Consider the following 144,179-nt stretch of genomic DNA (forward strand, 5'->3'; position numbering starts at 1 on the left):
GCTGGATAAACGTTTGCTTTTGAAATACACAGTTAAACTTGTGGTTAAACTTAGCTTTTTTAGTTCTTGGAAGAAATGTTGAGTGTTTAATTTAGCTAGAGTTTTAGTTTAGGTCAGTTGAAAGAAAATTTAGAACAATAAATCCTAATATTTTTTAATCAGTTGTTGCTGAAAGAAATTTTGAGTGCTTAATTCAAGTAGATTTTAATTTTAGGTCGTTGAAATAAAAGCTACAACTATAAATAAAACAGTTAAGCAATTTTACTCCTGCGGGGCGATGAATCCCTTCAGATTGTATCCTACCTACTTTTATATTTCCTGTACAACGAGTCTCAACCCACAAGGTGGACCGACGACCTCATAAAGGTAGCAGGACGGCGCTGGATGCAGGCCGCTACCAACCGGGCGATGTGGAAGTTATAGGGGGAGGCCTATGTTCAGCAGCAGGACGTCCTCCTGTTACCTTACTCCTTACTCAAATGTAGCTCTACTATACATTTTTTTTTACATTACACGTGTGTGTGTTAGCATTTATTTACCAATCACATTTTGTTACTCGTTACTTGATTTATTATGCGAGAAAAAATCTTCTTTGGAGCAACTTTTCAAATTCGTAGTATTTTTAGAAAATTTATGATTTTTTTCATTCATCGACTGGATATTTATTTTAAAGTCGATGAATGCTAACAGCATTTATAATTAAGTTAGCCTTTTCAAATGGATTCTATCAGGTTACTGTTTCAGAACTTTAGAACCAAAATTAATTTGCTTATTTTCAAACAAACTTGCAAAAGTCTTTGAAACATTGAAACCTTTAGAATTTCGAATTTACTTTTCATCAAAAAGCAATCACTACTTTGAAGTTTAACACAATTTCTAAGCCGTATTTGGTTCAAAGTTTACGTTCAGTACCTATTTAAAGTATTTGTTTATTTAAAACTTACCATTTTTGAATATTTTAAGGATACCTACTATCTACATATATATAGTTATTATAGTTTCTTAGCGATTAGAGTCGCTTCTCAAACTAAATTATAAATAAATTGAAAAAATCGAACTGCCTAAGGCGGGAATAGAACCCACGACCGCTTACCGTGGGTTTGATTCCCGCCTTAGGCAGTTCGATTTTTTCAATTTATTTATAATGTACCTATCTAAATGCATAAAATACTAAGGCTTAACGCTAAAAGCGTTCTTCACCAGGTTTTTTGAAGTAACAGTATGTTATTTTAGGGAAATACAAGAATAACTTTTCCAATTTATGCGTAAAATATATAATTTTATTGCAAGGCAACATTAATGCTAGTGTTAAACTCGAAATAGGTTAGTTAAACCTTACACGTTAACTAGAACGTCTAAACAACATGCTACGTGGCAAGCGATATCTTGACAGTTCGCAAACAACGCTGCGCTTGCGGTGTACGCCATAGTGCATGCCAACGTAAATATTTGACGTTCGCCAAAAATACGCTACGATCAAAATTGAGATTTGTGAAGTTATTTTTGGGCAGACATGTGTAGTTATGCTGATGAATGATTTGTGTTCTATTGAATTATGATCTGATTACAAAATATTTAAAATTAGGTACGAGTATAACAATGTTAGAACAGGTACGTGTTAGTTGATACTTTGTGAGTAAGTACCTACTCGTACCTATGCACACTGAATACCAGGGTCGTGGCCTTCCCCACCGTGGGCCACGGCATATGCTGAGTTGAGTCCCATTGCGATGGGCATCAAAATCAAAATCAAAATCAAAAATATTTATTCAGTTTAGACCACAAGTGGCACTTATGAACGTCAATAGAAAATAATAAAAAAAGAAAAGGTAGCCCTACCAGCGCTTCGAGACAAACTACCCCTACATCGCTGTTGCGACAGGATAGCACTGCTCAGTTCACTTTTTATTTCCTTGTAATATTTATGTGCTATGTCCGTATTCTATTCTTTGTCCTTAACTAAGTGATGTTCATCGTAATAAATGTTTCTTTTTTTCTTGCCTATTATGTAGTTATGATTATGACCAATATTGGTTTCCATACTAATTACCTACGAGTACGTACACGTACAAAACAATCTTAGATCAGGTAAGTGTGAAGCTCTACAAATGGTATAGGTAAATGGTCGATTTGAAGCGTAGGTAGTTAAGTTTTAATAGTAATATACCCGCAGTAATACGTGGGTATTAAGTAAGTATCAAGAGAGTGGTCTCTTAAGAAATCTGTAGATCGAAATAATCACTTGCTTGAATTTTCTTTGCTTAAGCATGAATCGAGTTTTTAGCTCTGTTTAAGAATACAATTGTATTCTTTAACCGACTTATAAAAGGAAGTTCTCAGTGTTTGTTTGATGTCCTTAACATTAAGAGCCGATATACTTCAATTAACATTCGTATAATTAAGCAATGAGTAAAAAGGACACGATAAATTGGAATCCTTGCGCAATTATGTCGACTAATGAAGACACAGTCGGGTAAAACGAATTAAATGCTACCTGCCTCTTGGGGAAGTACCGAATTAAATACATATTAATCGTAGGATTATTCTGTTAGTAGATACTTAAGCCGAGAGCTTTCTCTAGAGGGGCTATTTACTGCTAATACTGTTATGGGTAAGGTAGTTGTACGAGTATAGACCTAGGGCCAAACCTCCAAGTGTGGGAAATTGTTAATTTAGTATTAGACCAAATCCAGAACCGAAAGAGTGTGGAAAATTCCGTTTCAATATTCTGACAGTAAAAAAATTTAATGGTACAGTAACTTGATGTCAGTTTGAGTATCGAATTATGAAATGTTGGTCTGTGTGCTTACCATGAGTTTACGTTAGGTGAGCTCGCTAGCGAATACGTCAAAAAATTCTATGAAGATTTATTTCTTGAAAGTAGCCGTTAGGGGCGCTGCACAATATGTCATACATTTAAATGTCATTTTTTTACGCAGTCGCTAGCGAGCACACCTAACGTAAACTCATGGTAAGCACACTGGTGTCGCTGAATAAAATATTTCATTTTCTATTTTTTTCATTTTTAAATGTCTTTGAGCTTAAATTACTTAACTGAAATATTTTAATTATTCAACACCTAAAGATTGCTGTGCCTAAGGGCTTGTCTCTATTCTATAGGTATTTTCATAAAAATACAAGTGTTGCTTGATTTAGACGGGTCTAAGGAAAGCTGATTGCTCATTCATTTATAATTTACCCTTACGAGTAAATATCACAATGAACTAACGAGTGGGAATACCTTGTAAGACAGGATTTACTTAGCCAGTTTGAAGATGTTTTCTCGGAACCCCAGCGACCCAACTTAGTTTGAATTTACCAATTTGGGATCGATTTTTGGAACTTTTTGTTTCGTGACATTTACTGTAGCGGAACGGAAGACGATTCTTGAGACATTTTGAAGAGTTTTAAATATGAATATCTAGTCGAAACTTTTTGTTGAAGAATCTCTTCTATATCAACTATCTATACCGGATGTTGATCTCACTCGATTATTTCTAAACTAAACAAGATATTGAAAACCTGGTTTCTGATCCTGAAAGTGCTTTACGAGCTCTATCAAACGTATCAATAATACTTAGGTTACAGAATAAACTGGATCTATCCGAAAATTCAATGTTTCCAGTAGAGTACCTGTTATTACCATTTCGAGGCAATTGAAGTAGATATCTCATTCCACTCACCTATAGGTTCATACACATTCGGCATTATGGTACTTACATGTATGAATGTTTGAAAATAGACTTATAGCTTGGTAAAGCTGAGAAAGCCATTTAATACAGCTACCAACTATAGATATTTCCAAAAAAATATAGGCCACTTTTTCATTTCCTAACTTTCTTTCTGCGAATTCATATATTAGTTTTAGACATCAAGGACGGCGATAACTTGTCTGGCTTTCCCTAGTTAAAGAATAAAAGATGGTGACACGTTCCTAGTGTCTATATTCTATACAATGTGACTGAAGTGGTGGTAATAGCCGCTACACACGGCTTCGCTAAGTTAAATATAGTTTTGACCCAAATAAAACTTGACTCGCGACCCGGGACTATTCAATTATTAATGTACCCAATAGGCATACGGTAAATATTACCTTCTATTGACATTACTAATATGGTAAGCATTACCCAAATTAGTTACGAATTCTGACGAAATTCTACGCAGTATTCTAATCAAGTGACTGAAAGGGTAGAATATGAAGGACACTCAAGGTTTTTTTAGTTTTGCAAAAATATTTGTGATTTAATGTCATTTTGTGATTGTTCAGCTGGATAAAGGCCTCCTCCAAGAATTTCCACATCGACCGATCCTGCTTTGTTCAGGTGCTTCCATGGACCTGACCTTCACCATGTCGTCGATTCACTTAACAGGTCTGCCTACGTCTTCCGGTCTATGGTTGACACTCGAGAAGTTTTTTTCCCCAACGGCCATCAGTACGAACGAGGTATTTTATACATGAGTAACTTAATGTCGATTATTATACACTGAAAATATTATAACTTAGACAATGTTAGCCTGTCTAAAACGTCCTTTTTCCACCCTTTAGGCTGAAACAATACTTGTTATATTTAATCCAAGTCCTTTATACTAATGAACGACTGGACAATAGGAACCTAAACTTTCCTTAAGCTTTGAGTTGAAATTAACTGACAATTTTACTAATTTCTATTTCCTCTCCCATTCTAAATAGGTATTTCTTGTTTAATTATTTTAAAAGGGATTTGGCAAGACGAACTAGAAAGTTAAGGGAACTAGAGCTTTACGGCTAAAAGGGTAGTAATATTTTATGTACAGTAGTAATGTAAGTGGCGGTGACTATCCCAACTAATATTATAAATGCGAAAGTAACTCTGTCTGTCTGTCTGTCTGTTACGCTTTCCCGCTTAAACCTCGCAACCGATTTTGATGAAATTTGGCATAGAGATAGTTTGAGTCCCGGGAAAGAACATAGGATAGTTTTTATCCTATGTTTACCTATGATTACGACATGGTTTGGTTATGTAAAAAAAATATTTTCATCTAAAAAATACACTCTTTGACTGACCCATACCCCATTGTTGAGAATAAAATAAGTAGTTTAGTTTTTTTGTACTAAATTAGATTTATTATACTGTTGCTAATGTTGCTATACTTGTAGAATTATTTTTCCTATATTCATTTCCTATGTTCTTGTGTTGTCATAATAAAATTTAGGTAAAAGAAAATGCATTAGGTATGTATTAAATTAACATTCCAGTACTTTTTTTTACAATTACCGGTATTTACCGCAAAATAACGGACACCATTTCAAAAAAGCTCCATATGCTATGTCAAACACCGGTATCGGAATCTCCGCCCGCCTACTGGTCTCCGCCTTACTTCCCGCCCGCGCCTGTCCTGTCGCTCGCTTCAGTCGCTCACGTCGCTCGAAGCGGTACAACCGTGCGCTCGGACCGCGTCACACCACGTAAATTTTTAATCCCCGACCGATATTCACCTCCGAAATTAATTTCGAATTTGGAACAAATCGATCTTAGCTTTTTAAATGGTGTTTTATGTGCCAGTGTAAAGGTTTCAGCCAAATGGTGGCCGGTGTAGTTTTTTGAAGTGTGCCAAGTAAGTTTTTGAAGTGTACGCCAGTGGAGTTTTTTGGGCGGGCGTCCTGACATTCCTATTTCGACGGGGTAAGTTTTAAAATTCTCTTTTTCCGTTATATTTTAATATTAGTAACTGTTTATTTTCAGTAAAACTTGCAAATATTATAATGTTTAAGTACTTTTTAAACATGAAAATAGTACCTACTTGATTTTTCTTGTGACCTATATTTAAAAGTTTTATTTGAAAGCTGTACCAAGTGACAAAAACTTATCTTAATTTTATAGATTATCTATAACAAGTAGGTACGTAATATTAATTATAATTATAATACGTACTGAGTTTACTCGACTGTCAGGTGACCTCCTACATCAAAGGCCGAGCCTTTAATTTTCCGAGAATTTGCCTTAACGTTGCGAGATATTTTACTATTTACAATGAAGCTTGAAATATTGTATTCCTTTATCATATTTTCTTCAATGATTTCGTTTCATTATTTCATCTTTAGCTCTTTGCCCGAAGGTTTATTGAGTTTCCACTGAACTGCGTACAAATTCAGGATAAAAACGTTAATTCAGTAACGATAAATTATCAGCTCTTTAAAATCGACTTAATTGTATAGAACCAAATGTCAACATTAACTTTAAAAGCTTTGTTATTTTGTATCTTGTTAGCGAAACAAACGAATTGTCTACAGCCGGTAAAACACTCTGTCTTTTTGCAGCGATAAAAACGGTTGACTGCATCGCTACTTGGCCTTTATGACTTTAAGAGATATTAACAAGCAAACAAGTTTGTATCAATTTAGTCTAGTGATGTCCTAGTTTACGTGGCATGACGTGAAATGTCCTAAGAATCAATAAGTTATGATAGCATCGTCACGCGTCTAAATAACTGCAATTACGCTCGTAGGTACCTAGTACCTATGCATCGATATTACGCGCGTAAATTGCCATTCAATTAAATTACGCAGTTCGGCTTTTTTTTTTTTAGAAACAAAACAAGATTGGTCATTGCGGTTGCCGAAAAAGCTCTGAACTGAAAATGCTTTAGGCCCGATTCGACCAAACTTTTATCCGTGAATAAATCCTGGCACAACTGGCACATTGACAGTTTCAGTATGGGAAATATTTATGTCAAAACTGACGATTTATTCTGAGATTAATACTTACTCTTGTTTGGTCGAATCCATAGTAGGTAAAAGCCACTACCAATCAACCGCGCGATATGGAAATCATTGGGGAGGCCTATGTTCCTGTGGCTGAAATAATCATGATGATGATGATGAAATACCTTACCTACCTACTTAAGAAGTCAGGAGAGGAACGAAATGTCTGTCAAAATAGTCTGAAAGTAGCGTTGTGGCTGTGTTGTTTTAGAATCGACTGTAATGTCTATAGATGTTAGAAAGTATCGTAGTTCTTGGATTGTGACAGAATCACAACCATAAATGTAGGCAAAATACCTAAAAGCATCATTATTATGGACCTGGTTTTCCCGGTGCGTGCCTCGTGTACAGGCACGAAATCCGATTATCAAAATGAGTTTAGTACGATGACAGTACATTAACAAATCCATCGTGAACTAAGCTGACGCCCGTAATCACAAAAGGTGTTTGCTTATTTGAAGCAGAATATCGAACGCACAGCGTTGAATAGAGCTCTGTGATAGTTTCATAGTAATGCCTATGAATACGGGCGTGAGTTTCGTAGGTACCAACTACGTGTTGTGTATCAAGTCTTATTAGTTACTTAGCATGTTAGCGAGCAATACAGCCACATACTTAGCTTAGTAAATAGTTGATAAGTTTAGTTAATAGTGTAACATGCGGCGCGTGGCTCACGTATGCCCACGTTATAAGATATTCTAGTTTATAATTAAATCCCTTAAAGTACCTACGCACTGAACTTTAATTTTATTTTATTGTATTTACTTGGAAAACGGAATACATAGATTATTATTTTACATCTGTATTTTTGTATTTTTTTTTGTAATATTTGTTATTTTTTAACCAATCAGTAGGTAATTAGAGTACTATGCATGATGACGTCTAATACACGACATATCTCATATTTTAACGGAGTAAAAAACTAGTATGGTGAATTATGACATTAAGAAAATATAACGCCATCGTTAATGGTTAATATTGGATTATTTTAAATACATATCGATACCTCTGGGCTCAAAGGTCGTAAAGGACAAAGTACGACTTTTCAGGAGAAGCAAAAAACGATTTTTTATTTTTTTATTCGACGATAACTTTTTTGTTTTTTGAGCTATTAAATTATGACTTATGAAGAAAGTGCTTAGAATTCACAGCATTTTTCGAAGAGGTATTGAAAAACTAGACTAGAGCTGTATTTACGGAGATAGATTTCCTTTACGCCCTCAAAATTTCAATAAAAAAACCTTTACGCCCCTCAAATATTCGTCCTAGGCAAGTTACTCAGGACGTAAGTCTATTTTTATTTCACAAAACTACAAAACTAAGGTAATAAATGACAATTTACATAGTTTTGTAGGTTTTCATGGGTCGTAACGGGACACCCAGGTAAGGTATAATGAAAGTGTAAATTGATGATTTAGCTTAAATATTTTATATTTTATGGTATTTCATATATAATATACCATTTCTTCACATATTTTTAATCAACATTATAACACCTTAAAGTTAGTACTTCTTGCTTTAAATGCTCCAATCGAACTGCCTGTCCGGCGGCATGCCCGCGATAAGGCAACTTCCCCTTCCATTCGTCAGAGTCAACCGGCTCGAAACGACTTATCGACAGCATGCCCCGGAAGTAGTCAAAATCAATACTTAAATAACAATTTATTTCTAAATTACTAAATTGTATACAATAAAAATTCTAAAATAATTTCATTAAATAATAAACATGAAATGTGTAATTGAATATAATACAGAATAAATTCTAAAACCATTCTAATATCTGCAACAATGTCCAGGAAGTAGTCAAGTAAAGTATTTAATTTTAATAATGGGTTTTTAAATTCTGCCAAAATTATTACAATAACTATTTATAAGCAACTAATAATCGTATAAAATACAATATTAATTCTAAAATCATTACATTATGAAGTCCGGAGAGGAACGAAATGGTTGTCAAAATAGTCTAAAACGTAGCGGTGTGGGTGTGTTGTATTTGTATTAGAATTGACTGTGACATGTGGGTATAAAATAAAAATTTCACTATTGCTACTGTTATAATGTCTAAGTCTATAGATCTCAGAAAGTATCGTAACTAATGTTGATGATAGAATTATTGCCATAAATATAAGCTAAATGCCTAAAAGCATCATTATTATGGACCTGGTTTTCCCGGTGCGTGCCTCGTGTACAGGCACGAAATCCGATTATCACAATGAGTTTAGTACGATGACAGGAGGTACATTAATAAATCCACATATTATGCTTGCAGCTTATTTGAAGCAGAAAATCGAACGCACAGCGTTGAATAGAGCTCTGTGATTGGTTGAATAGAGCTCTGTGATAGTTTCATAGTAATGCCTATGAATACGGACGTGAGTTTCGTACCTACTACGTGTTGTGTATCAAGTCTTATTAGTCGTATTTAGTAGCATGTTAGCGAGCAATACAGCCACATACTTAGCTTAGTAAATAGTTGATAAGTTTAGTTAATAATGTAACATGCGGCGTGGCTCACGTATGCCCACGTAATAAGATATTCTAGTTTATAATGAAATCCCTTAAAGTACCTACGCACTGAACTTTAATTTTATTTTATTGTATTTACTTGGAAAACGGAATACATAGATTATTATTTTACATCTGTATTTTTGTATTGTTTTTGTAATATTTGTTACTTTTTAACCAATCAGTAATTAGAGTACTATCCATGATGACGTCTTAAAACACGACATATCTCATATTTTAACGGAGTAAAAAACTAGTATGGTGAATCATGACGTCAAGAAAATATAACGCCATCGTTAATGGTTAATATTGGATTAGTTTAAATACATATTACGATTACATAATTAAACATGATGTTAAATCTTGAAACTAGTTAGGTTTAAATCGAGTTTTGGATGTGTTCCAGATCGGTTTATCGTTTATCGATTCCTATCACCAGTGACTTATTGATTCGAAGAAACATAAATTGATTTAATACTTATGGATTCGTGCCATGTTACAATTTCATTGAAGAAAAGTTTTGCAATTTGTTTGTAATTACAAATCAAAATCCAAAACTCATTCGTCAAATCATAATAAGTAATGTACTTCTGACTTTGAATTCAAATTATATTTCACATCCATTCATTTTTATTTAAGCGGCACAAATTACTTGACATTTGAAGTCTTAATTAAATACCCTGAAACTTTTTTCATTGATTGATTGAAGAAAGCTTTAGCTAAGTAAGATTTTAAATGAAATTAACCAAGCGTTGATTGAATGACATTTTATCATGACCTTACTTTGTTCATAATTGAAAATGATTGTAAAGAAATGAGATGGAAGCAAAAGTTCAAAAAGGGAATCAGTGTTCTAATTGATCGATCGTATTTTTTTTCAATATTGGGTTAAGTGAGCGTTTCAGCATAACCCACTAACCTGCGGATTTTAGGGGAACGAACCCGCTCTATCTTTGTACTATTCTATATTCTACTATACTAGCTATATTCCTACGTCAAAAACTATATTGAAATCCCTACGGCATGGTAGCTAGGCTATGTAATATCTGGAAAACCTTCAAAAATAGGAATGAAAATAAAAAGAAAAAGAAAATAGAAAATAAATGAAGTTTTTAATAAGTTGAGTTAGTTTATAAGAACAGAAAAATAAAAGAGTGAGCAGTGAAAGTTTGTTATTAAGGATGTTTTTAAAACTTTTATCGATTACAACTCGACAGTTGTCCCTATCAGGTACGAAGATGACGTAAGTTGTTATGACGTTTAGTTTAATTTAAGAGTTTTCTCCTTCCATTACTCATAAGAAACAATGGAAGATCAGTGGTCCTAGCAGTGACTCACAATTAACGATCGGGGACCCATGTTTTTATCGGGAAGCACTACGTCAAACGAACCAGCTGTACAATTCATAATGAACTTTAAACGCAAGTATTGAAAAAAGTAGGACTAAGTATAACTTTAGGCAGTTATTTAGCTTTCACTACCCACTCATTGGCATTCAAATAGTGTTGTCCCACCAAAACTGGAGCCGGTAACGCGAACAAAACGCTTTACATAATGCAAGCTTCTAATCAACGCGTATTATTTGAATACTCTCACAATAATATCCGGATTAGTATAATTTTGGCATTTCACCGTTTCCCCTCGCGTGGAATGTCGGAAAAACCTACCATTTACATACAGAGGTACTGTTGAAGGCAGAATTGATCGTTTTCTAAGGTAATAAATATTTAATCGAGGCGGTGAGGAGTGATCGGACGTTTCCATTTTTTTCTTTCTAGGATCCTTTGAAAATATTGATAGTTATGTTGAATGAATTCAAATTTGATATTAGTCTGCGTTTACAAGGTGAGATGGAAACCTTGGTTTACAATTACACGAATTTTGAAAAAGCCAACACACGTTTTGTACTCAAAGCTTTCGAGTTTTATGGAGAAGATAGATAGATAAATCATTTATTTGCATACACTTAACACACATGAAGAGTAAAGTTGCAGCATAACAATATCAAGAAAAGAATAGAATACAGCAGAATACTATACAAAGCATGCATAAAACAAACAAAAGCAGTTACAAGTGGAAGAATACTTCCTGCATGATGTGTGTCGCAGCGATGCAAAAAGCAAAGAGCTCAAAGTAAACACTGCCCTGAAAAGGGAAAACAGTACTTCTTCATGACCTATTTGGTATCATATTAAGAGTAAATTATAAATAACTTGAAAAAATCGAACTGACTACTGCTCTTCCATCTGAGCTAATTAGACACTGGATAAACCCGTCGATTCATTTTCAAAATGCTAACAATCAGCACACGGGCAGAGTGGAATAGAGCCGGGCTCTACTATTCCCGTGGATGTCGCAAGAGGCAACTAAGACGATACGAGTAAGTATAAGTATAAGATTTGAATTGTGTTTCGCCAATAATAATTCTGTCTTCTCTTAAATGACACTTTCTGACTTATTTAACCATTGACATTTGTATATTTTATTGTTCTGTTTAAAATTGACTTTAATTGTATTTCTTAACATGTATTTGACCTTTGACATTTATTTGTATTGTTCTATTTAAAATTGACTCAGTAGTATTACTCTGACATGTATTTTGACCATTGACATTTATTTTTATTGTTCTGTTTTTTAAAGTGACTTATTAAATCTTTGACATGTATTTGACCACTGACATTTTTTTCTCTTGTTCAGTGTTTCTTTAAATTATTTAATGTTCAATATTNGTTTGAATACCCTCACAATAATATCCGGATTAGTATAATTTTGGCATTTCACCGTTTCCCCTCGCGTGGAATGTCGGAAAAACCTACCATTTACATACAGAGGTACTGTTGAAGGCAAAATTGATCGTTTTCTAAGGTAATAAATATTTAATCGAGGCGGTGAGAAGTGATCGGACGTTTCCATTTTTTCTTTAAGGATCCTTTGAAAATATTGATTGTTATGTTGAATGAATTCAAATGTGATATAAGTCTGCGTTTAAAGGTGAGATGGAGACCTTGGTTTACAATTACACGAATTTTGAAAAAGCCAACACACGTTTTGTACTCAAAGCTTTCGAGTTTTATGGAAAACTTCTTCATGACCTATATTGGTATCGCAATAAGCATATCAGCCTACCAAACATTTTCAAATTTTGTAAATTATAAATAACTTGAAAACATCGAACTGACTAAAGCGGGAATCGAACCCACGACCTTCCGCTTGCCGGGCGACTGCTCTTCAACTGAGCTACTGAGACACTGGATAAACCCGTCGATTCATTTGCAAAATGCTAACAATCAGCACACGGGTAGAGTGGAATAGGGCCGGGCTCTACTGTTCCCGTGGATGTCGCAAGAGGCAACTAAGACGATACGAGTAAGTATAAGTATAAGATTGGAATTGTGTTTCGCCAATAATAATTCTGTCTTCTCTTAAATGACACTTTCTGACTTATTTAACCATTGACATTTGTATATTTTATTGTTCTGTTTAAAATTGACTTTAATTGTATTTCTTAACATGTATTTGACCTTTGACATTTATTTGTATTGTTCTATTTAAAATTGACTCAGTAGTATTTCTCTGACATGTATTTTGACCATTGACATTTATGTATATTGTTCTGTTTTTTAAAGTGACTTATTAATATCTCTTTGACATNTTTTATTTTTAAGCTTGTAAGCGCTTTGGACCTGCTCTGTAAGCTTACAAGTGTTTTGCATTAATAAATAAATAAATAAATAAAATCAGGCCTCCTCAAAGCGACTGGTGACATTGCGAGTGTAGGCCATATCCTCCATTTGCCTCTGGTGAAATAGAGAGGGTCTTGCTCCTCCAGTGGATACTGAATCGCCTGATGATATTATAAAATCGACTGAGTGGCTGCTATAGGACTTTAATGAATTTATTATGGTTACTATACCCATGCCTTTGATATTAATAATCCGCCAAATAACTCGTGCGAGTAACATTTGTTCAGTTAGGTAAAATTTTAATAAAAAAAATATCTTGAAAAATGTTATGAAAGCGAATGATTATGGTTCGTTATAAGTTTAGTTAACGCGAAAATACCATAATGTTTTGTAAATTCGAACAAGTAATAGAGTTTTGGTGTTTTTGAAAGTAATTTTAAATTTAGATATGGTTTTGTATAGAGTTTTATGTACGTAAACACCATAATGTTTCGTAAATTCGAACAAGTAGAGTTTTGGTGTTTTTGAAAGTTTTATTTTAATTTAGAAATACAAAATATGGTTTATAGAGTTGTGCGTTGTACCTAATTATTTCCCGCGGCATGTCATACATAACAAGGTAATAATTAATAACGCATCGTAATATCCGATGTATGACTGCCACAAAACCAACTGCAATTTCCGCTCATTAATATTGTATTGACAATGGTAGTGGCATATGAAATATACCTTTGAAAGCCTTATCAACCTTGAGGGAATTGGGAATTTCCTCACATTATTTTGACTTGCACTCTTAGGTAATTGTAAATTAATCTTTACGTTATTGAAACTTACACTCTAAAAATAAAGACAGTAAACAAAATTAAGCGTAAATAAAGCGTGGGCAGGCCTCCTACTAGGTGGACCGACGATATGGTAAAGGTCGCGGGAAGAGCCTGGATGCGGGCAGCGCAGGACCGTTCATCGTGGAAAACCTTGGGGGAGGCCTTTGTCCAGCAGTGGACGTCATTTGGCTGAAACGAACGAAACAAAATTAAGGGCCATGCATAAAGGTACAGTCAGTGTCAGATAGTTCATGATACCCAAAGTAACAACAGTGTGTTGTCAACCTTTTGGTCACTTTGGGTGTGATGAATTATTTGACACTGACTGTACGCTATCTAGGTAGGTACCAAGCAAGCTGTATTTCATAGGTGGAAATAAGTGGCATGAAATCCTGCAAGTTTTGCCCTAGATATCGCTGTAAAAATAGTATCTAAAGATTTAAAGAATCTATTATGATTTGCAACGTTTGGAGATAGCAGATTATTATTTACTTCAAAACTTGAGTCAAAACAATGTCACTTACAAAGTTCAGTCAGTCAAGTTTCAAGCGGGGGCGTAGAGTAAAAATACTACCAGTTTTATCCATACCATTTCTCGATAACGTTTTATTATTTATGAATAATTGTTCGTGTAACTTTAGGTATCGATCGTGGTAGATAAAAACATACGATAGTACATTTTCGTGGTCGGGCTATTTCCTTGGCCACGTCACTTTGTGGGTTGTGGGCGTGAACGGAAAAATCATGGAAACAGCTCCAATATCCGATGTTAAACACCGTAACCACGCGATCAATTACGTAAAAAAGATGTAACGTTACTATGTAACTTTTCTAGTGGTACATTGCTTTTTATTGGAACTCGCTGCCTGCTGCTGTCTTTCCATGACCACTTTAATTCGGTCCTCAGGTGAAGCATTGTATATATGTTACGGTCAAAGTGATAAATGTGAAAATTATGAATAATCGCCGGTTATTATGAATAATTACCGCATGATTTGGTAAATGTGATTAATATGAGGCCATTTATGTGTGTATAAAACTAAATAGGCGGCTTAGGGGTGGCCAAAGGGCCACCCCCGCCGCGCCTTAACCTATTTTTCACTTTAAATCAAAACATTATGTTATAGGCATCATGGAATAGTAATATTATGCAAGAAACATTGCAAACTCATTATGCCAAATTATATTAATATATGATATCAAAACGTTCAAAAGTTTGGCTGTACACGAGCACGTACACAAGATGTTGTTCTCTTTTATGAAATTTGTTAGTACTGAAGTTGAATTATTGAATAATCACTGTTAAATGTGATTAATTTATCACTTTTACCTCGACTGTCGGGAATTATTCATAATAACCGGTTATTATTAATAATTTTCAATTTATCACATTAACCGTAACATATACACATCTTTCACTGCATCTCACTTAACATTGGGTATGATTGCGGCAACATACCTGCCTTGTACTGCATAAAAAAGTTTGAATAATATCTAAAAATCGTAATTCACACTAGCCTACTATTGAAAATTAGCTATATTTTCATGGAAAATGATGGCTTCTAGGAAAATGTAAAAGCAAATAAATTACATATTGGATATAATTAGGTACTAGATATATTGGAGGACGGATATATCCATTACTAAAGGTTCAGTCAAACCAACGCGATTACATGCGCGATCAGTCGGCGTCCAACGATGGCGATCAGACTTAAATGCGTTGATCGCCATCGCTGCACGCGCCGGCTGATCGCGTGTGACCGCGTTGGTTTGACTGAACCTTAACTAAATGCCAATTACACAAAACTGATTTGAAAACGAAGGAAGTAATGTTTGAAAAGCCGTATCTAAAGTTTCTCGTTCATCGGTTGTAGGTAAACACCGAAGTACAAATAATCAGGATTCGAGCATAAGCTATTATCGGTTTATTGGTTCCGTAGAGGTTCCACAGAGCATTATAGTTGGATAGGTTATATTTTAATATGGGGCTTTGGATTTGGCACTATCCGTCATCGAAAAAATAAAGTCGAAAATGTTTGTGAATGTCACGACGAATGTTATGCCATGAGGCGGATGAAACTTTTTTACAGGTTTCTAATATCTACTACAAACTTCTGAGCTTAACTAAAGACCACTGGTATAAACAGAGTATTATGGTTCCTTATTGATAAAAAAGAAAGCCAGTAAATAGGTCCAGTCGACAGCTGTTATCAGACTATACTTTTTGTTGAAAAATAGCATCTATTACAAGAGAATAAGATTCGCAGTGGCTAGCTTGAAGTGCAGCTGTCGTCTCTACATGACAGGACATTGTTTGTGCTTTCTATTCCTTGCTTATAACGTGCCTTTAGATAATAGAGCTGCATTTTATTCTTGGGATCTACCTCCAGACATGCTTGTATTGGTAACAGAATTTTATAAATCGCGTTGGATCTTAGGTTGGATCAATATACCACGCTTTAGCGCTATAAAACGGATTGGATCAATATGCATGCTTTAGAGTTATAGTCAGTGTTCGTAGACGTAAGAAAATAACTATAAATTCGTAAGACAAATGCATAATGTTAGAGTGGTGTTGATGTGACGCCACTTGGGAAATGCTTCTTGACACTTTATTCAGAAATAAACATAGTAGACTCATTTTTGTCATTCCAAAATCTAAATAATATAAAAATAACACTATATTTCCATAATTAATTGGGCTTCTTTCGTCCTCTCAAAAAATGTAATGAATGGATGTAATAAGTAGGTATTTACTTAAAAGTAATTTCAATTTAAGCCAAGCTTTGAACGCAATAGTTAGAAATGCACATGAAAGCTGTCTCAGTCAGTGCCTATCAGATCCAACCTTTGTCAACCGAGGACAAAACCTCCATGTAAGGAATAAATTGGACCTAAACTTGTCTTCCAACTTTAAGATTGCATCCTTATCTCAAAGTACCCTAAGGTATGGTTTAAATAGCTTACGTGAGTCGGAATATGTGCTGAAAGACGTCTGGTGAACATGACAAGATAATAATTATAATTATGTTTTGTCCTACAAGAACCGAGGGAAGCCCTTCAGACATTGGAGCAATGACATGCCTTTTAGCGTCGTGAGTTGGATGAGGAATGTACAGTTGTGGAGTAACATGAGCTGTGTGCCTACCATGAGTTTACGTTAGGTGTGCTCGCTAGCGACTGCGTAAAAAATGACATTTAAATGTATGACATATTGTGCAGCGCCCCTAGTGGTTACTTTCAAGAAATAAAATCTTCATAGAATTTTTTGACGTATTCGCTAGCGAGCTCACCTAACGTAAACTCATGGTAGGCACACTGAATAATAAGACGACAAATGTATACATTCGTTGACATGAAAATCGTTAAAAATACTTGAAACTCATGAAAAACTACAAGGATTCCACTCTTCTTTCTAAAAATAGTTGTTTATTCAACGCTTGTGACAATGACTCACTATGAGAAATTTATGTCATCGTTTCTATTAACAAATTATTTGGAAGATGTATTTTAAACGCTCTTAGTCATTAAGCTATACTTTCCACATTTGTCGTCTTTTGTTAGCTATGATTTTAGAATACATTTCTAAAAATATTTTTATACTTACTTCAATGATGTCAAAGAATGATTTGAGCTTAGCCATCCACGTATAGTGTAGGTAACTCAAAATGTTACAATTTCCCCATTTTGGACGTGGTCGAGTTTGTTATCTAAACACGGTAAAGGTCACCCAAATATTGTAGTGTACATAACATAAACACACACTATAATGTGCGTTGCCACACTTTCCACCCTTGAGTATAGACCACAAAGGCCATGCGTGTGCGTAATTCACGTTTTTCGGTAATTGGGCATTTAACAAATTGCCTTCGAGTTACATAAAGGGGCTATGTCCTTTCGCAAAATGAATTAAAAGGTGTATCTGCGGAGTGCCTTTTAATATTTGTTTATTGCATTATCCGACTCTTATTCGTTTTATTCCGAGGTAAGTAGTAGATACGGCAGACGCTACATCAACGAGGACAATTTAAGATGGCATTTATGTTTGCTATTTTTCAATAATTACTTACTGATTTTCTATAAAACAATTATTTGTCGTTTTAAAATGTCGTTTCAAGCATTCAATATCACTGCGTCACTTAACATTAGGTGCTATTGCAGTCAAAATGCCAACTATAGACTAAAATGGAATTATAGGTAAAGATAACATACACTGAATTAATGTCCCCAAAAGCAAGATACGTAGGTTTTTATACGTATTTGTGAAGCATTTGTTTACGAAGTGCGTAGTCCCAAGAGGCGGTTAAATCGTTAATCTCATTTGTGTGGAGCTAAGCAACCTCTTGGCGAAGTTTTAATATCATTTTGGTCGGAATTTTATGCTGGCTTCTTCGTTTGAGTGGTATACTTGTATATAAGACTGTGAACGTAGGATGTGTTGTATATTTATGAGACGCACTGTACCGTTATGCATATACATACGTAAGTACCTAATTAGATGGTCACCAGCCTTCCTAAAGTTATATTCGTAACAGCTTTAATTCCGAAATCGCTTATTCTAACTTTTTTGCACGTAAATAATTCTAAAAGTATTTATCCTATCTTCCATTTTACTATCTAGGTATCTAATAAAAACGAACTATCCATAGTGTACCTAATTCATAATTTTCTAATTTTAAAGTTTATCTAGTCGCTTTTGTACGAGCTCTACAAGTATAATACCTACCCTAAAGCTGAAATTGAATTGTGGTTATTGAAACAATTTACATAGTTACATATTGACGATTTCCTAGTATTTCAGTCCAGTAGAGTTTGCTCTATTAAAATGGTCGATTTATACTAGGACTAATCCGCATTTAATAATAGCATTCAGAATCATTCATCTATTCAAGCAGATTCTAGAATATCCAATCTATACCATTCATATCAGAATCCATCATAATAATATTCGATATTTCGCTTCATTATTGCACATTTATAGAACCGAAAGGTTTCATATTGCAACCGACCGTCCTGTTTGACTTCACACGGTAATGACGTTAAAAAAAATCCAATTATAACTTGGGTTGGAAATTGAAATGTAGATTGCGTTTCATTACGTTGTTTTCATAAGGTAAAATATTCCAATATTTTCAGTGCGGCGTGCATGTTTTTATTGTAGCTTTATTTTAGTTTTGGGGTTTTATTTTGTTCAAATGCCTTTTCTCTATGATTATACGATTGTTCTATCGGTTTATTCGCCTCTAAGCAACCAATATTATAAATGTTACTTCTGTTTAGAGAGAGATTATAAAGAGAGGCATAAGAGAACGTGTACCTTTTGTAGCAAAATAAATTAAAGGGGATTAAATATTGAATCTTTAAGTACTTAAAATATATTAATTATTTAAATATTGTAAGCGATACGGAAACAATTTTTCATGATTTTGTAATTAATGAACTAATTTTGAACTCGATAAAGTCCTCCTCCGACATATTTATATTTAGACACGAAGACAGAAACGTATTACTATTAATAATGGAAATACTATCGACACCATCAATATTAATCGTCATTTATGGTAATAGGTTATTATTAGATTGAAGTTATTGATTTTGTGTTTAGTATTATTAGGATGTTGACTTACAATATTATTATTTGTTTAATAACAAATAATTTATTTTGCAAAAATAATTGAAGTACCTAGGACGTAGTAACTTAATAGTAATTGGTTTCTAAGGTACTAAACCTTAGAAACACTTTGATAGCGTCTTTCTGGCAAAACATTATCCTGAATTTTAAATTTTACTTTGGTACTTCTGTAATGAAATTACAAATTGATAGGTACCTTTAAACCAAAGTTTGGAGCAGTGAGAAAATCCAAACTTTGTTTTCTAATTTAGCCAAATTTTCCATGGCTGAAGTTGAAACTTCTAAGTATTGCTGCGACGTGTGTGTTTCTGAAACTCAGGAAATTTAGCGTAAATCATTGAGGTAACTCAATTATGTACCTTTCTTGATTATACTTTCTTACTCTATAATCTCATAGCACAGATAGGTATTAGTAATTTATGCATATTATGCGATTTTGCTACAAAACTACAAAATTAAATTTTGATGCTGTAGGGACGAACATGAATAATTTCTGTAACTTGACTATTCTTCAAAAGCAACAAGGTGCGAGAAAATTCCTAGATGACTAGATTTAAAGGGAATTGGTAAGACAGGTACTAGATATACTAGTTCATGCTAGGTCTAGACTGGAAAAGAACGCTGAGATATTACGCCAGTCTGGAATCCAGCTAGATTTGTTTCGCTGAATAAAATATTATGCTTGTTCCTGAATTCAAAATATGTAAGACCTGTTTTGCTTGATTATTATGTAGTTTCTGAATAATTTTAAAGAAAAGTTTATTTTATGAGTATATTTATTAATCAAACGTAACTATACTAAAGCTACTGCTGCTGTCATGAATATTTTTTTAAAGCGTGGGGAATGTAAGCCAAATACTCTGGCTCTGGTAAATTAGAGAGATAGGTACTCTTCCTATAATGACCGATGATGGAAAAAATGACTATTTTTTGTATACTCGTAATAGCATCAGCCAAGTATCCAGTATTTTATTATGATTCACATCAACCATTCATGCCTACTTGGCCTAGAATAATTATTACACAAACGAGTGTTAACTAATAGTACTTACGTAAGTAAGCAAGTATTTTGTCACAGGCGAGATTCGAATCTGCACCAGCCGGCTCTGTATTCAGAGGTCACCACCAATCCAAGTGACCGGCATGAGCAATAAAATATGTACTTCCTTACCATAGTTCATATAACTTGTACTTTCAGAAGGGTCCGATCCAGCCGTCCCTTAGGGCCCATAAGGGACTCGGATAGAACTTGTTACTTTCGCCCACAAAACCTTTTCTTGGAATTATCTTCATCTAACATGTGTGCAATTTTATTATTATGACTACGAGTAGGTACTAGGTTACTACTATTTTTTAGAGAGGTCTTTGTCTGACTCCAGTATCAAAATAACTTTACTTAATCCATTTATTTATTTGTTTTTATCTAATAAGTATTTAGTATTATATTTTTTAACGTTACCATATGATATGAATAAACTTAGGTAACCTAGTGATATTATACTCACAAAATAAGATGAATTTGGTAAATTAATAACGTAGGTGTATGGTTTCTTCTGAATTAGCGTAGTACTTAGGCTGGGTTGCACCATCTTACTTTAACTTTGACAAACGTCAAAAATCTGTCAAACTCCATTCAAAACACACCGGTTAACGTTATAGTTACAATCAAAGTTAAGTAGATGGTGCAACTCAGTCTTAACCAGTGATTCACTAAAGACAAATTCTGCAATAGCTGATTTATCTGGAGAAAACTGTACTGTAATTTATAAGCGCCCTACAAAGGGCCTAAGCACTGAATAAATTTCATTGACAAAATGAAACTTGCCATACACCAGATTTAATTTTACTAATTTTGTAGTTATCAAGTCATACTTTCGACTCTTGTTAAGTCCCATGAATTTGCTAAACACAAGTTGGTTCCACTTCTGACCATAAATTACGAATTTATAATGACTTACTATGTCTAGATTTGTCTTCTCACTTACGCCTTCATCTCCATAAATTTGACTTCGAAAATCGCTTTAAAGTTTCGTACTATCTTACTAGTTGAAGACTCAATTTGGCAGTTCGTCTTAATAATTTAGTTCAACTGAAAATTAGACGAGCAGGGTTGACGGAGAACCCTCTGTGTTAGGTATTTAATATGAAGAACATTGACCTGTAAAGACAATTGACATTAAAGGAGACTTTTATCACCGTAGCTCTTTCGTCACTATACCAAGTCCACGGAGATGTACTATGGAGGTGAGCATACAGTATCACCCGTATTCACAAACAATGCTTGCTTATGTGAAGCAGCAAATCGAACGCACAGCGTTGAATAGAACTTTGTGATTGGTACGTGTGTGACCCTGTGCGTCCACGAGCACTGTGAGACCTCATAGTAATGTTTGTGAATATGGGTGTATGTTTCACCATGATAAGAATAAGTACTATGCTGTCTCTCTTTTTCTCTTTATAAATGTGTAATAGACAAAGATAAATACTTGTCACGGTGACAAAAGTCACTCGTGCGCGCGAGCACTTTGTGGTTATTGTTATTGTTGTAGCTATGACAAGTTACCAATAGGCTTTCAAGGACTACCAGTAAACGTTCCTTTAATAGTTTTTATCGAGCTCAAGTTTCTTAGTCCCCTGGTTCAGGGGAGCGGCGCTGTTTTCCTACGTTACGACACGCCACCCTGGGGCATTCCGCTGTGCTGGTCATGAAATAACTAAGATTTACCCTCCTCAGAATTTACTTTTTTTTGGTTTACCTGTAAGCACTATTCTTCTATTACTTCTATCTTGATGGTTAATAAGTTACTATTAGTTTAGTTAGTATTATTAACTGATTTCTTTATGTACAAGTTTTTTCTGTAATTATTACCACAGAGAAGAGTACACTTCTAATACAGGTTTCTATAAACTTAAAAGAAGTTGTCCAAACCCTGTAAATGATAAAACTTGTAACTTCAATACAGGAATTTTATTATTGATTATTATTATTATTACTATTTACTAGGCAGGTATTTACCCTGACCTGATTTTAAGTGTAGATCCATAAGAATAGTTCTTAATTTCTTAAATAGTGAAAATCCCATTGGTACGTCTTGTGTTTACCTGTAGACACTATTTATATTGACCTGATTTTAAGTGAAGATCCATAGGAATAGTTCTTAATTTCTTAAATTAATGTCGAGAATGCCTAAGTAAATTTATGCGGTCAACGTTATGTACAAATATGAAATTAATAAAACAATATTCATTTCAAAGTGAGAGTGAATAGGCACTTACCTAAAAAACAAGTACCTATACCATCATCATCCATGACTGCATCANGTACCTTTTGTAGCAAAATAAATTAAAGGGGATTAAATATTGAATCTTTAAGTACTTAAAACATATTAATTATTTAAATATTGTAAGCGATACGGAAACTATTTTTCATGATTTTGTAATTAATAAACTAATGTTGAACTCGATAATGTCCTCCTCCGACATATTTATATTTAGACACGCAGACAGAAACGTATTACTATTAATAATGGAAATACTATCGACACCATCAATATTAATCGTCATTTATGGTAATAGGTTATTATTAAATTGAAGTTATTGATTTTGTGTTTAGTATGGATGTTGACTTACAATATTATTATTATTAGTTTAATAACAAGTAATTTATTTTGCAAAAATAATTGAAGTACCTAGAACGTAGTAACTTAATAGTAATTGGTTTTTAAGGTACTAAACCTTAGAAACACTTTGATAGCGTCTTTCTGGCAAAACATTATCCTGAATTTTAAATTTTGTTTTGGTACGTCTGTAATGAAATTACAAATTGATGGAGCAGTGAGAAAATCCAAACTTTGTTTTCTAATTTAGCCAAATTTTCCATGGCTGAAGTTGAAACTTCTAAGTATTGCTGCGACGTGTGTGTTTCTGAAACTCAGGAAATTTAGCGTAAATGATTGAGGTAACTCAATTATGTACCTTTCTTGATCCAAACATTTTTCACAGATTTTGTTCTAAATAATCTAATATCACAGAAGATTAAGAGTAATTTATGCATATGCGATTTTGCAACAAAACTACAAAATTAAATTTTGATGCTGTAGTACGAACATGATTAATTTCTGTAACTTGACTATTCTTCAAAGCAACAAGATGTTAGAAATTTCCTAGGTAACTTGAGGTAACTAGATTTAAAGGGAATTGGTAAGACAGGTACTAGATATACTAGTTCATGCTAGGTCTAGACTGGAAAAGAAAGCTGAGATATTACGCCAGTCTGGAATCCAGCTAGATTTGTTTCGCTGAATAAAATATTATGCTTGTTCCTGAATTCTAAATATGTAAGACCTGTTGCTTGATAATTTTAAAGAAACTTTTGTGTTTTTTTATTAATAGTGCGTATGGTGCTAAAGCTACTGATGCTGTGATGAATATTTTTTAAGTGTGGTAAATGATAATGGGATTATGATGGAAAAAAACAATTTTTCTCGTAATCTCTCTACACTTACTCATAATAGCGTCAGTCAAGTATCCAGTATTTTATTATGAACTAGCGGCCGCCCGCGACTTCGTACGCGTGGATCCCGTTTTACCCCGTTCATCTATCTTAAGGTTTAGATTTTTTCAAACAAATGTTTTTTCCCGGTAACTCCCGTTCCCGAGGGAATTTTGCAATATTCTATTGTAACTAAGCTTTAAGTTTACTAAGGTACCTGCATGCCAAATTTCAAGCGTCTAACTTAAGCGGTTTATATTTTTCATACAAAAGGATTTTCCCGCTAATTCCCGTTCCCATGGGAATTCCTAAGTATACTATAACCTGCCCAGGAGTATGAAAAATAATTGTACCAAGTTTCGTTAAAATCCGTCGAGTAGTTTTTGTTTCTATAAGGAGCATACAGACAGACAGAAAAAAAATTACTGACTGCATTTTTGGCATCAGTATCTATCGATCACTAATCACCCCCTGATAGTTATTTTGAAAATATATTTCATGTACAGAATTGACCTCTATACAGATTTATTATAAGTATGGATCATTATCAACCATTTATAATATCTAAGGCATGTGGGCACTTGCCTTAGAATAATGACTCAAAGGAGAGTACTTACGCAGGTAAGCTCCTATTAACTGAAATATTTTGTCATAGGCGAGATTCGAACCTGCACCAGCCGGCTCTGTATTCAGAGGTCACCCACCACCAATCCAAGTGACCGGCATGAGCAATAAAATATGTACTTCCTATACCATAGTTCATATAACTTGTACTTTCAGAAGGGTCCGATCCAGCCGTCCCTTAGGGCCCATAAGGGACTCGGATAGAACTTGTTACTTTCGCCTACAAAACCTTTTCTTGGAATTATCTTCATCTAACATGTGTGCAATTTTATTATTATGACTACGAGTACTAGGCTACTACTATTTTTTTTAGAGAAGTCTTTGTCTGACTCCAGTATCAAACTAAGTTAGTCTAATTTATTATTTGATAATATAAAATTTTGATATAAGGACGTCGTTTACGTAATGGTATTATGAATTATATTTTTAATTTTGCATGTCTCAAAAATATTTTCCTTGAGAGTACAAAGAAGTTTTAATTTAAATTAATAACTTAGGTGTTTACGATTTCGTAGCTTAACGTAAGCTTCTAAGTTAGCGCAATTAAAAATACAGATATTCATCTATAGGCAATAGCTTGTTTTGAAGATAATTTTTAGTAGGATTAAAACTTATTTTAGTAGGTAATGGTAACGTTATACGTCCATTCAAAAATTGGTCAATAAACTAAGTAATACTTAAGTCAGCAGAACCTTTTCAGTGACAGAATAATGAAACCGGCTTAATTAAAGATTCTTACTAATTTGTAGTTAGCAAGTCATACTTTCGACTTTTGTTAAGTCCCATGAATTTGCTAAACACAAGTTGGTTCCACTTCTGACCATAAATTACGAATTTATAATGACTTACTATGACTAGATTTGTCTTCTCACTTACGCCTTCATTTGCATAACTTTGACTTCGAAAATCGCGTTAAAGTTTCGTACTATCTTACTAGTTGTCAAGTTGAAGACTCAATTTGGCAGTTCGTCTTAATAATTTAGTTCAACTGGAAATTAGACGAGCAGGGTTGACGGAGAACCCTCTGTGTTATTTAATATGAAGAACATTGACCTGTAAAGACAATTGACATTAAGGGAGACTTTTATCACTGTATCTCTTTCGTCACTATACCAAGTCCAAGGAGATGTATGGAGCATACAGTATGTTTCTCACTGATAAGAATAAGTATCTACTACGCTATCTCTCTTTTTCTCTTTATAAATGTGTAATCTATTTATAAAGAGAAAGATAAAACTTATCACGGTGACAAAAGTCACCCGTGCGCGCGAGCACTTTGGAGTTGTTGTTTTTTGTTTTGTTGTACATAAGTTCCAAATAGGCTTTCAAGGACTACAAGCAAATTGTATAAAAAGACATTCAAGATCATATCCTTTTCAAAGCTCTATGTCCTAGTTTAACTACTTGTATTATTTAACGAGTAAGGTAAACGTTCCTTTAATAGTTTTTATCGAGCTCAAGTTTCTTAGTCCCCTGGTATTCAGGAGCGGCGCTGTTTTCCTACGTTACGACACGCCACCCTGGGGCATTCCGCTGTGCTGGTCATGAAATAACTAAGAGTTATATACCTTCCTCAGAATTTACTTTTTTTGGTTTACCTGTAAGCACTATTTACTAGGCAGGTAGGTATTTACCTTGACCGTTTTTGAGTGAAGATCCATAGGGATAGTTCTTAATTTCTTAAATTAATGTCGAAACTTGCCTTAGTACATTTATGTGGTCAACGTTATGAACAAATATGAAATTAATAAAACAATATTCCCATTCACTCTCACTTTGAGAGTGAATGGGCACTTACCTNACTTACCTAAAAAACAAGTACCTATACCATCATCATCCATGACTGCATCAGAATCTATCTTAACATCAGGTGTGATAGTTGGAAAAATCTGTGGATCATGCTATAACCTTCTATTATGCGTACTTAGTAGATATACTCGTAGGTATAAGTGAATAAAGTTCGGCAGGTAAGTAAATCCTACTAAAGTCCTTTATATCGTGCACATTTCTTCGTCCCTAGCTGTATCCAGGATCATTGGAATTACGATGTTTTTCTTGCGTTTGTGACGTCGCCCGGGGCATCGGGATTATCCCAAAGCCGAGGTGAAAATCAGTAGTGTTTGTAGCGAAAACATTTCTAGAAATCTTTCCGTCGAGTTCCAAGAATTGTTTGCTGTTAACGAACTGATATAAGTAAATGTCTATTTATTGAGGTTTATTTGTGTTGGAATAATAATTTTCTTGGAATGGAAAATTAATTGTTTGGAGAAAAAAGGTTTTCTGTGGAAAATCTTTCAATCTGTTGCTGTAGCTGTTGAGATATAGAAATTTTTGGTCAAATAACAAAACATTAGGTATACGTAGAACTAGATAGTTACTTGGACATTAGGTATAAATAGAATTTTGTGATGTGTCATAATAACTGCTGAGTGGCGTTACCAAAACATATAGAATTCAAAAGAAAACAGCAATAATACTATAAACTCGCTTGGACTTTGTAATCTTTAGTCATAGTTATTGTATTTTTGTTATTTTCTGTTGAATTCGATAAATATTGGTAAATATCTAATTGATTATCTTTAGAGAACAATTTGTTTTACCACATAAAAAATTTTCAGCTATGCTCCACATTTATCCGGTAGAGTGGCTGTAGGAAAATTAACTTTTAATAACAATTAATAAATAACGTGCCTGAACGAACACGAATGAAAAAGCTTTGATCAATTTGTGAAGTTAAATCGCGAAAATGGAGATGCAAATGATAGCATCTACAATTCTACATAATATTATTTAGTTTATTTAAGCCGGGGAGTTCCAACTAAAATACGGGGTTATGGTAATTTTGTCAAACAGTTTACTGTTTAGTTTTAACTAATAAGATCATACCAACTATAATAATTAAATAGGAGTGTTTATTGTAAGTTTTTTAATTGAAACTTAATGCTAAGAAGAGTATAATTAGCGGATTTAATGCCTTACAGTATTATTTACCGGTTGGTACAATTAATGTCTCTACATTATTCATTGGCTCATCTCTATGAGCCAATGAAGTTTAAAGACAGTTTTGAGCTTTTACTTATATCTCTTACACCCTGTATAAGCTACGCTGTAAGCTCAATATTATCCTAAAGCGTCATTGCTTCTAATTTAGTATTACTGCGTTTGAAAGCTGCGCGGGTGCTTTTGACGGGCTACCCACTGTTCTGCCGTTTGCCGAGCTTTATTTGGAATTGTGCTGTAAATAATTTAGTATTAATTTACTATTTAATCTTGATACGGATATCTAAGAGATCTTCTACGCCTTCCTTTGTACTTAGATAGTGATTTCGAGTATTAAAATACATAGTGGATTATTTAGTGTAGGTACGTTTTGAAATGGGTTTGATTTGGTATTTTCTCCTAATTTACAGAAAACTTTTACTTCTGAGTTCCCATAAGTAAGTCTGCATTATGTATAGTGCATTGTTTTTTAATTAAACTTATTATAATTTAATTTATCGTGATAATGGCTCTTATTTCATGTTATGTTTCAGTCTGCTGTTAATACAGCAATGTGGAAAGATCCTATGGGCTGAGCTTTTACCAATGTTCCTGAAGTTATTATTTATTATAGTCGGTATTTATTTCGCCTCCACAAAGAAAGATACCTAGTAAATACGGAGATCGGGCCTAAAGTCTGCTAGTCCGCACACAACTACTAACAACCCAGTTACTTTTTATACCTTAGCCTTTTGCGCCCCATAAATAGAAATCAGCTGGCCTCCAGGTAAGAGAATAATAATAATAATAAATACACTTAATAAAGTGTATTTATTATTATTCTATTATTCTAGTGCAATAGCACAGCAAAGTAAAGAACAGAAAGAAAATAAACACACAAGGTACAACTAGGCGGTCTTATCGCTATGAAGCAATCTCTTCCAGACAACCAGAGAATAGCTCTACAAACCCTAGAAAAACCGAGGTCAACAACAACTTGGAATTATCGGACGATAGAAGTAGGTATGTTTAAAGGATTTGCCACACTAAATGCGTTCAGCGATCTGTGATCAGATCAAAGTGAGCGCAGCCCGCATCATCGTTCGTTCGTTCGTTTCAGCCAAATGACCAAGGTTTTCCATAATGAACGGTCCTGCGCTGCCCGCATCCAGGCTCTTCCCTTGTCTCTGCACATTTTGTATTGATAGGGTCTGACCGTGCAGTAAAAATGACAAACCGCACCGCTGACACATTGCCTTGTTACGATCGCTGACAAATTGCCCTGGCTGTCAATGTTCATGATGCGGACTGCGTTCACTTTGGCGGGTTTTAGAATCGCGCTGACCGCTCGATGATCGGCGCTAAAATATTAATCAGTAAGTTTGAAGGAAACGTTCCTGTGGCCTAATTCACATATTTTGACACAGTCAAAATCTCGCTGACGTTCAGAAGTCGTCCCATTGAAAAATAGTTCTAAATCCGTATTCACAAGAGTCATTTCGATAGAACGATTACTCGATAGGATCGCAACTCAGCGATATGTTGTCGATGTCGTTGAAGTTTTGTTACCTGAATAAGGCTACTGTGACGCTGATCGCTCGGCGCTGACCTTCATACATTTCGGCTGACAGCCTGTGTCAACGCGATTCTAAAACCAGCCTTTAAACAGACCGCAGATCGCATTCAGTATGGAAAATCCTTATGACCGACATGACTAATGATGATGACTGCCACTGCATTGTTTCAAAAGGCAATCAATATGCAGTGTAATTACACTAATTTGTGTTGAAGCTAACTCTATTGATTAGTACGCTATTGTGTCACTCATCGACCTATTTGTGAGATCGAACTATTTTTATGTTTTCATAAATAACATGTAGCCTATTGTCGTTCTATTTATATTTTCCAATTTGTTACGTAGCTTATGTTTTTATACTTCGAAGGCAATATTACTTGTCAGGGACATGTGACTCGTAGAAACTGTAGGTTTTGAACGAAGTTACTGGTAATTTGAAGGGCATAGGTATATGCGGTATGAAATGAACTAAATACTAATGGTTCAGACTTCTGTAAAGTAACCCTAAATCTTAAACTGAAGTCTATACCTATACAATACCGCTGTGTGCCCGTGACTTCGTACGCGTGAAAACAGTTGAATAATTTTCCAGTTTCCCCAAAATTTTTCATTGATGCTCTGCTCTTATTAATCTTAGCATGATAGATATAATGGCTTTCCTCGATAAATAGACCAAGTATACAACACAAACTAATTTTTCAAATCGGTCCAGCATTTTCTCAGATTAGCGTGTTCAACCAAACAAACTAATACGTATTCAGATTTATAATATCAGTAAGTATAGATTAAATTTCTTGTTGGATAAAATATCTGATTACATGTTCTACAAAATGAAGACTTAAAACTTTCAAATAAGCCGTATAAAGAAAAAAGCTAAACATTTTCTACCTAAACGTATTGTAGGCAGACATTTAATTTATCGTGTCATTACCGTTGAAAAACAAAGCACAAATTTGTGGAAATCGATACGTTGAATAAATAATTATTGGACACCGAAACGAAAATTACCGGTATTATGTATGTACGGTTTGTTTATATCAGGGATGTTATGGATATCTGTAACCGTAACCGAAACTTTCTGATATCCGAAATAAAATAATATACGAACCGTAACCGATTTAAAAGTTTCGGATAGTTTCGGATGTAGGCAGTTTAAAATTGTTTTTTGTATAGCATTATATGTAAAGGCATAACAGCCTGATTTACCTTTATAATGCCGTCTAGTTTGAATTTTTATGTTTTTTTTTTACTTTTTATTCGATGTAAAGACGTGTGCGGCCATGAATGAACCGTGTTGGAAAACTGTTGCAAATTGCATTCTAAAGCACAGATATCCGTAACCGTAACCGAAACTTTCGGATAACCGAAATAAAAAAAAATATCCGTACCGTAACCGAAACCGGTATTTTATTAATCCTATATCCGAAACCGTATCCATAACCAAAACTACATATCCATAACATCCCTAATGTACGGTTTGTTTATAGGATCATTATGTTCGTTAAGGTAAACACTGTGATCTTATGTAGTGGTATTAGGCACTATAATGCAACAAAAATGTATAGTCTGACGTGCTGTTGTCTGTACAAAGTATACTAAATAATGCTAGTTCTTTTGTTCGTGTCTACTCGTATTTGGTTAACTGTAAGACAAATTGTGTTTTTCCACTGGATTGGGTGCCATGATTCTTTCACTATAGGTCATGTTCTATCATGGCTACTTATGTGGCTTTTTGAAAAGTCATCTTCTATTGTAGGGTACCTAGTAATGACCTAATGTCAGATTTATGAGCCGTACAGGAGAGACGGTGTACCCTTCGAAGCATGACATCACAGTTATATTTTTTCAAGCCTGCAATGTCTTAAAGTTTTTACCAATGTAAAATATTATTTTGTGAAGGCACCCCAAATCGAATTTTTTTCTGACAAGTATTGACTAACTAGTAAGTTACAAATACTTATCATAACTTACTTAGTACAATTGTTACCTTATATTGTTTTAAATTATTATACTTGTTACCCATTTGTGGAACATAATAGTGAGTTTATATCCATGTTTGTCACACAATATTCTAGGCGGCGATTAGCGTGTAGTAGCCAACTGGGATTAAGCTTTCTCTAGCTCTTAAGAGTTCAATATACTTTATCGAGAATCTCTCCAAAGTAGATTGAAATCTCTCAATATTGAACTCACTAAAATATTTACGAGTCTAGGTTAATAAACAACTTACGCTGAGTTTTAAACTACCCACGCTATTTATTTTCTTTTCGCCACTTTACAACGGCTGTATTTCATAGATAATCTTGAAATTTTTTTATGAGACTTGTCCACACTGGCGCCTCAGACTAAAGCATTTAATATTCATGAAAGTCTCGACTCAGACGGGGCTCGTGAAAATTTAAATTATGTTGTTAAAGTCGCCTTTTACATTTTGTAAGATGCGTTGCGAAGACGATGAGTGAATAGGTTCGTTAGGGAAAAATGAATAAAGCAGTAGGTAGATATACCTAGGTATTTGCTATGTATTTCGGAAAGTTGCCTACAGGCAACCGTAAATTCTACGGTAAATTTCTGATTTTCATGGCATGGCAAGGTTTATTCTTCGCCGTGGTTCAAGCTGAATGGACGCTATGTTGATTCCTTTTATATTTCTAACTAGCGGCCGCCCGCGACTTTGTACGCGTGGATCCCGTTTTACCCCCTTAGGGGTGGAGTTTCGTAAAATCCTTTCTTAGCGGATGCCTACGTCATAACATCTACCTGCATGCCAAATTTCAGCCCGATCCCTCCAGTGGTTTGGGCTGTGCGTTGATAGATCACTATGTCAGTCAGTCAGTCAGTCAGTCACCTTTGAGTTATATAAATATTTAGATTAAGATAAAAATGTTTGGAATGTTTAAAGAAAGAAAAAGAAAAATTAATAAGAATAAGAAAATTTTGAAGACTATAACCAGAAAAGGAGGCTGACAATAGTGACTGAGTTTCTTGAGTTGCTTCTCAGCACTGGCCCATTTATTGTCCCGAAGCAGTGGTAGGGTTAAAACTGGGACGTTACACGTCCCAATTTATTAAGTGCTTTTTAAAAGCCTATTTACAAAATTAAATGAGTTTTATGAGATTTTTATGAGTAATTTTGGAGTTTAATAGGTACGAATTAATACAACAATAGGCACGAAATTGGACCCAAATAAAACGTTATTCAATTTTATTTTCATAACAGCAGCTACGGCATTGTTTTAACTTCAGGCTCTGAAATGTTTACGTTAGTCATTTCAAGTGCTATACTAGCTACATATGCCCGCAACATTGTTCACGTGGAAATCATATTGTAGGCAGCCAGAATCCACTCAGTAGATTTGCATGCATACATCGCATACGTCTCAATTCTACAATGCAGGAGTGTAGTTCGGTCGCACTTTTGCGTTATTGCATACTTTATATTCATACCAAAAAGTTCTTAAAACTGTCTTTTTTTACTCCATTACTGTTAAAGGAAGGTCTATTAAATGGTCCGTAATAGAATACTTGTTTCTTACCTTTTTCCCAACATAGCTTTAGCTACTATTACGAATCCTTTTAGAACCATACTATGACATTTAGGACCACCTAACTTTAACGATAACCGGTGTTTTTTGTATGGAGTTTGACAGATTTTTGACGCTTGTTAAAGTTAAAGTAAGATCGTGCAACCCGGCCTTAAAAATATGGGTTTGAACACGTGTAAGTGACGTTGACGTGTTATAATTGCTTCCTACTGAAAGGTGTCGTGGGAAACGTTATAATGTATTTTAATACCTAGGTATTGTTCCTTTGTAACAGTAAAGTAAGATTACACAAGCTTAAACTAGCTCGCGTCAGCCAAACTAATTTCTTTGATTCTCAAATGGACAATCTGGTAATGTGTCGTTTTCGCTATATACAGGTCAACTTATATGGGTCGACCTACTGATTGCTATTGATCGACTGCCTTGTTTATATGTCTAAATACAATACTATTGGCTCAGGGACAGGTCGGGGTGAATCGATAGAAATTTCGACGGTAGAAGTAAATTGTAGGTTGGTTGTGGGTGGTGATGAGTTTTTTAACTTTGGAATGGGTTGTCGTTATGTTTGTTATTAATTTGTTGATCGTTTTATTGTGTGGGCTGTATGGAATGTGATGTCAGACTTGAAAGGCTCTGTAGGTGTTTGATGTACCTCGATAGGACCTACGAAGGCGTCAGGCTGCCTCGACTAAGTCAGTATTATTCGTGAGAGAAATTTAGAAATCGCTTCACGGAGCGAAGTATAGACGACAGCATATTAAGTTTAACGTTGAGACGTCTTGTGTAGTTATTATAGAAGATATTTTCCAACAAAAATTTATAATTTGATGTGCTTTCGTCTCTATACTTGTCATGTAAAATGAAAGAGTAAAGTCACTTCGGATTAGAACTGTCGCTTAAATTACTTTGAATAGAGGCGTAGATTGCCAATTTATAGGGTAAATCATCATCATCATTTCAGCCATGGGACGTCCACTGCTGAACATAGGCCTCCCCCAATGCTTTCCACGTTGATTGATAGTGTTGTGTTATACATTGCGATCTTATTTATCGAGTAAGCTTTAATAACCTTGGGGCTAGATGATACACATATTTTATTACTAGCGGCCGCCCGCGACTTCGTACGTAAGGATCCCGTTTTACCCCCTTAGGGGTTTAATTTTGCAAAATCCCGTCTTAGTGAGCACCTACGTTCTAAATGGAACCCCCATGCAAAATTTGAGACTCCTAGCACTTGTAGTTTCTGAGATTATGTGATGAGTGAGTCAGTCAATCAGTGACCTTTCGCTTTTATAAATTATATAGATTCATTTCGCAAACTCCGTTTTTTTAAAGATCATAGTAGTTGAAATTCCATTTTATACCGCTAAAAGGCATTGTTACTACTGAAAAGTCATTAGTAATGAATAACGTTCAAATGAAACATGTGGTTAAAACAATATCAGAGAACAAATCTAATTTACCTTCCATTTAAATCGACTATACCGAAATACGAGTACGTTCTGAAAGTCAACACCGCCAACACAGGTTGGCTTCGAGATGAATACAGAAGCGTAGAAGCATACCTTGTCATAATTTAGATATTTTTTATTTAATCTTCCATCCATTTCATCTCTCCATACTAAATGTCAATTTAAACGGTATATTTTGGTTGAACTCTGTCAACCAAAATATACCTTTTGTTTGTAAAAAGGGGGATAGTGTTTAAATAAACATTTATTCATATTTTGTTATAAAAAAAATTGTGAGAGGAGAAGTAATTTATTTTGTCACAGATGGTCATAAATGATAGCTTATAAGTTATTCTGGGTTATAATAGACAATAATACTGTAAGGTTTCATCAAAATCCGTAAAGTAGTTTTTGCGTGAAAGAGTAGGTAACAAACATGTTGACATCCAGACATCCATACAAACTTTCGCGTTTATAATATTAGTAAGATAAACTACAAACTAATTAAAAACTTACATCACTCGAATTTGAAACAGATATTGGAAATGGTTTTAACAGTGTGTCCTTAGTTTACATCAAAATATCACCGATAGGGATGAAAATTTACGGACTGGAAAGTGTAACTCGCATTCGCCCACTGCACGCGAATGTAACTCGAATATCCCTTTTTTATTTTATTTTTCTGTACGCGCTCTCCAGTCACAATTGAGAATGTTACTAGGNCGCTGGCCGCGCTGCTGCTGCCCGAAGCGGGCGCGCTGACCGCGCTGCTGCTGCCCGAAGCGAGCGCGCTGACCGCGCTGCTGCTGCCCGAAGCGGGCGCGCTGACCGCGCTGCTGCTGCCCGAAGCGGGCGCGCTGACCGCGCTGCTGCTGCCCGAAGCGAGCGCGCTGACCGCGCTGCTGCTGCCCGAAGTGCCCGCGCTGTGCGCGCTGCTGCCCGAAGCGCCCGCGCTGTGCGCGCTGCTGCCCGAAGCGCCCGCGCTGTGCGCGCTGCTGCCCGAAGCGCCCGCGCTGTGCGCGCTGCTGCCCGAAGCGCCCGCGCTGCTGCCCGAAGCGCCCGCGCTGCTGCCCGAAGCGCCCGCGCTGTGCGCGCTGCTGCCCGAAGCGCCAGCTCTGTACGCGCTGCTGCCCGAAGCGTGCGCGCTGACCGCGCTCGAGCCGCTGACGCCGTTACTCAACATGACCACAGCTTGTCATGACATGTTCCACACAGATTGTCACGACATGTCGCAACCAGCCTGTCACGACATGTCCCACACAGATTATCACGACATGTCGCAACCAGCTTGTCACGACATGTCCCACACAGATTATCATGACTTATTCCACACAGCTTGACATGTTCCACACAGATTGTCACGACATGTCGCAACCAGCCTGTCACGACATGTCCCACACAGATTATCATTTGGTTTTAACAGTGTGTCCTTAGTTTACATCAAAATATCACCGATAGGGATGAAAATTTACGGACTGGAAAGTGTAACTCGCATTCGCCCACTGCACGCGAATGTAACTCGAATATCCCTTTTTTATTTTATTTTTCTGTACGCGCTCTCCAGTCACAATTGAGAATGTTACTAGGTATGCAAAATCACTTGAAACCTATGTTACAGTTAGGCTTTTACATTTACAAATACATTAGTTTTTATTTCATTCAAAAATACCCAGTAGTTATGATTTTATAGGCATTCAAAGTTCGCTAAAATATCGAGTCCCGCCGACGGTCACGTGACCGCGCGTGACGTACATTCACAGTGTCCGCTCACTAGAAAACGGATATAAACATACTTAAATACATTTTTTTTTGTAAATACAAACTTATTATACATATTAACACCCAGACCCATCACAGAAATTAAAATTGAACCAAACCCAATCTTGATGCGATTGTGTCGTTTTATTGCGAATTACCTTCCAGCTCCATCATTAGACCCTGATTACTATATAGAATTAAAGTACTCATCAATACAAAACGAACGAGCCCAAACTCGATGGATTTAAGTCGTTTTATTATAGAGTTCCTATGGCCACCTTCCAGCTCCATCATCAGATCAGCTCCATGTCATCATCATAATATTGCATGGTCATCCAAATCACATGTGTTTGCGAAATTTCAGCTTAATCGGTTGCCTGGAAGTGGGTCTTAATTCAGTTTGCAAGATTCCACCCATACAAATATGAGCCAGTCACTGTAATATGACGTCACGCGCATAAAATGGCGGGCCGGCCGCCGCCCGCACTTTTAAAATTCAATATCTTGGAAACTAATTGACGTATCGAAATAATTCTTTCACGAGTATTTTTTATTTTTAACAGAGAATACAGAAAGCTAAAAAACAAAATTAGTGAACATTCTTCATTTTCAGTAACTGAGAGTAGGTACACGAGCTGGAGAAAAAAAATCAAAAAAGTTTTTCTGCGAACTGCTACCTCTAGTTTTGTTCGTTCGCTGGGCAGAAGCAAATATGGACGAAGTACGAGTTGGTGTTTAAATTCCATTTGTTTGAGTTCATGATGTTTAACATAAGCCTTTGAGAGCAGAGGTAGGTACTTTTAAATGAATTAGTAGGTAATATGAAATTAAGCGTCTATTTGAGCAACTGCGGAATGTGGGTAGTTTTTATTTATTTATGTCGCTATGTCAAATAAACCTTAGAATGTATTTAGAAAGTGATTTGAAATATTTTTATGATTTAAATGAAAACCACCTGAGGCAGTGGATTTTTCAAACTTTTAAATCATGTGTAAAATTTATCCCCTTAATAGTTTTCTCCAAAACAATTAATTTGATAAAAAATTCTGTAAATATTTTTTGATTAATTAGGTAGAGCTGTTCTTCGGAAGATGGTAACTATGATGGTTACCTACTGGTTAGTGGCCGCTCTAGTTTAGAACAAGTAATAGCAAAAGCTCCGAGGAATTTAATCTGGATTAAAAAAGTTTAAGCTCATTTCTTACAAAAAAAATATCTCACAAATCTTTCATAACATTTTACATTTCTCACCACCTAGCTAAGTTTTTACAATATCTAAATTACGAGTAATACGGGATTGAAACGTAATACCTAAGTAAGTTCTTCCAAAATTACTTTTACAGCATAAAACCAATACAATTCTAATTACAAGGCGCACCACTGGGGACGAGATTAAGAGATTATCGTCTCTGTTTACAAACAAAATTACATCTGTGTTTGGTGGGTTTCTTCTTATTTGGAGCTCACAAAACATCCTATTACGAAAACTCCGATGAGAATTTGTGAAAAGGAATAACGAGTAAAACACAAATTGTATGTTTTGAATTACAAAATACTCGTACGTTCACCGTAAAGCGGTTTGGGGGATATTTTGTACAATTATTGGGAACAGAAAGAAAATGTTAGTAGAATTTGTATAGTAATTACATTCCTTACCTCTGTTAACCTCAATGGTTATTTTATTCATAAACTATTGAAGTGCTAAAGCAACTATAATATACCTGACCGCAATGAAAGAGGAGTGGGTAAAAAATCTTCAGTATCTTCAAAAGTACTTGACCTAGCTTTATAAAACAAAACATACTGGAAAGCCTACGCATTTTTATTTATTTTAAAATTAAAATTAACAAGCTTGAATGAATTCAATATTTAGAGGTATTTTTAAAGATATTAAGATTTTCTAACTGACCCTTTTTCTTTTCAGTTCAGTGTAGTAAAATAATTCAATAAGGATAGTTACTACGACCCGATAGAAAGAAAGAAAGAAAGAAGTAAGTTTTTTTTTATTTAGTCCAAAATCATAGTTTACATACGATAATATTCATAATTACCTTTTTGATGCGATAGGCCTTTTAGGATAACTAGGTCAATTGCAAACGCTCTTTAATTCGGTTATCTATATGGTACGAATTTTACGCTCGCAATTTACAAAATTACTTCCGTGTCCCAATTATTTTCCAATAGGAAGTGACTCGTGTTTGCCAAATAAATTATTTGTCCGTCACAATTAGTGGCCACTCTACGCTAAGCGGTGGTAAATTGGACCAGAAAACATAGTAGTACCTAAAGGTAGATTCAGTGGTATCTTATTCGTGTATACTGTGCATTCCATTTTGACGATCGTCATTTGTCAATGTTGGAATAGGTATTTTCAACTAAACATCTCTTACGACGGCTCCACATATTGGTCCCAACGTTGGTCCCTACGACACTCGTCCAATCGTTTAAATCTAGAAAATAGCTTGTCCCAACGTTGATGCCAATACTACTTTCTAGATCCTCATATTGGGCGAGTGGTACTGGGACTAATGTTGAGGCTATCGTGTGTAGCCAGCCTTAAACGTTGCTTGCTCACCTGATAGAGACTGATGATACATTATAAACATTCCCTGTTTTTATTAACACGTGATATTGATCAAAAACATGACAGGTTATGTAGGATAAATTAAACAAAAGGTTTTGTTCCAATATCTAACTAAATATTCAAAGTTAAATCAAAGGCTCATACATCAATTCTTTTCATTATTTTTACACTGAAATTATGAGACGTAAGGTACTGACCCATTTTCGTAAAAATACTTCGGCTGCAAACGTTCGGATTTTACACTGAGTTGCATTATGCAAACAAAGGATGAATCAAGCTTTTGTAAGCCGCAGTAGGTAATTAACGTTTTTACCTTCCTGGAAAATGAGTGGTAATTAGTTTAAGTATAAACTCACTTACTGAAATATTTTTTAGTCTCGCTTTTAGTCGCAAGATTCAGTTCCGTATTATAAAACAGTGCTCAAAACTCATGTTTATTTCGAGTCCCAGATTTTTTCCTGTGATTGATCATAATGTCGAACCACCATAAACTTAGGCAGTTCGATTTTTTCTAGTTGTTTATTTAATTCACCATAAACATTTTGATGTAAAATGTTGCCAAGACGAGACTATGAACTCGCGTTGTCCAAAGTTATCAGATCTCGTAGCTTCTCTAAGAAATCCTAACTTCCATCATACTTAGGTAAAATAATGTGGCTTGACCTTTTCGCTTTCCACATGGGCGTAAAGTGAAAAGTGTTTAATAACTATTCATTACTTTTTTAACGAAACGGCTGTAATATATTTTGACATAGGTGTAGAGTTTAACAAATTAAGAGCCGCACTCTATACCTACTTTATATGTATAGCTAAATGAACGTCCTAACAAGCTGTTTATTTTTGCCAACTAGCTTAACAACTGGGCGTAAATTTCTCGGTGTGAGCTGTATTGCTGTAACAACTTTAGTGTCAGATTTTATGTGACACTGTGAGAATATCCAAGCTGGGAAGACCGGGTCGACAAACCTTAGTCTGTGAATGTAGTGGAAGTAGGTACGATACGATCCAAAATGCTTATGTTGTGGAAGAATGTTAAGGTCTATAGTTTTTAAGTTTTGTACAGGGGTACCTACAGACGATAGTAATGTTAATTTTAATGCTGTAAAGTTTCTACCTTACAGTTTTCGGTCTTAATGTGCTGTCGACTGTAGGTAGGTACCTATTGACAGAGGTAGGTAACTTTGATGCATTTGCCGTTTAGTTCTCGTTATTTAGTGAGAAGAATTTCACTAAACGGTTGATGTCAGGAATCATACTGTATGAGAAACATATCATCTCCTGCATATTCATTTAGGAGTTACAGGTATGACGTAAGAATAATGGTCGTCTTTTAATCAAAGCACGAACAGAAGTACAGCCATTGTTTCCAAATATTTCAAACTAAATCGAACTGCACGTAACGAGTGGCATAGCAACTTAAATGACTTTTATTTCGTGCTCCAAACTGCCAACGCGAGCCAGAACTTTGTTTTTCCCAGTCCTTGCGGTTTCCTATTCCGACAACGTTGGAACCCCAAATTGCTTGCAACGGGGTTCCGTACAGCTAATTGCACGTGGATTAGTGTGGTCTGGTTGGAACAGCTTGGTGGCTTATAACTCGAGACTTTTCAGTTTTCGTTCGCTATTTGCAGTTAAGCTTTAAAACATAAATTAAAATGTGATTTTTAATTGCAGCGTTGAATGAAACTGAACCGAATTTTGAGATTACTTAGGCTGGGTTGCACCATCTTACTTTAACTTTAACAAATTTGAGATTCACATTCATGTCATAAGAAAGTACAAAATATATACTATTAAACACTGGAGATACAAAAGTTTAAAGCAATATTGTTTGTTTGTATTTAGGTCATAAAACATCTTAGCTCACACTCTCATACTTCACGTTTATGAAGCATACTTTTTAAAATAAATCATCTTAACCTCCCATTCTGTTACCTCTTTCATAAGACAAACAGACGTCATAATACATGTTCCTCCTTCTCGCGTACAAAATGTAACACAAGGTAAGGTTCATTAAAATGCTCCAAGTGGATATTTTAATTGTGCACCTGGGCACCCAGGTTTAGCTGAGCAGTGATTGGTGGATGAATTAGCTGTTCATAGCCAGGAAAGATCAGTCGGTCCATGTATAAGTATTTTTAATCAAAAACTGAAGGACATACGCTTTTTTTGCTTTAGAATTTAATGCATACTAAATTTTGACCAGTTTTATACAGATTAATGCATAATTTAAGGGAAAATCTTGAAGAAACGTGGTAAAGCGTCTTTGTGTAGTTAATACTTTACTGGATTTTACGTGAAACGTTATTTTTCTTTTAGAAGGATATAGAAAGATGTAGGTTGCAATGAAACTGAGACTTGATCATATCTAATTTATTTCAACTTTTAAAAAACATAGTCAACCTATTATTTATTTTATAAAATATGAAAATTTACTTTTAGGCTTTAGGTGATTAGGTTGCTTGTTTTTGTTTGGCTGGCTTTGTTACGAGAGAAAACGAATAAAGACCTAACAAAAATAACCTTTTGGACGGAAAAAGTGATGATGGATTTAAAAACAGCTTTGCAAAGTTTCAGAATCGAAACGATTTGGGACCATTCGGCAAAATGGATGAGAATTTTATCAAACTTTGAATTTGATTCAGGGACTGATTTGCACTTTTTGGTAAGTACCTAAGTTGTCATCTGTGTGGGTCAGATTACTATGTTACTTACTTTTGATTGTTGTGCCATTACTACATAAATAATGATGTGATTTGCTTTAAAAACCGACTTAATTCGTTTTGGCAGTCGCGTTGACTATGAAATTCAAACTGGATTTTGTTCATACATATCAAAGGAAGTCCGACGAATGGCAGGATCACATGGCTTCAGGCCAAATGCTGTAACTACAGTTGGGTGGAAAAATATGTCACCTTTTTAAATAAAAAATATTTTTTTATATTTACGTAATAATTAAGTAGGTACCTAGGTTACCTAGGTTTAAAACGCATTTTCCAAATTTCTTTCCTCCTTTACCTTTTCCAAAGAGTTTAGCTGTAATAAAAAAATAATAAAACAGCGAAAAACAAAAACACCTCGCTTACATTATTTTATAAATCTCAAAGTTTACATCATGCAAACAATAGTTAATATTATTAAAGCACTATCAAATAACAACTTATCTTCGGGTAGTTTTGATTCTTTTTTTTTAATAAGCTGTTAGTAAACCAAACTAATCGTGTAATTTTAGTATGGGGATTAGATATTGACATTGACGAATGAGTGTTTTTTTTGTATCGAACTGTATAAACCGATAGCTATCTTGATGCTATTTGCGTTTCTGCAGTCGGGTTTGTTCTGCCATGATTCATTGAGTTTGTTTGGGTTTGTCAACACATTAGTCGTATTTCTGTTGTTTTTCAACGATTTGTTTTTTAAACTTTGTGACGCATCGTTCGAAAAGATTTGAAATTTTTGCTGTTGACTTACAAGATTTTAAAGCATTTATAAGTCAAACAGTCCATTGTTTTATTTCGTTAATTTTGTAAATATTTTACTTCTTATATACGATTTCTGAATAAACTGTACTGAACTGACGTATGTAACCTGAAAAAGTTTCCACCAGACAGATATTTTATTCTAAAGAATAGGTTTGCTTACTTATTTTCTATAATATTTTTATTGTGTTGTGCTAATTTCTAGAGATTATAATAGGCATTAAGCGCCGAAGTGCGCGAAGATAATTGTGTCCGCAAAGGCATAGCCTATTCGGTAGTTTATTCTAAGTCTTTTGAACCTTTCTATTGTGAAGGCTATAATTAGAATAACAATCAAATTAAGGTCTACGTCATCATTATCATCATCTCAGCCATAGGACATCCACTGTTGAACATAGGCCTCCCCCAATGCTTTCCATGTTGCCCGGTTGGTAGCGGCCTGCGTCTACGTACTCTTTTTAATTCGATCGTAATTATGCCTAGGCTATAATACTTATGACATATTGATCGAAGTTTAGTCCTGAAAAAATAAATAAATCGCACTGAATCCTTGTGACAAAATTGTTTCTACTACTTGAGTAAGGTGAAAATGTGTACAGTTTAACTTGAGGTTGTATGGGTTTTATGAAACATAAGGTAGGTAACTATTGGATAATTAATTTTCCTTCTAAAGGGCCGACTTATGGTAATTGCTACTTAAAATGCCTACTCAGCTCGACTTAGCAGCGCTATTTTACTATTAATCTTCATTAAATGTTTGCTAATGTATTTTTTTATGCTGTTGGGCGTTTAATGGTGCTAGTTATACCTACATATAGAAAATAGCAACTATTATAAAACTACTTAAGAGCTCAGTGATAAAAGGTAAAACATGAATTTTAATATTCGTAGAGTTCAGCTTTGTGTTGTATTTTCCATCCACTTTGGGTGAAGTAACCAATAATAATTCTAAAAGTATCATTTTTTTAGAGAATGTAAGTTCATTTAGCTCTATCTTATTAAGCACTAGCTTTTCACCCGCGGCTTCGCCCGCGTGGAATTTTGTCTGTCACAGAAAAACTTTGTCGCGCGCGTCCCTGGTTCAAAAACCGGGATAAAAACTATCCTATATCGTTTCCCGGGACTCAAACTATCTCTATGCCAAAGGACAGTGCCAATCCATGTATGGAAGTTGGACCAAGTGCTGCCCAGAATGAAACTATAGTGCATTTTGTTCCTCAGGCCAATACTAATGTGTAAACCGAAGCGCACTGAAATCTATCCCTGGAGTTAAGAGAAAAAAAGAGTTTTGTTTTGAATTATTTACATACAAAATATCATCGATGTATACCTACTACGGATAAGACTTCGCGATTTTGGCATTAAATAACACTCGCTATGTTAAACTTAACCATACTGCATCCGTACACCTTACTTTAGTACGACTTCGACATTATTTAAAAGCGATCGAGCGCTGTTTCAGTAGTTTAGTTAGTTGACCGAAATTAATTATTTCCAAAATGGAGCAAGAAGTTTTAGCTTACAATAACTTCAATAATCAATTTTAATACACCAATAAATTGATTTTTCGCAAGGATAAAGAGCTAAAACTTCTTGCTTCATTTTGGAAATAATGATTTCTGTCAACTAACTAAAATATTGCAACAGCGTTAGATCGCTTATAAAGAATGTCTAAGTCGCACTAAAGTAAGGTGTACGGATGCAGTATGGTTAAAAGTTCAACATAGCGAGTGTTATTTAATGCAAAAATCACGAAATCTTATGCGTAGTATGTATATATCGATGATATTTTGTATGTAAATAATTCAAAACAAAACTCTTTTTTTCTCTTAACTCCAGGGATAGATTTCAGTGCGCTTCGGTTTACACATTAGTATAGGCCTGAGGAACAAAATGCACTATGGGTTGATTCTGGGTAGTACTTGGTCCAGACCCTGGCACTATCCTTTCATCAAAGTCGGTTCAGTGGTTTAGGCGTGAAAGCAATACAGACAGGCAGACAGAGTTACTTTCGCATTTATAATATTAGATAGAATAAGACAGAACAAGGTTGTTTTTATTATAAAAATATGTTTTTTTAAATTTATTTTTCATAATTTTACTACGCCTGTATTGAATTTCACCTTCATCAAAGTTTACATATCGGCTACACGTGGCTTGCCTCTATCAGAGGCTATACATAATCTACAGTAGGTACTTACCTACTTATATAGTTTGAAGCACGTGGAGCCCCATATTTAGAGTAAAAACAAACCTTTCGTCGATAAAACCGCATCGATTGACAGTTTGACAAACAAGTCACAGGAAAGTGTGAAAAGGAACGCCAGAGTTTTAGTTGCTTTTTCAGTATTCAATCACTCCAGAGGGAGTAAGTTTAATGGAATAGTCTAGAAAAATGAATGGGAAGACAGAAACTTCATCATTATCATCTCAGCCATAGGGCGTCAGCTGCTGAACATGGGCCTCCTGAGCATAGACAAACTTAGAAAAAAAAAACAGTGTGTTAGTTTTAAGAAATTAATAATCTTGAAAAATTAATGAGATCCTAAAAAATGTGGTAGTTGTGATACGAGTAGTAGTTACTATATACTTATTTCTATTCGTCAGATTATATAACTCACAAATTAAATGATTCGTGGGTATCAATAAATGTCAGACAGTTTAATAGTACGTTGGCTTATATTTCTGGAAAAGCAAAGAATATTCTCGCTTCATTGCCTCACGCCAAAAGCTTATGTTAGAATGGTTTGTGTGGTCTTGTGTATTCTAGCCGATAAACTGTCGGCTGAGTAGCACCATCTTACTTTAACTTTGACAAACGTCAAAAATCTGTCAAACTCCATACAAAAAGCGCTGGTTATCGTCATAGTTACCGTTAAAGTTAGGTGGTGCAACTCAGCCTTAGATTCAAAACCGCTCAAGCGGATTTTATTTCTATGAAAGAAATGAGGTTTCACACATAGCTTAAAGCAAAAGGAAATCCAGAGATGAAACATGCAATTTTCGTGGGAACCTGAATTCATTCGTATGAAATATCAGCGCCACATGACTGATATTGCCGACGCCGAACGCCAACGAAATAATATTGAAATTTAACAGTAGGCAAGGCGTACGAGCTTCAAAACTTTTCAAATATTGCTTTTCATTTCATTTAGGTTTGCGAGTTTTTCACGGGACTATTCCCACCTCTCGTTCCCACCGCTGCAATTCCTGTGTAGTGAAGATCTACATCATGACCACCATTATAAACCCGTCCAGTGAAGGTCAAATTTGTCCCGGGGGAAATTTAAACTGAAAAACTTACTAACCTTGAAGAGTTTAGGAAAATATCAGACAAAAGTAATGAATGCATTGAAAAATTTTTTTTCTCTTTATGAAGATACAGCGTAATTTACCAATACCACTATATTGTAAGCTAATTCGATGATCGATACACGATTCAAACTCCACCAAATACGACGAATCGATTCAACCAAATTCGATGGTACATTCATCATCCGCTCGATGCGGATGCGAAGCGTTCTTTAATTACCGAAAAACTATCATTATGTAATAAGAAACCACCCCCTTTTAATGTATTCTTGTAAAGTTACATAGCCGTTAACAAGTGAACATAAATACAGCATAAATAAATCACGGCAAAGGAATGGTGAAAGCCATTTCTTTCGCCCCACGACGATAAGCGAAGCACGCGTAGATTTAGTTCCCGACTACAGCTGGATTTGCATTTTAAATAGCTTGACTGTCCTGTGCATATTATAGGCAAGGAGACAGCATTATAGCTTTGGTTTTCAACTAATTCGTCAGGGTAAACGGGGCCCTAAATAATATAAATTAATCATACAATATTAAATAGCTATAGCAAAGAAAATGCATTTCCATTGCATTACTAACAATAACATTTTTGAGAGCATAATGAACTTGGGAAGTGGATTTGGGAAGTTTATCGAACAGCACTAATGAAAAAAGTTTAGGTTTTCGAACTGCTTGCTCGAATTTGGAGTTGAAACTTACAACAAATAGTTTTAATAGCATTGAAAATGTCGTATCCTTAACTGTAGAGTGAAAAAGCCAGCCTTGTTTCTGTTGTTACGTCCCTAGTAAATTAGTATAGGCTAGCTCTTGGACTATAGGGAGTCATAAATAATGACACGTGTAGTGTAGAAACTCGGCCTTTGCGTCACCACCAAACGATATTGACTTTTCTATGAACTAACGTAATCATTTCAGGTGTTGTCATTGATTTTTATTTTTGTGGCTATTATTAAACATCATTCTAAGCTTTAGATGAGATAGACGTTATTAGGATTCTTAAATTCGTTACCGAATTCTACATTATTTGTATAAAAATGTGGAGATGCTTATCCTTATTTGAGATCCGAGTTCGATCCATTTCGTATTGGTTGCCCTGGGGATTTTTTTGCCTGTATTTAAATCGAACTTTTTCCTTTCTTAGCCATCGTGAAAATTGGTTTGTTTCTCGATTATCTACTCTCTACAATCAGGATCTTGCCTTTTGCCTAGCCTAATAATTACTTTGAGTACTAAAACGACTCTACAAAAGGTTTGGTTAGTACGTTTTTGTTTTATTTTACTTATAACCATATCATTAAGTTATAAAAAAGTTACACAGCTTTTAAACTTAATAGAACTTCGTTAGAGCCAGGGTATGCTCGGCGTTACATACTATATGCAAAGCTGGCTTAGCTGTGTTATTAACGGTGCTTTATTATCACTACCCACGCTATCCTTATCAACCCTATTCTAATTGAGTGTGCTAACTAAGTCACTACTTCAGACTAACAGTGACATAAATCTATTTGGATTTGAGTAGAGAACGTTTGAGTGATTTCATCGAATCGAAGGAAGATGTTAATAATAATGAAAGGAAGAAGAAAGAAAGTAATTTTATTTGGCAACCAAAATATATGCATAAATAATAAAAAAAAAATGAAACGGTAAAGTTGCCAAAAAGGTCATTGCACCCACTCAGTCCCATCTTGACAGTTTGACCAAGATATAGATTTTCAGATACCTTTTAATAAATAACGAATAGAATAATTTGAATGTTGTATTCTTAGGTTACAAAAGACTTTTATTAAATACATTACATCCGTAGTACCATAGAATAAACAGACCTTGAGAAGAGTCGTTAGTTACCAATGGAAAAGTTCTTCTAGGAGGTAGGTACAGCTTTTCATGTTTGTTATATTTAGGTAAGTATTGTGAACTTATTTACATACATATCGAGTAACTACTCGTAATAATTACTAGGACTACGTACTATAGAAGCTTTAGGTGCTTCACGTTTCTTAATAGCGTTATTGGTATAACATGCCAGAGATGAAATGAATGTTCACTTGTTGGCTCTGGTATTCAAACACTCTTTATAAATAAATTTCATGTAACGCACAATCGTTTCAACGTGTATTGATGCACGAGTACCTTCTCTGCCTCGGATGAAGTCGCTTCAGAATGAAGCGACTTCATCCGAGCACGGTTATACTACGGAAAGCGTGACGTGCCAAGAGGCGCCGCATTGATAATGAATGCCATCGCATTCAGCTCAGTTCAGAAGCGAGATGTATCAGGGGAGTCGAAGCTTAGAACTAGAGCGGGGAAAGTAAACTGTCGACGTGAATAGTGTGATCCACCGCGATGACTTGACATGCGGACTTATTGAGCAAAGAAAAGTAAAGGCTGAGGATTTACAATTGACTAACGTGTTATGTGGCTGTTTCGTACATACAACATTTAGTACCTATGCGATACGTCAGATCAGAAGCCATCACGAGACTCTATACTTTACTTTAAAAACGTTGCCATAAGACTGAAAAAGGATACGTCACGATTCACGAAACCAATATAAATCCGCCTTAATGTCGCTTACTCGTCGATAAAACATGCAGAAAATGACATAGCGAGATGTATGAGAGTCGACTTACTCGTAGAACTGTCGACGTGATTGTGAGTATTCATATTGTATAGTGTGCTCTGACGTGTGAGTTGTAGATTATGCCAGAGACCAATCTCAAGATACGACCTCAAAAAGGTTATAGCTGAAGAGCTGGTTGTGGCTGGATGAAAAAAAAATGGGATCAAGCTGTCATGCGTTCTTCATGGAAGTCCTTAAAATCCGAAATACTTCTCGTATTTCGTCTAGATTTCTAGAAGGACCTCCATTACCTGAAATTGTGAAATATAATAGAAGCCTAATTGCTAATTCAGTTAAAATCACGAAGATAATCTTATTAAGATGTCCATAATTTGTTTTAAACTTAAATTAATTCATAGGCAGACTTAAGCTGCGGTTACTCTCTAAATTAGGCTCTATTATGGCGTAATTAAAGACCTTCTAGGCATGACGTAAAATATGTCTACGGCTTGTTTACCAATTAGACAGTACTACAAAGTTACTACTTTATGATGTTACTACATCTAGAAGTTTATAATGCAATCTACACACTAAACCTGCCGACCCGCCGACATGAGTCGTGGACTTTTGATTATTATCACTACCCACGCTATCCTTATCAACCCTGTTCTAATTGAGTGTGCTAACTAAGGTTGGGTTGCACCATCTTACTTTGACCGTAACTATAACGATAACCGGTGCTTTTTGTATGGAGTTTGACAGATTTTTGACATTTGACATAGTTATAGTAAGATGGTGCAACCCACCCTAAGTTAGTACTTTAGACCTGATTATATTTGACACTGACATACATTTATTTGGATTTGAGTAGGTAGGTGTGATTTCAACGAATCGAAGGAAGATATAGAACTTTGGTTTCGAAATAACATAATTGAATACATTGCAATATTACATCCTTTATTTATACCGTCCGTGGAACATAAGACTCTCAGGAGATCAAAAGAGTCGTTTCTTATTAATGGAAAAGTTCTTCTGTTACAGTTTCTCAAGCTTGCTGTTATTTTACTGTTACTTTTTAAGGATGAGTTGCACCATCTTACTTTAACTTTGACAAACGTCAAAAAACTGTCAAACTTCATACAAAAATCACCGGTTATCGTCATTGTTATGGTCAAAGTTAGGTGGTGCAACTCAGCCTAAGTGTTAAAACGAATCTATTTATCGTGTATAAATGTTAATACGTAAAGAAAATATACAGTATTACAAGGCAGTACCTATCGAAATGTTAGCACGTTCAACTAAACTTTATAAGCGTAGCGTCTACTTGTCTATGGTAAAATACGCCATAAGATGAAAGTTCACTAGTGAGTGGTACCAACATAAATAAAGTTCATGTAACGCACAATCCTTTCAACGTGTATTGATGCACGAGTACCTTCTACGCCAAGTCTGAAGCGACTTCATCCGAGCACGGTTATTCTATGGAAAGCGTGACGTGCCAAGAGGCACCGCATTGATAATGAATGCCATCGCATTCAGCTCAGTTCAGAAGCGAGATGTATCAGGGGAGTCGAAGCTTAGAACTAGAGCGGGGAAAGTAAACCGTTCTAACGTGAATAGTGTGAGCTACTGTGACTTTTTTTGAGCAAGAAAAAATAAAGCCTGAGGATTTACATTTGACTAACGTGTTATGTGGTAAATAAAGCCTCAGAACAAAATCCGTTTCATACATTTAGTACCCATGCGATAAGTTCATACGTCAGAAGCCATCACGAGACCCTACACTCTAGTTTTAAAACGTTGCCATAAGACTGAAAACTAGAGATTAACCAATATAAATCCGCCTTATGTCGCTTACTCGTCGATACAACATGCAGGAGATGACAAGTTCGTCATCGTGACTTGTTCAATTCATAATAATTGGGTGTTTTCTATGTATAATATGTATGTATTTACAAAAAAAAAGTATTTAAGTTTGTTTATATCCGTTGTCTAGTACCCATAGTACAAGCTTTGCTTATTTGTTTGGGACTAAAGCGCGCAGTGTAAAAATGTCAAACGATATTTATAAACACAATAATAAATTGTTAGCGAGCGAGACGTATCGGAAGAGTCGACTTACTCGTAGAACTAGAGCGCGGAAGGTTTAACTGTTGTGAGTATTCATCTATAGTGTGCTCTGACGTGTGAGTTGCAGATTATGCCAGAGACCAATTTCAAGATACGAACTCAAAAAGGTGGTTGTGGCTGGATGAAAAAAAATGGGATCAAGCTGTCATGCGTTCTTCATGGAAGTCCTTAAAATCCGAAATACTTCTCGTATTTTGTCTAGATTTCTAGAAGGACTTCCATTACCTGAAATTGTGAAATAAATTTATAGAAGCCTAATTGCTAATTTAGTTAAAATCACGAAGATAATCTTATTATGATATCCATAATTTGTTTTAAACTTAAATTAATTCATAGGCAGACTTAAGCTGCGGTTACTCTCTAAATTATTCTCTATTATGGTGTAATTAAAGACCGTCTAGGCATGACGTAAAATATGTCTACGGCTTGTTTACCAATTAGACAGTACTACAAAGTAGTAATATCTAGAAGTTTATAATGTAATCTATACACTAAACCCGCCGACCCGCCGACATGAGTCGTGGACTTTTGACGTGTTGTTAAAGTCATAGAAAGTTCAAGTCGTTGACATGATTCTTTTGAAATAAAGTCGTCGACACCAGCGGGCCTAGTGTGAGTTTACATGAAACGCGCTCACTAGTGAGCGCTTTTTTTAGTTAGTGAGGCTTTTAAACGGTACTGTACTTTTGACGTGTTGTTAAAGTCATAGAAAGTACAAGTCGTTGACATGATTCTTTTGAAATAAAGTCGTCGACACCAGCGGGCCTAGTGTGAGTTTACATGAAACGCGCTCACTAGTGAGCGCTTTTTTTAGTTAGTGAGGCTTTTAAACGGTACTGTACTTTTGACGTGTTGTTAAAGTCATAGAAAGTACAAGTCGTTGACATGATTCTTTTGAAATAAAGTCGTCGACACCAGCGGGCCTAGTGTGAGTTTACATGAAACGCGCTCACTAGTGAGCGCTTTTTTTAGTTAGTGAGGCTTTTAAACGGTACTGTACTTTTGACGTGTTGTTAAAGTCATAGAAAGTACAAGTCGTTGACATGATTCTTTTGAAATAAAGTCGTCGACACCAGCGGGCCTAGTGTGAGTTTACATGAAACGCGCTCACTAGTGAGCGCTTTTTTTAGTTAGTGAGGCTTTTAAACGGTACTGTACTTTTGACGTGTTGTTAAAGTCATAGAAAGTACAAGTCGTTGACATGATTCTTTTGAAATAAAGTCGTCGACACCAGCGGGCCTAGTGTGAGTTTACATGAAACGCGCTCACTAGTGAGCGCTTTTTTTAGTTAGTGAGGCTTTTAAACGGTACTGTACTTTTGACGTGTTGTTAAAGTCATAGAAAGTACAAGTCGTTGACATGATTCTTTTGAAATAAAGTCGTCGACACCAGAGGGCCTAGTGTGAGTTTACATCAAATGACGGATTGTACAGCGCCCCTAGCGGGAAACGTTCAAAAACTAAAATTTTCATACATTTTTTAAACGCGCTCACTATTTGTTTTTTCTATGCTAGTGAGCGCGTTTGATGTAAACTCACACTCAGCTCAGCCCACTGACAGGCTGTCGAAGGGCTTGGTGACATTCCTTATGGGAGTAGACAAAAACATCAGCAGTGAAGTCATGTCATTATTCCAAATTCAACATCTTGGAAAACGTCAACCTCATTCAAACACAGTTCAAACAAGAGAGCGACATTTTTGTCATGATACTGTTTCTTTTCTACTTGTTTACAAAGTTATAGTCATTTATTAATATAAAATGTATACAATTTTGTCGTACGTCGTTTGGCTCTCGCATTTTTTGACGATATTTCTCTGAAATACCTATAATATTTTCATCGACCAGATATTTACAAGAAAACACTTTTTTTAATAGAAAGATAAGTTAATTCAAAGGAGCAGTTGATATTAATTTAACGTTATCCTTTACTTTATCTGACTATTAGACGTCCAAAGAGACCAAAAATTTGTGACAATTGAAAAAAATATATTATGTCATGCAATTTTTCGCCGAATCTGTATAAGGAAACTCATCGTTAGGATATTAACTCGTATACGATCGCTTTACACCTTTCTAACTCCACTTTATCGTATGTCACGTCGTCACATACGTGGTTCGTACTTCTAAACCGGTCTTAGTTTTACTACTCTTACCTTATTTATTTTTACACATACTTTACCTGGACTTGATTACACAGGAACCTTCCTAGTTCATGTATCAACCCAACAACATTGTTACTTTTCGTTTTTCCTGATTTATTTTATCTGTTACTAGCTTTCCGCCCGCGGCTTCACCCGCGTGGAATTTTGTCTGTCACAGAAAAACAATATCGCGCGCGTTTAGACCTACCCTGGACTACGACAAACATTTTAAAACCAAAATCAGCTCAATCGGCCCAGCCGTTCTCGAGTTTTAATCAGACTAATAAATATCAATTCATTTTTATTTATATAGAAGATAGAAGATAATGTTGGAGAGAAATAAACTTTACTTGTAAATCATAAAACTCGGTGTTGTAAACACCAGAAATTTATGAAAGGTTTGAGTAAAAATTGTTTCTTCGAAGCGATAATTTGTCTTTAATACGCAAGGTCCTATCCATCTTTGATCGTAAATTTCTAAGAAAATTTCAAACAGTTTCTACTAAATAACACTCAAATTAAAATGGATTTGTTTTTAATCTTTTGCTCGACTTGGCGGGAGCACTTCCTGGCTTTCATATTTGATTCCTATTTGAGTTTTCAAGTAATTTGAGTAATTAATTCGTCGTGCTCGACAGGGTTCACGGTGATCGAAACTGTATTTTTGTAAGATCTTGTAAGTACATCTGCGAAATAAGGATAAATTTAAGCTTTTTTAAATTTCATGAATGATATTATTTTTAAAACTTTTGGCCATAGGTCCTTAAGTCCTTAGGTTCTTATTTTAAGTACATTCGACAGACAAAAGTAAATCGAAATGTTCTACTTACGGCTATAAAACACCTGAACATAAAAAATAAGACCGGCTTATAAATACGCACCTAAGCTTCGCGTGATCGCTGGCGTGCATCTTTAATGCAACGCCCCGGCTTGCCTCCGAATGTTTTATTATTTTTAGGCGCAAAACTCAGATCCCATTTGGTGCAATAGGTCGATCGATTCTACTGAAATAGCCGGTAGTACTGGACTGCTGACCTATATTTTATTATGCAGTTCGTAAATGACAGATTGAGAGAATTAATTTGGGTGTTTTATTTTAGGATTTTGGCTCGTTTCAGCCAAATGACGTCCACTGCTGGACAAAGGCCTCTCCCCCAAGGCTTTCCATAAAGAAGGGTCCTGTGCTGCCCGCATCCAGGTTCTTCCCGCGACCTTTACCAGATCGTCGGTCCACCTATTTTTTTTTCGGTATTTTAACATCTTAAACGCAACGGTACGCGATACAACGCTACATGAATTTTAATTTTTGACGAGACTTCTCAATGTGACAATATTAAATAACGTATTGTAATCTCACGCATTAATTAAAGGCAAAGTAAGCAATACTGTGGGGTGTATAGTATGGATACATTTGTTGTGTGGCCTACGAGATTTTCTAAAGAAATAAATGGCTAACTATCTTTATGTATTACTAGCTTTCCGCCCGCGGCTTCGCCCGCGTGTAATTTTGTCTGTCACAGAAAACCTTTAACGCGCGCGTCCCTGTTTCAAAAACCGGGAAAAAACTATCCTATGTCCTGCCCCTGGACTCAAACTATCTCTATGCAACATTTCATCAAAATCGGTTCAGTGGTTTAGGCGTGAAAGCAAGACAGACAGACAGAGTTACTTTCGCATTTACTCGTATAATATTAGTATACTTACCTAGATAAGTATACAGGGTGTTAGGTAAATGGGTATATGAGCCGACACTATCCCATGTTAACGTGGGCATATAAATGACTAGCTTTCCGCCCGCGGCTTCGCCCGCGTGGAATTTTGTCTGTCACAGAAAAACTTTATCGCGCGCGTCCCTGTTTCAAAAACCGGGATAAAAACTATCCTATGTTCTTTCCCGGGACTCAAACTATCTCTATGCCAAATTTCATCAAAATCGGTTGCGAGGTTTAAGCGGGAAAGCGTAACAGACAGACAGACAGACAGACAGACAGACAGACAGACAGACAGACAGACAGAGTTACTTTCGCATTTATAATATTAGTTGGGATATGGTGAAGTCAGAAATTTGATATCAATATATATTTTTTTTAATTATCATACAAAATAAATTTTATAAAATCCGATTTGTATGAAATTTAAAATAATTAAAATGAAGATATCAATTTTCTGACTTCACCATACCATTTATATGCCCATGTTAACATGGGCTAGTGTCGGCTCATATACCCATTTACCTAACACCCTGTAGATTAAGATTATAAAAAAAACGTATTTTATGTGTATTTATTTTAACATGTAATAAATGTATCTTTCTTTCTTTCTATTTTCATATTAGTGGCTTTGTTTTTTAAATAGCTCTATCATTGATACCGGCGTCTCTCACAATACGGAATTTAATTTAAGCTCAGAATTGATTTAAAATTAATCATTTCAAATAATTATATTAATCTACCAAAAGCTGATTGGTACATTAAACATCAGTAATGTTTGCCACATTTCGCCAAACCAATACCAATTAATTAACGTAACCCAATCTGATACAGAACAACGTTATTAGCAGTAATTCTATTGCATAAACTAATGGATTCAGGTTTGCCAATTGGAAACACGTTCGGTTAGCCCGGATTGAATTGAGCCCAAACAAATAAGCTAGAGTACCTAGATGATGGTAAAATACTATTTTTCTCGTAGTGTACTATGTTTATTTAGTATTTTTGTTGCCCTATTCAATTGGTTCAATCGAACTGGTAAGGAATTTAATGCGACACTAGATCATTACGTGAAAACTATTTTTCCCCAGAAACACCTTTCAAAATTTTGGCCTTCATACTTTGTAGGTAGTACATTTTTGTAGCAATACCTATCACTGGTTACGCCACCCTAATTTGCAGCTGAAATTCAGAAAATACATAATATCTCATTAGAATACCTAAGTACATTTTTACCCAAGAGTGAAAAATAGGAATAAATAAAAACGTTCCTGTTTAATTTCCGGGAAAAAAACCCATCGATATCCAATGCAAGATAGAGAACCGAGTTCACCAATCTGATGTTTACCTGTATTAGGGCTGATTTTTCAATCGTCGGATAACTTTTAACTGAAGAATAAGTTTGGCACATTGACAGTTTCAGTATGGGAAATATGTCAAAATGACAAGTTTATTCTGCAGTTAAAAGATATCTGACGATTGAAATCTGCCCTTAGTGTAATAAAAAGAGCTAGCTATTCAATATTTCTGTAGTAAGATCTAGTTACAAGTCCTCTAGCTATCTCCACAATATCAGGGTAAGTGAATTGGGGTAAACTTTGCCCTGGACTAAACTACCTGGCTTTGTAACTTACCTAAGGCTTTGAGGCAGCCCTCAGGTATGAATATGAATGAGGTAGGCATAGAGAAGGTTTCATGCATTGCCTTTAGGAAGACTAGAGATTGTTCGCGACTTTGTCTACGTGGACTTTATTTTGGTAAGTAATCTAGAGTCTCAGTTTGAGTTATATTTTTATTTAGTTACTAGCGGCCGCCGCGTGGACCCCGTTTTACCCCCTTACGGGTTGAATTTTGGAAAATCCCGTCTTAGTGAGCACTTACGTTCTATAAGGTAACCCCATGCAAAATTTGAAACTCCTAGCATTTGTAGTTTCTGAGATTTCGTGATGAGTGAGATAGTCAATCAGTGACCTTTCGCTTTTATAGATATATGTAGAGATTAAATTTTTTCTGGCATAAGAGTCGCTTTCGGTCTAAATATTTATTAAATAACCTGAAAAAATTGAACTGCCTAATGTGGGAATTGAACCCACAACCTTTAGGAAATAATGGTCATCTTATCAATATTAGCCGATTTCATATCAGTGAATCCAAACTTTATTGGAAATTTAAACCTTAATGGAAATCTTTTATAGAGCCTTTAACCCTTGCAGCAGTCGGCGAGCCTCCTTTATATATGAATTGTAAAATTTACGATGCAATATAACTTATCCCTTTCAGATGCGTTGTAAAAACGCGTCTAGACACCACAGGGGTTTACGGTTTATTTGGCAATGTTTTTTTTAGTACCTAAATCTAAATTAGTAGTAGATTCAATAGTGTCGTTGAGGAGTCAATACAATAATACGGGAACTTACCCAAGTATGTTAATATTTATTTATTGACATAAAATAGTCAATACTTAGTCAAAAGTCAATATCTTTATTGCATTCCATGTTGTACCTACATAAGGTCTTACACAATCTATTAAATTAACGGTGTTGGTTGCCAAATACAAACATTCTTGATTTGGAGGTGGAATGTAGAGAATTGGGATACCAAAATAATGTTTTACTTCATCATCATCATCATCATCATTATTTCAGCCATAGGACGTCCACTGCTGAACATAGGCCTCCCCTAATGCTTTCCACGTTGATCGATTAGTAGCGGCCTGCATCCAGCGCTTCCCTGCTACCTTTACGATGTCGTCGGTCCACCTTGTAGGTGGACGTCTCACGCTGCGTTTTCCGGTACGCGGCCTCCATTCCAGAATCGTGCTGCCCCATCGGCCGTCAGTTCTGCGTACTATATGCCCTGCCCTGCATGTTTTACTTACCATCACGATTATTTTTCTTTCCTTCCTGAAATTGCCCCCCTAAGTCATAATACTTATCTTGCTGAGTGGAAACTAATAAATCAATCAATTCCACTAATAGTGGTGTCTATAGTGAAATAGGTTGTTACATCCCCGATTGGTCTTCACCTCGATTCCATTCGAAGCTATTCTATTGCCTTCGCACGTTCCATGCAAATTGACTTTGATGTATGGTTTATCGTAGTGACGTCTAGCGATTTATTGGCTCGTATCGATTGATCGTTTTCATTTGTAACGAGATTACGACTGTCAATCTATTGTAACAATAAGCTTTTGATTTGGCTTTGTTACAGCGAGTAGTTTTTGTTAAGACAACCTTTAAAATGTATATAAAAATTCGATTACCTAAGGGAAGGGCAGAAAAAGAATAGTGATTCAGATGTAGTACGCCTTTGAAACAACTTAAATTAATAGAACTGTGTCTCATGAGCTACTCGTAAAATAAATCAAAATTACTACGAGTAATTACGTAGACTTTTAATAGATTTTTCGCAACATACTGTAAAAAAAAATACAGTTATCGAGATGTTTACTTTTTAATGCGATATGATAATGCTGATGGTTATTCGTTAAATGTCTCATCCCTAGTCCGCCTGTTGCTCCGGAATATATCCGGGAAAATCCAGTTTCTTCGTAAGAATTTTCTCGACGAGTGTCTCTGACACTGAAGGCTTCCCTGCCATTTCAACTGGCAGTTCCTATGTAGTAAGAGCGAGCTCTGAGGAAATGATTTTGTCATATTTTAGGGTCAGGTAAATAAAATGAAAACTCATTATACTTGTACACTGTAATTGGTACTACGGCAATACCTTTGAAACAGTATGTAGATAAAGGTATGTACTATGTAGTAGTATTATTTATTTAGCTATTTAAGAATTTGACCACAGTTTTTAGACTAAGTTGCACCACCTACTTTAACGGTAACTATAACGAATTCCATGTTTTGTATGGTAAAATATGATGGTGAATCCAGCCTGTCATTAATTTGACTAGAATTGATAAATTTGCAGTAAATGTTTTCACTATGAAATTAAAAAAGATGAACTATCCAAGAACGTGACATCTGATTCCCATATTTTAATATTACTCACGTGAAAAGCAAGCCCAAATTACCATTCTTTCAACACGAAGCAGTTTCAACTTTATTCCAGCTGGTTGTAAATAATGTTGTAAATAGCACTGTAAATTGTAACTTAAATCGTCTGCACAAAGATAATTTTGTAATGGTGTTTTTTATGTAGCAGGAAAAACGAGTAGGGCATATAGATTAGATTTCCTTGCCCACCTGCTATTTGACTTGAAGGTTTCTTTGAATATTCTATCATCGAGTGGTAAGGCCGGGCTTACACGTATAGGCGGAGCGAATTTCAAAGCATTATTGCAAAGGTAAACTAAATCGTAAAAGATTTGGGGAACATTTTATGTTGATTAGAATGAGGGATAGCAGCAAGCACGTCCATTTGTTTTACCTTCACAGTAATGTTTAGTTTATAAATATTGTACCTATTATTTCTGTATACATACCATAGCCTTACTGTAGAGTAGGTGTTCTAGTAGTCAATTGTAACTATTTATTTATTATCATTATCACATAATAAGCCTTGTAAATACACTGAAACTTCAGCAAAGTAGAATAGGGCCGCCCCCACACTTCCCGTCATCATCATCAACACCCCTTTACAGTCCACTGCTGGACTATGAGCCTCCTCCACTATAGTGGAGGGTTTTGCCATAATCTCAACGCTTGGCAGGCGGGTTGGAGATCGCAGTTTAAAAGATTAATGTTTTTCAAAGAGCGCTGCTGCGAGCTACGAGCGTTAAATTACACGATGTTGATGTTGAGCATTCTCACCGTTTATCGCTAAGCTCCGCGTGTGTAAACGCTCCCTAAGTCTACAGTCGTTTTCACATACTGAAGACCTTTCCAATACGCCGTGGTTATGAGGCAGTAAAACGAGCATTAACTGTGTTCATTTTTTATTGGCTGTACGATGTAAAGCAAAAGAAATGTCACGATGTATGAACTAGTGTGATCGTTTTGCTTTAGGTATTTGAACTTGCTGTAGTTTTTTATTCAGTTACATCTAGGTTATTTTGTAGGTATAATTACTATGTGAACTAATGAAATTATTCCTATAAGACTTTGAATAAAAATACAGTCAGGGTTTCACAACTTCGAGAAAAAATCTAATGAAGTATTTGCAGTCACTACAATTGCAGTATGATTAGTTGTTTAAAACTTAATTAGAAGACATCTGATAAATAATCGCATTTTCACAATAAGAAATTGATTATTTCAAATATAGGTAAATGTTACTCGCTGAATAGTGAGGTGTATTATTTATCTTTGCTTTGTTATTTCATATTGGATTGTAGAAGTAGATTGTTGTGACAGATAATTTTAAAACAATAAAGATTTGAATCAAGCCGTTTTCTGTATACAAAGTGAATTTGCTTCAGAAATGTTGTTTATACAGTTAAGTTGATGAGAATGCCTTATGGCATTAAGTTCGCCTAATGTTAATATTTTTGGCATTGAAGTATAAATAAATAAATAAATAAATAAGTTTCTTTACAGTTTATTGCTACCCAAATTCACGAGGTTCTTGATTTGTCTGTATATTTTTTGTATTGGTTATCGCAGAATTCCGTCAATTTATGAACCTTACCTGTATCTTATGCTTTCCTTGGGTCTCAAACTATCCTTTTACCAAAATTTCATTAGCCCAATAGTGTCAGTGTTGGACTAGCCGAAACGAGATCTGAGGAACTTAGGTTCGAATCCTGCCGCCTCCGGAATATTAGTCTAGTTACTATAGTAACAGCATATTTATGTAAAAAAAGCGGCTAAGGCGTGCAAATGTAACATACCGACAGAGAGACTTTCGCTTTATTATTAAGAGAGGCCACTTATTTTGGCGGCAACTGTACAACTACGTTAACAATGTTGCCAATCCCAACTTCCCGCCACCCTGTATTTCAATTAACTCGCGGAAGTGAGAGGTAAACTTTTGTCGGCAATTAAAAGCTCTTGCAGTGGCAACATTCTTTGGCGGCCATTACAGGTTGATTGGCTGGTGGGAAACAAACAGTCTAATAGATTTGTTTTATTGAGTGATTGCTGAAAAGGGGAATTGATTAATTATCACGAAATACGATAACTGGCTCGATGGGCCTTACAAATAAAGATTCGGGGTGAAACGTGAGTATAACGTAAGAGAGAGAGAGAGAGAGAGAGAAAATAATGAGTGTCGGCATTCGGGGATGAAAATAAGTAATGCCAAAGAAACTAAAAATTTTTTCATGACCATTTATTATTAACTAGCTGACCCGGCGAACTTTGTTCCGCCTTAATGGCAAAATAAGCAGACTTTTTTTTCATTTCGAACGGGATAAAAAGTATCCTATGTCCTTCTCCTGGCTCTAAACTACCTCCCTGACAATTTTCAGCTAACATGGTTCAGCCGTTCTTGAGTTATAAGTGGAGTAACTAACACGACTTTCTTTTATATATATAAGATAATAAATTAATTTATTCTGACTCGACTACTTTTGCTAGGTAATTTTAATCTAAACTGGTTTATGCCCGTAATCACAAACGATGCTTTCTTAAGTGCCGTAGCAAATCTAACTCACAGCGTTGAATAGAACTCTGTAATTGGTTCGTGTGTCATACTGTGCGTCCACGCGTCCATGCTATGAGACCTCATAGTAATGTTTGTGAATACGAGCGTTAGTGTTTTATGCATGAAAACGTCATAGACAGAAGTCGCTTTTATTAAACTTCAATAATAAAGATTTTTTTCATGTTCGCAATGATAACTGAGGTACAGTCACGGAATGAAAAGGTTCGTCAGTTTTCAAATTGATTCCTTCAACGAATCGCGAGCACATATTACCTTTTGATATGTTACAGAATAATCTCGAGTTAGAGAAAATAATATTTAACTGTTCGTCAGTAAAGTTCAAAATTATTCGGATCAAAGTTGTTTGACGGTTTATCTTGTCACAAGAAGATTATTATGATTGATAAACTAAAACCTTCTTGTTGGTTCAACCTGCCATTATTATTTCTATTAAATAAAAAAAAAACTATTGTCAATTGGTCAATGTNCGTCTAGCGATTTATTGGCTCGTATCGATTGATCGTTTTCATTTGTAACGAGATTACGACTGTCAATCTATTGTAACAATAAGCTTTTGATTTGGCTACATTACATAGAGTAGTTTTTGTTCAGACAACCTTTAAAATGTACATAAAAAATTCGATTACCTAAGGGAATGGCAAAAAGGAATAGTGATTCAGTTCAGATGTAGGTACACTTAGCTACTTGTAGATAAATCGAAATTACTAATTAAGTAGACTTTTAATAGATGTTTTGCAACCTTGTATGATTTATTACAAAAAGCTATGCCTAAGTATTTGACTACTTATCGTATTTTATAGTACAATCTATCAGTAAGTAGTAGACAATTCTAATATTAATAGAGATGATTACTTTTTATGCCGCCATATGATAATGCTGATGGTTATTTGTTAAAGGTCTCATCCCTAGTCCGCCTGTTGCTCAAATATACCCGGGAAAATCCAGTTTCGTCCTAAGAATTTTCTCGACGAGTGTCTCTGACACTGAAGGCTTCCTTGCCATTTCAAATGGCAGTTCCTATGTAGTAAGAGCGAGCTCTGAGGAAATGATTTTGTCATATTTTAGGGACAGGTGAATATAATGAAAACTCATTATACTTGTACACTGTAATTGGTACTACGGCAATACCTTTGAAACAGTATGTAGATAAAGGTATGTACTATGTAGTAGTATTATTTATTTAGCTATGTAAGAATTTGACCCCAGTTTTTAGTGACAAAGAGTATAATTGATTAATTTGCTAATTTGCAAAAAAAACATGTACTAAGAACCTTTCATCTGATTCCTAAAATTATTTACTTAATTCACGTGAAAAGCAAACCAAAATTACCATTCTTCATAACACGAAGCAGTTTCAACTTTTTTCTAGCTGTTTGTAAATAATTTTGTAAATAGCACTGTAAATTGTAACTTAAATCGTCTGCACAAAGATAATTTTGTAATGGTGTTTTTTATGTAGCAGGAAAAACGAGTAGGGCATATAAATTAGATTTCCTTGCCCACCTGCTATTTGACTTGAAGGTTTCTTTGAATATTCTATCATCCAGTGGTAAGGCCGGGCTTACACGTATAGGCGGAGCGAATTTTAAAGCAATATTGCAAAGGTAAACTAAATCGTAGAAGATTTGGGGAACATTTTATGTTGATTAGAATGAGGGATAGTAGCAAGCACGTCCATTTGTTTTACCTTCATAGTAATGTTTAGTTTATAAATATTGTACTTATTATTTCTGTATTCATACCATAGCCTTCCTGTAGTGTAGGTGTTCTAGAAGTCAATTGTAACTATTTATTTATTATTATTACTACATAAGCCTTGTAAATACATTGAAACCTCAGCAAAGTAGAATAGGGCCGCTCTCACACTTCCCGTGCCGTAAATGGCCTAGGGGTCTATGCGTACCTCAATTCCTCCTAATCCCGTCTAGCCAGCGTAAAGAGTGCACGCAGAGTCCTCCATTTTCCTAGTAATTTGGAGGTAGTCATGCAGTGAAGACTAAATGACCCGGTGATGATGTTGAGTATTATAAGATTTTAAACTGTTGTGTTCCATTTCAACTAAAATAGAAAGACACGGGTCTTAACGCGACGTTTCTTTATGAGTTACATTATGTACTCACGGCTTGACGTTCCGGCTGCTATGCTGTAGCCGTGATCACAAGCAGACTGGCAACCACAGTATGCTGTAAGGAGTCGCGACGTTAAGACACGGGTCTTAACGTCGCGTTAAGACCCGTGTCTTTCTATTTTATGTTGAGTATTCTCACCGCTTCTCGCTAAGCTCAGCGTGTGTAAACGCTCCCTAAGTCTACAGTCGTTTTCACATACTGAAGACCTTTCCAATACGCCGTGGTTATGAGGCAGTAAAACGAGCATTAACTGTGTTCATTTTTTATTGGCTGTACGATGTAAAGCCAAAGAAATGTCACGATGTATGAACTAGTGTGATCGTTTTGCTTTAGGTAGGTATTTGAACTTGCTGTAGTTTTTTATTCAGTTACATCCAGGTTATTATGTAGGTATATATGTATAGTTACTATGTGAACTAATGAAATTATTCCTATAAGACTTTGAATAAAAATACAGTCAGGGTTTCACAACTTCGAGAAAAAATCTAATGAAGTATTTGCAGTCACTACAGTTGCAGTATGATTAGTTGTTTAAAACTTAATTAGAAGACATCTGTTAAATAATCACATTTTCACAATAAGATTGATTATTTCAAATGTAGGTAAATGTTACTCGCTGAATAGCGAGATGTATATCTTTGCTTTGTTATTTCAGATTGGATTGTAGAAGTAGATTGTTGTGACAGATAATTTTAAAACAATAAAGATTTGAATCAAGCCGTTTTCTGTATACAAAGTGAATTTGCTTCAGAAATGTTGTTTATACCGTTAAGTTTCTTTACAGTTTATTGTTTATCCAGATTCACGAGGTTCTTGATTTGTCTGTATATTTTTTGTATTTGTTATCGCAGAATTCCGTCAATTTATGAACCTTACCTGTATCCTATGCTTTCCCTGGATCTCAAACTATCCTTTTACCAAAATTTCGTTAGCCCAATAGTGTCAGTGTTGGACTAGCCGAAACGAGATCTGAGGAACTTGGGTACGAATCCTGCCGCCTCCGGACTATTAGTCTAGTTACTATAGTAACAGCATATTTATGTAAAAAAAGCGGCTAAGGCGTGCAAATGTAACATACCGACAGAGAGACTTTCGCTTTATTAAAAGAGGCCACTTATTTTGGCGGCAACTGTACAACTACGTTAACAATGTTGCCAATCCCGACTTCCCGCCACCCTGTATTTCAATTAACTCGCGGAAGTGAGAGGTAAACTTTCGCCGGCAATTAAAAGCTCTTGCAGTGGCAACATTCTTTGGCGGCCATTACGAATGGCTCGTGGGGAACAAACAGTCTAATAGATTTGTTTTATTGAGTGATTGCTGAAAAGGCAAAACCTTATTGGGAATTGATTAATTATCACGAAATACGATAACTGGCTCGATGGTCCTTAGAAATAAAGTAAACTAGAGACTCGGGGTAAAACGTGAGTATAACGTGAGAGGGTCGTGAGCGAGAGAGAAAACAATGAGTGTCGATATTCGGCGATGAAAATAAATGCCAAAAAAGAAAAACAACATTCTCTAATGACCATATATTATTACTTTTGATAGGTGACACTAAATCAATTTTGATGAAAAAATTAAAATTGATTTATGCATGAAAATTCACAGACTGACGGAGTGACTTTTATTTAACTGAAAGGCTAAGTTGCACCACCTAATTTTGACCATAACTTTAACGATAACCGGTGATTTTAATGGAGTTTGACAGATTTTTGACATTTGTCAAAGTTAAAATAAGATGGTGTAACTCAGACTAGGGCTGGGAAACGATCTTCGTTATACTTAGTTACGGTTAAAGTTTGGTGGTGCAACAAAGCCTAATCATTTAAGGTTGTTTTTTTTCATCTTCGCAATGATTACTGAGGTAAGTACATACTTACATAGAGCTTCATTATAAATTCAGGTGTCCTACTAAAAATTCAAACGGAAGCTTAAGCAAAGCTTGTAATGTATTTCGACGGCGTATACACTTAGGGAAGCTTAAAGCTTGAGTTTCCTCATGTAAAACTCGAGCTTCTTATCCAGTTTTTCAATTAGGTTCACGTTCAGAACAGATGTTGAAGTTTCATAATGTTTTTTCTGGAAAATTGAAATGGTTCATTTGATTACTTGTGTCGTTTCACGGTAAGGTACAGTAAATTATCTTGGTGAATAAAAAAATATACATATTCGTGATAGTAGAGGATTGTAAACGAGTTACAATGCATTTACTCGTACAATGCAACTTTTTAGTTAAATAAACAAAGAATAATATTATCTATGTTATAGTATAGTAATTCTTGCTAGAATAAAACTCATGAACTCAAACGGGGGTTTAGCCTAGTTACATGAAGCATCAGATCTGAAATTAATCATAATTAATACACAGTAATGTAAAATATGCTGATGGAAATACTTTGAGTCGCTTCTAAAAAAACCTTTCGCCCCCAATTTTCGCGCCTTTTTTCAATAAATCAACTTAAACGGAGTGCTCACTACAATCAACCAATCAGCAACTTCAATTTTAGCCCTAAAAGGGTGGGATTCCTTCACAAAGAATCGCAGCTAACGGCGCGAATTTAATTCACTTTCGTTCGAGTAAAGGTTCGAAGCCATTTTCGTCATCGTGCCGATATTACTGATCGAGGGACAGGGGTGGACTTGGTTTACTTGACCTTAGGGTCAAATATGATGCCAAACTTTAATGCTCCGTTTTTATGAAAAAAAAAGACGTATTCAAAGCTGTTACTACGAAGGGCTACGGCGTCATTAACGCTTAAAAAGTTGACCAATTTTGGTGACTTTAAATAAAACAAAAATACAAATCTTAAGAGTAAGGCATAGGTTATTGCTTTGGTATAAGAGGTGACAATGTGTAACATAAAAACAAAACTATATAAAATACGGAAATAATACATATTTGCATATAACCTATGTGATTTAAATAAGACATAGTTACACATTATGTAACAAACAATCACATTTTCTTTGAACAAAACAGCGCACAATGGAGTGGCAACACTCAAAGGCTGACCCTAAGTGCATGCCTGGTTTGAGGTAAGCACTCCAATCTGAGTCCACGGCAAGAGGTTACAACGTAATACGCCTTTCGACCCGACCCAGTAGGATATTGAAAGGCTTTGTATTGGTATTGTCCTTTGTAAAAAGCTTAGGTTTTAGGGCTTTTGCACATTGACCTAATGTCAGCTTTTATAGACTGCTCACCGGGTCTTTCAAAGAAAATTACTTTTCTTAGCGAGCGATAAAACCATAAAGCAATATTTTTTCGCTTAACCTTTTGCGTTGATACTGATGACATTAGTAGGTATATTTATAATCGATATTTCTCTTGATATTTATAGAGCCAATGAAATTAAGAATCATTCAGTTGCATCTACATTCTACACCTATCTGCAATATTCACCCCTAAGTACTTAGATATTATTATTATTACGTAAACCTCGGAAATTTTCTTTACACCGTCGTTAAAGCATTCATTGACTGGACTAAATACGCAAGATTTTTCCGTCTTTTTGATTGTATTAGAACTCGTGGTAAAGGAAAATACATTAAATGGAAACCGCATTAGGTCAAAGCGTCGTCGGGGCAATGGCACGGAACCAATTGGCGTTTTTATTTCCGATGTTTTTATGTTTGAGTCGATTTGCTTTATTTGGTGATAAGATGTTCCTTGAGAAATATTTTTTTTGTTTCTCTGATAAAAGTAGGGATTGGTATAAATATGTGTATGGGGTTTGATCTTAAACTTTAACTAATATCATCTTAGGCCTACTGATAGATAATACTAGTAGGCCTAAGATGCGCGCCGTGATAACTTTTATCGACGTCAAAATGTATGGGCAAAATCGATAAAATGGCTTGATAACTGCTTATCGCGGCGCGCATCTTAGGCCTACAGGTGATACAAATCGAATGTAGATTCAGCCTCATTTANGTTAACAGCATTGTTGTGTTCCGGCAGTTAGAGGTAAGATAGCCAGTTCCTCCGTGGTTGAGGATTCCGGGTGAAGCTCGCTTCCACCTTCGGCCTGATCATCACTTACCATCAGGTGAGATACAGGCCAAGAGCTTCCTCGTTGTGGATAAAAAAAAAATAAAAAAAAAAAAAATATGGATTTAACGACGACTATCTGAATGAAAGACGTCATACTTTCTTGGGTTTTGAAGAACATGGACAATTGTAGTTACCTATGTTGAAGTAAATTATTAGGAAGTGTGTGAGTATATTATCCTATATTACCTTACAATATCATGAAAAGGGTGCACGTAGCGCTAAATTGCAATGCTTAAAAATTTATGGTTTTCACTCGCGTCCACTACGGATACGAAATCGCCTATCAAAATAAAAATTTAAACAAAAGCGCGCTTGGTTTCCACGCTTTAGTTTGTGGTTTCCGTTGCATCGCACATTGGTGATAAACTTTGCAAACGTATTGGTCGGGGTTTCCATGCGGTTACCAAGCGGTTACTGAACGCCCGCAGGCTCAGCGTTTGAAACCGCAATTTTTCAGCAAAGGTGTGTCTGCTTTCTTCAAATATGGCAGATAAATTATCATGAAATATGCCTTTAGATCTGAAAAACAGAGATTCCTAGAATTGACTCTTTCTACGAGTTCTTAGCTAGACCCAAGTCATATTACAGTCCTTTTTTGACCCAGGAAAATGGACTGTTATGGTCAGAATCTATGAGCTGCCGTAGACACCTGCCATGGCTCATTCGGCCTTCACTTGACGGGCCCTTTAAGTATGCAATCATACTAATATTTATACAAGGTTAAATAAAGCCTGCAATATTAACCAGACTGGGAACAATTACATAATATAAAATGATTATAATGTTGTACCTGTGATCCATTTGGCCCCTGGTAGAGATAATAAATTCCTTTCTTTTCAAAATGTTGAAGTGTGCAAATTATAATAATCTTCCATTATGATACAAAATCCTTATAAACCCACACCCTTAAAAACAATATTGAGAAGAAAAACGAGGGACTCATTCCGAGCTATCGCGGGATTAGAGGGATTCTTTTCAATTTATCTTTCGGGGAATATAAACAGAAGTTATGTTTCGGCATCACCGCCTCATCGCCTTTATTGTCAGGTATTCAGACTTCATTTCGGTTAGTTTTTCGAGCTTTTTCAATAGTTTCTAATACTTTTTTTTACCTTATTAGAAAATACACACATGTTTAGCCATGGTCTGTACAATCAACATAATTATCAGACTACAAACCACACCAGATCAGGCCAGAGCACAGCATTTATCTTTGTGTTGTCCTACGTAATCTTATTATGTTGTTGATCGATAAATAAATAAATGTAGTTACAGACGACAGAAATCAGACTATATCTACATTTTTATCCCAATTCCACATACCAACCATTACCACTAGATGCCACAATGTTGAGTTTGATGTGCTGTCATTTGTTCCTTTTTAGTTAAACCAAAATTATTTTTCATTTTCCAATCACTCAAGCTAAAACCGCAAACCTCCTCTCCAAAATGGAATGCGGAAACTTTTTCGTAGCAACTTGGCGAAGTAAAAACCTTTGTTCTAGCCTATCGGACACTTTGAATAGTTCCCTAGAACGAAGACAAAAGAAAAAGACACAATGACGGTAACATGCGTCTCTATCTCTCCGTCTCGATTTTGATTTACCTGTTCTATTCGTCGTTATTACACTTGTGAGTTTTGCTAGTTGTGAGAAGAGGACAGTCTACTAAAGTTAAAATAGTTTTTCGCGTAGAAAAGTGAAGAGATACAAAATTAATTTTGTCCCGAATTAAGGACTAAATAACTAGCCTCTTACAGCTCTATCTACTATGATGAAACTGGCATAAGAATGAAACGGGTCTCATAATATTCAGTTTTTATCTACATAGTAAAATTTTCCCATATTCAATACAAAATTCATCCCAAAAACCCAAATTCAACCAATAAAATACCCAGCCCCAGGGAAATTCTCTTCTCTCGATTTCAGTAAACTCAAAATATAGGGCTGATCCAAACCTGTTAAGAATTCATTACCGATCGCACTCAAGTTTGCAGGCGTAAAGAAAAACGTGCTATTTTAAGATTCTCTACTCGCTACGGAAGNGAGGTACGGAACCCTAAAAATACTGTGAAAATCTAAACAAAAGGAACTTAAGTATTCCGAAGTAGAAAGTTTTGATTATATTAACCACAAATTGGTTTATTGTCAAGTTTCCAACTTTAAAGTTTAGGGACAATTAGACAGGGACGTTAATAAGTTAATTATGAAAATTTTGTGAAGGTATTGTGAAAGCTTTTTTAACTAGCAAAGTTATAAAACTTGATACCAAATTATTTGCAAGATGAAGATGAATCAACGACACCACCCGTATGACTAAGTTTATATTGCGTAAATATAAACTTAGTCATACGGGTGGACTGATGATGATGATGATGATTGTATCGCAAATATCTCAAATTGTCCGAATAATATTCAGATATAAAAAGTACTATGGGACCGAGAAGTGTCATAACTGTGAAAATTCAATTAATTTCGATTTTTTCTGTTCTTTAGAGCAATAATTTCGTCTATAAACTTTTGTATTGATTTTTAATAGTTATCATTTATTACAAACTAAGTGGAGTACTTGTCTTACTACCGAGTTGCAATGAAGTGAACTCAGTGAGTCCAATTAACTACAGATGACCAACAACTACCAGTCCAATTATCTGAAATAGTTCAAGTGAATTAACAAACGGAATCTATTAATTCAGTTGTTAATTTAACAATGCCCTCTGAGCTATATTGTGGTCAGCCGCAGTTTCCAATTTGTCAAGATGTCGCGTAAATTAGTATAGCGCAAAAAGCCTTTAGGTTGAGATGTTATTTCCGATAGAGTCAAAAGCTAAAATTTTAATAATACACGCTCGATGAACTTGCTTATATAATTTAATTACATTGCTATGTGAACATATACAAGAATAAATTGTAAGTTTAAGATTTGGAATTAAATAGAACAAGAGGTAAATAGTTTCTTCTTCATCTTTCGTCTCAGTGACACTATGGCCCAGTTTTTTTAATTCAGATTTCCAGCATGAGCAGTGTACTATATTCTACCAACAACAACATATAGTAGTCTTTTACTCAAGGATAAATTTAATAGGAAAAGTCAATACTTACTTCATTAGAAGATGAGCACACAACACTGCAAAACCGGGCCGATGTTAACCACTTAACACAAGTGATAAAAAGTAAAGATAGCCAGTTCCTCTGTGGTTGACGATTCCGGGTGAAGCTCGCTTCCACCTTCGGCCCGATCATCGCTTACCATCAGGTGAGACACAGGCCAAGAGCTTCCTCGTTGTGGATAAAAAAAAAGTTACGATAATCTGTCACCGACTTTAAGCGCTTTCTAATTTTCATATCTTAGACCTGGCTGTTTTATCCATTCTATGTCCCAGTCCCGTCACTTAAACATCGCGTGACATCTATAATATTTTCCGTTACTTCCATAAATGAGATTTCTGCTCCGATAGAGGTACGGCCCTGCTTTGGCTCGCGGTTTCTCTGCGTGTTTTCCTACTCTATAATCTAATAATAACAATTTTGACAATTTAATACTCTACCGCCTGCTTTTTATTGCTAATTGATTTATATGCTGTAACTATTAACCTTCAATTATGAACTACTATTCAAGTTTATCGATTGTAAGTTTCAGTTATGTTTAACTGCCATTGTGCTATATTAGAAGTATTTCAAGAGACCGCGATATTATTCAATATCGCTTGGCATACAAAGTGCTATCATCCTTGAATTGTCTACTGATATCACATAACCTCTAGGCACGGGTGGACTTACAAAAAAGCTTTATATGTAAAATAAATTCCAACCGTAAGAAATTGCAATTTAATACCTACTCGCGAGCTATATGATTAGAAAAGCGAAACTCTATACTTTGATAATAGAACTTTTAAAGGCGAGGGCGAGGCGTTTTCAAGGCGGAGTGAACAGGCACTTACAGGGCAGATATATGTACCATCCTAGACTGCATCTCACTTAACACCAGGTGCGTTTGCAGTCAAATACCTGCCTTGTCTAGCATAAAAAAAAACTTACGATAAAACGAATTACAACAATAGAGTTTGAGTAATTGAGTCACAGAGTTATATGAGCTCATAAATACTTTAAAAAAATTGGTAATTTCAAAGGCAAGGCACGCAATATAAACTACCCATACCATTTTCACCCAGATTTATTTCACATAAATGTGCTACAAATTTTTAGATAAAAAAGGTTACCGAATGCTCCGTAATTCAGTATCTTGATGATACCTTCGTTTTTACCGATTTCACGTTAAATTGACAATGAAATTGCCTCTTAAAGGTTTCTTGGAAATCTTTATTTGAAACAAAGGAATAATGTCAGATTTAGATCGGTTCAATTTTGATTCAAAGATGTTTGATGTCAGAAAAGATTCTGACATCACCTGAATACGAATTCAGCTAGTCTTTTTTTGTCAGTAGATACGAGAATATTACATATTTGTCAAGATTTTAATATAGTGGATTGTAATATTGTGTGTAAGACAACAAACACCTACATTCTATTGACATCTTTGAATAGGTATGTACCAAGAGTGTGACTGTCCTTAATGAAATTAGACTTTATTATTTTAAAGAACAGATCTTATTTCCAACTTAAAGATTACCATGTGCCCAATTGTAAAGTTTAAATATCTGTTATTATAACAAGTTGAATAAAAATTAAAACCTTCATACAATTATCCCCGAATTTCGATTTCGTATAATCCAAAGTACAGCGAATAAAAATATGCGAATAAAAACTCCACGCGCGCAGTCATTCTAATCCAGAATATCCCTAACAAAAATACAAAACCAATATGCAAATGCGAATCCTACAGCAAATTCGTTTATTTAAAGCCGCGCTATTTCTACTTCACTTAACAATAAAAGCATTGGGAATCTCCGATTCGCCATATTACTGGTTGTTCCGCGGATTATCCGCATTAGGAAGCCTTGTCAGTACGCGAAATGCCCACTGAATCGATTTTGTTTACACACGGCTGAGTGGTTGGGCAGTTCCTTTTGTTTGGGGGTTTATTGTTTTTTAAGTAACGTAACGAAGAGCGTAGGGTTCTGTAACAAATTAAATGTAATTTAGCTAAGAGATAAAAGAAAAATAAACTTTTGGGAAGCAAATCGAATAGCCTATGTTACCTATAGAATTGGAGGAATACATGATCAAAGCAAGCGTTTATACTTAGCTACTTATTTCATTGTTTGTTTTGGGTCTTGTTTATTCTTTTGACCTAATAACCTCTTAAATGTTGCCTTCTTTAGTTTTTTATTTCTTAAAATTGTAATTTTTGTGTAGTGTGGAATAGAAAAGGACAATTGAATTAATTTTCCATCAGATATCATAGTGCATGAACAAAATTGAACTATTTTTCTGCCCTAGAACACTTAATTATCATCAAAAACTTAAAATTATCTATAGAAATTCAAATTTAATATAAAACAAGGTTTTTTTTTATTAAATTATTTATTCCAACTAAATACTAACTTTAAACTACTTAATTAAACTAAAAATTGAATTCTTATATTGCTGTTGGTTTAAAATTCTTTAGAAAAACCTTCTAAACTTTTTTAGAGTAAGATTATGTTTGAAATCCCGTAATATTTTTTTTTTTTTTTATGCTAGCCAAGGCAATTATACAAACAGAAAAGGACGAAACGTTTTTGTTAAGAAAAATCGACAGATTTCCAATGAATCTCCAATCTAAGCACTCGTTAACCCCGCGGAATCAAATCGGTAGTCAGGGAGAGCCCATTGTGATTCATTTTTATTAACTGCTTAATACCAGATTCGTGGATTCCCCCTTATACGGTATTCATTCTATTTTTGTATGACCTTGGAAGAATAACATGTAAAAAGTCACGTAGATACTTGTAAAAAGTATATTATGTTACAACATATAATCTCAATGACTGCTATCTGAACTGAATCAAGTGGCAGTGGGCGGGTCACAGCTCGCAGAACTTATGGCCGCTAGAGCAGAAAAGTTCTCAAGTGATAACCAGGAGTCGGAGACGTGGTGTGGGCAGGCCTCCCACTAGGTGAACCGACGATCTGGTAAAGGTCGCGGGAAGTGCCTGGGTATGGGTAGCGCAGGACCGATCATTGTGGAAATCCTTGGGGGAGGTATTAATCTAGCTACGTAATATGGATCTGAATGAAAGACGTCATACTTTCTTGGGCTTTGAAGAACATGGACAATTTATTGTAGTAACCTAAGTTAAACTAAATTATTAGGAAGTGTGTGAGTATCCTATATTACCTTATAATATCATGAAAAGGGTGCACGTAGCGCTAAATTGCAATGCTTAATTTATGGTTTTCACTCGCGTCCACTACGGATACGAAATCGCCTATCAATTTAAAAATTTAAACAAAAGCGCGCTTGGTTTCCACGCTTTAGTTTGTGGTTTCCGTTGCATCGCACATTGGTGATAAACTTTGCAAACGTATTGGTCGCGGTTTCCATGCGGTTACCAAGGGGTTAACGAACACCCGCAGGCTCAGCGTTTGAAACCGCAATTTTTCAGCAAAGGTGCGTCCGCATTCTTCAAATATAGAAAGAAAGAAAGAAAGAAAAAATGTTTATTCAGTATCATCGACAATATACTTACAATACTTAACATTATTTAATGAGTAGGTAATTACAATGATACTGAAAAGGTATCCACTCAGCATGGTGTCGTAGCATCTCAGTAGATAATGCCACGACGCTGGTCTTCCGTGGACACCCAAACAGGGAAAGCACTACTGAGCCCAACAATTGCTTAAATATGGAGATCAATTACCATGAAATACACCTTTAGATCTGAAAAAGAGCTTTTCCTAGAATGGACTCTCTCTACGAGTTCTTAGCTACACCCAGCAGGGACAAAAGTCATATCTGTAATAATATTATGACTTTTTTTTACTTCCTTTTTTGACCCAGGAAAATGGACTGTTCATAGAATCTATGAGCTGCCGTAGACACCTAACATGGCTCATTCGGCCCTCACTTGACGGGTCCTCTAAGTATGCAATCATACAAATTTATTATTGTACCTACAAGGTTAAATAAAGCCTGCAATATTAACCAGACTGGGAACAATTACATAAAATGATTATAATGTTGTACCTGTGACCCATTTGGCCCCTGGAAGAGATAATAATTTCCTTTCTTTTCAAAATGTTGAAGTGTGCAAATTATTATAATCTTCTATTATGATATAAAATCCTTATAAACCCACACCCTTAAAAACAATATTGAGAAGAAAAACGAGGGACTCATTCCGAGCTATCGCGGGATTAGAGGGATTCTTTTCAATTTATCTTTCGGGGAATATAAACAGGAGTTATGTTTCGTGATCACCGCCTCATCGCCTTTATTGTCAGGTATTCAGACTTCATTTTAGTTAGTTTTTCGAGTTTTTTCAATAGTTTCTAATACTTTTTTTACCTTATGAGAAAATACACACGTCATGTTTAGCCACGGTCTGTAAAATCAACATAATTATCAGACTGCAAAACACACCAGACCAGGCCAGAGCACAGCATTTATCTTTGTGTTGTCCTAGGTAATCTTATTATGTTGTTGATCGATAAATTAAATAAATAAATGTAGTTACAGAGGACAGAAATCAGACTATAATTATCTACATTTTTATCCCAATCCCACATAGCACCCATTACCACTGCCACAATGTTAAGTTTGATGTACCTACTATCATTGGTTCCTTTTTAAAAGCAAAATTTATTTTTCATTTCCCAATCACTCAAGCTAAAACCGCAAACCTCCTCTCCAAAATGGAATGCGGACTTCGTCTTTTTTACACGTGTGAGTTTTGCAAGTTGTGAGAAAAGGACAGAATCTACTAAAGTTAAAATCGTTTTTCGCGTACATTAATGAAGAGATACAAAATTATTTTGTCCGGAATTATGGACTAAAGAATTCTAGCCTCTCACAGCTCTATCTACTTTTATGTAGTGCGTGCAAGTGGGCTTAAGAATGAAACGGGTCTCATAATATTCAGTTTTATCTACATAGTAAAATTTTCCCATATTCGATACAAAATTCATCCCAAAAACCCAAATTCAACCAATAAAATACCCAGCCCCAGGGAAATTCTCTTCTCTGGATTTCAGTAAACTCAAAAAATATAGGGCTGATCCAAACCTGTTAATAATTCATTACCAATCGCACTCAAGTTTGCAGGCGTAGAGAAAAACGTGTTTCTTTAATATTCTCTACTCGATACGGAAGAAGTGACTTGATTAGTCCAATTGAAAGTGCTCCTTCGTGCATTGGTTCTAAAGCAAAAGTTCTTGTAGCTTCCAAAGTGACAATTTAGTTAAATCGTTGGTAAGTAATAAAATCTCTACTATCTACGTTAACGTATACGTCTGTCACGCTTTCAAGCCTGTTTTGATGTTTGGCATAGAGATGGTTTAGTCCCGCGAAAGGATATGGTTTAGGTAAAGGTAATAACGTTTTTCTGTGACAGATAAAATTTTACACGGGTGCAGCCGCGGGCAAAAGATTTTCAGTTTTCAGCAAGTAGTCAATTTTCCAAAATAATAAAAATATTAATCACGTTCTTTTCATTTGCTAAAAGACAGTTAATACGCGTGTGTTTTGTGATTATAATACATTTAATTAATGTGTCAGTTGTAAGAATAAAAATTACAAAAGAAAAATTATGAGTTCATACCTAAAACCCTCATTTCATCATTTCTCCCACAATGTATATTTAAGGAAGTCAAACTTATTCGAAATAATTTCCATGCATCAGCAAAGTTGTGATGCTACGAGAGACAATCATTTGTGTACCAACATTTTTGGCGTAGGTACGTCCTTTGGGGACTAAAGTTTTCCTGGGATAATAAAAATATTCTGAGCTCGTAAATAAACAAGCACCATTTTATATAAGTTTTTTAATACTATTTATTTCGGATAAATAAGTTACATCTATTTTATCTAACACCACCAACCACCTTACTTCAACTTTAACAAACGTCAAAAATCTGTCAAACTCCGTACAAAAAGCACCGTTTATCGTTATGTTACGGTTAAAGTGACAAATGTGAAAATTATGAATAATCGCCGGTTATTATGAATAATTACCGACAGTCGAGGTAAAAGTGATAAGTTAAACGATTATTTAGTAATGCAACTTTAATACTAACAAAAATATTATAAAAGAGAACACTGGCTCGTGTACAACGCCGGTGTACTGCCACACATTTTAACGTTTTGATATCATATATTAATATAATTTGGCATAATGACTTTGGACTGTTTCTTGCGTAACATTACTTTGCCATGATGCCCAATTGCCCATAACATATTGTTTTGATTTAAAGTGAAAAATAGGTAAGGGTGCGGCGGGGGTGGCCCTTGGGCTACCCCTAAGCCGCCTATTTAGTTTTATACACACATAAATGATCTCATATTAATCACTTTTACCAAATCATGAGGTAATTATTCACAATAACCGGCGATTATTCATAATTTTGACATTTATCACATTGACCGTAACAGTTACATTATTATGTAGTTACGGTCAAAGTTAGGTGGTGCAACGTGGTGCAACTCAGCCTGAATGTTAGGTGTAGGTACATACTTAAATGCATTACAATATCTGTGTCAAACTGATAGATGAAGCTTTATTTAGGTTCGACAGGCTGGCAAAGGTGATTAAGTTTCTTCCGCCACTTCTTTTCAGCACTAGCCGATTATCCTGAAGTGGTGGTAGGGAGCTATAGTATTTTGAGAGGCGTTTATGTACCCTGAAAAGAGGCTACATAAAGTATTTAATTTCATATTAAAATTTCACTGAAACTTAAACAAGTTTCAGCGTTAAATAAGTCTCGATTATTATGTTTCGCTTATCTGCCCATGAATGGACCCTTCTCACTCCACACAATATGTCGGCTTTGCAGTCCCTCACAAAGAACTATTCAAAGTGGCCGATAGGACGGAAAACGTTTTCACTCCGTTGCCTTGTACGTATCTGCCAGGACCGCAGCAAGGGTGTTATAGGGCCCGATTAATTTAAGTATTTCTGGGCACTTTGAACTCCAATTAATAATATTCGAACTTGCTCTGTGATTTATTGATTGATCTAGCTTCGCAATCTGTGCCTGTTTCACTGCAAACAAATTACCCACCGACACCATAATTCAAACCGAAGGAGTATCAAGAACTTAATACTAGGCTTTGATCAGATGTAATAATATATTGACCTTCCAAAATTTTATTGTTCTTGTTAAATACGTTATTAGAGCAGCTTTTTCAGAGCAGCTGGTATACTGTGCGCACGTCAAGTGTACCTACCTGCTGTCCTCTTTATGTTTTTTTTGTAAATTTTAGTCACATTTTTTTTTACAATCTAAGTCTCTTTAGATATTGATGGATGGCTTAATAAAAGATGGATGGATGCCATTTGCTAACATCTGTTAGTCTCAGCTAGTTTTTATTTGTTTTGTTTTGTTTCATGGAATAAGCGACTATAAATGGAGAGAAAACCTCAGTGGTACGGCCCTGGTATCTGCTTTTCATATTGGCATTATACCTTTTGCTTTCTGAGTGAGAAAATTGCATTGTTGAATGTTCTTTGATTTCACACTTATCAAGTTACTCGCGTAGTTATGACATTGTTTGTATTCTTGCCTATTCAGTGAACAAAATGGTATAGTGGATAATATTATGTTACCGATATATACAACCTTTTATTGCGCGGTCTTTTATTATTTGTTTGTGTTTCCCTGAAGTATTCGGTTTGTTACTCAAGTAAAATCATCTTGACTTGATATTATAATAATAACATTCTGTTACAACTGAAACCGTATTAGGTATCTAGAGTAGGTACCTATCTGTATTTTTTGAAAACTAATTTGTTTTCGTTTACAAACTTATTCAATGTACGTAAAATCTTACATTTTATGTTTTGTTTATTTAACTCCCAAGTAATAATATTCTAAAGGTATAATACCTATAGAATTTTTTCGTTAACAAATTAGCTTAAATCAATCAAGTTTAAGCTAATCTTCAAGTTCGCAGTCTAATAAAAATAAACTGTTATTAAATCTGAAAACTTGTCAGTTAAACAAAATTAAAACAGATCATCGTAATTAGAGTTGCTCTTTATTAAGATTTCGCAAATTACTTTAATAAGAGCTACTAAATCTTCATACACTTTTTCTTCGTGGCATAAATCTTCTAGCAGCTTCAAAGATTAAGAGTTTTATGTTTTATTAAGAAATTCTACGATGGAATTAATTAAGCGATATAACAGCTTGCAGCTCCACTGAAGATATTTTATTTATATTCAGATGGAGTTATTGCTCGTTGGATCGTATTTACATTAATAAAGGATGGTGTGTGGAGCCGAAATTATTCACTTTGAAGAGGAAGTTTGTACGTTTAATTGAAAAAGGCTGAAGTTTTTGACACCTTAACCCGCTGAAGTCTTTAAAAGTAAAACGTTTTTACAACTTCACGATTATTATCTTTCTGATTTATGTGTTTACTTTCTTCTAATCTTCAGAATAATTTACAAATATTAAATTTAACGTAATACACGTTTCAATAGTAAGCTGTTTAGCAAATAACTACATAATAGATCATTATATTCAATTATAATGTGACATTATTGTGTGAATGTGGGCAAAACATGCAATACAAGAAGTACTAAAAAATATTACTATTGTAGCCACGTGTCTAGTCCTAAGAAAAGTTGAAGGAACCGATCGCGTGGCAGGTCACCTATGCGCTGTACCGACTAAGTGAAATCAGCAGTGGGAGATGGTAAGTGACTGCACCAGTCAGTCTGCCAACAGAGAGATATGGCGGGAGACCGTGCGGAGAGTTGTATCCGCCTCTACAATCGACGTGAACGCCGCAACGTGACAACGACCGCTCTGCTAAGAGTGAAACGAATAAGAAGAAGTGCCACGTGTTTAGTTTAGTAGATATTAAAGACTGGAAGAGAAATGTTTTGTTTTAGAATGATGGATCCAGACAACAAATCTCTACTGGGAGACACTCGATTACTTCTACGAGTAGCGAAACCCCTAGAGAGGTATTTTTGAAGCATTCGAATAAACTGTTCAGTTGCTACGACTACTTTGAAGCGTGAATGGAGCTGATAGTCTTATAGCATCCATGAAACAAAGTACTATGTAGATACCATCCAGCGGTCACCCGTGACTTCGTACGCGTGGACCTCGTTTTACCCCCTTAGGGGTTGAATTTTGGAAAATCCCATCTTACAAGGAACTCCCATGCAAGATTTGAAATTCTTAGCACTTGTAGTATCTGTGATTTCGTGATGAGTGAGTGAGTCAGTCAGTGATTTTTCGCTTTTATAAATATAGATGAGTATCCAAAGACAACTGTTAAATAGTTCTTCTATCAAAGGACTTTAAAGAGATTAAAATGACCATCAAGCTTTAGCTATTCTATAAAATCTACATCTATTAACCATGAATGAGTTTTATCTCTTAAAACGCAATTTGAAATCGATTTCTTTTAAAGTAAAGTCGATCTATCTACTCGATTAAGCGATTAAAGGCATCGATTGTGAAATTAGTTTAGTAAAATGAATGGCAAAACTGACGTCTTTTTAAAACTTGTCCATTCAATTTGATTCACATTTTGTTACTAAACACTTAAGCCTTCTATTTGTATTGGCATTCCAAAAATGTTTTAGCCTGAGTTACACAAACTCACTTTAACCGTAACTACAACGATAAGCGGTGTTTTTTGTGTAGTATTTGACAGATTGTTGACGTTTGTTAAGCTTAAAGTAAGATGGTACAACTCAGCCTTAAAACAACTATTGATTTTTGAACTTTGACATTTGAGACTCTCACAGTTTATTAGGTACAATCTTCTTACGAAATTCCATCTAAGTAAGTCTAGATTGAAGTGGCTCACCGGCACTCTTGGGTACTTTATCATTCAGGCGTATACTAATAATATTAGCTAGACTGTTTTAATTATGCACGATCGACTGTACATCAAGTGTGCCATTTTACAGCAAAGACGGTCTTATGACTTGGAGAATAGAGGCCAAGGTTATGTGTGTACTCGTGCGTTTTGACGGCGATTAGTTTGCAGAGACACAGGCACGGATTAGGGCTGGAATTCAATTAATAAATTACTGGGCAAGTTCGAGCGTGTTTTGCTGTCAAAGTTTGCCAATCAAAGTTCTGTCATTAGCAAACTTGACACGTAAATGGTGCTAAGTACGGTTTTTGCCCCTTTCTGGTTTATAATTTATGCGCGTTGCGTCAAAATTCTAAATTGTATCTTTAACTCTTGCTATTCTATCTGACTGACCAATGATATCGTTTCGCTGACATATTTTTTTGTAGACTCGGACTTGTTTCTGACTAGAGGCTTCACTGGATTGGAACTGGATTTAGAGTTTGAATCTCATCTAGTAATTTAGAAATAATAAAATTTAGCTGCCTACCTAACACTCCATCATCCTAACAATCATGAAACTTTACTTGAGTGTCGATTAAGGTGATGACATCGGTACATAATAATTATGACCCTTTTGTAAAAACTACTAACTTACCTTTGTACCTACATTTTCAGTAGCAATTCTTACTTTTCTGCTAGACTGTCTTTGAGCTACCTGACTGCGCTACAAATTGCTCATTTTCTCGTAGAGTTCGCAATAAAAATATGAGATCATCCTTTCATAATACATTTTAAACTACGCTAGAGAATATTCGCTAGAAACTAAGACTGAGGACCTTACTATTCTTAATATTCCCTAGACATTTCAGTTATGAATTCATAATAAAGCGGAAAACGTCATGGGTAACTGTTATAGCTCCATTTCCATGCATAATATTAACACAAAGATATCACACGTAACTACAACTATGTTATAATGTATTTTGTGAACGAACAAAAGTATAAAAGCGTCTCTTGATACAAAATAAACGTTATCGGAAACCGATTTTTGTCGTATGTTTGGAAAAAATAACCCATCCTCTGAAAATATTTTATAAGGTTTTTTGATACGCCATATTATCTAGATTCTGTACGCCTGAATTAAATCACCATGCTTACTTTACATGATTTTGTTATACATATAGCCCAGGAAAATTTAATTGCCATAAATAAATAAATAGGATCAGGGAGGTTCCCTATATATTTACGAATAATACCTATTGGAATACGTAGGTAGGTAGTTCATTCTTTTGCTTCGGTTACGCGGTTGTGGTGTACGTTTGTTTATAATATTTGCTGTCAGCTAGATGCACTCAAAAATTACACCTAGATTGTGACAGTACACATATTATTTACCTCACTGTATTTTGTGATGAGAAATCAAACCTCCAGCAAAACATCCTCTACGTTATGTTCGTGCACTGCATACATGTACAAATACCACAGACGGAACACTCATGTTAAGCCATCCAACTACGTGCTTGTTGTGAAACTAATGTTGTTGGCGCTTGAAATATCCGTGATATTGAACAGACATGCTTTAGATATATTGGTATACCTCTTAGAATAGTGATGCTTAAATATTATGATCTACAGCATTAAACAATCTTTATCACACATTATTATAAAGTACGCAAAAGTTTATCTTTGAACTAGGTATTCTAGTGAATTTTGATCACATTGACATTAAATGCTTTTGGCAAGAACTCGAGTGGCTTTTCCTGACTTTTATAAAAATGCGGAAAGATTTCAATTTCAACTTTTATTTCACTAGAGATAGGAGAACCTAGCTTGGGTAAAATGTCCTTTGTGTCTTGCTTGCACATTGGAAGACATAGCGGAGCCACTATTAATGCGATTATGGTTTCACTTCTTTAGATGACGTCTTATTATGAAACGCATTGAATCTGCAGTTTCATGAGAATATTTTCCGTACTAAACAATTTTTTGCTCTATTTCTGAAATGATGCAGTCAATCAGGAACGGGTTCTAACAAGCTCCTCTAACATTATTAGTGAAATATTCATCCCGAAGTTTATCCAATATTGCGTGGGAACAAGTTTGACGTTACGTCATACTACACTCACCGATCATTTCAGCTTACATTGGACCTTAATAATGAAGTTGTAAAGTCCGAAATAGCTCGTTGTTTGTAATCAGTGATTTTGGTTCGATAAAACGAAATCTAGACCTTGGTCAGGCGAGCATATAAAAGTGTAAATCATACTTAACATTGACCCTTCGTTTTGATTAACATTAGAAGGTAAAAGACATAACCCAAAGCAACTTATTTTAATACCAGTTCGATCGTTTCAGCCAAATGACGTCCACTGCTGGACAAAGGCCGAAGGGACAAAAAGGCCTTCCCCAATTAAACCACAGTGATTCTAAATAAGATTTATAGAGAAGTTCCACTATTCTCAGTTTTTTTTTAAATTTGCAATAAGATTTATTTATTTACAATTTATTAAGCAAACATAATTTAGTTTATAGAGCTTTTTTGGTTGAGAGATGCAAAATATACACTTGATAAACCAAAATTCAGTTGGTGTCTAGTTCCACAAAACTTCTAAAGTTTTTGTTACATTATAAGCTATTCGTAGCCGCAAGTTTATCTTACACTTATTCCTGAAAGAAAAGTACTACATTTATGTCTTAAGATTTTTCAGGATAATCTTATGAAAAAAATATTATGCGATCATTTTATGAAACAAATCAGTAAATGAGTGTACAATATGAGTGATTTCGGTATAACATTCATGCTTTTCTCGTGCTGTTTGCAAAAACAAGAGCAATTTAACCAGAATTCCATTAGTTAACAGTTAACATTGTTTCGAGTTCATTCGTTAGATGAAAACACAACCGTATCAGTTTTCCGCTACGCAAATAACAAAATGTAAGGCTGAGTTGCACCACCTTATTTTAACCGTAACAATAACATTAACCGGTGCTTTTTGTAAGGAGTTTGACAGATTTTTGACGTTTGTCAAAGTTATAGTTAGATGGTGTAACTCAGCCTAAGTGTATTCAAATGTAGTTAGGCGAAAGTTAACCCGTGGCAGTCCAATCTCTATTAAAACTAAAAACATACCAACCGAATTGAGAACCTCCTCCTTTTGTTGAAGTCGGTTAAATAGAGTCGGTTATGAGTCGGAAGTCATTTAAATAGGGTTCAGTGTGGAATTATTTTCTTATTTATTTTAGAAAGCTGCTTGAAGGCTTACAGAAAATCAACTCGCCAACAAGTGATACAATCATGCAAATAATATAAATTAAAAATGTCAATATTGTGTAAAATTGTCAAGTAAAACGATAATAAAATCGGTCAAATAAAATTAAATACATAAAAAATAGTCTTAGAATGTCATACCTACCTAATAAGAATTAATTAAAATGTTTTTGATACAAGAAGTACTTACATAATTATGTATGTAGCATACCTCGTATAGGTACTCTTTATAAATTGTACACAACACAAAATGTACTACAAAGAAAATAAATAAACTATCAAAACTGTCCCATTCAGGCGGTCTTATCGCAAAGAAGAAATGTATAGTGATATGAAAAAAACGATTGTATTAAATATCACAGCTAAAACCAAAATTATGTTTATTATTGCGCTCATTGCATTACCTTTGCCTCCTTAACCTCACGAAAACATCATTAATTACACAACAATTGCGGGTAGGAAACCAAACTCCGGGGAAACCCTTAGTAACCCCTATCAAACCCCAGGAAATACATCATTATCACGACCTCCAGACCCTTCTTCGCCTGTACCAAACGATCTCCGTCGAATATAACTTATTAGGTGTGTGACCGAGGAACCCCAAAATAAATACCCTTGAACCCCTCACGCTACGGCCAATGTGATTTTATTGCCAATCTACCACTCGCCAACTCTTAAGCTGGGTCTACACGGTAGGGTTGCGTAAGCGTGTAACTACGTCAGTTGACGTAACGAAAGCCTTCTAATTTTGAATCTGACGTGCACGGATCTCCTTTCACAAACAGACAGTTTGACACCATACCCCAATAATTCGAAACCACAACTTTTTTAAAAATACCCTTCATTCTGGTCTTAAAAACTTAATTAATTTTAAATTACCAGTAAATTACGATTTTTGTTTGCATTGTAATTGAAAAAAGTAGTTTAATTGAGTTGATAAAATAGTGACGTCACTTGCTTGTAGTGCCATACAAAATCTATAGGAGAGTTTCGTTTTGACAGTTTTAAAAAGTACGTCAATTGATTGGTGGTGTCAACTGTCATGTCATGATTTTTGAAGCTGAATGTAGCGACCACACATTTCACATCAGAAACTTAATACACAAACGCGACGATTGAGTCGCTTTTCGGAAGAACGACACAGTGACAACTGTCGCTAAAACGCGCGATTTCGATACCGAATTCGCAAAATCGCCATGCTGCATATCGATAGAGTCACAAAATCGATGATGTTAAAAGTAATATTTGCACGGTAATAATATCATACAGTATTGTAACTTCATATAAACAGACGAAACGAGAACTTTTTTTCGAAATTCAAATCTCGGTATGCGCTCGGTATGCAAAAGTCGGGGGTGTCGCAAATGTGCCGAATGAACGTCGGTGGCCAAGTGTTAAAAATGACAAAACTGATTGAATTTGACTGACCGTCATTTTTACGGTCAAATTGGTCAAAAACTGGTCTTATTGTGATTTTCAGTCAGTTTGATTTAAAATGAAAATTATAATAATATTGTATTAATCCAGCTTTTGCCCACGACTTCGCCCGCCCGAAAATAAAGTAACAGATCATTATGATTATTAAAGTTTCAAAATTATTTAAGTAGTTTTTACTAAATCTACTAATCACAAAACAAACATTTTTAACCTATTCCATTCACAAAGTATTTTGTTTGTCTAACTAAATAAAAAAATACAATGACAAAACTAGATAGAAATTCTAAGTAGGCAGATGTAATTAAACTAGGTACTGTAGGTGGGCAGCCCTATCGCATGTTGTCATACTGTGACGTACCGCGCGACTGTTGACATTTATTTCAAAATTAGGGCCGAGTTGGAATACTGTATAGATAGTATTACCGTGGTATTTGTGTGCTGTGGCTCTTACTACGTCAGTTGACGTAACGGAAGCCTTCTAATTTTGAATCTGACGTGCACGGATCTCCTTTCGCAAACAATAACTAACGTTATTCGTAACTGCAACCACGTGCGAAGTGAACGATCTTGCTGTGCATTCCGTCACGTTATCATGTAATATGGTTTCAATTAATTCTATCCACTTTAAACATCATGAAAAGTGCGTATAAAGGACAGTGCCAATCCATGTATGGAANGTTCGTTTGATCATTTAATTATTTCCAAAATAGAGCAAGAAGTTTTAGCTTACAATAACTTCAATAATCGATTGTAATACACCAATAAATTGATTGTTCGCAAGGATAGAGAACTAAAACTTCTTGCTTCATTTTGGAAATAATGATTTCTGTCAACTAACCAAACTATCGCAACAGCGCTAGATCGCTTAAAAAGAATGTAAGTCGCACTAAAGTCAGGTGTACGGATGCAGTATGGTTAAGTTCAACATAGCGAGTGTTATTTAATGCCAAAATCACGAAATCTTATGCATAGTACGTATATATCGATGATATTTTGTATGTAAATATTTCAAAACAAAACTCTTTTTTTCTCTTAACTCCAGGGATATATTGCAGTGCGCTTCGGTTTACACATTAGTATTGGTCTGAGGAACAAAATGCACTATGGGTTGATTCTGGGCAGCACTTGGTCCAGACCCTGGCACTATCCTTTAAATTGTTGTTATAAACTGATCAGCTAACAACATTGCCTATATATCTTTTCATCCATTCAAGTTTTTTATGTGCTTCGATTTTCACACTAGAATTTTCAGCCACTTATATACTTACACCGCCATTCAATTGACATAGGTACTTTTTATGAGCTATGCACATGGAATAGCAAAAATAAACTAAGATTAAATTTTTTTCTTCAACTCAATTAACGAAATTTTAACGCTATCAATTTGACAGTTAGATTAATACTAATAGGGTTTTCAGGGCTAAAAAGAAGTGTTTTCATAAAAAATGTGCCTAAAATAACGTCATTACTAATTAATTGGCTGTCTTTTGTTTCCGTGATATGGGTGCAGGGTGTTTCGCAGTCGCAAGTGGCAGAACTCCGCCAACGCAATTAGTGGCGGGCAAAATTATTGAGTTGTTTTGTTAAGAACGGAAAGGCGTGAGCGGAATGATTCGATTATTGTGATTGGGTTATGGGGCCTTTGCGGTAATTAATGTATTCTTCATGCGTGTGAATGCTGATGTAATTTATGCAAATTAGACAGCTGTTAATTTAATTCAAAATTGTATGACACGGTTAAGTACCTTACCATCTGAAAATTTTATGTGCTAAAATATAAATTCCTAATTCCTTCCACCTAGTTGCTGGGTCAGACGACGTATCGTTTCAGTAATGTGACATTTTAGGAAATTTGAAATCAAAAACCTGTCATAGTATTTTATCATCATTTTACTGCGACTTCACCACCAATCCATAATTAAGTAGAGGCAGACGAGTTATGGATATCTGATAATAATTTTATTTGTCACTTGGTCGCGTGTTACGATATCCTCTGGAAAAGTGGGGGTGGCCCTATTGGCCCTATCGATATTTAGGGCTACCATCTCTAAATTTTAGCGGCCTAAAAATGACATTTTCACAAATCAACAAACACAACAGGACAAATCCGGGGAAACCCGAACAAATGAATAGAAAGCTAGATGGCGCTGTGTGAGATTGTCCAAAGATAAAAAAAAAATGACAACCCTATCCCTAATCTAATCTGCCTTAATCACATGCATTGAAAAAAATGTTTGGTGACTGCTTACACAACAAAAGTGACCACCGAACTAAGTATTATTCACTATAAAGCAAACTAAGTCTAGCTCACTACAGAATTATTTGTTTAATTTACACAACATTTTGTTCCTCATAACCAAAGTGTTCGGTGGTCACTTTTGTTGTGTAAGCAGTAACCAAACATTTTTTTCAGTGTGGGGAGTTAAAGTAACATATCATAAAATTGTTTTTCACTGACGCTGGCCCGCTTCGTGCTGGAGCAGTGCCTGCTGGACTACTCGCTGGTGTCGTACTCCGACAGCATCTTTTATAATGCGAACAGCTAGGGACTGGAATTCGCTGCCTGCTGCTGTCTTTCCTGAACACTATAATCCGGGCATTTTCAATGCGAGAACGAATAGGATGTAGGTGGGTTGGTGGTAGGGCTTGTACTAAGTCCGCCTGGCTAGCTACCACCATCTTACCTAAATCTGTCGCCATAACAACAATGTTAACAGCATTGTTGTGTTCCGGCAGTTAGAGGTAAGATAGCCAGTTCCTCCGTGGTTGAGGATTCCGGGTGAAGCTCGCTTCCACCTTCGGCCTGATCGTCACTTACCATCAGGTGAGATACAGGCCAAGAGCTTCTTCGTTGTGGATAAAAAAAATGCACTTACAGGACATGAGTTAAAGTAACTTTTCATTAAATTGCTTGTGTCTTTGTTCCAGAAGCGACATGGCATGAGCGGTTGGGTGGGCGCGACATGCGGCGCGCGCCGCTCGCGCACCCCGCCGCCGTTGCTCTCGCGCTCTCGCTTTTGCTCCGTCTCGTCAACGCCGGTGAGTCACTAGCTTTATCTGGTTTCGTCGTTTCAGCCAAATGACGTCCACTGCTGGACAAAGGCCTTCCCCAAGGTTTTCCACAATGAACGGTCCTGCGCTGCCCGCATCCAGGCTCTTCCCGCGACCTTTACCAGATCGTCGGTCCACCTAGTAGGAGGCCTGCCCACGCTACGTCTTCCAGCCCGTGGTCGCTTTCCTGCCCCAACGGCCATCGGCTCTGCGAGCTATGTGCCCCGCCCACTGCCACTTGATTTTAGCAATTCTGCGAGCTATGTCGGTTACTTTGGTTCTCCTGCGGATCTCCTCATTTCTGATTCGATCACGCAGGGAAACTTATCTGGTTTAGGCATAGCCATAATCACGTGGTTGCAGGGTAAATTTCATATATTATTTGCATGGTTACCGCCTCAGTGCCTCACCAATGAGAGCCACCCAGAAATCGGTGAAATCGTTATCGTGCGTGTCTGAACAAGGCCTAAGTCCACGAAGCCTCCTCAACCTGTCTAGCTAATGTGGAAAGTATAGGCCGAATCCTCCATTTGCCATAGAGAGGTTCTTTCTCCTGCAGCGGAAACCTCAAATACCTGAAATTGCGCGGCGCTCGCGTACCCCGCTGCAGTCAATCGCGCTCTCGCTCTTGCTCCGTCACGTCAACGCCGGTGAGTCACTAGCCTTATATCCTTTTTTATTTATTCGGAGGAAAAGTACTTACATGAAATGGCATACCTCTCCTGCGGGGACGGAGTGGGTCATCTGCAGGAATCATCAGGAAAGATGAGGCATACCTACCCACTAAACTAGCCCCGGTACTGTGCCCGATGTTTTAACATTTACATTTGGTTTATAAGTAGGTATGACTATTTAAACAATATTGAAGTGTAACCATACACACACAGTTTAATTTGGATAAGGATTGAATATGGGAAATAGGATTTAATGACCTCCAGTAGAGTTGTCTAATAATAATACTGCAACAAACAATCTAGACCTGTCTAGTAACTACTGAAAATTCATTTGCATCGTGACTCAAATACCGTCCGTTACTCAATTGCATTTCCTGTTCAATTAAACATGTGAGTACTCAGCTTTACTATTACTAAAGACACAATGATTAATTGAGATAGGTGTAGTATCGGCTAGAGAAAGAACACTTTTCTTTAGATTAAATGTCACTTCACGATGAACGTGGTCGGGTCGCGTGCGCAAGTCGTATTTGCGATTTTCATTTGTTTCTCCCACTCGTTTCGACCGATTTTGACGTGTGAATGTGATTGTGAGTGATTTAATATCGATTATTTGTTCGTTTGATTTTGTTTTTTTTTTATAGTGATGTGAATTTAGCTTGCGTCTTGTCGTGAATATAGTTGTCCAACACTGAAGTGTCTCAGCTAAGACATTGACAGGAGGGCGCTACTACATTATTAATACTGGGTTATTAGTTCCGATTTTTGCTACGTTGTACAACATTGCAGTGTCCCATACAATTATAACATTTACATGGGGGCGCTACTATGAAAACTGGTCCAATAATTGCTACTTGACGTTTCAGAATCCTTTGACTATAGTTGATTGACAATGGCAAAACACATAAACCTCACATGGCGCAGTCAGGTAAAAGGCGTTACTTTTAAGTGGAAAGGAACGTTCAAATAAAACAAAATTCTAAGCAATCTAGTAGGTACCCAGTATTCATACTAAGAGCTGTTTACCCGTAAGCGCGAACCACTCATGTCAAGTATTTATAAGGCGTGAGAGAACGACGCCCCAAGTTAACGATTTATTAATGAACTCTTCCACCTTAAGACACCCCGCAGGCTACAAACTTTTTGTCGGCCGATAGTCTGGTTGAACTGGTAATCGGTAGAAACATAAGGTGCGTAATCGGTGTGATGTGCGCAGGAATATGGATGTGCCATTATACCTTAGAAGTCGACCAAATCATCGGTCAACTAGAAGTCTTTAGAACGTACCTATTTTTGTGGAAAAAGTAGGGATGTTTCCTGGGTAAAAAAGCAAGAGTTTTAATTAGTCCGTCAGTTGGCTTATCAAAACCTATTTCCTATTTTCACCTATTTTTCCTAAACCTATTTTTCACTTTTTAACACTAATGAAAATGTAAAGTAGAGTTGCCACGAATAGTGATTTAGCCGAATACCGAATACCGAATATTCGGCAACGCTGTCGGCCGAAGCGCCGAATGTTCGGCGGCCGAATATTCGGCACAAAGTACATGCTAGTCGAGCGCGTAAATAATAATATGACAGGTTGCCCTGTCTCAATCGCGCGCGGGCGGTGTGAGGCTATTTGACTCTTTCATTCAATTGCGAGTAAATCACGTCACGGCACGCATTGACAGATTAATATAAATTACAAATTTCTGGTCGCTACTTTTCTTGATCCACGCTTCAAAACAAGTTTCCTAGGTTTTGTTCAAGCAGAAAGAGCAAGACAGAAAATTCTTATANTTTTTAGCGGCCTAGGAATGACATTTTCACAAAGCAACAAACACAACAGGACAAATCCGGGGAAACCCGAACAAATGAATAGAAAGTTAGATGGCGCTGTGTGAGATTGTCCAAAGATAAAAAAAAAATGACAACCCTATCCCTATTCTAATCTGCCTTAATCACATGCACTGAAAAAATGTTTGGTGACTGCTTACACAACAAAAGTGACCACCGAACTAAGTATTATTCACTATAAAGCAAACTAAGTCTAGCTCACTACAGAATTATTTGTTTAATTTACACAACATTTTTTCCTCATAAACAAAGTGTTCGGTGGTCACTTTTGTTGTGTAAGCAGTAACCAAAAATTTTTTTCAGTGTGGATAGTTAAAGTATCATAAAATTGTTTTTCACTGACGCTGGCCCGCTTCGTGCTGGAGCAGTGCCTGCTGGACTACTCGCTGGTGTCGCACTCCGACAGCAACTTTTATAATGGAATTCGTTGCCTGCTGTTTTCGTTGCGAGTCCAATGACACTTTAACTTTCCCCCGGGACAAACTTGACCTTCATTGGTTGGGTTTTTGTGGCGGTCAAGCTGTAGATCCTGGCTACACAGGAGTTGCAGTGGTGGGAACGAGAGGTGGGAATAGTCCCGTGTCTTTCCCGAACACTATAATCCGGGCATTTTGAAGGCGAGAGCGAATAGGCACTTACAGGACATGAGTTAAAGTAACTTTTCATTAAATTGTTTGTGTCTTTGTTCCAGAAGCGACATGGCATGAGCGGTTGGGTGGGCGCGACATGCGGCGCGCGCCGCTCGCGCACCCCGCCGCCGTTGCTCTCGCGCTCTCGCTCTTGCTCCGTCTCGTCAACGCCGGTGAGTCTCTAGCTTTCCATCCTTTTTTTCACACTAAGGAAAAAAATAAGCTTCCTAAACCCATTTAGCCTTCGTAGGAAGTGTAGGCCAAATCCTCCATTTGCCTCTAGTAAATTAGAGTGGTTATTTCTACCGTGGAGACTTAAATACCTAAAATTGCGCGCCGCTCGCGCACCCCGCCGCCGTTGCTCTCGCGCTCTCGCTCTTGCTCCGTCTCGTCAACGCCGGTGAGTCACTAGCTTTATCTGGTTTAGGCATAGCGATGATTACCGTGGTTGCAGGGTAAATTTCATATTTGCATGGTTACCGCCTCAGTGCCTCGCCAATGAGAACCAGCCAGAAATCGGTGAAATCGTTATCGTGCGTGTCTGAACGAGGCCTAAGTCCACGAAGCCTCCCCAACCTATCTAGCTAATGTGGAAAGTGTAGACTAAATCCTCCATTTGCCTTAGAGAGGTTCTTCCTCCTGCAGTGGAGAATTAAAATAACTGAAATTGCGCGCCGCTCGCGCAGCCCGCCGCAGTCAATCGCGCTCTCGCTCTTGCTCCGTCTTGTCAACGCCGGTGAGTCACTAGCTTTATCTTTTTTTTCTTCGAAAAATGCTTTGCGTATACTTACCTACAGGTCGATGAGGACGACCAATAGGTTATGTTGCGGGATTCTCCTTATCAGAAGAGCGGGCCTACTCAGTAAAAATTAACGGTGAGCTCTGGGTGGGTGAATCATTGTTCTAAAATGGACACTCGTCCACAGCACCGGCTTAGGCTATGGCTCACTCTGGAGTATCTCTGATGGTAGATCTCACTGCCTATTATCCTACGTCAATGAAGCATTCCCGACCCGTCTGTTTAGCGTAGGGAGTGTAGACCAAATCCTCCATTTCCCTCTAGTAAATTAAAGAGGCTATTCCTCCTACCGTGGCAACGCTGGTGAATCACTAGCTTTATACTTACCGGTGAATCACTAGCTTTATACTTACCGGTGAATCACTAGCTTTATACTTATCATGAGGTCTGGTTCAGACACAGTGATAATTGCGCGCTTGGTGAGCATTTCTCGTACGTTTGCATCAAATTACGAGTATAACCGCACGGTTACCGCCTCACTAATCAGGAACCAGCCCTAAGTCAAAGAAGCCTCCCCATCCCCAAGCGAATAATTTGAGGAGTGTACGCCGAATCCTCCATTTCTAGGTTCTTCCTCCAGTTCCTCCAGTAGAGTTGTCTAATAATAATGCTATAAGTCTAATAAACATTCTAGGCAGGTAAGAACTACTGAAAATTCATTTGTATCATGACTCAAATACAATGCGTTACTCAATTGCATTTCCTGTTCAATTAAACATGTGAGTACTCAGCTTTACTATTACTAAAGACACAATGATTAATTGAGATAGGTGAAGTATCGGCTAGAGAAAGAACACTTTTCTTTAGATTAAATGTCACTTCACGATGAAGGTGGTCGGGTCGCGTGCGCAAGTCGTATTTGCGATTTTCATTTGTTTCTCCCACTCGTTTCGACCGATTTTGACGTGTGAATGTGATTGTGAGTGATTTAATATCGATTATTTGTTCGTTTGATTTTGTTCTTTTATAGTAATGTGAATTTAGTAAATGTAAATGCAAGTGAAAATAGACGCTTGCGTCTTGTCGTGAATATAGTTGTCCAACACTGAAGTGTCTCAGCTAAGACATTGATAATTGATAGGAGGACGTTACTATCAATAGTGGGTTATGAGTTCCGATTTTTGCTACGTTGTACAACCTTGCAGTGTCCCAAAGCATTATAATATTTACATGAGGGCCCTATTATGAAAACTGGTCCAATAATTGCCACTTGACGTTTCAGAATCCTTTTATAGCCTGACCAGGAACATAAAAACCCTCGCCATGTTGCGGAAAACTAATGGTACTAATTTCTTTTAATGGCAACAGTAACTGAAAACTTCATTGACATGTCAGACTATTGTTGTCAAAGTGTAAACAAACTTTATTTTAAATGTTTGCAATTGATTTTGTGAATTAAATTGCTAAAATATTTTTATAGTCGTGAAAGAAAAGTGGTTCACGATGTGTTAATGTATTTGTCGAAGAGAAATACTAAGGGTTCGGACAATATTTTCATTGAATAATGTTTCCGACAAAGGTTGTCAAATTGACTGACATGTTTATCGTATAGTACAGTCCACTATGAAAATTAGCTGTAGTCTGTTTCAACTACTTATTTTAATGTTTTTTGTCACTTTCTAAGTTTTGAATTTTATGGAATTGGGAAAGAAGTACCGAGTTTGAAGGGTTCATGAGCAGACATTGCAGTTGAATATTCAAGCTCTGAATTTGATTATTGATGAATAATAAAATAAATCCTACTAACTCGATTGATGGTTTCATTTAATTTATTTAAACCAGGTTACCTTTAATAATATTTTTCGTTAATTTATGAAAATATCAAATTAGCCCGTAATCCTGAATCCTGATACATAAATTTAGCCTATTAATTTAACACATGTACGACTGTACTCAGTGTTGCACTATCAAATGCAATTGAAGCGCCTCTATGCCAGGGTTTTTATGTTCCTGGTCAGGCTATACTATAGTTGATTGACAATGGCAAAACACATAACCCTCCTTCTGGCGCAGTCGGGTAAAAGGCGTTACTTTTAACTGGAAAGGAACGTTCAAATACAACAAAATTCTAAGCAATCTAGTAGGTACCCAGTATTCATACTAAGAGCTGTTTACCGGTAAGCGGGAACTACTCATGTCAAGTATTTATACGGCGTGAGAGAAGCGCCCCAAGTTAACGATTTATTAATGAACTCTTCCACCTTAAGACACCCCGCAGGCTACAAACTTTTTGTCGACTGATAGTATGGTTGGGCTGGTAATCAGTATAAACATAATTATATGAAGGTGCGTATTCGGTGTGATGTGCGCAGGAATATGGATGTGCCATTATACCTGAGAAGTCGACCAAATCATCGGCCAACTAGAAGTCTTTAGAACGTACCTATTTTTGTGGAAAAAGTTAATATAATTAGGCCGCTTGTACACGTCACGAAAAGTCTCCGGCGCTGACCAAGAAATAATAATCTTGTCTGCGCTAGATACAACACGCGGTGAACGCGCACTGTTTGACTTTTCGTAGCTAGGTCCGACGAAATTCGTGTCTTGTCTTCGGCATACACGGTTAAACATAGCGTGTACAAGAAGCCTTACCTAACTGCAGAGTCTGTAAATAAACTGTCTAATTTCTAGTACTTCAGCCAACACTTTTCCCTGACTTTGACCCATACTTTTGATCTGATTGTCAAAAAATCTACGACAAGTTTCAGCATTTTATCCTTCGTCACATGTTGCTAAAATATCAATGAAAATAAAAGTTATGAATATTAATAATATTCCCCCAGAGCCTCGCAGTAAATGGTTCGTTTGATACGGAAAGCGTATGCTTCATTATTGGGACGTGATCAGATTTAAAGCCTTTCGTACAAAAAATATGGCACCCAATGTGACCCAATAAAGTAGGTAATGTTTGTCTTTTTGAAAAGGTTGAACAAGGACAGGATTTGTTTTAGATAGAAATAACGACACTATTCCCACCTTTTCTTCCCACCGCTGCAACTCCTGTGTAGCCAGGATCCACAGCTTGACCGCCAATAAAAACCCAACCAGTGAAGGTCAAGTTTGTCCCGGAGAAAGGTTAAACTGTCATTGGACCTGCAACGAAATTAATCATAAGAACATAGGAGGAGTTCGAAGAAATTCGAAGTTCAGAGAGAAATAGTAAATATAGTAGGTACAAGTGAGAGCAAAGCTAGGTATAAAGATACTGTGTTAATGAAAGATTTCTTTATTATAACGGTCACGTTCACGTTAAATGTCGTGGCATATTAAGTAGTGGGTGTGATATCAACCAATATTAGGTGGGTGGGTAGGTACTGGGTATGCTACTTAGCAAACAATTTAATATGAGAGTTGCTATTACCACAGAATAACTAATAAATACCTGCTAGCGCCAACGTTTATGCATCTTAGTGCATGTGAATACTTCTCTATGTAAACTATCTAAGTTATAATATAGAGTTTAACCCATTTAGACCTACCGTACCCTGTGTGGTACAGTATCTTTTTGAAAATATTTTGAAATACCAAACTGTCGTTAAGTTTTAAAAATGATGGTGACAGTAAGCTTAAAGTGATTATTTTACATAAAAATATTTAAAAATTATGTTTTAACAAGTGGTTTTGGAAATATTTATGAAATCCCTCGACAGAAAATAAAAAAAAAATTTACAATGTATTCAAGAAGGTATTATTTCTTATTATTTATGATAAATTATATTATTTATCAATTTTATTTTAAAAATAGAGTACAATAGATAATTATCATGACTACTAATAAAATATTATTGAGATTATTTTTATACGGTTTATTCCAGTCTAAAATAGGTGTACCGTATAAGGTACAGTAGGTCTATGCATGAGCATATCATGCGAGAAAATATAATTTATTTTTTATTATTATTATTTGTTTTAGGCTATTGATGCTTCACTATAATATTGCCACAACTCATGAAAAATTTGGTAATTTCAGCAAACATAAAGCAATTTTGGTATTTTCCTACTGCTGTCTTGTCAGATGACCGCTAATGATGATCAGACTGACGAAGATTCAGGCGATAAAGATAGTTTCAATGTAAATAATTACCCTCAGAGTTTTCTTCGATGGAATTGCTGAATTTCCATCGTCGTGTTGCTAAATGCGATTACAAATAGCACTAAACGTAACAAGTCAGAAGAAACCAGGTCTTCTTCAGCTATCCTCACTAACTTCGGAGATAGTAGGAAAAAAAAAACAAACGTGGTTAGTATCACAGAAAACGTCTTACAAGATATGCCAAGAATGATACTGGTGATTATGTGATTTTATTTTTAATTTATATCATACAAAAAATAATAAAAACTTTGTTTGAACAACGAGTATGTTTTGCATGCTTATAGACCTACTGTACCCTATATGGTACGGGCTCCCCACGGCCCCCTATTTATGGATTATTTTTTTAAATATTTTTTTCATGATTTTTATGCTTCCCTTTGAAAGTTTTTGCTGAAAAATCAAATTTTATTTACAAAAATAATTATCGGTCTAAATGGGTTAATATCTTTGATACCAAATAAATATTTTTTCTTTCTTTCTAATAAGCACCAAATACCCAAGTGTCGTAAAAGGCATTATTTTTTGCCCCTAACCTAAATCTGTCTTATTTCTATAAAAAAGTAACAGCAGTAAAAAAAATGAAAGCTCTACTTAAATAGTGTTTTCCTCTAGGTACTACTATCAACAAGAAAAGGGAGACAATTGACTAGATTATCTACCTTTTTGCTATTCAAAGGCCTTTGTAATGAAAATATTGAAGATTCAAAGGTTGGAATAAATATTAGATCAAGAAAAACACTAACTTCGTAACGCTACGAAGAGTAACTGGCTATCTTAAATTGCTTTTTCTCTACTTTAAACTGATGAATTTGATTGAAAAGAGGAAATACTTTTTTCCCTTATTTCTTCCAAGTCTGTGTTGATGAAATTTTGTATACGAATTATGTTAAAAGTAGAATTAAACTGCAAGTCATACAAATAACTATTACGTTACCTCTTTACCTAATATTGCGCTTTTAAAGATAAGTAAAGATAACTTTTCATTGGGAGTACGGGACAGCTACTGTAGAATAATTTTATTAAAAAATATTCAGTAAATGAAATGCAGTAAGCTCACTCTTTACTTATTTCTGACAACAAAAAATATTTACACAGATAATAAAATAGTTTTTTAAATATAGATTTTCAAAGAAAACTGATCTGGTCTATTTCAATACAGATTCAATACAGATGCGGTCAAGGGTTTGAATATGAACGGTATACATTTTAGTTGGTATTTACATGCTCATAATTATGTTGTCCTGAAGTGGTGGTAGGGCAAGCTTGGCAAGCAAGCTAATTGGGACGTGTATAAAGCGCTCTGGAAAGGGCCTGAGTTCTGAATAAAATCTTTGACTTTGATTTATTTGAATGTTTATTCTTTTTTTTTATTGCTTAATAGCACGTTATCACAACAATATACTCCTTGTGCTTACCTCGATGTGCTTTTGTCTGTACAAGCTCTTACGCCCGTATTCACAAACATTACTATGAGGTCTCACAGTGCGCTTGGACGCACAGGGTGACACACGAACTAATCACAGAGCTCTATTCAACGCTGTGCGTTCGATTTGCTGCTTCACTTAAGCAAGCATTGTTTGTGAATACGGGCGTTAGTCTAAAACTAGGTTCTTGGCATGTTGGCATTGAGAGATGTCAAATAAATTTGCAAAGTGTGCTTTTTGTAAGTTATTTTAGGTTTAAACCCGAGCTTTCTGTGCCTATAATATTTGTGCCAAATGGGAACGGACACATGGGCGTGAGGTAGTGGCATAATGACAGTGTATAATAGTAATTAATGGTATCGATTGCTACGGTCAGAGGCGGACATAAAGGTTTTATGGCACTCGCCAGTAACGGCTGACCCTGTGACATCACTTCGTTTGATGACAAAGTCTCATACATGACGTTTTAAACGTGGCCTTAGATTTTGTTGTAGGAGTTGATGTCACAAAGTAATACCCACCTTCTTAGGGATGTCCGAGAGACTAATAAGATGCTTGTTGTAACGGCTGACCCTGTCACATACTTCGTTTGATGAGTGAGACAAAGTTTCATACAGCAGTACTTACAGGACCTTTTATAGAAGACCTTAGTTAACCTGAAACTTATTAAAGTATAGTTAGGGTGTAGATTTTCCTTCCAATTATTATAAATTAACCCGTCGCTTGCCTCTCTAACTGACGTAACTGACATTTTGGAAAATTTTCAGGCGATTTGACAGATCTTGTCTTGCGAAAAAATCAGTCTTGCGAAATTGATTAAGATGGTGTAGATAACTCATTTTCGAAAAAAAAATCAGATACGTCAGTTAGAGAGGCAAGCGACGAACCAACAGACAGATATAAAGATAACTAATGACTATTCATAGTATTCATATATTCTGTCTCAAGACTTGGAGAGAATTGGTTAAATGTGTTTATCATATCTAGCCTATTTAAGCCTATTATTTTGGTCAAATCTTGTTATGTCAGACAGTGAGACCTTTATCGGAAAATATAACCAATTTATTATAATTATTATAGTAAAAAAAAATTTGACGCTTATAAAACGTGATCTTTCCAGCATAGCTGGAATGTTATCCCATCTTCGCGTATGGAACACGTACAAAACCAACATCAAGTTAGATCTTTAAAATAATGTTCTTTTCCAGGTTCAATGGGACCCGGTGTGCCAGAGAATATAACCGTGACATTCCTCAACCCGACCACGGTGAAGGTCTCGTGGTCAACCACGGCGGACCTCGTGGAGAAGTATGACGTCACGTACAAGCCCTCGGACGCGAGGTAAGAGATCTGTTGCGAGTGGCCTCTATGAGCTTGGCTTCTCTCCCTAGTGTTGTTAGACCAACATTCATCATTCATATTTAAAAGTACCTTAAGAATACATCCAATAAAATAGAAAAACGCGCGCACCCTAACACTCTACCATGAGTTTACATTAAAAACGTAATAGCTGTGAGTGCGTAAAAATAACCGCTAGGGGCACTGTACAATAATTAAATAAGTAAATAAAATCTTTAAAAAATAACTTATTTGACAGTTTAAACTCTAGAATAAACATTGTTATAAAAGATAAAATTATACATGTGCCTAAACTAGGAAAATTTTCCTGTGTCTCAGGCGAAATAAAAGCTTAACGATACTTTAAATAACATCACTAGCAAAATACATAATAGGTACATACATTATAATCAGTCTACTTACGCATAATGTTGAAACTAAAAATTAAAATCGATATACATCAAGTAATTCTGGTTACATTATGCTACGTAATATTGCTCACTTAGCGTTTTCTATTACATACGGCATGCAGCAGGTGTCATTGTAGGTACGGGTATAAAGAAAAGGCATAGTATTGCTGGACGTAATACGCTGTAATACATACCATATTATGTGTTACTACGTGTCAACCTATCCCTGTCACAATACGCCATCATCGGCAGTCATCCATCACTCCCTTCATTAAGTCGTCGCCTAAACCCAACGTCTAAGTAACGGTTGTACAAACCGCGCTAATTACAGTGACCCATATTTTAGGCAGACTTAATAAAGATACTTTGCAATAATATTATTTGGTACACAGGGTGTTAGGTAAATAGGTATATGAGCCGACACTATCCCATGTTAACATGGGCATTTATAAATGCTATGGTGAAGTCAGGATATCATCGTTTAATTTTTTTAATTTTTAAATAAATTTTATAAAATCCGATTTATATGAAAATTAAAATAATTAAAATGAAGATATCAATTTTCTGACTTCACCATACCATTTGATTTATATGCCCATGTTAACATGGGCTAGTGTCGGCTCATATACCCATTTACCTAACACAATGTATAGGTTTGTTGCTGAATTTTTGTAATACAATTTATGGAGTAACCCTCTAGTCAAGCTGTATCTAAAAAATAATAGGAGTTATTATGGACAATGGACATGTGACAAAATAATGTCAATTTATTTTATACGTTTAGATGAATGTTGGTCTAAGGAAACTCTATTTTGGCTGTTTGCTTTTTATTTAACTGTGTTCTACCTTGAACTATATCAACCTTATTGCAATTTTTAGTGCGTTCCTTACCCATGAAACTAAACGTACTAAGTATGAGTGGATGTTCTTGTTGTTGACCTTACTAATCAGTCTCAATGTTAACTCTACGATGCGATGGAGTGTGAAATGTTTTCAGCACTTAACAAACTATGACGTTTGTGTCAAATATCAAGTTTGACCCCAAACTTGTCAATTAAGTCATTTTTCAATTAATATGACTTAATCTANCAATGAAAAAATACTTTTCAAAATAAAACACACGTGTTTGTTGTCACGGCAAAAACCACATGGCCGATATTAATTGATTTTAGTTGTGTATCGCTGAGTGTTGCAATTACAGACTTTCAATAAATACTTTACGAAATATGAGGGTGGTACAATTTACCCGGCGGTACAATATACCGAACTCTCCCCTATAATAGTAATTAATGGTATCGATTCCTGCGGTCAGACGCGGACATAAAGGTTTTATGGCACTCGCCAGTAACGGCTGACCCTGTGACATCACTTCGTTTGATGACAAAGTCTCATACATGACTTTTTAAACGTGGCCTTAGATTTTGTTGTAGGAGTTGATGTCACAAAGTAATACCCACCTTCTTAGGGATGTCCGAGAGACTAATAAGATGCTTGTTGTAACGGCTGACCCTGTCAAATACTTACTTCGTTTGATGAGTGAGACAAAGTTTCATACAGGAGTACCTACTTACAGGACCTTTTATAGAAGACCTTAGTTAGATTTTGCGGTTGGAATTACTATTGCAAACCTGAAACTTATTAAAGTGGGTTAGTTAGGGTGTTAGGGATTTTCCTTCCAATTTATATAAATTAACCAACAGACACAGATATAAAGATAATTAAGGACTATTCATTCATTCTTATATTCTGTCTCAAGAATTGGAGAGAGTTGGTTAAATGTGTTTATCATTTCTGGCCTATTTAAGCCTATTATTTTGGTCAAATCTTATGTCAGATAGTAAGACCTTTATCGGAAAATGTAACGTATTTATTCTAGGTAATTATAAGTAAAAAAAAATTTGACGTTTATAAAACGTGGCCTTTCCAGCATAGCTGGAATGTTATCCCATCTTCGCGTATGGAACACGTACAAAACCAACATCAAGTTCGATCTTTAAAACCGTTTTCTTTTCCAGGTTCAATGGGACCCGGTGTGCCAGAGAATATAACCGTGACATTCCTCAACCCGACCACGGTGAAGGTCTCGTGGTCAACCACGGCGGACCTGGTGGAGAAGTATGACGTCACGTACAAGCCCTCGGACGCGAGGTAAGAGATCTGTTGCGAGTGGCCTCTATGAGCTTAGCTTTTCTTTCTCGAGTTCTTTGACCAACATTCATCTAAATAAATATGACGTATGGATCACTACTTGAGCTGATTTTGCTCAATAATAAATGTTTTATGCAGTAAATATGGTATATAAACATCGTAAATGAAGGCTTGCATTAAAAAAACTAAATTCAACATTTCGGGACTACTATCTCTCTATACCAACGCTGCAACTCTTCCATAGTTACAGTGCTACAGTTTGACTGATGATAAAAATCTAACCAATGAAGGAAAACTCTCAACATGTAAAAATATAATGCGTTTCTTCATTTCCGTTTAAGTAACCTGTATATCTTTGTACAAGAAAATGAATTCGTGTCCTTAAAACTCGCTCAGCACTTAAAGACTGCTGGGAAATCATAATCTACTTCAGTCAGTCTCAAATAGTTTGTGTCACCCGAAGTGGTCAAAAAGTCCAACACAACTTTATTCTAATTTAACAAAGACGTGTTGCGAACTTTTTGGCTACTTTGGGTGTCACGAACTATTTGACGCTACCTGTACAAAATTTAATGTAAAGTCGACGGCACATCAGACTCTACATTTTTGTTATAAAATCGTACTTACAATTTCATAGATCTTAGTAGGTATTAGCACAGGTATTAGGCTTGATTTGCCATCGCGTCGTGATGTACGAAAATACAGAAAAGGCATAGTATTGCTGGACGTCATACGCTGTAACACATACCATACTATGTGTTACTACGTATTAACCTATCCTTGTCACAATACGCCATCGGCAGCCATCCATCACTTGCTTCATTATGTCGTCGCCTAAACCCAGCGACTAAGTAACGGTTGTACAAACCGCGCTAATTACAGTGACCCATATTTTAGGCATACTTAATAAAGATACGTTGCAATAATAATATTATTTGGCAACTATGTAGGCAGGTACTAGCTTTTGTCCGCGGCTTCACCCGGTATATTATATCACTATAATTTAAAAAATATATGTTATTCTGGGTTGTAAACAATAATACTGTAAAGTTCCATCGAAATCTGTTCAGTAGTTTTTGCGTGAAAGAGTACCTAACAAACATCCAGACATCCTGACATGAAGACATCAAAACTTTCGCATTTATAAATTAGTACGATAATAGACATTTTCTGTTTATTTTACTTTGTTGCTGAATTTTTGTAATACAATTTATGTTGTAGCCCTCTAGTCAAGCTATTGACTATCATAATGTGAATTATTTATACATTTAGATGAATTTGGTCCAAGGGAATTCTATTTTAGCTGTTTGCTTTTTTATTTAACTGTATTCTACCTTGAACTATATCAACCTTATTGCAATTCTTAGTGCGTTCCTTACCCATGACACTAAACGTACTAAGTATTAGTGGATGTTCTTGTTGTTGACCTTACTAATCAGTCAGTCTCAATGTTAACTCTACGATACGATGGAGTGTGAAATGTTTTCAGCACTTAACAAACTATGACGTTTGTGTCAAATATCAAGTTTGACCCCAAACTTGGTTGGGTATTAGTCAATTAAGTCATTTTACAAATAAATTTTTATATGACTTCATCTATAAAATATATGGGTTGGGAAAGCTTGATTAATAAAGTCCGTACTCTAGCATCTAGACAGACAGTGTATACGCCAACTTAATCTCGTTAGAGGCGTGATTTAACTTTGTCACCACGGGGAATCGAACCCAACTTGGTATTAAATTTCGAAACCCCATTAATGGTGGAGCAACTTTGAAATTGACTCATTGAGAATTTTAACTGGACGCCCTTTTGTAATTAATTTATGAACATGCCATATAATTATGTATATCAAATGTATCGAAAATAGAGTAAATGATAGGTCTTTTTGGGAGATTTACTATTTAAAGATGATTCTTACTTAACGTAAATGTATTAGTGGTCATGAATTGAGGTCACTTCAGAAAGCAACTATGCAATTACGTCGTAGGCACTTGGATGCAGACAGACTGGTTGTGGAAATCCTTGTGGGAGGCCTTTGTCCAGCAGTGGACGTCTTTTGGCTGAAACGAAACGAGGAAGTAAATGGTAATAAATAGCTGCAGTAAGCAATCATTAAAATTAAAAAACTAGCCCATTGTGTTCATAAGAAAACTCTCACTATTTTTAGATGCACTTCAAAAATACAAACCAGCCGTTTCAGCCTAGCGTGTACGGTCGGGTAATTTAATTGAAAGGTACAGTCTGCCACAAAGAAATCCACATAATAGCGGAACTCCGGAAATTCCGGAAATACGGGCAAACAGCCCGAAGAATGATACAATGCGTGCGAACCGCAGCTTTCGTTGTTCGATAATTTTTATTGTGAATGATGTTTGTTTGCGGAATTGCTTTTAGCTTTGAATCTGCGTTATAATGGGGCGTTCTGTTATTATATTTATGTTATTCTAATGACATCAGTAATGGACCGGCCAGTGTTTCGGAGAACCGACGAAAAATAAAGTAAACGTCCTACAATACGAATTCTCGAGTGGTGAAATGTATTGTAGGACAATTTCGCACCACCGATTTTACACCATTAGAAGATAGCTATTAGCGACTGGAAAAAAAATGGAGATCGTGATGTAGGGAGTTTCTTGAGGGAGGCATACGTCTAATAGTGGACCGGCATATTAGGATAAAATGATGATGATGACTGGTAATAAACCTACACTTTTTAATCACACACATCTCCATAATGTCACCTTAGAGTAGGGTTGCCATAAGTGTGGGGACTCAGACGGGGACATTTAAAGAAAAACTATTAAAGGTAGAAAAAAGGAGCTTTTATTACAACAATAGGTATTAATCAACATTAACCAAAGTATTAAGTATCTGTCAACATTTTTTAATTAGCACACTTTCCCCCTTAGTCTTACTAATAATGGTTGTATAGCGGTGGTATAGCTTACAATCTTTTGACCTTATCTGTCATTGTGACATTTGAATTTGACAGATAAGGACAAAACATTGTATAGCTATACCGCCACTATACAACCATTATTAGTAAGGGGGTATGTAATCAACAAACATAAAATTAACAATAGTCACTATTGCCGACCTGAGCCGAGCGCAAGCCGAACGAGCGAGAGCGCCCGATAGTGTACGATAGTGTGCGTGACCGTGTGCGACAGTGTTCCCTATGTGCCTACTAATGCGCAATTGCTCTGNAAATCTGCTGCATATTCATAAAATATAAGAAAAAAATATTTTCATGTTTATTTAACCTGATTTTTATATTTTAAAAGTATTCAAACATTTAGATAATAACGTTAAAACATTTAAAAATAATCGTATGAGAACATTTTCGACTTCTCCACGGACGAAGTTGCGGGCAAAAGCTATTTGTAAAATAATTAGACTAAATTATTAAAAGTGCCTACCCAAAGTCATTATTCCACGCGGACGAAGTCGCGGGCACAGCTAGTCTATAAGATATATGGGTTGGGAAACCTTGATTAATCAAGTCCGTACTCTAGCATCTAGACAGACAGTGTATACGCCAACTTAATCTCGTTAGAGGCGTGATTTAACTTTGTCACCGCGGGGAATCGAACCCAACTTAGTATTAAATTTCGAAACCCCATTAATGATGGAGCAACTTTGAAATTGACTCATTGAGAATTTTAACTGGACGCCCTTTTGTAATTTGTGAACATGCAATATCTATATCTATAATATAAAAATGAATAGCAAAATGTGTTGGTAAGCGCATAACTCAACAACGCCTGGATCAATTTTACCAATTCTTTTTTTTAAATGTTTGTTGAAGTCCAAGGATGGTTTTTACAGCGAGAAAAGTTTGAATAATTTCCGGGTAAACCCTAAAAAACTCAAAACTTCACCCCTAAGGGTAAAACGGGGTCCACGCGTACGAAGTCGCGGGCGGCCGCTAGTATCAAATAAGTATCAATAATAGAGTAGATGATAATAGGTTTTGTTTGGGATATTTACTATTTAGATGAATCTTAAGGTAATGTAGATACTTTGAACCATGAATTATGGTCATTTGCGTAATAAGTAAGGAATAATATAGGTCTCAGGATGCACCTGAGTGTGGGCAGCGCAGAACCGGTCATTGTGGAAATCCTCGGGAGAGGTCTTTATCTAGCAGTAGACGTCTTTTGGCTGAAACGAAACGAGGAAGTACCTAAATGTTAATAAATAGCTGCAGTAAGCAATCATTAAAATTAAAAAACTAGCCCATTGTGTTCATAAGAAAACTCTCACTATTTTTAGATGCACTTCACAAAATACAAACGTCTACTTCCAGTCGTTTCAGCTTTTCAGCCTAGCGTGCACGGTCGGGTAATTTAATTGAAAGGTACAGTCTGCCACAAAGAAATCCACATAATAGCGGAACTCCGGAAATTCCGGAAATACGGGCAAACAGCCCGAAGAATGATACAATGCGTGCGAACCGCAGCTTTCGTTGTTCGATAATTTTTATTGTGAATGATGTTTGTTTGCGGAATTGCTTTTAGCTTTGAATCTGCGTTGTAATGGGGCGTTCTATTATTATATTTATGTGATTCCAATAACATGTACCTAAGTAATGGGCCGGTCACTAGTATTAATGTGTCGGAGAACAGACGAAAAGTGGAGTAAATGGGTTCTAGAATGGAGTCTCCTTTCTCGGCAAACGTAGCGTAGCTCACATCAACTTGCTCGATGCACTGATGACCGATAAAAGTTGCCAGCGACTACAAAAAGCTGGAGAACGCGATTTGTATAATTTGTTGAGGGTAACGTTTAACAGTGAACCTCCATAGGCGGATGATGATAAATGGTAATAAATCTACACTTTTCAATCACACTCATCTCCATAATGTCACCTTAGAGTGAAAACCTTAGGAATGCATTTTTTCTCATATTTATACATTTCAGTCAATCTTACAGAATATAACAGTTCTGGATATAAAAGTGGGTAAACTCTAAGGCGTCGATAAGTGGTTGAAGACTCGTTGGAAGATATTATCGTCCATTCTAAGCTTTTTGAGGATACAAATAAAGTGTGCAATCGAACAGAAAACTAGACATGACACGACTGAAAACAATAGTTCCGAGAATTGGAATCCACTGGTATTTGTTTGAACGTCAAACATTTCAAACTCAAACAAGTCCATGTTGTTCAAACGTTTTTGCAAAAATATACAAACATGAAATTGTACTAATAAAATGGTTCCAAACATAGTAATAGAGTGTTATTCGGCTGTATTTTTATTTTTTTATGAAATGCGACGATTAAACACCACTTGTCGCGTGTATAAACTAGAAAATCGAGTCGTAACTTTTTATATTATTTAAACTGAAATAAAGAATCACAGGATGAGAGGACATCAACTCGTCATAAAATATCGATTTTAAACCTTGTACTTCAGCCGTAACATTCAAAGTCCATTGAAGAAAATGGTTATTTTACGTGTACCTATGGAAGCTACATCTGTCCTGTTGACTTTTTAGTTTGATTGACTGTAAGACTACAATGTAGAAGCAATATGACAACAAGTTAAGCTCCTTGACGAGTGTGTTGTTATTGATGGATGGAAGACAACAAGTGATATCTTATTATAATTCTAATAAGTGCGAATTTGCAACAAAAGTGTACCTTTACTGAAAACTGTCAAAGTCACTATGACTGAGTATCTTACATTGCTTCTTAGCACTGGTCCATATTACTGACGCGATGACGTGAAGTAGTGTTAGGTCAGGTAGGTAGTGAAAAGGTTGGGACATGTAAGAGTAGGCGCACACCGTTGATTTTTAGTCGGGCAGTTGATCAGTATGGGCATGTATGGGAGTGCGCACACTACGCCGATTCGATTTGGCCGATTCTTCATACAAATTAAAATCGGGCACAACTATCGGCCAACTAAAAATCAACGGTGTGCGCCTACTCTAAAAGTCGAAGGATGTAGCCGAAGGCTGAAGGGATCGGACTAGCCAGCTTGAAATCCGAGGAACACGGGTCCGAATCCCGCGACCGCTTAACTATTGTGGTAAACCCACTTGTAAGACAAAAGCATAATTTTAGCTTACTAACGAAGGGCTAACGGGACGGGACTAATATTCTTAAAAAAGTGCACTTTGAGAGCCTACTTTTTTGCTGTTCACTGTGCATATTCTCGTATCATACGGACACAGTACATAAGGAAATAAAAAAAATCCGAATCANACCTTAGAGTAAAAACGTCGAGAATGCATTTTTTCTCATATTTATGCATTTCGGTCAATCTTACAGAATGTAACAGTTCTGGATATAAAAGCGGGTAAACTCTAAGGCGTCGATAAGTGGTTGAAGACTTGTTGGACATAATAATATTATCGTCCATTCTAAGCTTTTTGAGGATACAAATAAAGTGTGCAATCGAACAGAAAACTAAACATGACACGACTGAAATCAATAGTTCCGAGAATTGGAATCCACTGGTATTTGTTTGAACGTCAAACATTTCAAACTCAAACAAGTCCATGTTGTTCAAACGTTTTTGCAAAAATATACAAACATGAAATTGTACTAATAAAATGGTTCCAAACACAGTAATAGAGTGTTATTCGGCTGTATTTTTATTTTTTAATGAAATGCGATGCTTATACACTGCTTGTTGCGTGTAAGAAAACAGAATCGGAATCAGAATAAGAATCTTTATTTGTGAAAAAATATGGTACTTACCTACATAAAACGGTATACATAAAGAAACACAGGATGAGAGCATATCAACTCACCATAAAATATCTATTTTAAACCTTATACTTCAGCCGTAACATTCAAAGTCCATTGAAGAAATTCGTTATTTTATGGAAGCTACATCTTGTCCTGCTGACTTTTTAGTTTGATTGACTGTAAGACTGCAATGTAGAAGCAATATACTCGTACAACAAGTTAAACTCCTTGACGAGTGTGTTGTTATTGGCATATAGAACACATCTTAGTCAGCGAATTTGCAACAAAAGTGTAATATAAAAAAGTCTCCAAGTCACTATGACTGAGTTTCTTGCGCTGCCTCTTAGCTCTGGTCCATATTACTGACGCGATGACGCGAAGCAGTGGTAGGTTAGGTAGGTAGTGAAAAGGTTGGGACGTGCAAAAGTCGAAGGATGAAGTCACGATAGCTGAATGGTGAAGGGGTCGGACTAGTCGGCTCGAAACCCGAGGAACGTGGGTTTGAATCCGTCCACCGCTCGACTATTGTATTGAGCCCACTTGTAACACAAACTTAGTAGGTACGAGGGGCTAATGGGACTAATATTCTAAAAAAAAGTGCTCTATGAGAGCCTACTTATTTGCTGTCGACTGTGCATACATTCTCGTATCATACGGACACAGTACATAAGGAAATAAAAAAAAGCCGAATCAAAGAGCGGATACGCAACAATAATATTGCCACGAAGTGTAAAACAAAAGCAATAAAAATATTCCCACGAAGTGTACACAAACGGAACCATCTGCGCGCTATTTGTTTGTCGTGGGTCGTTCGACAAAACGTTATTATTTTTTCGGTCTACATTGGCCCCGTGGAAATGATCTCTGCTATGGTTGTAATGCATATATTGTGATATTGTTTGCACAAATTTAATTTTATGAAACAGATACCTCAAAGGGAATTTTTACTTCATACTCCGAACATTGTCAATGGGCAGGGCTTTAGTACGCAGAACTGACGGCCGATGGGACAACTAGGTTGTGGAGTGGAAGCCACGTACCGGAAAGCGCAGCGTAAGATGTCCACCCATAAGGTGCACCGACGACTTCATAAAGGAAGGCGCTGGATGCAGGCCGCTACCAACCGGNAACTGACGTTAATCAATTCGTGATTTACTCTGAGTTTAAGTTACATCGCTGGAAACTCAAATAAAATATTATATGCAGTTTTAAAAAATGTCCAATAGTTTTCCTCTTTAACTTAATTTCTTGCGAGAGATATTTCAACGAAGATTTTTGCAAAAAAACAAGTCCAGTTTTAATATTTATAAACCAGCTTTTGCTAGGTACTTTTACTGTGAATTCTGGATGCAATATTTAATTTTAACCAGTGAACTTGCTAACAGACTAGAAGAGAAAGCAGCAAATAATATTAGCTGTTTTCTCTTCTATTGTTAACATTTAGATTTCATAAATGCAAGAAAAGCATTTATGAAAAACTGGTTGAAGAAATGAGAATACTTTAAAGATGATTTATTGAGGATGTTAACATTATTTTTCTCTAGGTTAAATTAAATGTTTTGTATCACTTGAAAATTTCAATATATTATAAGCAAAATAAATCAACATGGCTATTTTTCATAAAAATTTTGATTCACATTTTAGATAGGTAATACCTACAGTAACGTATTCTCTCTTCTTGTTTTTTCCCCTTCCCATTTCTACACCTTCTTTACAAANCGGGGGAAAGTTAAACTGTCATTGGACCCGCAACGAAATTAATCAGAAGAACATAGGAGGAGTTCGGAATTAAGGTTCGACTTCCCTCCATTGCAAAGCGGATGACAGGTGACAAACAAATGTTTAAAGCCTTTAAGAAAAAGATTATTAGACTTCGATACTAGCTTTATTAATGTAACTGACGTTAATCAATTCGTGATTTAAATTGTTTTAATTGTTGGAAACTCAAATACCTAGTTTTATAAAATGTCCAATAGTTTTCCTCTTTTACTTAATTTCTTGCGAGAGATATTTCAACGAAGATTTTTGCAAAAAAACAAGTCCAGTTTTAATATTTATAAACCAGCTTTTGCTGGGAACTTTTACTGTGAATTCTGGATGCAATATTTAATTTTAACCAGTGAACTTTCTAACAGACTAGAAGAGAAAGCAGCAAATAATATTTGTTTTCTCTTCTTTTGTCAACATTTAGCTTAATGCAAGAAAGGCATTTATGAAAAACTGGTTGAAGAAATGAGAAAACGTCATCATTTTTCTCTTGGTTAAATTAAATGTTTTGTATCACTTGAAAATTTCAATGTATTTTATGCAAAATAAATCAACATGGCTATTTTTGATAAAAATTATTATGATTCACATTTTAGATAGGTTGTACCTACAGAAACGTAATAATTTTCTTTTCTTGTTTTTTCCCCTTTACATTTCTACACTTTCTTTACAAAAGTAAAATAAGGGTTAAGTTGAAAATAAAAATACCTTCAGTATGCCAGAACCTACTCCAGTCTTTGTTTAGCATCGCGCCAGAAAATAAACCAGAAAATAAACAAGTCCTCTCGTTGTGAAAAAGTATGTCAAGGAATACGTCTTCACGGCTCTAAATGTGCCTCATACGGTTTGCGCCTAGTTGAACTGGCTTATACGACCTATCCTGCTCTCCAGACAGGAATATAGGACGCGTAACGAAGTTTGAGGCGAACTCGTAGGTACTCATACTGATGTAATATTTGAATACAGAATACAAACAACACATTCAAGTTCAAATATTGAATACACTAGCTACCTCGTTCTTGCTAAAATGTCTGCAAACGAGACAGAAAGCACTTGTCAGTCCGACTAAGAAAGACGTCAGCGCAGACAGCGTATAGAAACACAAATATTTGTTTGTATTGATGGCCTCAACTCATGTTGCGCGACCTATAAAAGCGCGTAGAATACAAATTCCTCATTTCAGAGACCAGGGAAATAGAATTTATTCAATTTTGAGTCGACATAAATTAAACATTCAATTTAAATCTGAACACCGCAAGCTGTTACATATTCAGCGAGTCGATAGTGCAAAACTGAAAGGTAGTTTAGGAAAATCAGCCAATTGGGAGAGAAAGGATTCCGTATGTAATTTTTTACAGAAGCAATTTTCCTTTGCGAAAATTAATATGAAAAGTAAACCCAACTTTTCTTTTGAGAAAAAAGCTAGTTACCTACATAGGGTAGTTGTTGCACTAGTCAATGGACATATTTTTTGTCAAAATGCTACTATCCCATAGACTATGACGTCATAATTTAGTGAACTGAATTTAATATTTTTTAAGTAAACTAAAGCTAATTTAAATATATTATGTTGATGTTATTTAGTAGCTTTGCTAAAAACTAGTTATACAGCAAATTGAAAAAAAAAATTCAGGGCTACATAGGTACATTTCAGGGATACTTTTTGCTGTCTTTTGCTGCTTTCAAGTCATAGTGATTTTTGAACTTAACACATTCAAGCGTTTTCCATCAAAATCTTCTCTAAGACCCGTAATCACGGAACCCTAAAACAGATTGTATGCTAATAGCGATATTGGTTGGCTGACGGTGCGAATTAGCTCTTGACATCTTTAGAACGCGCTTCAAGGGTCGCCGGGAACCGCGGGTGATGGATTTTTGAAGATTTCCACCTGATAAAACATGCTCATTTTTTTGCTTGATAAAATATTTTTTTAAGTATCTATCAGAAGTCCTTTTAATCATTGGCGTAGATAAAAGGAAAAGATAATTTTGAAATTCAGGTGTAATTTCTCGTGGTTTAAAAGTAGTTAAATAAAACTTTGTTCACTTTTGAGTGCTCTTATTGTTTGTTTATTTAATTGTACCTAAGCAGCAGCGTTAGGACTAACTTCACTTTATTTTTTTTATTTAGGAAGCAATAAAAACTCAACAGAAATTTTATTGATTAAATTCAATCTTAAAAGGTACACACACACACACTTTCAAAAAACTTCCTACTAAATCAGTATTAATTTTATTGTTTGCAAATAAATGCGTTTTAAAAAGCATTTCAGCATCAAAATGAATGAATAAACTAAAACGAAATAGTCAAAATGTCAACCATTTCAGAACAAATTAGCACTGTAAATCACGCTAGATGAATCTAACGCTTGTGTGAGCATCATAAAAGCACTCTGGGAGTATCCTCATGAAATTCACTTTTCATTTTGCATTAGTTCAACTCGTCCCTGAAAACTTGCTTCTAGTAAAGTTCCCGTGAACGCTCGAACTAAACCGCAAAATGTTTCAGCTAAGTTGCATGAAGTATTTTGATGGTAATAAGTCGGGTAACTTATGTGCTACAGTGCGAGTACTGTTTGATTAGTTCATACTTGCTCGTATATCTACATTTATAAAAGTTACTCTTGTCTGTCTGTAACCTTTTCATGCTTAACTGCTGAATTAATTTTGAGGAATTTGGCACAGAGATAGACTAACGCCCGTATTTAATTCACAAACGATGCTTGCTTAAGTGAAGCACCAAATCGAACTCTGTGATTGGTCCGTGTGTCACCCAGTGCGTTCACGCGTACTGTGGAGGCTTGCGTCCGTATTCACAAAAAATACTGTAAGGTCTCACAAGACCTCATAGTATTTTTTGTGAATACGGACGCAAGCCTTTCCGTACATAGGCCTGTTTTTGTCAACAAATTAAACTTGATTGTAAAATAGGGGAATGAAGTGATTGTCACTAAACAATTTTTTGATGAGTAAAGTCCGAAATCCATGCGGGTATCACAGAAAGTACATAATAATTATGTCCATGCAAATAATGAATAGCATTTTATTCTACAGTCTACGACGTAGACTCTACGTGTTAAGCGCTTTATGGTCTTTTTCCTATAATTCTACCAATCTTACTACCAGCAGTATATAAAAAAGGACTGCATCAAACATCGTTTGAAACTAAAAAGTTCTGCTATGGCTCCATCCTAACATTTTAACGTGATCAATAAATCCAACCACGTCAAAGGTAACTCCGACCGAGAAAGCCATTTCTCTGCGTTTAGCGGCGACGCTGCCTCTTAACTTGTTACCGGGATCATTTCCTGAGACCTGACCTTAGCTTGTAAAGTCGACAGCATATCAAGTTGCAAATTTTTGTTGCAAAATAGGCCTTATCACAACTAGATAAGATGCCCCAGTGTATGGCTTGATGTGCTCTCGCTTGTAGATCAAGCTAAAACCGTGGGACCAAATGCAGTTGGAATAAGTGAGAGTTTGCAACAAAATGGAAAAGAGAAAATGATGCAGGCTGTACAACAGACATCGCCATCACTTAGATGGTTGGCAGTCCACAACAGTACGTTTCTCTAGCAACTTCTTGCCCCGTACAACCAAACTGTGGAATGGACTGTCGTCTGCGACCTGCAAGCTTTCAAGAAGAGAGCGTATCTTCACCTTAAAGGCCGGCTACGCACCTGTAACGCCCCTGGGTCTGTGGGTGTCTATGGGCGACGGTATTCACTTACCATCAGGTGATCCGTTTGCTCGTTTGCCATGTTTGTTCTCACGGAGACAGCTCGTTTTTTGTAGGATCCCATTTAGTAGTATAGGTACGTGCTTTAATATTAACGTTCACACGAACATCCCGTTTGCAATGTCCCGCAAAAAACCATCCGTTCGAATTTAAAGCACGAATTGGATTACCGTGCCTTAAGAACTGAGTGGTAGTTTGTACAGTTGTAAGCTAAAACAGTAGCACTCCATCGTCGATGACGAGTGAAAACCTCGGGAGTGCCGAAAACATTTTTTTTTTCAGGAGAGACAAAAAACCGTCTTCTGAATATTTTACGAAATTTTCATTGAACGCGATAGATGGCACTACAACCCATTCGATTATAGCTAAAGCTCACCTAGAGCTCGAAATGTGCGTTCAGAGGTTTTCTACTTATACAAAAGTGTTTTTGGTAATAATTCGACTTATGAGGTTTTCACTCGTCAACGACGCTATGCAGTTGTAACACGTCCACTAGACCAGCACGAAAGGTCAGGGTTGTAATTTAATAAAATGCTTATTCAGATCTTTTTTTTCCCGGAAACAGAAGCAGAACGTTAGGTTATAATTTTTTTCTATTTAGTGCCAGTGTGGTTTGGTTTGCGAATTCGGTTTTATTTCACCACAACTATGGAATATTGGATGTATTATCAGGTATTTAAGAATATAACCAAAAATTACAATAATGATCTTAGGTTAATTTGGATCAACTCTTTAACAAAGTTCAAGACGATTCAATCGAAGTGTCTTCAAACAAAAACACTCTTTCCACTTCAAATCACTAACGGTCCAAATGCCGTGCACCAAACCCATAACAGTTGATACTCGTAGGCGCTTCACAAATCCTCGGATTCAACAAAGCAGTAGGAGGATTTATACGTAGTGAGTCCGCAACGATCTTTGCAATTGAAAAGAAAACAGGTGAAGACGACAGGGTCTTTAGCTATTCTGTAAATTAACCTTCGGCAGGCAACACTTTTTTTGTATACGTAAAAGGCAACAGGGGTGACCAGTCACCCCACAAATTCAATTTGAAATAAATAGCTTTGTGATGAAAAATCAAACTAATTAATGATAAGATCTATTACTTTGTTTCATTATAAAACTAAAAATGCTTTCATTTAACAGTTTATATATTTTTAATAATTATTTTTTCAACATTAAGCACAGTTAAAGCAAATATCTTTGCGATGTTGAGGGCATGAGGGTAGTTGACATTTTATACGAGATGTCTTGTCCAGTTTTCTTTGACACAGCACTCACCTTGCCTGTTTCTGTAACTTTGCTAAAGGTGCACCCTCAGGAGGTTCCTAGTTCATATTTAGAATGTCATGTGTAATTGTTCTATAATTCTCGTATCTCTCGCAGCAGTTACTATATTTCGTCGTGATGTTTTACTCCAAGGTGATGGAACCAAGAAGACCAAACATGTCCGTTCTTACATAGTAGCATGTTATGTTCGAATTGTGCTAGGAGAACGTCATCTTCGAAACAATTTTTCGCTATTGGAAAGGAAGGAAGGAAGACTTTACTTCCTCCTCCGACTGAACTTAGATATTGTCTTCAATTTTGGAAATCTTATTATCATTTGAGCAGCGTTTATCATAGAAATTGACATCAGCAAGTCTATAAATGTATTTTTCGATTTGACCATTCGAAAACAAAGCCATTTTTACTCCAAAACCAATTATTTACTTTAGAAACAAGAAAAAATAAAGTATACGTAAAAGGCAACAGGGGTGATGAGTCACCCCAGCAGTGTCAAAATATCAAAACCAGGAGCCTAATGCTATATGTTGACGAATGCGACTGATAGCTTTCTCTCCAATTAGAGAATAGACCAAACGACAGAAAGGCACAACATCAGCAACTAAACGTATCAAGACTTTTTTCAACTGGTGGGGTGACCAGTCACCCCTGTTGCCTTCCGAAGGTTAATTGCTTATAGATGACCCACGCTGAACTGTCCCACCAAACTCAATGACAGGGGGGCGCTACCATCGTTAAACTATATGGTTTCCAACATGGCAAAAATCTGAACCAGCGATCCGGTATTGACGGTGGCGCCCCACTGTCAATGTCATCGACAGGACAGTCCAGTATTTTGGAACTATACAGTTGTAAGTTATGAAATGGTCAAGAAATAATTTTCTTAATGAAGTTCTAACTCAAACTTTTTGGTTCATTCTAGCAACGTAGAGTCAATCATTTTGTCAATTTTTTTTTTCAAACCAAAGGCTTTGGGCCATGGATCTCACACAAAAATAAGTCATTGGTTCTCAACTGACTACGGTTGAGAACCAATTACTTATTTTTTGAGCCTGAAGACTTAAGTTAGTTAGCCGATTACCTGCTGTGAAATTGATAAAGCGCCACAACCATCCTTTAAACTCTAATGTTCGTATTCGAAATTATTCGTTAAAGAGCGACAGCATCAGTATCATAAAGTAGGAAAAAGTTTTGTGTTAGGTAAGTAGTGCCCGTTTTCACCATCAATCCCTAATTTTTAAGTGACCCCTGTCGTAACACATATGAAATTTGTTTTCATAGGGGTCACTTAATAATTAGGGATTGATGGAAAACGGGAATAGGCCTCCCATGATGGACAGACAATCTAGTAAAGGTCACGTGCTTCGCAGCACCGTTGTTGGGGAAATATTTTAGAGAGTGACCTACGTTTTTTGGTTAAAACGAGAGGTTTCCCTGAACTTAACCCGATTTCGAGCCCCATGCATGATTTTATTAAATCGTTAGGTGTAAATCCCCTTGTACATATCGCACACAGCACGTTCGGCGATGGCGGCGTATTGATTATACAAACCGTAATGGAATTAACGGCAGGCTGATGTCACTGGCGATGGTTATAAAATGTAGGCATATCAAGCTTTACACTGTGGCATCTTATGGTTGTTGCAATAAGGGCGACTTTGCTACGGAATGTATGGTTTAATGTGCTGTCGATTGTGAAATGAATAGTAATATGACTTGCTTTTACTAACATACTTTTTGACACGCTCTATCAATGCTGTGTGAAGTCCGTTGACATGACATTTACTCGTATTCTACCGATTCTATTTTACTATTTCTTTTGAGTGTGCAATAATTTTAGGGTGGATTGCACCATCTTACTTTAACTTTGACAAACGTCAGAAATCTGTCAAACTCCATACAAAAAGGACCGGTTATCGTCATAGTTAGTTACCTTTAAAGTTAGGTGGTGAAACTCAGCCTAAATAGTATTTGACGCTGACCCACTGTACCATCATCCTGTAAAATAAAACTTATTGAATTTACCAAAAATAAAACTACGTAGGTGTGTTCTAATAACCAATGAATAAAATCTGCAAAATACTACGCACTCCTGAGTTCTGATACTAATTAAAAGTTTTAATAAAGACGTATCATTTTAACACTTAGGAACTTTTTTAATGAAGTAACTTTTTCAAACTTCTTAAGCTGCTGTTGGAAATATACCCGATATTCAATGATGATTGCTGGGCTATACTGGCCATTCAACTGTTTAATATTATTAAAAAGTTTATTCGATCAACAANTTTAATTCTGGCAAATTAATTGGAATTTTGTTGTGTGATTGCTTAGGCCATTCGCACGACTTAGATTTGAGAAATGTAGGCCCTTCCCACCAAAGAGGAGAAGTTTGCAATGATTTTGGATCTACGCCCCTGGACGCCATGTCAGCAGGGTTTTCATGGGTAGGTACATGATTGAAAGTAAAATCCGATGCCAACTCATTAATCTCATTGACACGATTGCACACAAAGGTTTTTAGGTCACTAGTTTGTGCTTTCAACCAACCTAACACAACTGTAGAGTCAGTCCAAAGATACTTGCGATTAATGTTACATCTTAAAGCTTGCAAAACTTTTGTGGACAATCGCGCACCTAACAATGCTCCACACAACTCGAGTCGTGGAATAGTCAGTGGTTTAATTGGTGCAACTCGGGCTTTAGCACACAACAGCCTTATCAAAATGTTATCATCAACACTTTCAGAGCGCAAATAAACACAAGCAGAGTAGGCTTGCTCAGATGCATCAACAAAACAATGCAGTTCAATTACTATAGGTGAATCACATAAAACATGTCTTGGAATTTGAATGGTAAATAAAATTGGAAATTCACTTATAAGTTTACACCAGTTTTTTGTGAAAGAATCAGGAACTGGATCGTCCCAACCTAACTTTGCATTCCACAATCGCTGAAGTAAAATCTNAATCAACAATACCAACTACATAAACTTGCCAACGCTAAAATTACGTCTCGAGAAATTAGAGCGCACTTGAGAAGTGAGTTTTTATTTAATTTAATTTCTACTAACCTAATACGACTCAATGATGTTATTAAAATTTGTACGCCGACCTTGGGCCAAACATAGTGATACCGAGTACTTAATTTTTAACACCTGTAATAATACTATCTGTGACAAACTAAATTTCACGCAGGTGAAACCGCGGGCAAAAGCTAGTATTACATTAAATTGATGCCGGGCGAAAAAAGAGATTTAACTATTACAATAAAAAACTCAAAATTCAAAATCAAAATTCGTTTATTCGTGGAACATAGGTAAATTACATATTATGTACAGTCGCGGAATGAAAAGGTTCGTCACCTTAGTGTCGGTTTTCGCTTGCACTAGGTTACAGTACCTGTGTCAAACCTGCCAACATAACAGGGCAAGAAACAGTGCTGCTAACATTTAAATAAATATGACGTTTGCTAACGAATAAGATTTTGCTTGTTTATTTTTCTATCCCCTCAGTGCAATGCAATGATGACATTGACCAATTGACAAAAGTTTTTTTTATTTAATAGAAATAATAATGGCAGGTTGAACCAACAAGAAGGTTTTAGTTTATCAATCATAATAATCTTGACAAGATAAATCGTCAAACAACTTTGATCTGAATAATTTTGAACTTTACTGACGAACAGTTAAAGATTATTTTTCTCTAACTCGAGATTATTCTGTAACATAGTTTCAAAAGGTAATTATGTGCTCACGATTCGNAAAAGCTTCCGCTACATCTTTATCTGCAGAAATATCAAATTATCGTGAACTTTGAGAGAAAAGTCATTATCTCTTGGTTTTAGTTTACCAGTCTCTCGGTTGATAACATTCCAAGTTTCTTTTATTTTATTACTGGCGTCAAAGTCTATTACAATCTAATATAGGTAATTTCATCTCACTTCTATCACTTTACTCATTGCTTTCCCATCTATATCTATTATTTCGTCTCATACAAGTAATGGCTACTTTATCCTACTTTCTCCATAAGATGTGAACACCCTAACCCTGAAATATATTGGTCCCAGACGTGATGGGTGGCCATCCAGGCGTCGCTCGTTCCGCTCATCCAAAAATAGACGATAGCTTTTAAGGGCGAGAATCTGTCACGGTGTTCCTTAATCGATATTGTCCTTATAATGCGAGGACTTAGGGCTTGTTCCCATGGAGATATCCCATTTATTTGCAGGAACTGTTTTTTGCAGGATCCCGTATAATAGTCATCATCATCATTTCAGCCACAGGCCCCTCTTTCCCGCTGGGCACTTTGGGCACGTGCCCAGGGCCCCGCCACTGAGGGGCCCCATCTGTTCCAAAGACCTATTTCCAGATGATAAGGTTCCCTGATTCCTTGATTCCTGGGCCGGGGCCCTGGATACCGCCCTGCACAGGACGTCCACTGCTGAATTTTTACATCGCCGGTTGGTAGCGGCCTGCATGCAGCGCCTCCCGATACCTTTATAAGGTCGTCGGTCCACCTTGTGCGTGGACGTCCTACGACGTATAGTAGTATACGTGTTTTGATATGAACATGCACATGAACATCTCGTTCTTTGTAATTTGTTGCAGTGGAAAAGAGCCTTTACTTGAGTAAACTCTTGTGACATTAATAAGTATTTTTGTGGGGGCTCCCTTTACGTAAGTGAGAACAATTGCTTGCTATTGTGAGATTTCTTTTGTCAGACAAACACGTCATTGCCGCGTTGGATGGATCTCGTAAGGATTTTTTGACATAGTAGATATCTTGGTAAACAAAACTTGTTTACATCCTTATGTGATGAAGTAGTGCTGATTTGAAAAATATAGTCTTCTCAAGTTATTTCCATAAATGATATTCGAAGAAAAAATCAGGAAAAACAATCGTTGTATATGGTTACAAAGTCAAACACTATCAATAACATATTTGTATTTATACTTTAAACAAACAATATTGAACAGCTTTTGAATCAAGCATTTTTTCAAGTCAAAGTCAACCGCAAAACAAAAATAAATTCTTGAGCCAAAATTTCAAAATCAAAAGCACATCACTAAGACCTTTGCTAATACCCAATTAATTTGAAGCCATCCATAATCACAATAACCGGATCTCACTCACAATGCGAGACAGATCCCCACTTTCACTTAACGGAATCACCGAAGCAGAGCCTGGTAACTCTTGGGCATAATGAGGGAAGGCTCAGAAGGTTACGTGTTCAAATATTGCTTTAGTTATTTAATATTTTCAAGTTAAGGCTTTTAAAGCGCTATAGTTAGATAACTTCTTAAGGTTCTACTAATTTGACCCAAAGATTACCTAGAGGAGAATGCTGAATGGTTTAAGTTCGCCAAATACTATGATTTATTTACCAGTTTTAAACTCAAACTCAAACAGTATAATGTACAGGTATAATGTAAATTTTAGCCAAGCCTTTGTACCAGGCAAATGGAGGATTTTGCCTAATCTCCCCATCCTAGAGAGGCCTGATGTTCGCATATTCATCCCTTAGTCGCTTATTCCACTTTGCCGAATCCACACGCCAATTTATTGCTGCTCATGATAATAGCTGCTTACTTCATTTATGACTGCGCCCACGGCGACTTTTTGTAGTGATGCTGTCGCGCGTTAGTCGCATTTGCAGCGCACTACAGAAGCGATGCCAACACGCTACTACGCGCTACAGCAGCGCAACTGTATCGATGCAAACGTGCGACCGTGTCGGACGACATCGGGGAAAGAACGGAGCGAGGGGGACTAAACTTACTAAATCGCGTTTTAATCGCGACAGAAGCGCGTTTATTTGGGCGTGGACACACAGCTAGCGACCGCATTGCGACTGTATCGGTGCGAACGCGCAACAGAATCGCTACTGCATCGCTACAAACAGTCGCCGTGGACGAGGGGCGTAAGATTACTTCTAAGATTTTTGGTTCAGCCCCTTTCCTTATTCGGAGAAAGCCTACTTGTTTAACTTTATTGTGTCGGAGGGCACACCGCTAACCGCGCAGTTCATTAAAAGTTGCCGCGAACTCGTCAAAGTCAAACGTTACATTAATCTGTTTTTATAGGGCCTCGCTCTAGCAAAAGATGCTTTTATTGGCGATATTTCTTACGACTTGATGTATATCATGCATGTTCTACGCAGCCCGAATCATATTAAATTGGATATGTTTTATTTAGAGGCCTAAAAGATATCAAATTACGGGACCAAGGACACCAAGTACGAGTATTTACTCCATAGTCGAATCGAATTATAACAATATGTCGTTTCCTTATAATATGTACTAAATACAATGCTGTAATGCAATACAACGCGGGAGAACCAAAGTGACTGACATAGAATCGGTAAAATCAAGTGGCAGTGGGCGGGGCACATAGCTCGTAGAGCTGATGGCTGCTGGGGCAGAAAATTTCTCGAGTGGCGACCACGAGCTGGAAGACGTCGCGTGGGCAGGCCTCCTACTAGGTGGACCGACGATCTGGTAAAGGTCGCGGGAAGAACCTTGATGCGGGCAGCGCAGGACCAGCAGTGGACATCATTTGGCTGAAACGAACGAAATACAATGCTGTCTGGTAAACTGATGGATTTAATGATAGTAGTAAACTTGACAGTGAAATTGAGCAATTGCGAGTGAGCACAGTTTTTTTACTGTCGTACGAATGTTTAAATTAAAGTGTAACAGATACTTGGCCATATTGTTTTACGTTTGTTACATACATTGCATTGCTTAATCATTGATTTAGTTAATCTATCATAGAATTCCTAACATTTCAGCTTCAGTAGACATCATGCCTTAGCTCAAATTGCTTAATTGCTCAACAGATGAACAATATTAACATTATACTGGATGATACCCTTAGTTTAACTTTAACGATTGTTCACGAAACCACGACTTTGAGTTTTCTTTTAATTTCGCTTTAATTGTAGTATCCTGAGGGGATTCCTTAAACAATTTATTATGTAACTCATTAAAACTCGAAGTGCGTATAAATTTTCGGCAGTTGAATTGAATTAGGAAACCGGCATAACTTCTGAAATGTCAAGTAAAGTTTTGCGTTGGCATAATTGGACCCACTATAACCGATACTCAATTAGAATGAAAATGTTTTCGGTGAGTGATGAATGATGACTTTCAGCGAATAATTGATGGGACACGTAAATTGAAATGTTATTTATTTATTTATTTATTTATATGGCATACCAACAACATTTATATAATATACTCTTATGATTAACATTTATGAAGATAACATTTCTGATATAGAGGTGTCACTTAAGGAAATTTTTGTTTATTTTACGAGGATTTTGGTTAAATTAACCACAACATAATCAGAAGATTTCAAAACGAAACAGTAGTTGCTGAGATTAGTGCGTTCAAACAAACAAACGAACTGTTCAGTTTTATAAAATTAGTAAGTACTAGCGGCCGCCCGCGACTTCGTACGCGTGGATCCCGTTTTACCCCCTTAAGGGTTGAATTTTGAGAAACCCCGTCTTAGTGAGCACCTACGTTCTAACCCCCATCCAAAATTTGAAACTCCTAGCACTTGTAGTTTCTGAGATTTTGTGACGAATGAGTGAGTCAGTCAGTCAGTGACCTTTTGCTTTTATAGATATAGATAGAAGTGAGTACCTATATAAATTATCGTGAAATGTTAGTGTAGGTATAGCATAGGTCAGGGATGGCGAACCAATGGCACGCGTGCCGTCCATGGCACGCGTCACAATATTTAGGGCACGCCACCAATCACAAAATTCACTTTAAAATAAAATAGCAAATAATGTGTTTTGAATAAGGGCTATCGTAGTTGCCCTCGTCAGTTAGTGCCACTGTAAAGTAAGGTCCTGTCACTTGCCAGTGGCGCCACTTGTACCGCCTCATTGATAGCATTAGGTGATGGCACGTCTATGACTACATCAAATTTTTTTTTTGAAAAAGTGACACGTTGATACATAAAGGTTCGTCATCCCTGGCATAGGTACTCTATATACTCTATGTTACATAGGTACATAGACTATGTACCTACATAGGTACTCTATCGTAATCTATAGAGATTTGTTGATTTAGCATGATAAGGTGCTCACCTACGAAATAGACGGATGTTTATCTGTATTTAGTACGTTTAAACATCCTTTGACGTAATCCTCGTTAAACACGTCTGGCCAGTGTATTGTTATGTAATTATGTTGCTAGTTGAGTCGTGTATTTTTTGTGCAATATATTTTATGCTTTGGTTTGTCATAAAATTCATAGAAGAGTAATACGAAACGTAAACAAACAAAGCAGTGAATATACTCGCGAGTAGGTAGAGACGTTTTATATTCTAGTTAGTAAGAATATAAATACGAAGCGCGATGACTCGAAGGCCCGTCCATCTGCCGCCATTCACTTTAACTATGTTGGCGGCGTGCTCAGATGCCCTCAATGTGCGAGGGGATTTGCTGCGAAGATCGGCTACGTAAGCCATCTTCGGGCACACCAGCGCCGCCTAGACAGCTAGGAGTCGGAGTGGTGGCCATGGCCGAAATCGGTCGGATGGATCATCAGTAAGAATATATAACTTATTAATTTATTGATAACTCCGTAACAATAAGGTACAAGTAAAGACTTCAATTTTATCGTTAAGGAAACCTCATTGGAATAGAAACAATACAGCCAATATTTTGGACGTGAGCATATCGCGAAGCTTCCCGAACGCTGCCCAGCCGAGTTGGATTCGACGATTTACCTCTTTCTTGAAGTGTGACCTGTCTGTCTGTAACTGGACTGTTTGTTCCAAGTATACATAATTGTCAACAACTTCGAGTAGTCTCCAACCTTCAGAGGAGTGGGTGTACCACGGACATTTGACATGATTTTTGTCTTGTCCATGTTCATTTTGAAACCCACTTATTGAGAGGCTTTACTGAGGCCATCGAGCATTGTGCCTAGATGTTACAAGGTCTCAGCCAAAATATGCATATTACTAATGACTTATGATAACTATCAGTCACTAAAGCCATAAAAGACTAGTTCATTATTTAAGGTTAAAATGTACGATGTTTTTTCCTCGTCGGTAATTTTGTGGAATAACATTTTGCAATTAACTCTTAACCTGTGTCGCGTCAGCAAAAAATCTGCCACGTACCTACGTGGTCAATGTACGGAGAGCACGTCAAGCTTTAGACTGTGGCATCACAAAGAGCTGCCGTTTGTAGTGATTTGTGAACGAGCAAAATTTTCAAAGTAATATTAGCAGCAGATATCACAATGATTAATAATATTAATCGTTTTAATACCTTGATCTGGTTCTAAATACGTGTAATCCAAATGTTTGCAATCCCTTGACCAATTTGTCGATGCGAACGGAAGCAACAATATTTACAATTTTCAATAAAAAATATTCGTGTTATGCCATATTAGGCCATAATGTTCGCATATTTCTCCCTACACATTTACCACAATATGTTTGTTGTGATAATGCAGGGGCAATAGGTATTTCTGTTTTTAATAAATTCTACGAAAACATTCAAGGCAATTAATGCCGTCATTTATGATGGTCATTTATTGTCTAATAGTTTTATTATTACGTACCTACATTGTAGAGTTAATGGTGCTAACTAGTGCTAATTATGACTTTTGGCAGTTTGACGTAAATATAATAATAATTAAACAGTTACTGCGAAAAACAGGTTAAAAATCTTGATCCCATCAAAAACATAAAATGTGAAATGAGAGCCAAGTTCAATATTATTATATGCCTTGGTTGTTGACTTCAACGACAAAAGAAGTGAAATCTAAATGGGTGCCAAGTTCAATGATCAGTCTTGAAATGTACTATTAATAACAACATAAAATATAATTTCTTCTTATAACTTAGGATAACTTAATAATTTTAAAATGTTTTAGTAGTAGAATGTGTTTCATAATTTTATTTAGCTTATGTTGAAGTATTTTATCTTCCTGCACATGTATGTGCAGGAAGATATGTTATCCTATGAAAAATTATCGTGAAAAAAGGAATGCTCTAACTGTATCCAAGTTATTCACTTTTGAAGTTTGTATGAAAAAAAAGTATTAAGATTTTTCCCATGAAAAAGCAATGTTTTTAAAAAGCCCTATTATGTAGTCATTTTAACCCTCCAAGCCCCGTGAATCAAGATACAAAGATTAATCAATTGTCACGCGCTCATAATGCACCACTTGGGGATTGATATGTTAAGGTTAAGGTTATTTTTTCTCAATAATATTATTCATCTATACTTATAATAAATCTGTAGAGAGGTCAATTCTGTACATGAAATATATTTTCAAAATAACTATCAGGGTGTGATTAGTGATCGATACTGATGCCAAAAATGCAATCAGTAAAATTTTTGTCTGTCTGTCTGTCTGTCTGTATGTTCCTTATAGAAACAAAAACTACTAGACGGATTTTAACGAAACACGGTACAATTATTCTTCATACTCCTGGGCAGGTTATAGTATACTTAGGAATTCCCACGGGAAAGGGAATTAGCGGGAAAATCCTTTTGTATGAAAAATCCAAACCGCTTAAGTTAGACGCTTGAAATTTGGCATGCAGGTACCTTAGTAAACTTAAAGCTTAGTTACAACAGGATATTGCAAAATTCCCAAGGGAACGGGAGTTAGCGGAAAAACATTAGTATGAAAAAATCAAAACCGCGTAAGATATATGAAGGGGGTAAAACGGGATCCACGCGTACGAAGTCGCGGGCAGCCGCTAGTTATTATTATAAATACAAATTAATATTCTATTTCTGATGGTCACGTGCAGCTGTCACCTTGTATATTTTAAATAAATTAGTAAATTAGAACCAGTAACATTAACTACATTTTTGACCTTATTATTGCGTAAGTGGGTCAGATTATTGATCACCATGGTCATTGAAACTGCTTGATTGTATAACATTGTGTATTTTAATTAAGTGACGTCATAAAACACGACCGATCGACCGACAACGTCATGAAGGTCGACGTCATGAAGCTGTAAGTCGCTGGATGCAGGCTGCTACCGACCAGTCAATATGTAAATAATTTGGGGGAGATCTATGTGCAGCAGTGGACATCCTTTGGCTGAAATTATGATGGTGGTGGATGAAAGTTTCTTGCGCTGCTTCTTCTCAGCATTGGCGCATGAATTGTCTTGAATCAGTGGTAGGATTTAAATGAGACGCATTAAAGCGCTTTCTAAAAATCTATCTTAATTTGTCGGCCGTTTGGTGTAGTGGTTCGAAACGGACTACTATGCCGAGAGGCCGCGGGTTCATTTCCCGCTCAGTACAAACATTTGTGTGCATGGACATAAATTTGTTTGTATTGGACGGGTTTTTTTTATATTATATAATAATGTATGTATTTACAAAAAAAGGATTTAAGTATTATTTATAACCGTTGTCTAGTACCCATAGTACCAAATACAAGCTTCGCTTTGTTTGGGACTAGAGGCGCAATGTATAATGTCCAAGGATATAATTTATTAATTTTTTTTTTTTTCATATTTTTCCTAAAGTAGTCATGACTATGTCTAGCCTACGGCGCCGGCTTATTTTGGGACTTTATTGGGAATTTTTTTCATAATTAATTATTTTAACCAAACAAAATTTCAAAATTGGCACACGTGAATAATTTACTTGGTTCATAGAAAATACATAAACACAAGTAACTGCAAAACCTAATAAACATAACGGTGAGCAAAAATAAGCCTTATCCTTTAAAACTTAAGTTGAATGCACCCGCGAATTAAATTTTCAAAATTTTTTTGGCGAATTAAAACATGATTAAAAATAATCAAGATAAAGTAGTATTATCAAATTGTTCTATAGAGCTTATTAAAAATATTGAATACTGATTGCAAAGTCACCCTGTATAGATATTTTTGATTTTAGCTATTTACAGGGATCTTTTTTGTTAACTTCAAATATCCATCATGGACACTCGAAAAATCTAAATCTTCCGCGAGACGACGAGCGAGTCCCGCCCCTTTAATATTCTTTACGAATTTGCCATTAGCTTTTAAGACAAGACATGTTGTTACGCAAAATATTTCAACCTAGACGTCCTGACCGTTTAGACGTGCCGGGTGTTCAGGTCTCCATCTTATGTCAAGGTTGAAAAGTTGGAAGCTTCACTTTAATAAGTTTCATTTTAGTTTTTAGTTTTGTGCGTGTGACTATTGTCCGTTTTTAGAACAAAAGTTAAAACAATAACAGTTTAAAAATTAGAAAAAATGCTAGTTGAAATATTTTTAGTGTTAACATTTGCATGGATGGCAATATTGTGGTGGCAGAACAGGGCTAAAAGGGATATGTGCAAATACATCAAATCTGATATACCTACATATCCATTTATTGGAATAGCACACAGGTTTATTGGAAGCAGTGAAGGTTAGTCCTTTTTACTCAATTTTGAATATTTTGAATTGAATAGTATCAGTTTTAGTAGTATTAAATTAAAGATAAGTCAAATTTTAAAATAAATATCATAACTTACATTGTTTTGTGTTTTATAAACTCCCCGAGTTGGCTAATGGAGATCATTGCAATTATTAAGACCGCATTAGTAGCTGTTTTTTTTTTGGAACTAGTTAATCATAAGTTAAGTAAACTATCTGTTATCGTTTAACATAATTGTTTCTTAATCAGAATCACAATACTTTTTTAAATGGAATGAACGAGTGAACGACTTCCATCCTAAAATATATGTACAGACGACAGCACATAACTATTTCTATTACAAAATCGCTTTTATTGTTACAATAATAAAGTTCTACATACATTACCAATGGGTCTCAAGGTCGTGAACTGCCGAATTGTAATTCAAAAAACCATCTTGTACATGCATACTAAACGTTTTGGGAGTACGACAGAGACATCAATTAGGTACAGCCAAATCAGGATATACCTACATATTTGTTGTAAAAATAGCACTTATTTCAACAAAGTAAAATGCCACGGTGTTTAACTAGAATTGCCGTCTTTCGGCAACAATTGATGTCCCATTATGAAAAACTTATGTGCTTTTAACGCTGAGTTGCACCATCTAACTCTAACGGTAACTATGTCGATAACCGGTGTTTTTTGTATGGAATCAGACAGATTTTTGAAGTTTGTTAAAGTTAAAGTAAGATGGTGCAACCCAGCTTAAGTGTAGTATCGAGTATCGTAATCGAGAATAGAAGAGACTGAAATTCCGGACACATAGAAGTTTAAATCCGCAGATATCATTTACTTTATATGATATAATTTTATGAATGAAACTTGTATTTGTATTCTGTTACTGTATCTATAAATAATACCTACTTAGTTTTGGCGACGGCGCATACTGGGCGACAGACGCGGCCTCAAAACGCGCGCGCGCGTCATTTCATAAGAGAGATTACGATAGCTTGCGACTACGCGACATGTCGCGACGAATGCTGCTGTTGCGCGTTTGTCGCTCAGTGTGCGCTGTCGCTAAAGCAGACCATTTACTTAGTTGTTTTCTTTTTTTAGATAAGATGAAAACATTGATGGACCTAGGTAGAGAAGGCATTAAACACAATGGCTGGACAAACGCGTGGCTTGGAATGCGCTTATTTGCAGGTGGGAAGCTTTTATTTTGACTGTTTGTACTACTGCATGCACATAACATAGGTACGAGTAAAAAGGAACACCTTTTATAGGTGTTCCTTTTTAATATTTGAGTATAAATGTTTGAACAATAATATTTGAACTCGAGTAACCGAAATGGCTCGCAGAATAGGAATGAAAAAGCAAGAGTTTGAATTAGTCTGTCAGTTAACTTAACAAAAATACTCGACACATTTTTCACTTTTTCAAAATAATGAAAAAAAGAGATAAAGCGCACCAAATGAAAAATAACCAATCATGCAGCATTTGGACCTCGCGTCTATGTATTGCCATCTGGCGGATTTTTCAATCGCGAAAACCCTCATTTCAAAAGAAAAGGCCCGTGACGTCAAGGCGTGATTAAAAGTGTAGCACTTTTTTTGCAGTGGCCTGTGATCCCGCGGAAGTGGAATTCGTTCTCAAGACTTATCTCGAGAAAGACGATGTTCTTAAATTCACGCAGATTATCATTGGCAACGGCAGCATCTTTGCCTCAGGTTGGTAAAAATATGGAACTTTTTAACGGTTTGTTATCCCCAGGGATGTCTTTTCGTGACGCATCCATTGTGTTAGTTCGTCGTTGGTGCGAGTAGCCATGAAGAGGGCGAGAGCAGTGAAAATAAAAGAAGTCTACAGCCACGAAGATTAAAGCCATGATAGCCGAAACGGTGTCGGACTGGCTGACTGATCCAGAGAACGCGGCACAGTGTTTCCTGAGACCTCAAATTTGAACATCCCCCTTTTTTCAATAATTGGAAAGAGTTAAATATGACAAATGCAAGAATAAAACTCCCGTGTTTTAATATCGCTTAGTTATGTTCCGACAGTTAGATGTAAGATAGTCAGTTCCTCCGTGGTTGAGGATCCCGGGTGAAGCTCGCTTCCACCTTCGGCCTGATCATCACTTACCATCAGTTGAGATACAGGCCAAGAGCTTCCTCGTTGTGGAAAAAAAACTTTTTCAGCAAGTTGAAAAACGTCTCTATTCCAGTGCCAATATGGAAGCCGCGCCGCAAGGTGCTGGCGCCGACCTTCGCACAGAGGAAGCTTAACCACTACATGAACGTGTTCCAAGAACAGGGCGCCGTGATGGTGGATGAGCTCCGCAAGGTGGCCGATAAGGGCAGCTTTTCAGTTTGGCAGTTCATGACGACCTACACCATGGATTCTATTTGTGGTAAATAAAGCTCATTTTCAATTTATTCTTTTTATTTGGAAGCCATTTTAGGTTCATTGTGGACTACTTTGACCCGAATTCTTAAATCACTAGTAAATAATGCTTGCTACTTTGGACGTTTGTAGGTTCGGGTTGGATGTTCGAATTGTTGATGGTCAATGGTCGTTAATAAGGCATAATATACGAACCACTTTTCTTCTGATTACTCCTGATCAAAGATATTGTCTCAATTTAGAGACATCAAAGCTTATTTACTACGTAAAATAACTAGCTGTTATAGTTTTTTCATCCACGAAGACGCGCCCTGCCAATTTTTGATCAAGGGATGCGCGGAATGCGGGGAGTTTGATCCGTGCAATCTGAGCTTCATTATTGTAGCGCGCGTGTGCGCTCATGGATAATTTAGCGTGTACCGATAACACTCAAACATTAGCGAAAGAATTGGGAGGTGCGTCTTCGTGGATGAAACGATATAGATACTCGTATTTTATACGTTGGTTAATCGCATTGAATCGCAACGAAAGTTCTTAGAAGCCAAAGAAATCAAGACAGTGTGTCTGAGCGGATGCCATTTTGGGTTCAAACACATACTTTGAACTGTAAAATTGTAATAATTGTTTTGGACCAAATATTTTTTTTTCTTTCCTTCTTTCTTTCTTTATTTTTTTCAGAAACTACACTTGGTTGCAAATTGGGCATCCAAAGGCAAGGTGACCACCTCTTCCTACACAACTTTCCACAAGTGGCCAAATTTATAACCACGCGCATAATGTCGCCTTGGCTGCACTCTGACTTCTCCTACAAGCTCTCCGGCTACTACGATCTGTGTATGAAATATACTAATGCTATCACTGACTTTGTGTCTAAGGTAAATAAGTGCTCATGGTTTTTAATCCTTTTTAATCCTTACTAATCTACTATACAGTGTGAGTCACGTTAAAGTGTACATATGAAAACAGATGAAACTAGACCTATTTTTATCGACAAAAAAGAGGTCAAAAATTTTTTGAGATTTTTTTTAATTTTATATAGAATTTTTTTTCTTCCAATTACTTATTGTAAAGAAAACGTAATAACTTTTAAACTAAGCGGTATATCCTGATAAAATAAAAACAGTAATAATGCTAAATAACAGGCAATACTAAAAAAATACATAAAATACACAAAAAATGCCTACAAATAATAAAAAATCATACTTTTTGAAAAAAAATCTGCTTTTAAATTCGTGTTTTTCTGGTTATTTGATAAATTTCTCCAAAAAATGCCCCTATAACAGGTGGTTTTTATTACTTTGTATTATTCTCTATCGTATTATCTTTGTAAAACCAAAAATTGCATGTCTCTATCCCTATCACAACATTTGCTATGATCGTTTGAACAAAGGCCTGCCACAACATTATTCTCCGCTACAGGTAGAGACAATTTTAATTTTAACTAAAATGCTTATTTTACTTCGAAATCTTTTGTTTTTATTTGAAATCTAACATGTCTTTATCAAAATTACAAATCTAGAGCCATTTTCAGTTTCGTTGTTAACGAAGCGTTGAATGGCGCGCCCGGAGAAGCTTAGTTCAAACGATCATTGCAAACGTTGTGATAGGGATAGAGACATGCGATTTTTGGTTTTACGAAGGTAATACGATAGAAAATAATTCAAAGTAATAAAAACCACCGGTTAAAGGGGCATTTTTTGGAGAAATTTATCAAATAACCAAAAAAACACGAATTTAAAAGCAGATTTTTTTTAAAAAGTATATTTTTTTATTATTTGTTGGCCTTTTTTGTGTATTTTATGTATTTTTTTAGTATCGCCTGTTAATTAGCATTATTACTGTTTTTTATTTTATGAGGATATACCGCTTAGTTTAAAAGTTATTACGTTTTCTTTACAATAAGTAATTGGAAGAAAAAAAATTATATAAAAAAATAAAAAAAAATAAAAAAAAATGTTTGACCTCTTTTTTGTCGATAAAAATAGGTCTAGTTTCATCTATTTTCATATGTACACTTTAACGTGACTCACACTGTACAAAAATAAGTCGGGTTTTCCTCCCTGACGCTATAACTCCAGAACGCACGAACCGATTTCCACGGTTTTGCATTCGTTGGAAAGGTCTCGGGCTCCGTGAGGTTTATAGCAAAGAAAATTCAGGAAAAATTTCAACAGAAAAGCGGGAAGGGGGTAAAACGGGATCCACGCGTACGAAGTCGCGGGCGGCCGCTAGTAATTATTATAAATGTGAAAGTAACTCTGTCTCTGTCGCTTTCACGCCTAAGCCACTGAATCGATCTTAATGAAATTTGGCATAGAGATAGTTTGAGTCCCATGAAAGGACATAGGATAGTTTTTATCCCGGTTTTCGAAACAGGCACGCGCGCGAGAAAGTTTTTCTGTGACAAACAAAATTTCACGCGGGCGAAGCCGTGGGGGGAAAGCTAGTAAATAATATTATATTCCATCAACTGTTATGGCGGCTCATTGAAGTACTTTTTTACCAGGACCATTCACAAATGTATCAATCTTATATTCGATTTAGAGTATTAACAAACTTTATATAATAATTTTATCAAATGACACACTAGAATCGGTTTAGGCCTTGTCCAGGAAGGCGAATTCGCAGCGAATCCTACGCGCGTAGTATCATACGCTCGTTGGCGAGATACTAGCAACCATACATTTCGTCCACAAGACGCGCGAGTTGTAAATTCGCGCGTAAATCGTGTCATACTCGTACATACGTTCGTGTTCGTGCGAAGATATTCGCGGCTTTGGTCTTCTGGACAAGGCTTTACCAAACGTGCGAATGCTCGCTCATTCTCAAGCAAATTTCTTGTGTGTAAACAGATACAGAGCATTCTTTTGTTGTTTTGCCTTTTTTTAAAGATTCTAAGAATGCTCACATATTATGCTTTACAAACCTAGTTCTTGATATTCGCGTGGTGTAAACGCTGAAAGCGAGGTTTTGTTAACACTAAAAAATCAAGAATGAATGCTCTCTTATTCTAGTTTTTTGTTTAGTCTAAACCCACATTTATATGAATGTGTAGTAAGAGCCTAAATGTAGTGATGAAGTCAGTAAAGCTGACACAATTTCTCAATTGTTTGCTAAAAAACTTGGCAGACAGCTGACCTTGCCGGCAACCCATAATCGCACACTTAAATCTGTTAGAAATACTAAAATGACTAAGTACTATATAAAAGGCAGAGACATTGTGAAATTATGAAGACAAGGACTGAGCTAGCCTAATGCTTGCAATGAAATATACAGGGTGACTTTGTTCCGGTATCCAAATTTTTAATGCTCTATAGAACAATAAATTTAACAATACAACTTTATCTTATTTATTTTAAATCGTGGAATTTTTACACAGAACACCTTTGATTGAGTGATAATTTTCTTGACTAAGTACATTAAAAATATTTTTTCCAATTTCAGATAATAAAATCAAGAAGGACTGCGCTGAAAGAAAATAATAATACGATTAAAAACGATGGTAGGTGCACTAATTCAATGAAAAATGTACATTGTTATACTTTTTATGAAGACTTTTTTAAGTTAAGGGATAAAGATTTTGCCATCCATTCCAATTGTGAAACTGCCCTATGAAAATAAAACTCCTGTTATGTGTTATTATATGGGTCACTTAAAAAATAGGGATTTATGGTGAAAACGGGCAACCGTTTCGTTTCTGTAACTGACTATCCTTTCAGAGTATACTCCAAAACCATTCTTGGACCTGCTGATCGAGTCGTCAGGTGGCGAGGAACACGGTTACACCGACAGGGAGTTGCTCGAAGAGTCTCTGGTGATGCTGATAGCTGGCACTGACACTTCAGCAGTAGGGTCCTCATTCGTCACCGTCATGCTGTCGCAGCATCTTGATAAGCAGGAGAAGATTTATAAAGAGTACGTATGTGGGACTATTTCCACCTCTCGTTCCCACCGCTGCAACTCCTGTGTATCCAGGATGCAGTTTGATCGCCAATAAAAAACCCAACCAGTAAAGGTCAAGCTTGTCCCGAGGGATATTTAAACTGTCATTGGACCCGCAACGAAATTAATCAGAAGAACATAGGAGCTCGAAGTTAAATTACGTACGGGAAGCCGAGTGCTTCTGGCAGCATCGAATATGAACAATCTTACTTAGAAAAAGGCGACTAAGGGACAAATAGGCGATCAGGCTCAACTCCTCTTTTTGTGAGGAGTACAGTGAATACCAAATCTTTTATTACACGCTCTGGGTTTGAGAGGGTCATGATGCTCCTGCAGTGAAGACTAAATGGCCTGCATAAAGATAGCGTATGAATGCTTCAACCACACCAACGCGAGCTGATCGCCATCGCCGGCGCGATCACGGCGCGGTCATAGGCCAATGACAGGTCGCGCGGACTGTCATGGGTCGCGTGACCTGTCATTGACCTATGATCGCACCGGCGATGGCGATCTGCACGCTTTGGTGTGGTTGAAGCAGCTCTAGATCCTGGATACATAGGAGCTGCAGCAGTGGGAACGAGATAGTGTCGTAATTAGATATGGTATTCCAAGATATCATTTAAACTTACAATATTTCATATCATGCTTTAATCATAACGAGAATTCAAGTTAAAACTAATTTTATTGCAGAATACAGGCAGTATTCGGTGATTCGGACAGGCCGATCACAGCCGAGGACTTGCCTCACCTAAAGTACTTGGAAGCCTTCATAAAGGAAACGCTGCGACTGTACCCGCCAGTACCAATCACGGCAAGGAAAACCGACAAAGAATGCGTGACCCGTAAGTATCAGGCATTATCATCATCATCGTTTCAGGCCTCTTCAGGTTTGGCCTCCCCCAATGATTTCCACAATAGCCGGTTGGTGGCGGCTTGCATCCAACGCCTTCCCGTTACCTACCTTTATGAGGTCGTCGGTCCATCTTGGGGGTGGACGTCCTACGCTGCGTATCATGCATGACACAGACATACTGATTTATCGCTAGTCCTCCTAGTGGCACATTCTAAGACACATACTTCGTTTCATCTACGAAGGCGCGCCTCACTATTCTTCCGCTAATGTTTGAGTGTTATCGGTACACGCTAAATTATCCATGAGTGCACACGCACACTACAATAATGACGATTGGATTGCTCGGATCAAGCTCCCCCCACCCCGCGCTTCCCTCGACCAAAAATTGGTGGGGCGCGTCTTCGTGGATGAAACGATCTATAGCGTATTTGTTTCCATTTTGGTCAAGATATTACAGACTTGAATCACCTTGACCGTCCGAAATAAAACTGATTCGGAAGTCACATTAAAAGCAGTCGCGTCAGTCCATTTAGCCGTGACCTTAGGTTAGTGACCTTAGTTAATTAATAGACTCATGTGTTACAATGAAACTGACAGACTTTTACGCCCGTATTCACAAACATTACTATGAGGTCTCACAGTGCGCGTGGACGCACAGGGTCACAAATTCAAATTCAAATTCATTTATTCACAGAAATACACGTCCATTAGAAAGAAAGAAAGAAAAAATATATATTTGGTACTAAATGATACACATTGACATTACAAAGTAAAAATAATACAATTGTTGTACCAAATTGGTCTCTGCTCAGTATGAGGCCATAACGCACTCGGGAGCACGTTACGGCCACTTACACTAACACATTAGATGTTTATAAATAACAACTGTCTGCAGTATTTTTGCGCACGGGTTATGCATAGCTTATTTTTATTGCTTTATAACTTAGAAACAAGAATAACAACAAAAAATTGTTCTGAATTTGCTTTTTTGTGTAAAAAATAGAAAAAATCATATCAATGAATGTATGAAACATGAACATAGAGATGATTTAATTTGTTGCCAAATTTTTTTTTTTCTTTCTTTCATTCATTCTTTCTAATTATTAAAACATAACAAACATCCATTTAAGATTCATTCTCACAAGAGAAAAATTAAAATAAGAGTCCAAATATTTATTAAAAATGAAAAGTTCTAATTTCCTGTCATGTTCCATAGAAGATTTTTTTCATAAAAATCTAACCCTTTCATGCTTTCAGTATACTGGCCTTGGTAACGTCGTTTCTCAAATCCCACTATATTTTGAATGAAATGAAAGAAATGATGAAATGAAAGCGTGCCCCTTGTTCTTGCGAATAAGCCCCCATAATTATTTATAAATATATCCCAATGAGAATGTGACGTGCATCTTTAGAGACATTCTACTATGAAGATGGAAAATTCAAATCGCTATAACTTTTTAAAAAGCAAATATTTTCGATTTGTAATCGCACTTTTTTATATACATTTGCTTATATAATCAGAATATAATAAGTAAAAACCATGCGCAAAAAAAAATTTTTTTTTTGTTGACCGGTGTAATCAATTTCGTTACAGTGTACCTTGCCATGACTGGCATGTGAAAGTTAATTAGGAGAACATGTACAAATATTAATTAATCTTATGAAAAGTCATTTGATAAAATCATAACAATGTCAACAATCCAATTATACTAATCATTACAATTAAATGTCAATTACACGAATCAATCACAGAGCTCTATTCAATGCTGTGCGTTCGATTTTGCTACATCACTTAAGCAAGCATCGTTTGTAAATACGGGTGTTAGAAGCGTGCTATGTATTAAACTAGTTTGTCACTAATTTACTGTATTTTTTTAAGTTCCGTTAACCCCTCGTGGTAAGCTAAACACGCTTTTGTCAGAAAATAGGTGTTCACCACAATAGTTGTAGAAGCAGCTGGGAAAATTAAAAGATTTGTTATTGAAGGTTGGTTGACGCATGAGTTTACCAACTAAAAAAATGTGCACGTCATTATCGGGTGGATATGTTAAGTAATAATCTATACTTATAATAAATCTGTAGAGAGGTCAATTCTGTACATGAAATATATCTTCAAAATAACTATCAGGGGGTGATTAGATTAGTGATCGATACTGATGCCAAAAATGCAATCAGTAAAATTTTTGTCTGTCTGTCTGTCTGTCCGTCTGTATGTTCCTTATAGAAACAAAAACTACTCGACGGATTTTAAGGAAACTTGGTACAATTATTCTTCATACTACTGGGCAGGTTATAGTATACTTAGGAATTCCCACGGGAACGGGAGTTAGCGGGAAAATCCTTTAGTATGAAAAATCTAAACCGCTTAAGTTAGACGCTTGAAATTTGGCATGCAAGTACCTTAGTAAACTTTAAGCTTAGTTACAACAGGATATTGCGAAATTCCCACGGGAACGGGAGTTAGCGGGAAAAAACATTTGTATGAAAAAACTAAACCGCGTAATATAGATGAAGGGGGTAAAACGGGATCCACGCGTACGAAGTCGCGGGCGGCCGCTAGTTAGCAAATAAACGTTTTGAATTTGAATTTTATCCCACTCGATTATTTCTAAATTAAACAAGATATCGAAAACTGATTACTGATCCTGTAAGTGCTTCACGAGCTCTATCAAACGGTATCCATCCGAAACTGTCACAACTATCCGAAAATTCAAATATACCCATCACTACATATTATACACCAAATTCGCTTTCCTGTGTCTGTCCCTATGTATGCTTAGATCTTTAAAACTACGGAACAGATTTTGATGCGGCTTTTTTAATAGATAGGGCGATTCAAGAGGAAGGTCTTTAAGTATAATTCATGTACTGTGCGAAGCGGAAGCGGGTCGCTAGTAATACTAACTTAAAATTTATACAGCTGCGGGTACAAAACTCATACCCGGCGTGGGAGTAGTGATCCACATGTGGGCGATCCACCGCAACCCCCGCTACTGGGGCGAAGACGCCGAGGAGTTCAGGCCAGAAAGGTTCTTCGACAGCCCCCCGACCCACCCAGCTGCGTATATGCCTTTCAGCTACGGATCGAGGAACTGCCTTGGTAAGGAAAAAGACAAAGTCATCATCCACTGCTGAACATAGGCCTCCCCCAATGCTTTTCATGTTACCCGGTTGGTAGCGGCTTGCGTCCAGCGCTTTACTGTTCCCTTTATGTCGTCGGTCCACCTTGTGGGTGGACGTCTCACGCTGCGTTTTTCGGTCTCGACTCCATAACCTTGCTGCCCCATCAGTCAAAGTCAAAGATGTATATTTTAGAGCGCCTTCACATTAGGGCGTCAGAAGCGCGACAGCAGCGCGGCAGTGGCGTTTTTATAATGTGAAGGCAGGCATCCACCGTCATGTATTATGAAATTTTCGGTAGCGTGTCTGTCGCGCGTTTGTCGTGCTGCTAAAGTCACCTAAATGTGAAAGCGCTCTTAAAGTCTGTAAACCCTTGAAAAAAGGCTGACAATAGTGACTCAGTTTCTTGCGATGCTTCTTCTCAGCAACTGGCCCATTTATTGTCCTCAAGCAGTAGGAGGGTTAATACTGGGACGTGTAAAAGTGCTTTTTAAAAGCCTACTTGCATCAATAAATAAGTTTTATGGGCGCTTATACTAAGGGACTACATCAAACAGAGAACGGGCAGCAACGCTCTCTGAAAAACATTTTTTTTTTCAACTACTACTAGCGTGGGGATTATGGCAAAACCCTCCACTATAGTGGGAGAGGCTCATAGTCTAGCAGTGGTCTGTAAAGGGCTGTTAATGATGATGATGACTAAAATAATAATATTTCAGGCTACCAGTACGCGATGATGTCAATGAAGACCATCATCACATCACTCGTGAGGAAGTACAAGGTCCTGCCCGCTTCAGGGATCAGCAGTAAGGAGCCTCTACGAGTCCACTACGACCTCATGATGAAACATGTTGATAACTTCCAAGTCAAACTACAGACCAGAACTAATTGAGGAGAAGGAATGAACATACATGTATAAGAAGAAGAAAAAGAATAAAGACTCAAAGATTCTCCACTAGGAGTTCTGGTAATGAATTAAACGGTTTGGTGATATAAAATAGTGATATCTTAGATAGTTTTGAATACATTATGCTTTTATAAGTTAGTATTTTTAGAACAAAACTGCATCTAGACTATACAGGCCAAGAGCCGAAACCAAAGTAAAGATACAGTTATATATAAAGATACATTTATTTGTTCGAAACAGGCTGAGTTGCACCACCTAACTTTGACCATAACTTTGACGATAACCGGTGCTTTTTGTATGGAGTTTGACAGATTTTTGACGTTTGTCAAAGTTAAATTACAATGGTGCAACCCAGTCTAAGTGTTAAGTTATTATAAATAGTTTCAACATGTCGTACCTTTGCGGTGTACAATTATAATAATAATGACAATTATATAATATCTGTAAATCAATGAAGCCAATAATTGACATCATCAATATTTTAATTTTTTTAATATTATTAAAACGCCTATTTGAAATTTTTAAGCAAAGATGCATGTGAATGACATTTCGTGGTAAACAATTTAGTAGTAAATTTAGAACAATTGTGCATCTAAATATACAAGGCTAGTCATGTAGTCGGACTAGGTTATGGGATTCTTAAAGGCAGTGCATTTTCGCATATTAACCGAGTTATGGAACTACTGGGAAGGGGTATCTTTGTTCAACAATAACGTCGAAACTAATAGACGTAGACTAATAAATTTACATTTGTTTTGTAGAATAGCTCAAATACCAATAATACAATGTAAATAAAACATACCTTAACGATCTGGTTTTTCTTGTGTTGTAAAATAACTGAAAAAGAAAAGAAAAAAGTCATGTATTTTTCTACTTAATACATTTTTACTCCCTTAAAAAGTATTAAACTTGTGTCTGTTTTCTACTTGTACCAATAGATAATTGTCGGACAATCTGTTTATTACCCCATCAACTGACTGACTGATTGACTGACATAGTGATCTATCAACGCACAGCCCAGACCACTGGACGGATCGGGCTGAAATTTGGCATGCAGGTAGATGGTATGACGTAGGCATCCGGTACATTACCTATACATAAAGTTTATGCCCATTACAAAAAGTTAAGTAATAGCATAGCATATGCCATGCGAGCTGGCGATGAGCTCGAGAACCAATTCAGATTCAATTTAGATCTGCCACGGTACAGGGTGCGCGGAAATATTATTGTTTTGGTTAACTTTATTGCGGCGGCAGAAAATTAATTTTGTTTGTGGGTTTTAAATTGACTTTGAGCGCCCTTACCTAATAGACATCAAAAATAGGAAATTTTCTCTATTTTTAGTTTCTCTAAGCATATTTTATCATAAAATTATTTAATCCAAAAGGAAATATTAAAAAAAACTGCTACTAGGCAGTATTTTTCCAATATAGCGGCGCTAGCGGTCACCATACGAGGTCGCAAAGTTGAAATTCGGAAAAAGCATTATCAAAATCTTTAAAATACCAATTTTCAAAACTCCCGAAAAACTTTTCAGATAACCACGTTATTCTGCACCAAAAATGACTGGACTATTAATCGTGAAAACACTACAAACCTACAGACATAGTTCTTACTTCAGACTTTCGAGTATAACTAGATGAAGACTGGATTTAGGTCTGCATTTATAAAATATTATCAAAACGGACCGTTGCTCTATAAAAATAAAGATATACCTAGTAAATTAAAAATAACAAATTCCTAAATTAGTTTTCAAGATCAGCTATCGATATCCAAACCACCATCTAAGCAACACTATTTGTCAATCAATGAGCACTTGTTTTGTCTTGTTCTCATCCAAGATCGGTTAACAGACCAACACGCTGTCATAACAAATAACTTATAACTAACATGGGTGAAGCTATGACCCCTTCCCTCGCATACATGCAGGAATACCTGGAATTCCCAGTTTACGGGCATTGGGAAAATATTTCTTCTACGTTCACAGCTTGTGGAATGCTTCAGTCTGAGAATTTCTTTTCTGGAACGCTCTTTGGAGATATGAGAGTACGTAATATCAGTTTGTAATTTGATATACATCGTGTTAAATAAAGGTATCTCTTAAATCTTCAATCATTAAATATCATGCTCACAACAACAAAATAGGCTACCAAGCCTACTTAAGAAAGTAATGTAATGTTGTTATTGAACTTTTTTTTTGCAAATAAATATTCTAGTACACTGTACAATGTCATCGTTTTAGAAAATAGCAGTCAATTACTGGACAATTCGACGAAGCTACTACTGCCAGCTCTATTTTCTTTAAAAAAGGTAACGTAATCATCAGCAACTTCAAGTGTTAGAGTTTCCAACCTTCAGAAGATTGACTTTTCTAGTGAAGTTGGACATACCCACCTAACAGGACTGTTGTTCACGTTCCAAAAACTTTTTACAAATCACAACTATTCGAGCATAGAGTCTCTACTTTATTTAACCTTCAGAATAGTTGATGCATTACAGACATTCGGCATGTTTTTTTCGTCTTGTCATGGCCATTTAAAGGCCCAATTTTAAGAAAACCAAATTAATTTATGAACTAACTAGCGGCCGCCCGCGACTTCGTACACGTGGATCCCGTTTTACCCCCTTAGGGGTGGGGTTTCGTAAAATCCTTTCTTAGCGGATGCCTACGTCATAACATCTACCTGCATGCCAAATTTCAGCCCGATCCATACAGTGGTTTGGGTTGTGCGTTGATAGATCACTATGTCAGTCAGTCACCTTTGAGTTACTATATTTAGATTAGCAATACCCAACAGACATTTGTCCAATAGTTAACATTACGATATACGCATAAATTGGCAAACTTCGACGATATTGTGGCACGTGTAATATTACGCTAAAGGAATCCAATTACCTACTAATTCGTGATCCAAACTTTGATACCAATGTTTAATTAATTTAACCAACTGATATTTGCGATCCAATTAGTGTTTTAGGTTATAGGCCTACATTGCTAGTTTTACCACAGAATAATAATGTACGTAGATGACGTTTGACAGCAATTTTTAGTGTAGTCATGTAAAGTGCGCCATACCTTTTTTTTTTAATTTTATTTACTATATTTTGACGTTCATAAGTGCCACTTGTGGTCTAAATTGAATAAATATTTTTTCATTTTGATTTGATTTTGATTTTATTGAAGTTGAAATACCTAAATAGGTGCAATATTGTACCCGAAAGAGAAAGTGTTACTAGCAATATTTAGTCGTATAACTATATCGTAACACTAAATACATAAATTAAAATACAAGATTTAATTTGTTAAAGAAGTTATTATCATTAATTAGTACTGTGTCTACACAAGATTTAGCAAAAAAATAATGAAATCAAAAACATTTAATTTAATTTAGACCACTAGTGGCACTTATGAATGTCAAAATACAGTAAAAAAGGTAGCCCTTAAGGGGCACTTTACATGTCTCCTTATCTTTTGGGCCCTACCAGCGCTTCGAGACAAACATTTGGCAAACTCAATTTACTCTTGTCTAATACCTATATCAAGCACTCGAATAAAACTTTTATTAAATCAAGAGAAATAATACTAAAGACGACAAAAAGAAATCCCCTGTATAATCTTCGCGCGATACCTACCTTCACCTTTGAAATGAGTCAAAATTGAAGCCCCCAAAGAACGAATGAATGAATGGGCGAAATGAATGAACTCCCTTCTCGAGATTGCATTTGATTTAGAGCTTAAGGAGTATGTGAATCAAACTCCACTTAGCGAAAATATGGGAGGTTATTTTTCACTTTCCCTCTGTAAGGGGCTTTGGTTAATTTAATTTTGTTTTTAATCTTTTTCACATTAACTTTCCTGAGTCCAAGTAGGATCTAATCTTTTTTCAAGTGTCTAATAAGGGACAGTTACTTCTAATTTAATAAAAAATACTTTCTTGATATTGCTAATAGATTTAAAGTAGGTAAATAGATTTTGTTGATGGCAGACAGAATTTTTGACCCATCATAAGTACATAATTTGACGTTATACGACGATAAGCTTTTATCACGCCATTTTATGGATTTTACGCGATAAGCCCATGGATTAATCCCATGGATTTCTTATCTAAAATCATTATCACGGTGTGCATCTTAGCTCGGTAGCATCATATTTTACTGTCGGTCAAAATTTGAAGGTAACGTTTGAACTGAAACATCGCTTTTTAAGAGAATAAGTAATGTTGTTAATTTTAAAACAAGCAATGAAATAATCCTACTTGAAATTACAGTTAAACTTAAATTATTGAATTTTAAACCAAATCTGAATTATAGATCCCAAAGTAATTTGAAACTGTTTTCTAATGCAAAGATTTGAAGAATCAACCGATAATTTTCTTGAGCGAAATCTTACAAACATTCATTCAAAATTGAATGGTAATAATATTAATTTAGAGTCGGTAATTACTTTGCCACTGAGCTGTATTAATTGGTCAGATTAATCGGATTTTACCTGAACCGTGAACGAAATAAAACGAATCTTTTGATATTGGACATCAAAGGTTAGCTCAAATCTAATTATTTGGAAAAATATAAATACTTATACCATCAGCATAGTGGAAGCTAGACTATCTTTATTAAATACAAAAACCTGTTGACAGTACGTTCTATATGTGATAAGAAAAAAAATCGGAGTTTAACTTGGTGTTCAAAAATATAATTTAAAAAGAATTGGGGGAGGTGCCTGGATGCGAGCGGCGCAGAACCATTCTTTGTGGAAATCCTTGGGGGAGGCCTTTGTCCAGCAGTAGACGTCTTTCGGCTGAAACGAACGAACGAAAAGAATTAACTCTATAGAATTTGCCAGCATTCTATATTTTTCGTGTGAAGAAAATTCATTCGTTCAGGTATATGTATGTGACATAAGTGTTGCCTCTTTATTTTAAACTTTATTAGCGTGTAATAAAGTTCATAACTAACGATAATATTTTTACTTTAACTGGTCAAAAGATTAACCGGTTTTCTGAGCCCAGAGCCGCTTCAACTTTGTAGTAAAGTAATTAGTGAGTTTCTTGGAACTAAATTTAATTAAGCCATAACTTTTGAGTAATGTAAGTACCCGTTACAGAGCTTTACATGCAATATTCAAAGTATTATTATTTTTAAACGTCACCTCATAAAATGAACCATAATAGGTACATTTAATTTTAAGGTTCGGTCAAACCAACGCGATCACACGCGGCCGGCTGATCGCGTGTGATCGCGTTGGTTTGGCTAAACCTTTATGATTCTGTTGGTTTTATATAACGTCACTTCATAAATGCGTATTCGTCACTATACGCTTGACGTACGCTTGCGTAACACTTACTCGTACATAGAAAACTATGAGTACCTAATTTAACTAACATAGCTTTTAGTGTACACAGTAACGCTTTAACTAATTTAATTTTGCATTCAAATCAATTTCAATAGAAATAAATTAGCTTCGATTTGTAGTTGCGAAGTGTTTTCGTAAGGAAACATGATTCGTTTTATAAATAATTAATTTAAATATTCATCCTTTCATGTTTATTCACTTTTTAAACACAGTGTAAACATATTTTTCTGATCAGTAAAGAGCTCTGAGGCAAAAACTTTGCTCATTAGCTAAAATAAAATTAAGTATTACCTAAATAAAATACCTGAATACCTACTTTACAATTGCTTAGTAATTAAAAATAGGTACAGGCGACTTCTGCTGGACAAAGATACCCCGAGAGGAGGGAAAGGTGCGTTCTCTTTCTCTTTCGTACAGCTAAAAGAAAACTTTTGCTGGCCAGAGGTGTCCCCCAAGGAATACTGAAGAGCATTCATATTACACGGTGTTTTAGCTCGCTCCTTTTCTTTCAAATCAACCGAACTCGTCCCACATTTACCTATAGTTCCCAGCGAATCAAAAGCTGAAAAATAATCCGCAAAACATGAAAACTTTCATATTTCAGAATATTTGTTATTCAACCTTTCAGAAAGCACCCTTGCAGGTAAGTGCGAAACCTAGAAGTATTGTGGAACCCGGTGACCTCATTTTACGATAATAAAACCAACTTAAGCCACATTCACACTACACCCGCGGTGTTTGCGCTCACGTTCTTTTAAAAGGACGTGGTAGGTTACGGAATAAGTTTAATTTTAAATGGAATGAGTGAAGACTTATGATGGAAAACTTACTTCATAAAACTTTTTTCTATTAAATATTTTTTTTTATAAAATTTAATGACTGTTCTCACAAATAGGTATGAAATGGGAGAACTTTTTTTTACTCCAGGAAAATAGTGACATCATTGTATTTTAGTACTCAAACTTTTCTGTCGTTAAACTCCCCTGTTGATTTTACTAAGGATAATATAATTTCCTTATGGAGCTCCAAAGAGCCCGATCAACCAACCAGCAGCTAACATTTAGAAATTAAATAACAATCATATTTATTTTAATTAAATATGATTCGCAGCAAAGCATTTTAAACTAAGTATATTCGGGCACGTCAACACTGTGGCTCGATCCTAAGCAAACAGCAATAAAATCCGACTATCGCTAG

General features: G+C 36.1%; 2 protein-coding genes across 2 annotated transcripts; both read left to right on the forward strand.

The window, feature by feature from the left end:
• The first annotated feature begins 5,416 nt into the window (after positions 1-5,416).
• LOC114365278 (tenascin-R-like) lies at positions 5,417-100,521 on the forward strand. Its single transcript, XM_028321793.1, has 5 exons — positions 5,417-5,663; positions 87,041-87,151; positions 97,830-97,962; positions 100,126-100,136; positions 100,385-100,521. The coding sequence occupies exons 2-5, from the start codon at positions 87,076-87,078 to the stop codon at positions 100,519-100,521; spliced, it is 357 nt and encodes a 118-aa protein (XP_028177594.1). The 5' UTR covers positions 5,417-5,663; positions 87,041-87,075.
• Positions 100,522-126,098: 25,577 nt separating this feature from the next.
• LOC114365283 (cytochrome P450 4V2-like) lies at positions 126,099-138,365 on the forward strand. Its single transcript, XM_028321797.1, has 10 exons — positions 126,099-126,413; positions 127,521-127,610; positions 128,024-128,134; positions 128,629-128,814; positions 129,486-129,682; positions 132,252-132,309; positions 132,527-132,722; positions 133,440-133,591; positions 136,523-136,702; positions 137,442-138,365. The coding sequence occupies exons 1-10, from the start codon at positions 126,257-126,259 to the stop codon at positions 137,612-137,614; spliced, it is 1,500 nt and encodes a 499-aa protein (XP_028177598.1). The 5' UTR covers positions 126,099-126,256; the 3' UTR covers positions 137,615-138,365.
• Positions 138,366-144,179: the final 5,814 nt, after the last annotated feature.

Source organism: Ostrinia furnacalis, unplaced genomic scaffold (assembly GCF_004193835.3).
Source record: "Ostrinia furnacalis isolate ACB-3 unplaced genomic scaffold, ASM419383v2 OfSCF7580, whole genome shotgun sequence".
Classification (NCBI taxonomy): domain Eukaryota; kingdom Metazoa; phylum Arthropoda; class Insecta; order Lepidoptera; family Crambidae; genus Ostrinia; species Ostrinia furnacalis.

Excerpts from the sequence above, each read along its gene's own strand:
- LOC114365278 (XM_028321793.1), top strand. The coding sequence starts at position 87,076 with ATGCGGCGCGCGCCGCTCGCGCACCCCGCCGCCGTTGCTCTCGCGCTC. Across the intron at positions 87,152-97,829 it reads GCTCCGTCTCGTCAACGCCG|GTTCAATGGGACCCGGTGTG; the intron begins GTGAGTCACTAG and ends GTTCTTTTCCAG.
- LOC114365283 (XM_028321797.1), top strand. The coding sequence starts at position 126,257 with ATGCTAGTTGAAATATTTTTAGTGTTAACATTTGCATGGATGGCAATA. Across the intron at positions 132,723-133,439 it reads CAGGAGAAGATTTATAAAGA|AATACAGGCAGTATTCGGTG; the intron begins GTACGTATGTGG and ends ATTTTATTGCAG. Across the intron at positions 136,703-137,441 it reads CGGATCGAGGAACTGCCTTG|GCTACCAGTACGCGATGATG; the intron begins GTAAGGAAAAAG and ends ATAATATTTCAG.